Source organism: Cydia strobilella, chromosome 19 (genome assembly GCF_947568885.1).
Source record: "Cydia strobilella chromosome 19, ilCydStro3.1, whole genome shotgun sequence".
Lineage (NCBI taxonomy): Eukaryota > Metazoa > Arthropoda > Insecta > Lepidoptera > Tortricidae > Cydia > Cydia strobilella.
The window spans coordinates 7836986-7981164 of record NC_086059.1 but is presented as its reverse complement, the minus strand read 5'-3'; the positions used below and the strand labels follow the sequence as shown (position 1 = coordinate 7981164).

The 144179-nt window shown below is 35.8% G+C and overlaps 4 protein-coding genes across 5 annotated transcripts in view; 2 read left to right on the top strand and 2 right to left on the bottom strand.

Annotated features, from left to right (window-relative positions):
- The window catches only part of LOC134750139 (alpha-tocopherol transfer protein-like), a 9027-nt gene extending 6736 nt beyond the window's left edge, over window positions 1-2291 (top strand). The window contains exons 5-6 of the mRNA XM_063685256.1: window positions 785-998; window positions 1906-2291. Of these exons, the coding sequence (XP_063541326.1) occupies window positions 785-998; window positions 1906-2057 (366 nt within the window). The 3' untranslated portion in view covers window positions 2058-2291. The remainder of the gene's footprint in view (window positions 1-784; window positions 999-1905) is intronic.
- Window positions 2292-29283: 26992 nt separating this feature from the next.
- LOC134750125 (TWiK family of potassium channels protein 9-like) lies at window positions 29284-87365 on the bottom strand. Its single transcript, XM_063685235.1, has 3 exons — window positions 87310-87365; window positions 31361-32144; window positions 29284-30450 (listed from the first exon to the last, which is right to left on the bottom strand). Exons 2-3 carry the CDS (start codon window positions 32088-32090, stop codon window positions 29645-29647), a joined length of 1536 nt encoding a protein of 511 aa, XP_063541305.1. The 5' UTR covers window positions 32091-32144; window positions 87310-87365; the 3' UTR covers window positions 29284-29644.
- Window positions 60866-69985, top strand: LOC134750142 (uncharacterized). Of its 2 annotated transcripts, XM_063685259.1 has the most exons (7): window positions 60868-61079; window positions 64558-64729; window positions 65882-66038; window positions 66748-66868; window positions 68442-68576; window positions 68766-68979; window positions 69788-69985. In XM_063685259.1, exons 2-7 carry the CDS (start codon window positions 64567-64569, stop codon window positions 69937-69939), a joined length of 942 nt encoding a protein of 313 aa, XP_063541329.1. In that variant the 5' UTR covers window positions 60868-61079; window positions 64558-64566; the 3' UTR covers window positions 69940-69985. The 2 variants fall into 2 exon arrangements, with proteins under 2 accessions (XP_063541330.1, XP_063541329.1); XM_063685260.1 differs by lacking the exon at window positions 65882-66038 and having other exon boundaries at window positions 60866-61079.
- A 24969-nt stretch (window positions 87366-112334) lies between the features above and the next one.
- Window positions 112335-119600, bottom strand: LOC134750308 (uncharacterized). The gene is made up of 3 exons (XM_063685472.1): window positions 116237-119600; window positions 112835-113121; window positions 112335-112382 (listed from the first exon to the last, which is right to left on the bottom strand). The coding sequence occupies exons 1-3, from the start codon at window positions 119598-119600 to the stop codon at window positions 112335-112337; spliced, it is 3699 nt and encodes a 1232-aa protein (XP_063541542.1).
- Between the last annotated feature and the right edge of the window lie 24579 nt (window positions 119601-144179).

Here is a 144179-nt window from a genome sequence, read left to right as displayed (position 1 = left end):
GTGGCAGGAAATCCATGCCTGCTTTTTACTCCTACTTGCTTTTGTTTTTCACAAGTAGTCTCGAATGACATACATACATACATATAATCACACCTATTTCCCGGAGGGGTAGGCTGAGATCACAGATTTACAATTGCTACGATCCTGACATACCTCTTTCGCTTTCTTCACTTTCATAACATTCCTCATACACGCTCGCCGGTTTAGGGTGCTCTTGACATGGTGTTTCTTTAGGATTTCTCCGATCTGATCAGAAAAAATCCGCCGAGGTCTACCCCTTCTCACTCCCGCTTCTACTTCTCCCTTATACACCTCCTTTGTTAGCCTTCATTCACTCATTCTTTCCACGTGTCCAAACCATCAACATACCTTTCTCAATTTTCTTCACTACATCTTCGTTCACACTTTTCCCTTATCACACTGTTCCTAATTCTATCTTGTAATCTCACACCACACACACTTCTCAACGCTCTCATTTCCACTGCATTCACTTGGCTCTGGTGCCTCTTCTGCCATACCCAACTTTCGCTAGCTTACATAAGTGTAGGCACCAACACCCCTCTATGCACAGCCAACCGTGCTTTCTGCGACACCTTCTGGCTGCTCATAAAGGCTTTAAGTGCCCTATTCACGCGAGTCTCGAATGATAATTAAAAAAATACCTAGTACAAAAATGTTGGCTATTACATTACCCATTGCTTAGTTTGGGGCTCTCTGATCTGTGTAAGACTGTTCAATTATATTTATAATTTATCTATTTATTGAAAGCCTTATATTATTACAGGAAGGATTCGGCATGCGTATTAGAGGTATCCACCTGGTGACAACGTCTAAGGTGTCTGATCATCTGATTATGCTTTTGAAACAAGTATTGAGCAAGAAACTCAGTAACCGGATTCATGTACACAGAAACCATGAGAGCCTTTATGACTTCATTCCTAAGAAGATTTTGCCGGCTGACTATGGTGGTGATGCTGTGCATATGAGTGAAATGAGGGGTAGGTATTTTGAGACGTTTGACTCTTGTTTACATTTATGTACGTACAGTCTTGCAACATTTTTTTACACAACAAAGGCTGCAGAAATATGTGACGCTCTTACTCATATTGCGTTATATTTTAATACAGATAAATTATATCGTCTCAATGAGTAGTAAATGACCCTTGAAAATAAGTACGTCAGTCAGTGATAATGATAAAAGACAGCAGCAACAAGCAACGACCAGCAAAATGTTGTCTACTGTACATACTTTTAAACATCATACTATGAAAAGTAGTTTTTGTACTTAGTGAAAACGCTTGTCACTCGTAACTTTTTTCTGCAAAAATATGAATAAATAGTCTTAAGGACAAACAAAGACTTCTTTTACACGATGTTTTTGCAATAAGTACTTAATATTTTTTCTATGACGTGTCATACTAATGAACTTTGAAACCATTCGTAAGTCATAATATAAGATTTAAAAAACCATGTCATGTTTTTAATCACAGTAGTAATGACATATACTAAAAGTTAACCCTTCTTTGCATATTTTTTTCCTTTTGCCCGAAATGAATATTTATGTAATTGTTTGCTGACTCTGAGAAAAATAGTAAAAAAAATATAACCTCGATTTTTACTGCGAAATCAGTGTTAAAAGTTGCATAGGCTAAATCATATTTATGTAAATATCATTACAATTTTCAGTAAGAGATATATGAAAAATCTTACTACCGTTCAGAAAGGTACAGTATAATATTTGTGATACGTACCTATGACAAAGTTTTTAAAAATGAAACAATTACAAACCCCGAAAAAACAATGTTATGATGGAAATTTCCACCACCGTGCAAAGAAGGGTCAAGTTCTAATATATTAAAGTTAACTTTATAAGTAATTTAACCTAATCATACATTTATTTTGCAGATGACTTTTTTAAAGAACTTAGTACAAAGGAGCATATGGAATACATGAAGGAAATCCAGAGCGCAACTGTTGACCTGAAGAAGAAGCCAAAAGATAGCTCCATTGATGAAATGGTAATGACTGGGTCTTTTAGAAGTTTGAGCGTTGATTGAATCAAAATTCCGTCGGTGCTACACGACAAAAGTAGTGAATGAAAATACTATCGTCGCTCATACTACTCGTACCAACAAACAGTTCTACAAGTTTTGTAAATAAGGCAAAGATACGTGAAATATTGTTACTTTATACACGATTTCTATTTTATTATTTGCTGATTATATTATATGAAAATATTAAGTCCCCGGTAAGCTCGACCGAATTTCACCTTCCCATAAAAAATCAGTTTCGTTTTTATTTTAAAACTACTTGTTGTATTGTAATGAAACTTTGCACATACAATGACATGAGTTATATCTAGGTCTGTAATTAGTTTATATAGGTCTAGTATATAAAACAAACGAAACAGAGCAAAAACTAGTATTGTATGAAAAACTTTAGTTCGCTGTATTTTTCTAACCTACATAAACTAATTACAGACTTAGATACTTATACCTTATCCTATTGTAAGTACAAAGTTTCATAGCAATTTAGCTAATCGTTTTAAAATGAGAGCGTAACTACGTTTGTATGGAGAGCCGAGCTTCCTGGGGACTTTTAACTGTCGAAAACCTGTTATTATACGTTACAAGATACCTCAAACATACGTAGACAATTTTTTATTACGGCATATTATTGTTAATTTTCGTTTGTCTATCAAAGTGAAGATAGTTGTGAGAGATAGTGAAATGATTGTAGTTTTAATGTTTATAGATATTTTGTAAAAGATGAAAGTACGAAACAATTCTCAAAAATTCTTTATCAAGGTTTTTCGTCACATCCTGTTTTTAATAAAAATTTGTCAATGACTGTTAAAACAACAGCTATGTTCTCCTCTCAACATGTACATATTCATTTTTGTAAAATTTGCAAAATTTGCATAGTTCTTGTAAAATTTGCATACTTATACTTATTGTTTATGCAAATGTATTTCGATGGTTTCTTATTTTACGATGATGATAAGAGCAATAATTGTGCTTGTTTGTGATACACAACTTTTTGACTTGATATTGTATAACTTGAACTATGTTGTCAGATAGGTATAATAATTAAGTAGTATTATTAATTTTCTGTAATGTGGCGAAACTACTACTGTTAGTAGCAAATCAAGCCAATATACTTATAGTGCAATGTACACCTGTATAGGTAGAATCTTGGTGAAATAAATTCAAAATATTGTACCCAACACCTACTTATGTAACCCAATATTCATTTGCAAATAAAATATTAACTCATTCATGGAGTTGGCTGCCATTAAATAGTTGTTCCTTCGAATTAGCGAACGCATCAGTACACATAAACGGAGTGTATACAATATACAAAATATGTATGTACTTCACGTACATTTTGCCATGCATTATGCTCGTAAGACCCAATGTGAATTAAAACGCACAACCCGTTTCAATCTAATGAAACCTTTTATCAACCAAATAAATTTCATTGCTTTCTCAAACTAACGAAATGCATCCCATTTACTATTAAGGTTCAAATTAAAAATAGGGAAATGTTGTTTGGGCCTTTCGGAGTTATGATACAATTTTTGGCAGTTTAACCCTTTTCAGACGTTAAAATCGAGGACAAGACAAGAAAAACCAAGTTCTTTAGAATTAGAGTTATGTCTCGTAACATGTGTAAATTTGACAGGTACCTAAATATAATTGAACCCATAATTGTACTTGGATGGGTCTGATAGGGATAATGATTAAATGTGGTTGGATGTTGACTTTGGTTAAATACAATTTAAAAGTAAATATATTGACAGTTTTATTTTTGTAGTACGCTAAAATTCGGTCATGATCCTTATCATACACAGTGAAGAGGGTAATATGCAGCTTTACTTAGGATTTAATAATAGTTATTTACGATACAAGTGCGAATTACCTATTCGCACGTGTATATTACAACGTTTTACAGTACATAATTATGATGTGTAATAAATAGCACATGATGTTGTAATGTTATTAATTCATTTATTGCATTTTTATGATGGAATCGGCGAGAAAACCCATTTAAAATGACGTCTATGACCCGCATAGGTAGTTAAACGTGAAACTTGTAACGTCAGCAAACCATTTTATATTTTTGCAACTAAAGATGTTATTTAGTAGTGCCTACTACCTACATATATTTAATCTAATTGATCTTTCATGTAAAATATTAACGTTAAAATGGGGTTTTAAGTAATATCCATCCGCAAATGTTTCTTTATTCATTTTTACTATTATAACAATAATTTATTATTAATTTATTTATTATACAAAAATGTTAAATTTAATATAAGTATCAAAGTTCAGCTTCCTGTAATATGTAATAGTTGAGTAAAAACACAAAGAACATTAAAAACAGACATATTACATATTATTACACGTATATTGTAATGTGATGTGATGTGATGTGATCCCTTCCGGCCGATTTCGACCATGGCGACCACTTCGACTCCTAGTAACTAAGCTAACTGTTACAGTAAGCACGGCGCTCGTGCGCCCGAATATGGCTGACGTAGCCGATCTTCGAGGCGAACCCTCGCGCACATTGAGAGCACGTGAGGACACCAGCCACATAGTGGTAATGAATGGAAGCAGGCTGGCATATTGTAATAATATGTATGTAAGTAGTATGTGTAAATAGGTATACTACAAAGTATTATGTTTATTATTTTTAAACCGATAACAATACCTATAATGCAATGCAACTAACTTCTTATATGTTTTTGTCTACATTAGCCAAGACTGTCATCAAGGTTCAAAATACATCAAAAAAGTATCACGCATTTGTAGTTTGAGGTATTGTGTTTTGTTTTATTACACTCACACCAAACTTCGTCAGAATATTAGTTTATATAACGGCCACTTTAGTCGGTATCTTTCCAATCAATTACATGCAATCATTTTCATTTCCAGAAAATTTCTTCAAGGAGCTCGGTTCGGTCCGGTGTATTCGGATAGAATACATGAAGGAGACTCAAAAAGCGACTGTTGACCTGTCCAAAAAGCCAAAAGATGGCTCCATTAATGACTACATGCGCATGTCAGCCGGCCTAGCCAAGGTTACAATCGCTATCGCTTCGCCATCGAATCGCTTTGTGTTTCTCTATCACTCTTCCATATTAGTGTGACAGTGACAGGTTGCGTTTTGTTCGCTACGTAGCGTTAGCGATAGGCATGTTGTCTACGGGGCCAGGTGCCTTTAGGACCTTGTCGTTGACTAAGTGTTGAAACTAAGTGGACGCTCGATTGGCGGTGACAAGCGGGGCGTTTGAAACATGCACACATGCGAGTTGCCTCATATTATTACACGCTGCTCAAATACTTTGAACGCTCGACACAACGCTGCTCATCCGCCCTAAAAAAACCCTTTTTATTTCACCGCCATGCACGATATATGTATCTATGCCAAATTGCAGTTTTCTAGCACTAACAATCACGGAACAAAGCCGCGGACGGACGGACAGACGGACATGGCGAAATTATAAAGGTTTCTAGACTTCCTAGTTGACTACGGAACCCTAAAACGACAAGCAATCAAATAATGACCAACAAACTAAACAACTATATGGCAGTTAAACTCGCATGTGATTGTGAATTACAAACAAGTCGTATTGTAAGAAATAATAATCAATTCCTGTACTTTTGATTTTATTACGTATTGCATTTGCAAACATTATTTTACTTTGTGTGGTTGAACTATGAAAATAATACTTATAAAATGGAGTCTGTCGAAATACCAAAGAGCTATTGTTGGTAGAACAGAAGATGTTAAATAAATTTAAGAAAAATCGTTCTTGCGAGTTTAAACTTCGTGTATTTTTGTATTGTTTTCTTTATTACCGCTAAAATCTAAACATTAAAAAATGTTCTTCACTAGTTTACATCCTTACAAGCCAAAGTTCCAAAGATATAGACGACCTTATTGTCTTCGATATTATGCCGCAGGGGCCTTTTTTAGATTTATTATAGTTTTTATTTTAGATTTATTTAGTCTTATTTTATTCACAAAGACGGGACTTAATCGCGTAAACTACTCAACTCAACTTTAGCCAGTCTTCTCCGAGACCACGGGCACAACGCCGTCCTCGAAACGTCGGAGGTAAATTTAAAACTTAGTTTACGCGATTAAGTTCCGTCGTTGTGAACAATAATGAGTAAAAATCGTGAAAGTTTAAATCAGTGTTTATTTTAGTTTAGTTTTTAATTATATTTTTATTATTTTTGGAACGTTAGCTTGCAAAGATGTAAGTGAAGTCGACTGTACAGGGTGGTCTACATCAGCTGTCAAATTCGAAGCCCGTTTTATTCTTAGACATTGCGTCTCTTCAACATTGAATAGCTTGTATTTATATGTAGGGGTTATAATCATATAAATCTACATAAGATAGGTAACGTTAGAATAGAATATACAATTATATTTTTTGTGCGTTCGATATTTTTGATAAAATTCCGCATCCGCAGCTATAATACTGAAAATACATTAATACATATAAAATCCCTAAAGGTACTAAGATTTCTATACCATCATGAATGCGTAATGTTAATGACCCAACTAAGAAAAAAAGAGATATAATAAGCAAAGGTACTTTCTGCCTCCGCTTTAACACCCGGCCCGAACAATAAATTCCCTTTTTATTCCTTCATAACGTCCAAAACAGCAATTAGCACAGAAACCGTTTATTCTTTATTATGCAAACGGCCTTAAAAACACCTGACTTCTTTGTATTGGCGGGCTAATTTTCTGCTTAAAATTGTAAAAAGTTTCATTTGGCAAATAAAAACAAGGGCTGCCTTTATTATTTAAAGTTACAGCTTGATTCGTAAATTTAAACGACGAACATTTTCGTTAATTTTCTTGTAAGAAAGAGTGTAAAGGGTAGATAATAACAGTTATAACGAGGATAAACACGGTATTTTTCATTTTGTACTACGTTGACATTGGCCTTCCCGTCGCCCGTGTAATGGTAAGCAGTTAACACAGCCTATGGATGCATGCAACTTCTAGGATATCGCAGGCGCGTTACTGACCATTTACGAACCTGTAAATGCACTTCTTTTTTGTAATACCTTGTACCATAATGTAGTCTCTTAAGAAAACCTTCAGGGAGCTCATTTCATAGCCAGAGCGTTGGAGAAATGAAATTCCTCTGAAACCACGCAGTAAGTTTACGCGATGCTATAGATACGCTACCAAAGTCACGTTTATTAAACTACCTAACCTAGGACTGTTATAAACTGAAATATTGATACTTATATTGATACATATACTTAAGAAAAAGTGGCCAACCCCTCCAGTGGCCGAGGCCGGAAACGAACCGGCGTCTTCAGCGGCTAACGCCTTGGACCACTAGGACACCCGGCCTCGGCCAACGGACGGTGTGGTCACTTTTTAGGGTTCCGTACCCAAAAGGTAAAAACGGGACCCTATTACTAAGACTCCGCTGTCCGTCTGTCTATCTCCAGGCTGTATCTCATGAACCGTGATAGCTAGACAGTTGAAATTTTCACAGATGATGTATTTCTGTTGCCGCTATAACAAATACTAGAAAGTACGGAACCCGGAGTCCGACTCGTACTTGGCCGGTTTTTCTTTAGTATAGGTATATGACATCTATTTCAGTTTATAATTTATACAGAGTAGTACCACTACTTAAAACCACAAATCAAAATATTTAATAAAAAATATTTTATTTGTTCCTAAGTTGTACTAATGACTGATTATTTCTTTAAATAGCAGAAGAAACTAACATGCTTTTCGTCGTTGTCACTTGCGGACAAAGATCACATCAAACCCATCAACAACCACCTTTTTGCATGTTTGTAGGTAGGTAAGTGACGATATCAGCTGTTATGTAGCTATATGAGATAGAACACAGAGTACCGAGGGGGGCTAGATTATCCATTTGTCGTTAAATGGAAACGTTGGGCCTGTGGTCGTCTGACACCAAGGACTTTGTCAAAGAAGTGTCAGTTAGGTTGATAAGCATCTCAGGCGATCATAGAGCTGGCGCTTTCTTTGCCCAGAGACTGAGCCTGGCGGTGCAGAGGGGCAACGCCGCTAACGTTCTTGCAACCATGCCGGAAGGGGGTGATTCCATATTATTACATCCCCCAGCTAAGGTAACAATAACGCCTACAAACATTTGCTTAGCACCTCACACAAGTAACAAATCTTGTTCGCATGGAAGACACCTGCAACAATAAATTCAACTCTATTAAAGACCCATAAAGATCATATTCATTTGATACTGTAAAATTTTTAATATTCATACAGCGAGACACATCTTGCGTCGTGAAGCTCAAAGTAATTTCAAGTCTATTGTAGTATAATTGTATTACGTGAATGGAATGTAACAAGAGGGTGGAAGGTATTATATTTCCTAATAAACATTGGCATTAATTACTCGCTGACGAGCGAGGCGTGACGTTCTCGTAACGATACCGTGACGGGAATTAGTTTGTCAGACTTAATGACCAAAACCAAATATTACCACGCTACACTGAACAATCATAATTAAAGCCTGACAAGATTATATTAGGTCTTCGCCATGGTGCGGATTTTCAGTGGTAAGATCAATGTGGCCAGATGGCCACATAGCCTTATAGACATAAGGGCCGATACAGACTGACTGCAACCGGACTACAATTTGTATGGGAACTGCAAGTTGGCGAGCAGTTTCCATACAAATTGCAGTCGGCTCCTGCATGCAGTCCTGCATGGCAACTGCAGCTGCAGTAGTCATTCGCGTAACATCTGGATAAAATTATGTCATTGATAAAAACAAGAAGACTGACAACTTACTGCTGTGACACAACGACCCGAAGACCGCCATGCTACTCCGTCCAAAGCCGTTTCTGTCCAGTCGACGGCGCCGAGTTCGCTGAGGTCTTTCTGCGGGCGCAGCGCGGGCGCAGCACGGTCGCATTTTTATCGCTTGTCACCATGCCTGTCACGTTCTAACAAGTATGTAAGTGCGAAAGTGACAGCATAGTGACGGGCGATAAAAATGGAACCATGCTGCGCCCGCTGCACTTCGCCTCTCCAGCGGTACCTAGGGTGTCCAGACAGACAACAACAACTACTTTACAAAACAACGCCTGCCAACGTCTTTACAAAATCGCATTTTTTACAATATTCAGGTTATTTCCAGTTACTAACACAGCAGGTCTAAGTTTCATCCATTTTATTCGGCGCTTAGACTGGATTTGGGTTTGGGATCTCAAACGCCATCTATTAAACGGAAGTCGGTAGTTGTTATTTTAAATCTGGTCTCAATTTCATATTAACTCTACTTTCGATCAATAGATGACGCTGAATATTAGAGGAACGCGATTTTTTAAACAATGTCAGTCTACATGTTTTATTCCTCCATATGTCTCGCCATAGATATGACGATGAATAAATTACACGATATATGTAGCAAAGTTCTAACTTAATCTGACCCCTGCCTGTAACTTGCAATCTAACTTCGCCAGATAGAGACAGGGTATTGCCACAGATCTATGTCAAAGTAGATCACGAAAATGGACCTGTTTAGAAGGGATGTAGCTACTTAATAGGAATCTACCGCAAATGCCTGGAATGACCTAGTAGTAGTAATTAATTTATTATACAGAACACGTTAAACCCATAATGTTACAGAAATAAAGGTACAAAGGTAAATTTATCTATATGAGAGAACTGATCAGTTAATTTTAGAAAAAAATACAGTGTAAAACAATGTTCTTTGTAGGGCTCGAACAATATTTTTGATGGTTATAGGTAGGTACACTGTATGAGATGTGTAATAAAGAGTATTGTATTGTATTGTATTGTACACTGTTTTGGAAATTATTTCAAATTTGGGTTGTTTATCGTTGTATTTTTCAGTTTAAAATTTTGCACGTTATTGTACATTTAAAGGTGTAAATTCTAAACAAGGAAAAAATATATGAAAAAGCTATTAAAAAAAAAGATGTTCAAGTCTTCTGGGGCCCTATTCGAGATGCACAACTGTCAGTTTCGGCTTCAACATCAGTTCAACAGTGGAATGAATCATTTGTTCATCAACTGTGGAAAGTATCATTTGGTTGTACACCAAAACTCATTCATTGAAAAAATTATGCAACAAAAATCAACTTTGTTTTCTTACTACTATACGGTTTAAAATGGCTCTGAACTCTGCGTGGTTCGGTTTGGTTTCGTTGTCACCTAACTGTGGATTGCTAATGTCAAATTTACCTATTTGACAACACACGATTTCTTCCATTCAACTGAAGTTCAACACGAAACGTCACTTAACGCATGTCGAATACCGCTCCAGGTCACCGTGGTAACTATTTATTTAATTGTCTTAAGTGGTATAAAATGTGACACATCATTTAGTTGTTGTTTAAACATTATTAGATCCATGTGTGTTACTATTGTTACTAATACCAAAAAATTGGTTTCGTCCGTTCTTAGGTTTTTACATAATAGTTCAGCTAGAAAATTTAATCACACTTTGAAGCAAATCACTGTACATAATGTGACGTCTGTAGATGTCTGCGCTAGCAGAGCACGGGGTGTGAAATTAATAAGACTGCCTGGAACTTGCAACTATGTCAGCATATTGTGCCGGCCGCGGCTAGGATTACTGCAGTCTGGTCTCGTGGCTTTATTACAGTCAATTTCGGCTGTCTTGTTGGAAAACGTGTTATACCTAACGCTAAAGAGCTTTTATTGATAAAACTTACCAAACCTTTGTTTTTTTTTCTACTTAACACTAATGTTAAAATAATGATTATCGAAGGCTTGTTATATTTGACAGATGTTTATGAAAACCTGACTCTCGGAAGGAAAGAGACTTATGAAAAATAATCTGTCCAATGGGGCAATAGAAATGGAATGGACAGCGTGACACGGGCGGCACGAGTGCTAACGACAAAACTGGATGAAAATACTATGTTTCTAATGACGACGGTTTTATTTAGGGGATCAAACACGGGAAATAAATGCATTCTAAGCCGGTGAAGACACGGGCATTCAGTTCTACTTATGGCTTTGGAAGGTATTCGTATTTTTACACACTTTTATTTAACTGCAGCAGCTTCAATGCGTATATACCTTTGTACGAGTATATGTATATAGTGCTTTAAATCTTGTAACTAAAATTTGAACCACTTCTCGGTATCGGATTCAGTTGAAATTTGGAGTACTGTCGTAATTCCGGTGACAATGTAATAATATATGGAGGTATTCTGATGATGCAGCCGGTAGGAACTCCTTAATGGAAAAACACAAACACATCAAGTTTAGGCTCATTAGAAAGGTCTCAAGAAGTACTCGATAGACATGCAAATGACAAGAAGTACAGTCAGCAATAAAAGTGTGTCACAAAAAATTTTTTTCACAGTTGTTAATAGGCACATTAACCTGATTCGATTATTAAACCCTACTAAAATACTCTACTGAATAATAACGTAAGCGACTCTAATGCCATACACAAATAAATAAAAAATACCTATTTACTCCAGAATACTCCAAAACTCAGCCCAGAACATACTACCTAAATACCTACGTTATTAATTAATTATTAATTTAGGATATTGTACCTATGCCTTGTATTGTTTCCACCGTATTATTTTGCCGCTGAAACGTGCGTCATCATATTATTTTTCCATTTTGATAAGATATTATTTTTCCATTTTGTCTAGTCTTTCCTGTCCTATAATGTATTATATTACTACTCCATTTTGTTCCATATTTTAGCTTATTTTATATTCTTAAGCCTCCGTACTATTGAAGCACTGTAAACAATATCTTCCTATAACATATTTTGAAGGCGCACACCGTATTGTGTTCGCGCTACTTTACTTTTACAAAATGACGTACTTAATTAATTTGCTTTTCCTATAAACTTAAGGTCCTTTGGTCAAACATAAATAAATTGCTGTCAACAAAATAGGATTCGAACAAACTTTGATTGCTGTCTGTTCTTGTCTCAAAGCTAAATATATTATAAATGTTTCTCAATTTATTTTTTGAACGTACATGTACCGCAAGTCAATAAACGGTTTTAATTATAACTTTATTTATTTATCAAAAATGTAAAATTATAAAAAAAACAGAAATGAGCAACAATAAGAATACGATGCTTGTTACAGGTTAGAGGTAGACGGATTGGGTAATAATATTGGTTGGTTTAATTGTATTTTCTAAAGTACAAAAACGTTTTGAAATATCTAACATACATTAACCTTTGCGGTATCTGATTCTCCCTTGAAAATATTGTTCCTTTTCCTTACCGTGAGCTTAACCCTTCAAAATATGCGGAAAAACCCATTTCGGTCAGAAGCGGATCGGCAGTTTTAGGTATGATGCGCATATGAGTACTGGAAGGGTAATTGACACAAAAGTCTGATGGAGTGAACTGTCCTTTCCTTGAAATACTTGTGAAGGGGTATTACTGGTAATTATTCAACTCGTATATTATATTGAAACGCAAAGTACAGAATGTTAACTCTCCACACCAACATTCACGCTATTTGAGCAAAGTTTGCTAAGTACAACACCGAACGTTGACTTTTTGCGCCATCCTTGCCATCAGCAGCCAAGATTCTGGGGCCGAATAGGCATAAATACCATTTATGCATAATCCCACTTTAAGACGAATATCAAGCTCTATAAAGCTGTTTTTGCCTTGAAACACTGCTGTAGAAGAATCATTCATATTCCCAGTTTACAAACTGAGGAAGTTATCTCGTTAAATGCACCGAGAGTTTGCGAGAAACCGGCCTAACTTTGTGACCGACAACCAATTAAAGTAGATCTTCTAGACAAAACAATAATGCATCATAAGCCTTAACTAGCAAGGCGCTATTAAACCTACCAGAGCTCTTTCTGAGCTGGGTGGAGAGCTAGATATCGCTGAATTTAAGGTGCTTCGTCATCTTGGTCTTAGTTTAAATTGAGATCAAAAGAGACGTCACTGGTATAGCTAACTTTACCTTTATAATGCTAAGCAAAGGAAGCAAGTGAATTTCAGTCTAACTTTTCGGTAATTTATCTCGGTACCAAATGGGATTTTGGATTTATGCCAGCAAAAACATTCGTGTTTTGGACGCGTAACTAACTTGTGCTTGTGACCCAAAAATCTGTCGATGATTTTTTTTGCAACAATTTTCTTAATAAAACATTTTTTACAAAATTTAATTAAAATTATAACTACAATAATTTCAATCAATCACTGAAACAAAACGTATAAAACGTATCTTTAAAAATAAGTCATGTGATAATTTCTATACGTAATTTAATTACATGCCGGCTTTTCACAAGCCAGCCTTGTTTACAATGCAAACTATAAATCTACTTACACAAGTAAATGTCTAAGTAAGAAAAAATAACGAAATAAAACTATGAAAACGGATTATATCGCGTATATTGAATTTATAATACATCCCGACGTTTCGAACGCTGTAAAGAGTTCGAAACGTCGGGATGTATTATAAATTCAATATACGCGATATAATCCGTTTTCATAGTTTTATTTCATGAGTAACTATCGCGGTAACCGAAGACAATATTAAGAGAAAATAACGTTTTGACAAAATGCCGTGGTTATAACGGAGAGAAACTTGGATTATACTAGTTCATGTGTGATGTATTCCCGCGACACCTCGAATCAATTTAAGTACCTTGTTTCGACTTATTTTTCCTTAAGGAAATGTGGTTTTTTATTTGTTTGCTACGCGATATATATAGGTATTATTTTCTTCATTGAATTTTGGTTTACCATGAAACTTTCACTGCTCTCATTTCCTTATCAAATTGTAGTATCGAAGTATCGAGAGTCAATTAAAAACGTAGTTACCACTTATTTTATCAAAATGGAATCAGGGTATAGTGGTGTTACAGCTATGTTATATACATGTTACGAACAACATGACAAGTCCGGTCACTATGAATAATGACCAGTCTGTATGCATAATGCCCGCATCAAGTGGATTGCCCACTTAATTAAAACTGCACGATTAATCACCTACCGGTCAGTATGAATAATGACCACCCTACCTTGGGCAATCTAATAAAACAGATGAGCTGTAGTGGAGGTTTAGTTTAAGTAAGAACTGAAAGGTAAGAAAGGAACTACCTACTTACAGAAAAGTAGGTTTATGTTAGGTTGGAACTGCAAGCCCCCACAGAAATAAATTGTTTATAGCATAGAAGGTTAGAGCTGCAACCCTCCACAGAAAAGAACTGTTTTTAGAAAAATTGGTTTAGGCTAGGTTAGAACTGCAATCCCACATCAGATCCCACACAGAAAGGAACTGCTTACAGAAAAGTAGGTTTAGGTTAGGTTGGAACTGCAACCCCCCACAGAAAATAACTGTTTTTAGAAAAGTAGGTTTAGGTTAGGTTAGAACCCCCCCCCCCCCCCCAGAAATAAACTGCTTCCACCACGGCGCGACCGAATTTATCACATTGCCCGGCTAGAAGTAGGGAAGTATCATACTCCAAGTGATAAATTAAAGCTATTTCAAACCTTGATTTATTAAGTGGACTACGGGCCGTCGGGCACTATTAATATAGACCGGCCAAGGAATCAATTTATCACTTTGCCCGACGCTCTTGGGCATTATTCATAATGACCGGTCATTATTTATACTGCCCGGTTAATCAAGTTGCTCGTAACATACATATATTATGTTTATTTATGCTAGCATTGCATAGTTATTGTTTATACGGTAGTCCATCTTTAAACTAAGTTATTTAAGTGGCCCACGCGGAAGCAACAAGGGGACAGTAATCGATACGTCCGAGATTTGAATATCGAAAGTGAATTCATATTTTTTTTTTGAAATAGGTTGTTTTACTTGTTGTAATATCCTTATACTGTGGAATTGCCACCTGCGACTAAATATCCGATAAGAACCTCGCGTGGCAAGGTTTCGTTGCTTTTTAAATCGGTAGATAAGATAACCATTGTTTTAGCTTTTAATCTATAAAAAATATTTTGCGGCGATAACGACAACATAGAGCAAACATTCAAAGTCCTCGAAGCTCGTATATACAAATCCACGATAAAAGAATTTAAATATTCAACATGTCTTCAATAACTTACTTAAGCATCAACCGTTCCTTTTATTACCTCACAATAGTTTGTATTCTTCCAAATGAAAAAATCCAAGCTCGTTTTTCCAGCGCGTGTGATCGAAATTCTAGTATTGTCACTGAGCTCAATAAGCTTGCTTCGCCCCATCTTCTACTTTACGTATATTCGACTTTAGATCTTATGAGTTCTGTTCCAAAATAGAGTTTCCTTTGCACAGCTTACTGTTATCTAAGGGTTATGCTGACACATTCCGTTGTGTATTATTAGGGTCTGTTTCAGTATTGCATGTGTTATCAACAATTTTACGCGGCTACGAGCATTGGAGGGTTTTATAGGCCAAGTTTTCGTTCTTTATTGGACGTTCTTAATAAGTATTATGGTAATATTTAGTGGGGGATAAAAAAATGATGTATACTTACAGAAAAGCTTTAACTGGTGCCGAATATTCGTGGCATCTCTAATGGTAACCAGGGTCATAAGTCATAACGGCGTCATACAAGACAAGTGTTTCATTACTTACGCCGTATAAAACGCGTTAAAACATATAAGTAGTTGTAAAAAATAACGTTATACTTAACTTAAGGAATCCAATAAAAGTGTTTAATATAGGTAAGTTAGGAAAAAAAAGTATGTAAACGTATATTTAGAAGCAGTATCTCTTGTTTTCACCATTTTGAACATGTCGACAAGACTAACGCTGAAATAACATATTAAGTAGATCTTAGGTTATATTGGTTATAATGATCCTCATAACGATTAGGTACTTCTTTAAAAGGAATAAATTACTATGGTCAGTTAGTTTGTATGACTTAACACCGAGTTTATGAAACGATCAGTCGAAAAAGGGTCGATAATAAATAAATTAAAAGGCTTGCGGCAAAAACAAATTTTATTTCGATATTTTATTTATATTTTATTTTTCGACGACCGGTCTGGCCTAGTGGGTAGTTACCCTGCCTGTGAAGCCGATGGTCCTGGGTTCGAATCCCGGTAAGGGCATTTATTTGTGTGATGAGCACAGATATTTGTTCCCGAGTCATGGGTGTTTTCTATGTATTTAAGTATTTATATATTATATATATCGTTGTCTGAGTACCCATAACACAAGCCTCCTTGGGCTTACCGTGGGACTTGGTCAATCTGTGTAAGAATGTCCTATAATATTTATTTATTTATTTATTTATTTATTTTATTATTATTTATTATTTAGCATTTTCTAAAAAGTGTTAACATTTTTCCCTCCTTTGCGTTTTTTATTCGTGATAGAAATAAGACAATCCATAATAGTAATACCTAATCTAAGACATACGTTATAGAACCTACGCCACATAAATATCAAAACAATTATATTGTAAACATTTATGATAGTTAAAAAAATATATATGATAGTTATATCACTTAACTATATCAGGTAAGCAAACTAATTAAGGTGATATGATTACTGTGATTAATCCAGCTCCACTTCACTGAGTATTGTAATCTATACGGAAAGTGCGCAATTATGGGCTACGCGCATGGAAAATATTTTATATAATTAGATTCCGCATACTTTTACTAGATTCCTTATATTATAATTATACTCATGTATGATTATTACCATATTTTTGGTCTGTGATGTCATAGGTCGCGCGCTTTTACCGGGCGTTTTTAACCGCAGTGCACGGACCACATTTGTTTTCGCAATTTGGAAGTTTCTGGGGCACAACAGATGCGCAATAGGGAAGTAAAATCGATGACAGAAAAAAAACATGCATGTAGGTAACTGTTTAGTGCAGTTACAGATACAAACGTGCCGATTCACTGCGTGAAATTTAAAAGAAGCTTATTATTTCGTACATGTAGCCGACAAGTAGGTATTACAATTAGGTACAGTGCCAGGTGAGAATGTACTTACTTTGGTGCATAACTGGGCATGCTGTACAGTCATGACTTTCAATAGGTGGTTCGCTTTAACAGCATTTCAACGTGTGTTGCCTACATCTACAACAGTAAAAGCTAGGAAAAAATCCGAGTGCATTAAATCCGAGTGATACAGAGAGCTATGGAGCGCGCCATGCTCGGCATCAAACTTCAAGACCGAGGGAGGAATGTGCAAGACGTCGGATACGTCATTACCAAATTTAACTGAAGCTGGACAGGACATGTTGCTAGACAGAGTGATGGCAGGTGGGCCAAAATGTTAACGGAATGGTGGCCGCTTTTAGACGAAAGGAGAGCATGGCGTCCGTTGGCTCGTTGGGTGGACGACATTCGGAAGACTGCGGGTCACTTCTGGATGAGATTGTCTCAGGACCGGGATAAGTGGCGTACTCGAAGAGAGGCAGCAGCAGCTCATATGCTCAGCAGTGGGTGATAAAGGGCTGATAGGATGATGAAAAGCTAGGAATACAGAGCTTCGGACGAAATGAAAGCAAAAACGATTTGCTGCTGTTTGCTTTGCAGTCAAATAAAATCGTTCTGTCTGTGCACTATTATGCTTCACTCTTTTGGACAGGTAGCACTGATATTTCTGCTAGGCGTTTAGTATCAACACAACAATTATCAACAAAAAATTTTTTCATCGGATAAATTAAGGAATATTGTCAGTCATCACAAAAGTCACGTGACTATTGCCATACGTAATGTAAGTTTCAATTGGCGTTTTCTATCAACGATTGTCATCTTGGCTAAGCCCCCAGATCCTTTTCTCCAAAAAAAGTTGTGTAACGAGCATTTAGACCTCTCCCACTTAGCGATTTTTGCTGTTGGCTTTAGAACGATGTTAGACGACACCATGGCGATGGCGCACCATTGCTCATAATGCAAAGTCTATACCTACTATGTATAGCCCGCTCCAGACTACGCGGCGTGAAGCCGCGAACGTGAGTGTGGAGTCGATTTGGCTGATTAGCGAACTAGACTCGCGTTCGCGGTTTGGAATGAAAGGAATAAAAACACCTACTTCTAAATATAACTTCACCTTCCCCGAAAATAGCCCATGGACTGTTCAAAGACCAATGAGTTGCATGAAAGGAGAATCGTGCGTTTCCAAAGATCAAAGAGCTCAAGCCCGACCGCTGGACGGACCGACACTTGCTAATAGGGTTTTCCGTTTCAAACTTTCAGAGGGCTTATTGACTTCTTTATTCTTTTTAATGCCACCTCGATACCTTTCCGGTGGACGTTTTAGCTGTGATTGGGTTACATTAAATTGAAATGGGGGTTATATAATACAGCGTGGAGCCAGTAAAAGGGCAAACGATTCTAAATTTTATGTTACAAATATGTTTATATATATATATATAAGAAGGTTAAATTAAATAATTGTATAAAGTATAAAGAGAATCTCAACCCTAAGCTAAGCTTTCCCAATATAAGAATCATCATATCAAGCAACCAATAAATAAAGTATCAGTCAATTTGGCGCTCAGAAGTAATATCATGAACCTACCTATAGTTTATTTCAAGTTCACACGTTGGTTCTTATTATTATGTCCTTAAAGTCTATTTTCGGGTAATGAAGTCGAGTTGTGAGATAAAATATCTACACCACAATCAATTCTACAATAAAAACACCGATGCAAAATGAATTGGCACAGGATAAAGTGCGTAACGGAGCGGCGAAGCCTTCTCGTAATTTCCCTGGGGATAACTCGTTAAGGCTCGTACACAAGAGTGGAGGGGAAATGGCAATTGACTAGTGTATTAAGATAGTGAACATACATGTCTAACAAAATGGTGTTAGCAGCTGTATTAGCATGTAAATGAATTACACGTTTCAACGCGTTTGAGATGTGGTGTTGGCGCCGGCTTTTACGGATACCTTGGACAGCCATGCGTACTAATCAGTCCATATTGGAAGAGCTTCGAATAAAACGCCGATTGTCAACGATATGGCAGGACCTATTTGGACACCTCTCACGTCGCTCCTCGGATAGCCCGGAGAGTGTTATTATAACGGGTAAAGTTGAAGGCACCAGACCTCATAGCTAGCGATCACATGGCGCCTCCTGTCAACGGCAGGTGACGGAAACGCCGCAGGGGATGTTAGTGGGTATTCTCCTCCTCTCCCTCTGTCTAGCAGAGGGAGCCTTGGGAGGAGCGAGTCCCACATAATAATAATAAGCCCGCAGGGCAGCTTGTGGCGAGCTGTTGGGGAGTGACGACCCCACGGACCCGAGTGCTCCAGAGAGTCGGTCAGGGTCTCCGTCTCCGGCGTGTCTTCGTCGGTCGGAGTGGACCCCAAGGGGACCCGCAGGACTCTCAGCTCTGGCTTGCCTTCATTGGCCGTCCAGAGGGGAGTCGTAAGAGCTATATGCTCCAGGGGTTGAAGTGTTAAAGGGCATAACGCCGCGAGTAATTTCGGAGAAAGCGCAGCACATCTCTCGACACCCCTGAGCCGCTCACGCCGGTGTTGCGCCTGGCCGTCTTTACGATGGCGCATCAGGTGCCCATCTAACGAGTGGCGAGTCACCACCTGCCTCGATAACTTGTGCAAGCAATTTTATGGCAGGTGTCCGGACTTCTTTACAATAGCCCAGTCTTTTTTCCACCCAAACTTAAACCATAGACCAGTACTCTGTCCATATTCTCTACAATAGCTTCCAATGCCTGCTGAAACCGGTTCACGAGTATCTATTGATGTACCCGAGAACGGGTTCCAGCAGGCGTTCTACATTACATCAAATCTCTCCAAACGGCCTCTACGTGTTGGATCTATATCCCCACGCACGCCTTATAAATGACCGGGCTCGAAAGACCCGAGTTTTAAAACGGAGATACACATAATAATAATAATAAAGCTTTATTTGTCCATGTAAAAAAAGTAATATTTTTTTTTCTACTAGCCTATTATGGTGTCCCTCTGCTGGGCAAAGGCCTCTCCCCTTGTCTTCCACGACTCCCGATATAGTGCCTCCTCCGGCCAGTTGTTGAGAAAGGTATCTAGGTCGTCCCGCCATCTCCGTCTGGGCCTGCCGGGTCCGCGCCCCTCTTCTGGCATCCATTTGGTAGCTATGCTAGCCCATCTGTCTGGATGCATGCGGCAGACGTGACCGGCCCAGTCCCATTTGAGCCTAGCAGTCTTCTCACCGACGTCAGCAATGCGGGTTTTTGCGCGCAGCGTGGTGTTCCGGATACGATCGGTCCTCTTCACACCTAAAATGCTGCGCTCAATAGCCCGTTGGCAAACCTTCAACTTGGACTTCTGGCTCTCTGTGAGTGACCATGTTTGAGCACCGTAGGTTAGGACGGGCAGGATACACATGTCGACGAGTTTTCGCTTCAGTGACAGTGGAAGGCTACCCTTCATCAGCTCTTTCATGGACCAGTAGCTCTTCCAGGCGTTCCACGGCGCTCGATTTCTTTGTCTTGCCTGTTGCTGAAAGAGACTAACTGGCCCAAGTAAATATACTCGTCAACATAGTGTATAGTCCATAGTACATAGTGTATAGTACAATAATTAATAACAATATGAAGAAGATAATTTTATGTAACATTCAATGTAACTAATTTATATTATTTTTTTAACATTTATAATTATTGATTGTATACACTTAAATAGTTAATTTACCATTAATTAAATGAATTTCACAGAATAATTAGTTATAATTAGAATTAAAAAATGTATTTTATTTAATTGTTCTTAAATGGACCCCCTTCGGGTAAAAGCCTCCTCCAAGGTATACCACTTTTTCCTGTCTTTGGCTGTGTTTAGCCAACCTCGGCCTGCTGTTACCGCTATTTCATCTGCCCATCTTGCGTACGGGTGGCCTCTTGATCTTTTTCCTGGCGGCCCGGACCAGTCTACCGCTCTCCGAGTCCATCGGTTATCCTCGTACCTAGCGACGTAGCCTGCCCACTTCCATTTGTTTTTTAGCGCGAAAGTTAGGGCGTCGGTAACTTTGATTTTCTTGCGGATGTCAGCATTTCGCACCTTATCTTTGAGCCTAAGTTCCATACTACTTCTTTCCATTCGTCTCTGAGTGGTTTGAATTTTGTTTCTGGTTTTGGTGTCAAACGTCCTAGTTTGACATCCATAAGTAAGACATAGAAGTATAGCCGTGTCTATGGCTATTTTCTTAGCTGATAGCGGCATTTGTGACTTGAAAATTTCTTTATGGGCCCAATATTTCTTCCACGTGAATGCAACTCTCCGCTCTACCTCTTCTAAGTTTCTATTTGTGTTGAATGACATCTGTTTGCCCATATATATATTTTTTTCTACGTATTCGAGAGGTATGTTGTTGATTAAAATTGGTGATGTATGGTGGTTGGTCATCACTTTCGTTTTTTGGAGGTTCATTTCTAAGCCGACTTTTGAGCTTGCGTGGTCTAACTCATTTATCATTTTGTTTAGTTGTCGTGGGCACTCTGAGAACAGGATGATGTCGTCAGCAAATCTAAGATGACTCAAAAAGCTTCCATTTATTCTTATGCCCCTTCTAGACCATGGCAGGTTACCCATTACTTGTTGTAAGACGGCTGTAAACAATTTTGGAGAAACTGGGTCGCCCTGTCTAACTCCTCTCATAATATCTAGTTTGATTCTACTTGTACTGTTGGAATCCCTAAACATAAGAAGAAAAGTATATTAATATTGGAGTCCCACATACCGCCCCCCTAATAGGCTTCCCCATTGCCCGGGGGGCGAGATGCTTAAATGCATTTACCCCTGTGTAAAAAAAAAGCCCCTCCTCCTACTAGATGGTGTGCTCAAATCACTGCACCTATGCAACAAAACTGCACGAGGCCACGCGCTTGGCGAAGAATATGCCCTATATTGGCCTATGGAGGAACCTGGTCTTCAACAGAAGACATGATGTCACGATCCTCAGCATTGAGGGACCGACTGAAGAAGAAGAAATATCACGGCTTTATGAACAACTCTTCTGTTGTATACCTATATGAAAGGGCTGGATGCATTTCTTGATCAGATACAGAGCCCGATTACGATTGAACAACTTGTTACGCTTTTGATCTCATTTTCATACGACCATGAAAATAATACCAAGGTCGTATCAAAACCATATCAAATCATTAACTTAGAATCGACCTCCTAAATTAAAATCCTCTCCTCCTCCTCATCCTCCTCCTCTTAGATTATAATTTAATGATATAAGTATGATTTGAACCTTTTTTTTTTCCCAAAATATTCACTTTATTGAAAATGGAAGAACCCTATTAATTTCAAAAGACCTACCAATGACACCCCACACCATAGTGTTGAAGCGAAATAAAAAATTCATCCCCACATTACGTGAGGTCCGTAACCAAATTTTTTTTCTAGCTTTTATTTTACCACTTTGTTGGCATGATTGATGTATATTAACCATCCAAATTGCAGCTTACTAGCACTAACTATCACGGAGAAAAGCCTAGGACGGACAGACAGACAGACAAACGGGCGGACACTATAAGGGTTCCTAGTTGACTACGGAACCCTAAAAACGATGCATATACGATACTTACGTGAGTTAGTTTAGGTACCAATTACCTACGAGTAGGTAATCGAGTGGCTCTCAAACCGGGAATCATACATTCGATGCTCGTACTTTATGTCTGTCGATATTTGTGTACAAAATATCATTTGATTTATTGGCTTTTGCTTTAGCTATTTATTGGAAACACCGCGAGTGTTAAGTCCATATTATAAATAAAAAATGCTCGTTAAATTGAATGAATGCACTATTTCCTTAACAATACTTTTTCTACAATAGTCCCAATGGTTGCTGCGATCGTTTCATGAGTGTCTATTGTTGCGCCTGTGAACGGGTTTCAGCAGGCGTTCTACATGACATTAAAGCTCTCCAAGGAGCATCTACGTGTTGGATCTATATCCCCACGCAAGCCTATCAAAAGACCGGGATTTATAAGCCCGTGAAATCCAAGGATAATTCATTAAAACAATATTTGTGTGAAGTGGGCCTCAGTTACTTAAGATTACCGTATTCATGAATTGAGTTTACATACATTTATTTTATCAATACCAATTCAAAATGACTAAATTTAGATCAAAGCGTCTGACCGTGGGTTTTCGTGATCATTGATACGCTGAATAGACAAAATAGGATAAGGGGTCGATCGCTAATAGGATGACCAACCGTGCTCAGGAATTCTTGAATCGGGAATCCTCCTCGATACGACCTTCAAGAAATGAGCGTATTTAAACGGCGGCAACGCACTTCCTACCCTTTTGATGTTGCAGGTGTCCATGGGCGACGTAAAATGAAATGTTTACCATCGGGCGATACGTCTACTCGTTTGCCTCCTATACCTATCTTTAAAAAAACAGAGCTCAAATTAGCTGGCAAAAAAAGTAATTTTACCCGTCAACCTATGACTATTCATTTCTTTATACAAATATCGATAAAATTAGTATAAAAAAAAGTTTTTTTAAACCCGAAATAGCTCAATATTTTTTATAATTTTATGCTCTTTACGTAGTACTGAAACATTTTAGGTAACAACTTCGTTTTATTATATTGTCCTATTAAAAATGAAATAATAAACCAAATAACAGAAAAGAACGTAATAATACCGGTATTTTTGTGTGAAGGAAAAACCCGGTTTCGAGCCTTGGTAAAATCTTTACAAGATCTCATAATTGACAACATTCCACCTGGCTTATTTTGCACTAAATTTAGAAAATCGTCGTGACACAAAAGTTCCTGACTTCTACACAAGGATCGCGGTGAGTTTAATCAAGCGTGCTTATGTGTTTCATTAGGGATTATAGCCCGCACGGAGCTTTGAGAGCAAAAACTAATTTACGCCCCATGATATATTATAGGTAAACTCGTCGCGTGCTAACTATGTGTATGGTACAGTTCATGATAAGCTTTAGATTAGGTATTTTTGGTAACAAATGATCAGTTGAGAATAGTTACAATTATACGAATCTATAAAATAAGCAAATCGTCTAAAACAGGCAGTCTTTTATTAGGTAACAAAAAAAAATATAAATGTGTCAAGTTGGGTTCTTATACTCAATTTTACTGGCTATGTGATTTTAAATAAATAAATAAAATAAAATAAAATAAATAATATAAAATAAACCTTTTAACCGCTTAGGTTTTTTTCATCGAGCGTGCTCGTGAGTTACGAAGTTATAGGAAGTTTATCTTATTTATCAGACTGCGGCGAAATGAGCTGGATATTGTATGTTTTATATATTATATCAGACTACGGTGGTTGAAAGGTTAAACATATTTAATTTAGGTTCAATCTTACTAGAAAACCTACACGATAGCCATAATCTTCTTTATCGACACCAACTTTAACGAAAATTATCACCGCAGGTAATTCAGCAAACTAAATTACGCATTTATGAAAATCCATCTGCCTTTATTGAGTTTACTTACCGCCTCCCATAAAGTGTTGTACCTAATACTAAAATATAACTTTCCCACTTACTTCATTAAGCTATTAATGATATAAACACTATCTTCAGCCGCTAAAGCTCAATTTCAAATTGACCATTAAATAGGATCCAATCCGACCTTTCCAAAATTAAGTACCTATCCTTCAATAAGCAGTTACGAAATAATAACTTTAGATATATGTAGGAATATCTTAGAGCAATAACTTCTTTACTTTAATAGTAACCCTCATTCCTTTCAAATAAGATTCCAATTCTAAGGTGAAATATGAATTCCACCAAAAACATTTTTATGTAAAATGTTGCCAAGACGAAACCATAAGGCTCGCACTGTCAAAAAGTTATCAGATCTCTTGTACAGCCAAGCTTCTTACTCTACAAGCCCTAACTTCACAGACAAACTCTACACCTTAGTCAAATTATGTGGCTTGGCCGATTCGCTACCGTCACATGGACGATTCTACATAATAAATTTCAACTAAATCGGTTCAGCGGTAATTAAGTCCCCATACAAAATTTCACCACCCTCTTCATCCCCCTGGGGGGCAAAAATTTCAAGTTTTTGAAATTTTCTGTTGTTTGTGTAGGTACTAAGACTATCTTACATACCAAATTTCAGCTGCCTAGGATTTCAGGAAGTACTTTAGGGTACTGGTTTTGATGGTTATCAGTGAGTGAGTGAGCCACGAAATCGTCTTTTTTTGACATGAATAAATTCTAAAGTATAAGAGCTATGTAATTGATTTTTTTATGCATAATAAGTCCACTAATGACATCGTATCCCGAGAATTTTGCTTATCTGATGGTATATATCCAAACCTAAGTTATGAGGATTCAAAAAAAAGACGAAGCGCTTCGAGATAAGGTGGGTAGTGCCCTTGAGCTTCGCTTTGCTCGTCTTGGCGGGGGCACTGCCGTACCCCCAGATATAGCAGCGGTTTATCAAGGTTAACAGCTTACAGGCAGTTGTGTTACATAGCCGAGGATTTATGAATGTACTTGTACTTTAAACAAAGGTCGTTCGGTTTTCATTATTCACCAGGTTTGTGTTCGGTTTAATAAACATTCCCACAGTTGTAATAATAGATATCTTCCGTGATAAACGACTGTTTGAATCAGAAGTTATTCGTTTATAAAGTTGTATTAAACAATGTAATCGTAGTCAGATGAATGCCAGTATGGCTGCTCAGATCAATAATTCAGGTGTTGTCAAGGGTGGATGTCAAGGCCTTTTTCTACAAATGTTACTACATTTGTAGAAAAAGGCCTTGACAACTTTATGCAACTTTAGTAGCATAATAAAATTGCCTTTATGCAAATAAATTATGAATTTACCAGACATTTTAAGTCTATGTAAGGCCATGCAATTCCTACTTCTCTACTAATATTACAAATGTGAAAGTAGCATTCGGATCACGATTGCAGCAGCGTTGCGGGTGTAGCGTTGTAGTCAATTTCATTGGGACGCAAATGGTGTGCTGATCAAAAAAGTCGTGTTAGATCTGATGGAATTTTAAAGAAGTGTAGAGGTTCTTGCCTGTAATAAAATTAATTTAGAAGGTAGAAGTAAAATCATCTTAAGGAAATGAACAGCTATAGCTAAAAAAAGAAAATAAAGCCTGACCAGGAATATATGATCACGCACCATGTTGCGGAGTTTCACTGGAACTAATTTTTACATACTATATGAACTGTCACCCTATACATGAGAATGAACAGCGCCCCCTTGACAATGATCATATATTATGGTCAGGCTTTATCATCCGCTTACCGTTTTTTGTAATTCCACGCCTTAGTTTGCCTTTTTATGAACTTAACTGCAACTTGATAAGTTATTACGTCACGATTATAAATTGTTACTGATATTTCCGTTTCTCTTTTGTCATTGATATTGAAATTGGAAACTGAATACTGATTGAAAACGAATTTCAAAAGCTATATTTTGAGCTCAGAAATATTTATTGTTTCAATTTTCCTGTTTGGGGGCGTGCGTCAAATATTTATAGTATATTTATACCCTTTAGGGCCACTTGCACCATTCTCTAACCAGGGGTTAACCGGTTAAACCTAAAGTTACCATGGTTACCAGTACAATTTGATACTGGGTTAACGGTTTAACCGATTAACCCCAGGTTAGTGAGATGGTGCAAGTGGCGCTTATTAGAGGTAAAATATTTTTAACAAGCTTTACACATATTTTGGGATGACTAAAGGTACCTAATTAATACGAAAGTTTCTGAGTCTCAATGGCAGGTAGGGGTGGTACCAATAGGGGCCGAGACTTAGAAAATTTTCGATAGATGTTGTGTCAATTACACCTATTTTTTATTGTGTTATCGTAGAGATGTGGCATTCAATTTGGCAAGCATATTTTATCGGCAAAAATTAACTAGACTAATGGTTTTTTCGTGAAGAATCATTTCCGTTTTGATAGCTTGTTAGGAATTAGCAATTAAAAAATGTATTAAATTTCATTTTATTAATCTTACGTTTTTAAACCAATTTAATATGAATGAGCAGATCACGGGCTCTTGATGTTGCTGCCGAATCTACAGACGGAAAAGGGTATAAAGTGGCCCACTGACTATCAGTCCGCCGGCCGATATCGGCCTGTCAGTTAGAACAAAAGTTTGACAGTTCCGAACAACTGACAGGCCGATATCGTCCGGCGAACTGATAGTCAGTGGGCCTCTTAAGCGGTTAGTAGTACTTACGGTGGTCCAAAAACGTGGCCCAAAAACATATAATTTTTTTAATTTTTTTATTTATTTCAAAACTTATGGGTACTAGGTATACAAAAGTTTCGCCAAACTGTAGACAGTTTGTTGGCGAATAGTGCGCTCTCAGTTACCTATGCTTATTATTATGATGACTCCTGGATCTTCTTGCCCTTGAGAAGGATCGACGCTTTACAGTTCTCTCAGCATCAAAACATCGGGTTTTATCACGGTATTGACGGTGTTCATAATTACACACGACTTAAGGACGACTCACGTTAGATCGGGCCGCGTCCGGGCCGGAGCTTCCGGCACTTACTTTTCTATGACAGATGACCGGTGATCACGTGATGCTTTGGATAGAAAACGAAGGGCCGGAAGCTCCGGCACGAACTCGGCCCGATCTAACGTGAGTTATCCTTTATACACTACGTCGGAGCGAAAGTATAGCAAAAATAATGCAGAACAGCTAAAACTAGCGGGTCTACGGCGCCGATATCATATTTTCGCCATAAGAATTTTCAAAGAAATCTGTCATTCACTTTCAGATCAGTAGACAAACAGATGACAGATGACTCCATACATAATTTTTTTTTCCTCTAAGCAAAGGTTTAGTGATTGCACAGAGCGTCAAACTCTTTAGCGCCACTTGAACCATCTTACTAACCCGAGATTAACCGGTGTCAAATTGTACTGGTAACCATGGTAACACCGGTCTGATTACTGTTATTAGTCATCACATAAAAATAATGACTAAATTATTTACTGTCTATCTTTACCATGGTCTGTTAACCACATCACTGGCTTTTTGATTAATACTATTTAAAAATGTGCACTCGAAATTTTAATGTGGTATTATGTCGAAGCCCTCGAAGCCGTCACACAAAGGCTGTGTTGGGGAGATGCGTCTGAATAACGTTGGTTTGACGTCAGACAAATGGAAATGCCATTCATCAACTTTCTTTGCATAGAAAGAAGCCTCGTCAGTCATTTCCGTTAACTTTTTGGAACAGTATACGTTTTTCGTTGAATAAAAAAGCAGGAAATTCAACAAAATTGAATGGAGGAAATTGAAATAATTATTGAGACTAAAATATTAAATTCATAATCATCATTTAATCGTAGGTTAGGTGTCAAGTTTTACTCATGACCTTAGTCCGTACTATTTTTCTAGAGGATTACCTTAGTATTAGGTCAAAGTAGGGCATTTGTATTGAGCACTGTAAACGTCTTCCGGTATTAATTCTTAGTCACCTTTTATTTGATATTTATTTATTTTATTTATTTATTTATTTATTATTAACAATATATTTACCCGGCATTACAGACAAGCCAATACACCGAGAAATTAAACATTGCAGATTACACAGTATGCAAACACATGAACTATATATAAGAGACAATGTAAGTGACATTAAACATAAGTGCTGGACAGCCTGTCATCCATCAACTCGCAGAACTTTAAACATTCACGGCACACAGTCGCCCATCTCCAAGCAAACAAGTCACATTCAGGTGCCGATGTCAGGAGCGCATTGAGCAGCGTCAGCGCACGATAGAGCGGCGAATTCCTATGATATGTAAAACCTTTTTTTATTTGTCTCGATGTTCTATTTATGACACATCTTTAATGTCTATTTCTAGTCTGTTGTAAATAATTGAAGGATTTAAATACACTTTGCAATGAATATGACACGTGTGTTTATATATTTTTTATTAAATCATTGTTTTTACAAAGAATTATTCACATGAAAATTGATACAGATATAGTTTGATATTATAATGTTTGACAAGGGTTTAGAGATAAAAGATGATGTTACACATCGTTTAACTACAATCATTAATTACAATATGTACACCATTTACATATTATACACAACTTTTGCCCAATAAATTAAAACTTGACATTGACAATTTCATATTCTTACACTTTATTTTTAACAACGATATAATTGATAAAAACGTAATCTACAGTCACGCTCCGTGATTGTTGAGCAAATTAGGGTCCTAGCTAAATTGATTGTACAATACTTCCGCTATAGCGTGTCCAATTTAGCTAGAACCCTAAATGGCTCAACAATCACGGAGCATGACTGTACAACCAAAGTGTCCATCTATGAAAAGTATTAAATCAATAATTATTATAATATCAATATTAATTAGGCGATAATACTAATTTTTTCACGATTATGTATCATTCACATGATCCAGCATTTCTGGTAGTACATTGTAAGCTACCATATTGCCAAAACCACCTTTAGGTTCTTTTTTAGTGACAATAGCTATGATTTCCTCTTCAGGAGGTGGTGGCGGTAAATCAACATCATTATCCATAGCCGCAGCCGCTGGTATATCATCTACACTAAGAACTACTTCCCTATTGTCGATTTCAATTCTGTTACGTTCTACTACAGAATTATCTTCCATTATACTATACAAATTCTCCGACTTCCCCTTACTATACATATGTCAGGAGCTCATGTAAAACGGATCATTTATATTAACTTCATCATTAACTGTGTTACTTTTCTGAGACCACTGTTTTTGCTGATGCTTTATCCTGTATATAATTTCATCATGTATAACACCGAAACACATGGCAGTCAAAGCAAGACCGGTTAATGTATAAGCCGAGCAGAACCACAATGTAGTAGTGTTTATTGTATAGTATCTAACACCATGGATTGTGGTATAGTTCATACCAGGAAAAATATTTCCAAAACCAATTGTACTCAAAGCCATAAAACAGAAATAAAATCCGTCAACGATCCCCATATGGTCTAACTTGAAAAGAACTATAGCTCCGATAGAGATATAAATGAAAATCGCTGTTAGACATAATAATACTGGTGCTAGAATACTTAAACCATGCATGGACAGTTTAGAATCAGTGTCAGGCCAACTGATGACATCATCTTTGGCTGTACTAGTGGTAGGTCTTTCTGACACGGATGAGTCCTTTTGACTATCAGCCTTCAGGACGTAGCATTCCTCTGTAGGAGTTTTGCTTGTATTTTGACTGTTGAGTTCCTCTTGCTGTCTTTTCAGTTTCATTCTTCTTTCCTTCTCGGCCATTCTTCTTTCGTCGTAACAGCAGTAACCGCAGTTAGAGCAGAGGCAGCAGCAAAGTGCTCTACTGAAGACGCTTCGGGCCATTTTTGACAGCAATGAGCCCACATTGGACAGGTAAACGAGTGTGAGGGGTATGCCGATTAAAGCATATATTACGGTGACGCCTTTGCCCAGTATGGTTCTTGGAGCGATGTTGCCGTATCCTGTAATGAAAGAAAAAAATAATCTTAATTTTGTTTTTATTATTAGTTGGTAAATTCTTAATTTAACCTGAGACTCCGGTGCCTGTTAAGATAAAACATCCTTACGGGTAGACGTTGCTATATGGGGGACATATAAGGCGTGTTTTAGCATTAAGGGAAGGAATGGAAAAATTAGCACGCTTCTGGTAAGCCTGCGTGGCTCAGTTGGTAGCAGCGATTAGACCGGTGGTCCAAGAGGTCGCAAGTTGGAGTCTTGCCGCAGCTGGTTAATTTATCCATTATTCCTTAAATATTAAAATTTGTAAATATAATTTTGTCACAGGCTTTAGACATGTATTTTCACAAAACAATACGATTCTTTGACCCGATCAAATGCAAAAGAAGACAAGTGGACAAACATACATAGCTTAAATGCCCCTCTGTCTTTATTAGTCGGATTACTGTGAATCTTGAAAATTACATTGCCAGTTTGAATACATTATTATAAAGTTCGTTTATTTAGCATAAGGAAAATCTCCGCAGTAAGAACGACGATATTTTATGTAGTAAAGATAATAATAAAAACAATCTGAAGTTGTTTATTATTACCTACCTATTTACATTAACTTAAAAATATTAAGACATATTTATGGTGGCTGCTTTAGATTATCAAGTAAGTATTTTGCCCAAGTAAATTGAGTTCCAATTATATGCGAATTAGAAAAAGACAAAAATTTGGACGAACTTTAGAAATTGCGTTGCTGTTTGATGTACGTTTCCCTAATTTTATATTATTTGTTTTGAATCATCTTGTAATTTACGTGGAATATTATAGGATACTATTTGCTATAAATCACCTCCAGTTTTACTACGCAACAAAATCGGACGAATCACAAATGGTAAAAATAAATTGAGTAGTCTGAGTACTTACCAATGGTAGTTATTACAGTGAGAGAGTAGAAAAACGCCAATGCCAGATTCCATTCGTGTTCTTCATAATGGTTAGCAAGGTCGCTACCACCAAACTCCCCCAACGCCATCTCTCTGTAACTGACGCCATATTGAGATGCCATTTCTGTTGTCACCCGCTGCACCAATTCGTTTTGAAACTTCAAAATCTCCTGTGCTGCTAATCGTGTCCAATTCTCTCTATACAAAATATTTAGAGACACAGTTATTTCCCAAATATTTTCAACCGCTCTGCTTCTTGCTTCCCAAAAATAATTAGCAGAAACCGTCAAATTACTAACATTATTTTCCTCGTCAGAATCCTTCTTTTCCGTGTTATTATTCTCTTTATGACTTAGTTTTTGTCTATCCGGTAATATTCGAGGTCTGGCCGGCATTTCTGCGCCACCCTCAATAGCTAAGAATATGAATGAACCCAAAAATATGTATGCTAATAGTACTGCAAATATCACAAAATTTGTAAGTGATCCTATTAAGAATTGTTTTCTTCTGTACTTAGTGGTTTTAAAACAAAAACAGCAAACAACTTTTTGGCGGGAACTTTGCGCTCTCTTCTTGCTATTAGATACCATCGAGTCGGCATCTTGGCATCTGTCCAAAGGGATACCTCCATTTAGCGAAGGCTTGGCTAAAGTATATTGTTCAAACCGGTTGATTGCTTCTTTATCCAATACTATATGATCTATATCCATGTTGGCATTATCTTTTACCTTCGCTTAGTGACGTCATTATTCAGCCCGTTATATCTGAAACAATGAAAAATCGTTTGTTAGTTTCATGACAACGTTTTTTCCCTCGCACCATGTGCTATGTAAGTGGAGAGCCATTTTTCAAAGTGCTTTTAGGTGTAGGTAACTGAATTAGATGACGAATGACTGCCTTTACCTAGTATGATTAATGATAGGAAATGTCTTGCATGGAATGCATTATTCAATTCCGTTCCAGTAAATATTTTTATTGTTTTTCTATAGACCTGGTTTAAGCAGTTTCCATTAAATATAATTCAATAGTTACGGAATGTATCCTTCAAAACCAAAGAAAATCATTTTCTCGTGCTTATCCTCAAACGTTTTATTCCAATAAGATGTTTGTATCACACTTCAATAGAAAATATTTACATATTATTTTTCGTAATACCTACTTATCTGCTTCTGTGAAATACGTTTTGAATATTTTCTATTTCCACGATTATATTTAACGGTTTTTATAGATCAGGAATGATCGCAGAAGGCTTAGTAGCCTGAAATAGCTCCATAACAAAGAACGGCTTTCTTTATATTGCGTAGTTTACTGAGTGGACATTCAATATTCATTCAACACAAGCATTTTTTTTAGGTAGGAAGAGAAGATAGCAAAAAAATTTTTTCCAAAGTTTTACATTTAAGGAATGTTGAACTTATGTATCATTTAGGCACATAATATGTTTACTATTTATAGTACCATACAAATATTGTGAATAATTAAATTAAAGTATTTTTTATTATTGCCATACCTATCCGTTTTTGATGAATAAATGTTAAACGTACAATCAAATGAATGAATGACATGACACAAAAGTATTGGATATGTCACAGTTTGTGATAATTTTCTGTTAACAGTGTCCTATAGTAAAATGCGGATATGGCACATTTTTGAAAAAAAATTTTTTTTTTTTAAATCGATTAGTGTTGCTTAAAGTATATCTTTTGTTATTTTAGGAATCGTTAAAAAACGATTTTGCTCAAAAATGGATATGGCACAAGCGTATTCTCAGCCGACGTTATGTAAGTAGTTGCACAAAATCAACAAGAACAACACATCATTCGTTTTATTTTGATTTATTGGTATTTTTCCATATCACGACTTTTAATAGGACATAAAACGTAATTAAGTATAATGATGGCAAAATGTTTAACATTGTAGTACTATAATTGCCGCGGGCTTCAAAAATAATACATCGGTTTAAATCCTCTCAATTGTAAGGTTGAGTCCGTATATAGTTATGTATTAGACAAAAAAATTATAGTTATTGTTAATAGGTTGGTCCAATTAATTTATAGATAAAAGTTATTCGGAATTAAAGGCATTTAATTACATTAGGTTCCTACTCGTCCTAAATAGTTCGAAATTAACCCAAAATATTTGCCATTGTTTTTAAAAGTAATAACATGGCAAGGAATTTCATCACCCAAAATTCAAATATTATAACCAAATCACGCATGTTATAATGGCTTTTTTTCCCGTTCATACTCATGCTTGACTCATATCAATATTTGAGGTTATGAATAAATACATTTGAATGCAATTGGAAATTTATTTATCAAATGTATTGGTATTCGGCTTATGTTTCGTAACTTGGAAATATTCCGTTAGCTTTATAGAAGTTAAAGCTGAAAGTAAGTCCTTTTGTGGATAATAATTTAACACGAGATTTTAAAATCATTCCAAAATATTATTCGAAATTCCTTTAATATTCGCATTATTAAATTAAAAGTAGTTTACGTAGTGGTATACGTAGTAACAAAAATGCGCTTAATGCACAAAACTGACAACATAACAATAATTAACCGGCATTGTGTATATACGAAATGGTTTTTTTTATTAATTTTTAATATAAAATCCACTTTAATTAGTTTAGTGTTTAAATTTCGCGCAAAAACTCTCCAAGCTGTCACGTGATCTTGATAACGTAACGATGTGATAAACAAACTGATGTCAGTGCCAGAGGACCACCAGGTTTGACAACTTGTGCGTGTCTGTGCGTGTTGCTCACAACGTGACGTCACGCGCTCCGCTTTGCGTTTGCAGTCAGGTGATGCGGGGCATTATTTTATACTTTAAAAAAAAAATTATTAATTTATTACGCATGTATTATTTACACATACTTAATATGATTTTCAGCATTCTAATATTCCCTGCAAAAACATAACATTTTATATATTCGCGATTCATGTCAACATCCCTATTAGATTTGTACTTAACGTCTATCTTTTTAGTCCCACCTTAGACCCGCTTAGATGTAATATAGTTGATATTGCAGGCATCTCTCTCTATAACATTCAATTATGCGGAAACGGGAGCTATAACTTCAGCAATTTCGCCGCTATTAAGGCTTTGCCCGTGTTACCTGTCTATATAGCTACCCAAAGGCTCTCAAAATTACATAGTTACTTGACTTTGAGTAAATGATGACTTGGGCCATTCGCCGGACTAGCTTTAAACCCTCATCTGGCTTTGGAATTCCTAACAATACTTAGGCTACATAAAATAACTAACAGGCCAATTCGAATGTACACTGACATCAGAATGATATTTGAATCATGTTATTTAGGGGTCTCTATTGTTTCCCATATAGTTTTAAGTCATAATGTATTGTTTGTCCACATTTTCGTTAGTCATAATTTGGTTTTTCTCAGAAACGCGTAACTTTTCAGGATTGCCATAAAACAAACCTAACCTAACCTATCTATAGGATAACCTGAAGAAAATCCTGAAAAGTTAACGGTTTCAGAATTATGACTAATGATAATAATTATGACAATCATTACATTATGACTTTCAATAATTATGTCAAACAAAGGGACCCCGTTATTTATTTATCGTGCATTTCGCTCGTAATTGGCCTGTATGTGTTTTTTTTTCAAGCTAATGTTTTTTTTTAATTAAATACATGTCTAATTTAATTTTAAACCGACAATCGACAATACACTAATAGCAAATGTTATATTGACTTTATCAGTAATAAAAATAAACAAACTGTCAGGCGTCATAAAGTGTAGGTAGATCAAATTGTTTTGTTAAACATCAAATATATTATACAATATTTATATCCTTAAAACTAATTATCATTTAATCGACACAACAATTTTCTGTTATGTACCCTTACCATGAGTTTTACGCGGCCTGAAACGCTAGCGAGTGCTGCGCAAACGCAATGCATCTCGCTTGCACCAACGTCAGTATGAGGGAGATGCACTGTGATTTAGCTTACGCAGTCGCTAGCGAATATGTCAGTGTCAAACTCGTGGTAAGAATACTGTTGCGTCATCTATTCCGTAATTCATGTAGGTAATAGGTATGTCTTTAGATTCCACAAATAACGTATTGTTTAAATACAGGGTGCCCCAGAACAACCACGTCACAGTGACACCGGAGAACAGGTAGGTCAACTGATGAGGAACCTAACCAGCGTTATTTTGTTTTACGTGGAGTATTGTAGGAAATAATAGGCAAGATACTAAATTACAGTTTATAGTACACAATTGTATTTCCGCTTAGTAGTAAACAAGCCGATTTTCATGATATTTTTTTTATACTTCCAATATTATTTAAGTAAAGGTTACAGTTAATTTTGAAACAATGTTAAGTAATGCAGAAGAATTATAAAAAAAGATCCAATATAATTGATCTAAAGTTATTGTTTTCCCCTAATTTTCATTTTTCTATTGACTGATATTTTATTGCACTCAACTGTGTATATATATATATATACCACAATATTAAGATGCACCAATATTACATTTCATACTATTTAATATTGTCTTCGGTTACCGCGATAGTTACTCATGAAATAAAACTATAGTTTTATCCCTGAGATTTCTCTAAAGGAAGCATTATTTATCATCGGTATTGAGCTGTAGTCGATCAGTTTGAATTATTCATTTTATCTCACGGTGTGTTTATATATGGATCCCTTCACTGGTACGAATAAGTCAAGTTGATGCTATTTAAGTCTTTGAGATGAGAAAGTTCTGAACTTGAATAAAATTGATATACGGAATTATATACGGGCTGGATTCGACATCGATAAATATATATAACGTATGACTTATATTCTATTTTTTTATTCCTTAGACTAAAATGACATTTCATGTGGTACAAAAAATTGTCATGTCTTACACATGAAACGTCATTTTAGTCTACGGAATAAAAAAAACAGACCTTAGGCTTTATGAACGAATGAACGTAGGTTCGCACTTAAAATGTTTTCGATCTTATTTCAAACTAACTTGTTCCCGTGACTTTTTCCGCAATATTAAACTACATTTTGTGAAGGGGTTAACTGACCCCCACTCCTCTTAATAGGTACAGTTACGTAAAATATATGTTTACATTTTTCGCCTTACAAAGGAACAAGGTGCAAGTGTATACATATCTTTGACGTCTACTGTATTCTCGTACGTCCATTGTTAAAATTTGAAAATAATGCCGTTTTACCAATATATACTGTCTTAGCGGTTTGGCGGGTTAAAATATTATTAAATATTAAAATTATATTGATTTTTCCATTATACCATTGGCTCTCTGCCTAAGTCTCAGGTGACGAGATGCGGACCGTTGTTTCATCGTTTATTAAGGACGGCCCGTCCGGCCTTTGAAGAGGGTCCGATGTTGCGCATTGACATGAGACGCTTAAACATTTGAACGATTCCTCCGCAAAGCGAAAAGGTCGAGTTTCGTACTAAATAAAGAATTTTAAATAGTCATGAGTCATGAGTGAACATCTTTTGGAAGCTTATTTATCGTACGTAATAAATTTCGTTTTTATTGTAATAATAGGTAAATAACACGAATATTTAATTTTAACACTCACTGCCAGCGACCTGCTAGACTGGTTTGCTGTTCGTAGCCGCTTTTCGCTACATTTGGTTTTTTCCGGGCTATCAGCAACGTTCGTAGCGCGTAGCTCGGAGGTCAGAACCCCTAATGCTAATTTCATTCGATAGCGTGACGAGCGTCTGTCCGTATGGGATGTTGAACAGCCCGCAAAGCGGGGCGTTTTGGAAACTCAAAATCCCATACAAAATGACACTTAACGCAAACGCTACTTAACGATAAACACTAGGGGTCCTGAAACACATTGTATAAAACGCCTAGTTCAAAGCTTCCAACGGTTTACCCAATGTCCCGGTAGATGGCGCTATTACCTCCATCAAACTAGCGAACGTTAGTTCAACCAAAGATAGATATAACTCCGTAATAGATGGATACAGTCTAAGGAAAAAACGTGCCTCGAAAATCACGAAAATTTGATTCTCGATCAGATGGCGCCACTAGTTTTGGCCTACACTCGTATAGAGGGCGTTGACTGTTTCGTTTGTTATTTATAATTTTAACGCATACCAGTGAAAGAACATGGGTCAAAATCATATAAAAATAATTAATGCAAATAAAAAAATCATTTATCCATATTTAAATACATTTTATCGTATTTTTATAAATATTTATTTTTAGTTTTAAAGTGTGTCGACAGATGGCAGTGAATTTACTGGGGTTACAAAATTTACTATGACAGTAACGCTCTAGTATAAGTTACTCTATGGTTCAACATAGTTGAATAAACTGTTTTTGTATTATTTTGAGGATGTGTGTAGAGATTTAGTAGTAGAATAAAATATATACGTCTGTTTATCATTAAACACGGTATTTGTTCTTGCTTCCCCTTTGAGACCCTGGTGCAAAAATGTACACACATACTTATGTTATGTACTTTATATCAAAAAGGAGTTATGTGTTTAAACTTAACCCTTAACCACCTACGCAGGCTATTTGAATAGCTTGCAATTTTATAATAATAATACGTTTTTATATAAAAATTATAGCTGATTAGCTAGACTGATTATTGTTCTTTAAGATTTATTAATTAAAAAATATATAATGAAATACTATTTTGTGATCCCTTGTCCCAAAGAATTTTAAATTTTTTTTTTGTTAAAAGTAAAAACAAATGTTATAGGTTAAGTGCAAGCTATATGTTAATATGTTATTGATTAATGTTCTATCGATAATTGTTAATAAATGCCTTAAACCATTAGATAGGTAAATATTATTTAATTGTCCCTCTAACATAATTCTTATAATTTTTTAGACCCATTTCAAATAGTGGTCTACAGGACCTCTCCTAGGTGGTTATGCTATATAAATCGGACGTAGGTAGTTAAGGGTTAAGAATCTTTTTATCTATTTGTATATTTTGTTTGTTTGTCTGTGGTGTCGAAACTGTCAAACGGAACCGATTAGAATGCGTTTTTTTAAATCGAATAACTTGTCTCTCTATGCTTGTTGTTTGATATTTGTGTCGGTTTTCTCTTAAATTTGATTTTGCGTTATCTTTATGTTAAAGTAAGGTAAGGTTAAACTTACCTTAAGTTTAAATTGAGCGTCAAACCATAATTATTAAGATCTACGGTGATTAGGTATCTACAAGCCATAACTATCTTCATATCTCGTGAAGATAGTTACTAAATGTCAATACATCACTTTAATTCATACTAATTTAGTTAATAGTGAATAAATTATGGCCTAAATATGACACAACATAATTAGAAATTTGGAAATTCTCTAAAAAATATCACAGTAAAAATTAATATTATGTAATAGTAATATTTACTTCCAAGGATTCAGTAACCTAGTAACGATTTCACAAACTTTATGCAACTTGTTCTAATAGATTTTATTTGATTTATTTTTCATCTCCCGCCGACCCGCGTCCATAGCTCATAAATCCCGTATATCAACTCGAACGTATCAATTTACCCACCGACCGCTTATAAGGCATGAAAGCGAGGTAGCAAATGAATTTTTTTTTATTCATAGCGCGTTACGTATTTTTGCCTCGTGCAAAAAATCGAACTTGGCGTACGTGTGCAGAAAGTGAATAAACAACAGAATTCCAACTTACAAAGATTCTCGTTGAAAGTTTTGATTGCGGTGTTGGGGATATTCGATTGCAATATTTTATGTTGAGTTTGTTTTGCTTATTGCACTCTGAGTTTTACAAACTCGTATGTTGTTTTGAGTAAAATAGTTAACAAATAACGAACACGACGTATGTGCATGAAAAATGTAGCATGTCGATGACACTTTGTAGAAATCGTACGTACATGTAATGTAAGTACCGGTTGAGCCAGTTACCCCCTAACACTTGCTTGATGTAGTTAAGTGCGTTAGTAGAAAACTTTGACTTCGGTTACCGCAATAATTACTCATGAAATAAATCTATGAAAACGGATTACATCGCGTATATTAAATTTATAATAGTTAGTTATAGAATTTATTATAGTTCGTGGTCAACTGTCACCCGTTGACCACAATTAGAAACAATGAGAAATATTTTTAGAGTAGGTACATCAAAAAAACATTTTTTATGTAAGTAACAAGCCACATTTTAAAGCTTTTGGAACATCATTATCATCGTGGCAGTAAATTGTCCACTGCTGGACATTGGTTCAAGGATGTCCACAGCCACAGATTATCAGCTAGCATCATCCAACAGTTCCAAACAATCTTGACCAGATCCTCAGTCTACCTAATAGCTTGTTTTTTTTTTTCCAGTAGGTACATCATTGCTATTCAAGGTACCATAACTAAGCAACATGTGCATATAATTGTATACTTTTAATGATAGCGGGGGTATTCATGTGGTCACTTCCTGAAGCACAGATTACATCTCGTATATTTTATGCAGTAGGTACAATTAAACTCACGCTCACAACACATGATTAGGCACTCTTATTACTTAATGTAGGTACTATGTTGCGAGTATCATTCAGTTGCATAGGTTTCGGTTGACGTCTTTGGCGGTCAATGGGTCTAATGTGTCAAATTTAATCTACCTAAGTCTGTTTGTTTTCGCGTATTTGCGTGATACTATAACTAACATTGATTCAGACTGCCAATTTTTCTTGTGTGATGGTGGGGTGGGCCGTTAGGGGATAATATAGAAAGCAACTGAACTGAGCAGTTTTGCTTACTCTCAAAATTGGTGAATGGCGTGGTGGTGGTTAGGCAAGTCGCCTTTTATGTACATGCTAGATCTAGGGGATTTATCTGTAAGACACAGTGACACATTTAACACTTAGAGTCTGCAACGAATGACAGACTTGCGATAATTATACTACATGACATACAATTGGAATTAAGTACGAGTAGAATCAGTTTATCGCGATAATATCGTTAGACTGAATATATATTTATAATATCTACACATTTTTTTTGAAACAATCACTCCGTTCTATAAAAAGGAGTTTGTTGTACTAAACGATATGCCAAAATTATCAAAAATAGGTCATTAATTAGGAACCTACTATTACAAGCACCTGCCTATGCCTATACTATAAAATAATAGCAATCACGTTTTTGAAAACTTACTTTAGGTATTTTCAATTTAAATAAGTACTTCTACATAATTTTGAAGGATATAAATGTTGTATCAAGCTAGGTTATAATTTTGGAAAAAATAAATTGACATGACTCGACGTAGATTTTCCGATAGATTTTTGTATTAGCGCTTTAACTGTGACATACTACTTTGTATGAACAGGACAGGTAGACTTATATATGTACATACTGCACTGCTCCGGTTTTGCTAGTAAATTGAACTTGTCTAAATTAATAATATCAGCCTATATAAATGCCAAATTTAATGCTTACGAGTATATTATGCGAGCTTACTATGCTTATTACGCTTATTATGCTTATTACGAGCTTATTATGCGTCTTAGAGGGGTGCCTTTGAAGGACATGGTGGAAATATTTTCTGTCAACGGGTAAGTCTTGGTAGCTCAGTTGGTAAAGCGACGGGCTGGCTAGTCGTAAGTTCGAGTCTCGGCCAAGACCATGAGTTTTTCCACTTTTCCTTTATTTCTAAGTATTGTGGTATCGTTAGGAACCGCTGGTTGCCTAGCGGTAAGAGCGAGCGACGTTCAATCCAGAGGTCGCGGTTTCAAACCCCGGCTCGTACCAAAACTACATGAGTTTTTCGGAACTTATGTACGAAAAATTATTTGATATTTACCAGTTGCTTTTCGGTGAAGGAAAACATGGTGAGGAAACCGGACTAATCCCAATAAGGCCTAGTTTCCCCTCAGGGAAGGTCAGATGGCAGGCGCTTTCGTAAAAACTAGTGCTTACGTCAAATCTTGGGATTAGTTTGAGATTTGGCTAAGTGAGAATTGTATTTGTGTTGTGTAGTTAAATACGGAGCTAATTTAATTTATTTTAATTGGTATCTTGGTCTGGGCTGAAAAACAGCGCTGCAGTGTCACTAACGCTGAGTTGATGCTGGCAGCATTATGCTGACGCCCAAAGCATTTGTCACAGCAAATGTTTAGTTATTAAGTTACAGATATTAGGTTGAGATTATAGATTATAGATATAATGTTTATAGGTTAAGTAACTTTTTGATATTGTGTTTTCTGTATTCGCTGTTGTGGCAATAAATACATATTCATTCATTCATTCATTCATAGTTATCAAGCGGACTCCAGGCTCCAATGAGCCGTGGTAAAATGCCGGGATAACGCGAGGAAGAAGAAGAAGAGTGGTATCGTTAGCAGACATTTCTGATTAACGCTTAATTTAAGTCAATCAATCTGAGCAGATAAAGAAATTAATTAAGTAAATGTAATCTAGGTACAGGATTTGTAGGAGGGACAAATGCTCCACGTTTATCAAAAGCGCGCAGCGCCCTCATATTCTCCCTAATTAGGTAAATTATTCGGATCATTTCATCTACCGGAGTGCTCACGGTGCTAGTTGGCTCATTCATTTTTCATAGCTGCCTGAATACGTTGAATAACTTCAAGTGGACAATTATGTTAGGGAAAACTTTTTAAAATCACGAGGTATAAATGTAAAATATTACTTAATTGGCATGCATTTAGGATTTTACATTTGCTTGAGATAGATAGAAAAAATAGAATGTACTAAGTGATTGGAGATATCGACTGTAGACGTAATAAAAAGATATCACATTTGCACCTCGTGAATATTTTCAATAACAATATTTTTATTGTTCAAAATATTCCCGATAAGCAAATATAATATCTTTATCTTTCATATTCAATACCTATCCTATGTTATACGCTTCCACACCAGGCATAAATATAAGCCATATACAAGTTTCTTTGATATTTCCATAACGCGTCGTGAATCATTGCAGTGTTTAAGACCAGAAGTGGCATTTAGATTTTAAATACATACCTACCTATCTAAATATCATCGATATCATAATCCAAGCGCATCTTTCTCAAACTTGTAAATGGTACACACAGGCACATAATTATCAATATCAAATATATTTTTTATATCAAATCATCACAGATTTTGACAATATTATCCTCGGTTGTGCTGGGTACCTATTAGTTAAAAATCGCTCAAAAAATGCAAACTGAGGACTAAAAATTCGTTCAGATATAAAGGGGCCCACTGACTATCAGTCCGCCGGGCGATATCGGCCTGTCAGTTAGAACAACAGTTTGACAGTTCCGAACAACTGACAGGCCGATATCGTCCGGCCGACTGATAGTCAGTGGGCCCCTTAATATTTATACAGACAAGAGGTTAATGCCGCTTCAATTCAAGTAAAACTTTCTATTCTCAGAAGTGCGAGACAAACTGTCCTCGCTATGCGTCACGGCATTATACCGATTATATGTCATAATATAATAGATATTACGTATACAGAAACGTATATGTATGATTAGCACTGTCCAAATTTGCTATCGGTAGCAATAATTCTTTCTGCCAAAACGTGTTCCAAACTATATATAATGGCATCAATCAAAAATAATAATGGCCGACGCAAATGGTTGAAACCGTCACTCGTGGTTATCCACAAGCAATAAAGAGTAATGCATAACGATGGAATAAAATTGATGTTGATGATTGCAGGGATATTGAAAAAATATTTGACGCACTTTTCGGCTCATGGTGTATATTACCTTAACGAGGAATATTTTGCCCTCCTCCACATCTTAGCATTCTCCCAGTTATATTCTAAAATAGCCCGAGATCCGAGTTCTAAGAATTGAAAACTAGGCCTTATTATGAGTCTGGTTTTCTCACGATATTCCAAGAAAGTCAACAGTAGGAGCCGGGGTTAGAACTCGAAACCTTCAGTTAAAAAGTCGCACGCCTTACCGCTGGCCACCAACGGTACAAACGAAGAATATTTGTATTCCTATAAAATGAAGTCTTTGGTGATATCGGTATTACCGGTGCGGTACTAATAACACCTACTCAATGAAAATCTAGCTATATTACTATAGGTACAGCTATAGCTAACAAGAACAAGTCAAAATAGCGTCTAGCTAAATCATTAAAAAATAAGGCTATAATACGTTGGCCAGAGCCCAACCTAACTGAGGCACTGTGAGCGTAGCGTACTCGCTCCGAATTTCATTACGGCGTCAGCAATTTTTCAAGACGATAACGTCCGGGCGACATTAATAATGGTTTTTGTGTGTATTTAACAATGAGCGATTTAATTGTTTAAAGCTGGGATGAAGTTTCCTAACATTACTAACAAATTAGATATTTTTATAGTATTTTGTAACTTATCGAAAATCAAAACTAAAAGTACCTAACAGTAATCTACAACTGTGCGTAAATTAAATATTGTGCCGGTTCGCAATCGCATTCATAACAGGACATAACAATATGTAGTTGAGTAAGATGGAAAAGTTTCATAAATCACAATCACTTGCAACAACATTGATTTGATTTTGCATGTTTTTGCTATATTGTGTCCTTCCTTGCAGACTAAACTTAGTTGTTTTAGTAATTATAGCAAACTATTTGAACCCTTAATTGTACATTTACATGTACATTTCCCATCCTCATTTCACGTTGCTCTTAACGCTCTGAAGATGGCTAAATCCTACATTACGAAAAATTTAGGTCCTGGTAAATTATACATCTGCGGGCTTAGCTCGGTAGCATTTTTATCACCTGTCACCATGCCTATCACGTTCTAACAAGTATCTAAGTGCGAAAGTGACCGGTATAGTGACAGGTGATAAAAATGCAACCATGCTGACACCGCTGGAATAATATTGTCTTCGGTTACCGCGATATTTACTCAATATATCTCTCTCTCTTTCCTTAGCATTATTATTCCCATCTGATTGTGGGGTCTGCTTTTCTTGTCTTTTCTCTCCACTTCGCACGATCGGACGTGTCGCGATAGTTACTCAATATATGCGATATAATCCGTTTTCATAGTTTTATTTCATATACATCTGAATTGTTTATTAAGGCCCAGTATCGATGTATATAGGCGTATATAGGCGAGATCGAAGTGCGTGCCCGGAAGCGCGGACATCGTTTTTAAATTTTAAAAACTTTGTACATTTAAATAAAAAAATATATACGTTTCCTCAAACATGATATTGCCGATTTTTAGAAGAAATTTTCATATTTTTAGCTTTTGTGCATAATTTGTTACAAATTTTTACAGTGCATTTTAAACCTATGTTCGTGATTTTTTTCTATCGATAGAAAGTTAAAAACTCAGGATTCGAATCGATGAGGTCCCCGAGATAGGCTTCAAGATTGCTAATAAAATTTATGGCAGCCGTATTTAAATAATTGTGATACGAAAATGCGCTACGACTTTTTAAAAACTCCATTTTCTGTACCTACAGCACGTAAAATGTCTTGATGGACCGTTCCAAATACCCGATATTTTATAGTTTAAGAGGTAAAACCTTAGTTTTTAACGCTATATTCGGTTCTTTCGCTAATGGTTATATACATTGTCCGTTCACTTTTGCGAGTATAGCGGAAATACAAAATAGTGTGTCGACTTAATCATGATTTGCTTACAAGCAATATAGAGTATGTTTACGACCAGTGGAACTTTACGAGCTTGTTTTTATTCCTGTCATATATCGTACACTGCAGGTTGGTATTTGTCTCATTGAAACCAGTACAAGAAGCTTTTAATTGCCTATGTTCTCAAACGTAGCATGGTTATAATATGTAGTAATTAATGGTTTACTGAGTGAAGCACTTGCCTTGACGGTGAGCGGCCGTAATATTATAGAGCTTTAACTCATTAGAATTATTCTAGACTAGAACTCCCGCAGTTACATGCAAATTGTTCACAGGTAAACGGGGTTATTTACCCGTGAACAATATGTAACTGCGTCGAAATATCGGGAGCTCAAAAACAATACAAAAGGTAATCACGGTCTATATCCCGGTCAATATAAGTCTAGTGAAACTAACCTTTAATCAATCAAAACTGTTATTAGAACTTCATGACTGTACTTTATTTGACAGTCATCATTTGACAATATTTTTAAACCATGCAAAATAAGAAAAAAATTGGTTTAAGTTTGAATGTGACTTATATAACTTATATTATATACTACCCTAACGATTAATATGAATGTTTGATAGGTAATAAAAAAAGAAGCCGGTTAGTGTCAGAGATACAAACGTATCTTCTGAAATACTTACATATCAGACGTTGTCTCTGTATATAGAATTTGAGGTGTGAACTTTTGTTTAATTGAAATCAATGGCGTTCGGTTAAAGATACATGGTTAAAACAAAAATATTTTACATCACTTTTTTTTTATGTAATAGGAAGCAAACGAGCAGACGAGCCGCCTGATGGGAAGCAGTCATCGCCGCCCATGGACATAAGCAACACCAGACGAGCCACATGTGCGTTGCCCACTTTTGAGAACCCTAAATACCTGCTTCTTGAAGAACTCCATGTCATAGCGCAATCACATGCTATTCCGGAGACCTCTGACGTTATAAATTGAGAACCCAATACACGTTTGCTAAATCCATTTTGAAAGGGCGGTTATGTACTGTGGCGAGGCGAGACAACGGTTATTACTTTTCCGTTATTTGGCAACGTGCGGGATGTACATAGATTTTCTGAAAAACCAATAATGATAGATTTATTTTTAATTTCTCTGTAGACTCAGACAGTATTAAACAAAGGTATGATACTGTATTACTTTTATAATTTTTTACTTTTGCCAATTTAAGGGTTAAGGTTTCTGTTTGATCTAACCAATACAAAACACTAACTACTAAAAGCAACAAAACATCACAGAAAATTCAAAGGTGTCCGCAACAATATCCAGCAGCACAAACGGTCTAAAGTGATATAATAACACCATAATACAGCACAATGTTGCCAACATTGTAAAGCAGGTAAATTCATTTTTCACAATCGCAGGTTATCGCAGCAAGTTTAGTAGTAATAAAAGCAGCATGCAGCCTGGATGCGATTTATGAGCCCTCGCCTGTATTGCACCTTTGTAAATTTGACGGAAGATGTACTGAGTGCTGAGCGGTGAACTATGAAGTTGTTTAAGAAATGGGGTCGCTGAGTTGAAGTGTCTAGCTGGTTCTGGATTTCATATCGCAGTATAATATTATATCTAAAAAATATACATACAAGTGGGTAAAGAAATATTAATAAAACAACGATACCTATTTTAGAAGGGTATTTTTTTTATACCACGTCGGTGGCAAACAAGCATATGGCCCGCCTGATGGTAAGCAGTCACTGTAGCCTATTGACGCCTGCAGCACCAGAGATATTACATGCGCGCACTTTCGCCTGTCTTCTGTTTCTTGTTTTATAAATTATGTTTACTGATTATTATTATTTTTAAATTCATATACTCTTTTTTCCCTCGTTTTAGGTATAATTTCAGAAACGAAACCTGTTTGTCGTTAACTGGTTAAAATTACCATTATACGACTACATTAAAAATGTTATACCTGCTCTACAATTATTGAACATCAACTTATTTTTTTTTCTTTTTATATCCTCGTGAGTCTTAATGTACATTAAAATGTACATATTCATTGCAATCTAATTGAACCTTTTGTTGAAACAAATAGAGTAGCACTTCTTTTGTTTCACTGCGTTGTAAAACAAACGAAATTCTTTACAATTTACTTATAGAACAAGGTTCAAATTAAAAATTGAAAAACTTTATATGGTGGGTCTTACGAGGATATAATATTTTATAAACATGTTTACAACTTGCATGTGACTTAAAATATAGGATGTAAACATAATAACAGCATTTGTGCAATTTTACAATTTCTAACTCACTTTCCTAGCTCACAGAAAGTTAAAGTAGGCAAATAAACGTTTGCCTTTTATGGTTCCCGACTATGCACTCAGCGTTCTTCATTTATTTAGCTAACAACATGATTTTGTTAATACCAAGCGCAGTGCCGGTTTTGAATGTATTCAAACGTCTCATGCCAGGAGCCGATTCTGTTCATAATTTGATATACATATAATTTTCATATTATTTTGATACGACCATGAGCCGCCCGGGCGCCGCTGCACCAGTCAGTGGACCTCTATAGTATTTTACACATCGCTAGGGTACGATAACAGCTGTCATCTCCCTACAACTTATATCGAAAATATGTATTTAAATGACAGCTGTCACCGTACCCAAGCTAAAAATATGATTTTATTTCAGGCAAGCTTTCAAATAAAACAAAGTGATACACAAAGAATTACCTATAAAGTATAAAATGAGACAAAAGTGTAAAAAGTAAAATAACTGTTAAAACAATTATTAAATTTAAATTTTTTAAATTACAATTTAAAATAAAATAAAATGTAACTACTTCCGGTGCGCATCTTGATGCAGAAACAGCCAAGACTACTAATTCATTTCATTCAGGCATTTCGTTAGCACTTATTGGTGCGTATGAGGTGCCTGATGACACGACTCTAGATCGTCCCAAAGCGAGATCAAACCTTATCAAAATTGACCGCTGAACGCGGCTTCTTGCAATGTTTTTACAATCAGAATCTAACCTTTACGATGAGTTCAAAAGTAAATGAATGGCTCCGCCATCAAAGCTAAACTAACCCAGTCTAAAAAATATTCTATTCAAAATGTACGCAGTACAAGCCTAACTTCAAAATAGCATAACAAGCGCCTGCAGATAGAACCTACCCTCACATGATTTTATTACTCACACTATTTCCGTACTGTGTCATAATCTAGTATATTTTACTACTCGTAAACTTACTTCTCCACTTTAAATAGGTCTTATGTAAGCACCAATATAAAAGCTTTTATAACATTTTGCCCTGGGCATACTGATCTAGGGATGCAAGCGGGAGGATTTACGAGTAAGTCGTAGAATGGAAGTGTAATGTTGTTGTAGCACTTGAGATGCAACCCTAGTTGGTGTCGCTTTATTAGGGCGCATGTTGAAACGTAATTAAAATGTTTACGGAGACTGCAAAAGAGGGCATAAAATACTCTAGTATTTTTCTTAAATTTTATTAATTATAATAGTAAAATATGACAAATAAAACATAACATTTTTAAACCCGACTCATTTTGTTTGTACAATTTGTTTCAGTATTTGTTTTCAGTACTCGTAGATGCATATTTCTATAATTAAACTATACATATCTTAACTAGCGCTGCGCTTTTATGCCTTTGGGGTGGTTTTAATAACAGTTTCTATACTTACAGTCTCTAAAATTGGAAATCATTTAAAATACCTTCAGGATAATTTTATTAAACCTCTACGCCTCTTTGTCAAAATACATCCAATTTTTTAAACATAATTAGTAGGTATAACGTACATGCAACGTACGACGACGGATCTTTTGGAAAATGACGAGAGTTTTATAAGCGTATAAAGTTCGTGCATTTATTTTACGCTACAATTACTCTAACGCCAAACCTTGGGAAAGATAAAAAAAATATTATAATAAAAAGTTAGCCATTGTTATTTAACACACAGCCATATAAATATAGGTAGTACTTGGTTGCTGATTTTTCTCATTATATAATGTGCTAAGTTAAAATGTTTTTTTTTTGCTTATGTAAATACTTTTAGCTTTGAAACAATCTTAATGCATCTAGGTTATATAGTCGTGACGTTTTTGAACTAAAGCTTGAATAAAACTGAAACACTTCAACTATATACTTACGAATGTCAAGTATTCACTTAAAAGAAAAAGAAAAACAGAAAAAGATGAAGTCTAAACTAAAACGACCACTATAAGACGACCATCATATAAAAATTTATTTTCATGTTACTGAGAGCATACGAATATGTTAAATTTATACGTTTTATTTTCACTACCTCTTGAGAGCTGCTGCATATTCTAATAAAAATAAAACCGAATACCAGCACTTATGCAAGATGCCGCCGTTATGGAGATTATTGAGACTGCGGCGGGAGATACGAAGTAATCCGGTGGCATGTGGGTACTTGGGTAGCATGTGCCTAGGAGAACAGGCTAAGACATCAGAGAGCAGTAAGACTGGAGAATGTAAAGGGTAAGCATTTAGAAAAAAAAAACTATCGTGATACTTCTTGCCCGGAGCCCGATTCAGATTAAACAACTTGCTAAGGTTTTGATCTTATTTTGACACGATCTTGAAGATCGCTCACGTTCGACGATCGATTGGTGCATGTGATATGAAGTAAAAACCACGAGTGAGTTGCACACCAATCACCAAGTCAGAGGATCGTTCAGACCAGTTCAAAAACATAACACACAACAACTATTTTTCGTTACTTATAACCAAGCCTAAGAGAATTGATAAAGTACCTAAAGTAAGGATATTTATGTTTCTGTTAGATAATTATACTTTTAAAGTTTTTATTTTTTAAATATTTATGATTAGATAGCACAATCGACTCAAAAAATTTTACTCCTTAAAAGTCACTTAAATATTTACTTCATATTATAAACGAACCTTTGGCTAGAAACTACAACTAGCAAAATGAAGTGTGATATATACCTACTTAAGTTATAATAAGTTCGGTGTAAGAGAACGAAATAGTAGCGGGACATATGAATCAAGTTATTTTCTGAACAGATCCAGACCTCTCTTCTCAAACTTTATCGACAAAATATGACGAAACTTGAACTGTCTAAACCAAACACTAAACGAAATAGTAACTCATATCTACCTATTTACAAAAACAACCGCAAAAAAATGCAGGGACACGTATTCGATGTTGACACCTAAAAACCATCGCATACAATTTAAATTGATCCCGAAAAATCCTCCCTAATATCAACCGAAGTTTAAGTATGTTCTGTTGAATTTCGTTTTATCTGAATGGCTTTGCGGTTGTAGTCTAGAAAATAATATAATGCAGTGTAGAATATCAAGCTTTTACCGACTAGCTAGACGAAAATATCAGTTTCAGTTATCGCCGTATGTTGACGCTTATCGTAGCGTAGAAGTAGAAAATGTTTGTGGAATAACTAGTTTTCCTAATACACTTCAGTTTTTATATGTTCGCTTTTCACTTACTCGTTTTAAAATATATTTTTCGAGTCCCTATATGTATACCTACGTAACGTGATTTGAGTTTTCCATTCCTTCTGAAGACCGCTCTCCTTATACAAAATTGACTTCTAAACAGTAGGGTCAGCGCATTTAATCACATATAAGTTTAATTAAAATCCATGTTATTGAGGAAAAAGAGCGTTTTTATATGTTTAACAATTTGCGTTAATCATATATTATCTAATTTTAATTTCAAGTGTAATAAAGTATATTGAAAACTTACGGTAAATATTTACACGCTTACCTACACAAAGACCTACAAGTGGCAATTCCGGCTAGCTTCTAGCTTATTGTGGGCAAGTTCAGTATTCTCCATAAAGCAATAAGCAAATAGCTATAATAACATTAAGTAGCGTAGGGTAATCCCTTGTGAAAAATATTTTATTTTTCTTACCCTCCCTCCGACTCGACCAGTCGTGACCATTAAATTACATATAAGCAAGAAACCTAGAGCGAAATTCAGACTTTAAATATCTGCTTTTGATTTGATAAAATATTGTTATGATGATAGTCTAAGTGGATCTCGTTTGCTCTTACTTTATTAGAGCCAGAGCATGGAGAGATCATATCAAATATGTTTAAAATGCCGACCGTGTTATAAAAACAAACTAATTGACACTTTCATTCACTAAAATCAGCTCAGTAAATTTTGAAGCTAAGGTAGAACTTACGACATATACATAATTATACACCTGTTCTTACATACTAACATACATACACTGCTAAAAACCCATCTCATAATGAGACAATATCAGTAAAGCTTTGTAGTAAATTATCCCCAAATGCGCTGTCTGTCTTGGACGAAAACGTGACGCCCATTAATAATTCTTACCAACAACAATATACAGGGACGTTGATAAAAACATAGCGGTTATTAAGCGTAGTGCATGGCGAATTAATAGTGTATGTGGTTATAATAATAATATTCATTCATTTTAGGCATCAAGGGTCCATATTATAAATGTCTTACAAAGTAATGTTACGCGACATGGCAGTCATCATCTTCTCGCGTTATCCCGGCATTTTGACACGGCTTATGGGAGCCTGGGGTCCGCTTGGCAACTAATCCCAAGAATTGGCGTAGGCACTAGATTCAGTTTTACGCGACAAGGCAGTGTAAATAAATAGTTATTTGACAGTTGAGAGTTATCAACTATATGACTCACAAATATTTTCATTTTTGCCATTCCGAGCGAAATCATTGCTTCTAGGTCCTTGCTATGCCTCCCGTATGTGCCCTGCACACATAGTAAATGCAATGGGGTTATAAAAATTCTCATACGATTAGAACATTAATTTACCTAATATTTTACCTGGGGAACTAAAAGTCACAAAAACTGTAGCCATCAGGGTCGCGCAACAGCATTAATTATCTGCTACCATCGTAATATTGGGACACATTGGAATATTTGGAATTTTGCATCGTAATATTAGAAAACATCATTTACGCAAATATACCAGGAACCAATTAGTTATTCAAACTTAAATTTTATTTTAATTTCAGTATAAATACTGAATCTGATTCCGGATACCTCTTTTAGGGCAGATTTTTATCATAAGAAAATAGTATGTTCACGGCAATGAACTACACTTCAAATCACAAACTTACCTAACCATGAAATGTATTTTTGTTGAAAAGTCACCTTTCCAAACAAATGTAACAGATGATTTGATTGGCTGACGTGTCAAAAATAAGGCATTTGTCGCCGTTTCCCTTACATTTAACGTGAAAGGATAGCATGCCTAAACGCAACTTTCAGTCACAGAGCGTCAAGTCATTTGTAAGGCGAGCCCCACAATAGTTCTCTTCTGTATGACTGACTGCCTCGTCGCGAAAATGGTAGAAATTGTGTTATAGTTGGGTTGTATCCTTTGTGCTCACAATGAGGCCATTGTACTGCGGACAGATACTAATTTCAAATGTTTCTTTGTATATTCAACGCCTGAGGAAACAAAACTTATGAGGGGGCGAAATAAATATTCATTTTTTCGGTCGAATTTCCAACGCGCGTTTCGGCGAGATATATTGCCTTGTTCAATGTGTTTTATTTTTCTGGAAACTGTATTAAGGCGGTTGTTTTTTATTGCAATCTTAACACATTTTTTGTTGAATGGAAATTAGAATTGATATATGGGGCATCTGCTTTTTGTTTGGCGAAGTTTGAAAATAAGTTAGCTAAGATGAGAAAAAACAGACTTCGTAATAAGTTGGAATAGTCAATTATGTTTAGGCAATAGACAAGAGTTTCTGATAAATCTCTTAGACCTGTTTTTAAGATTTGTTTATGTTGATCGCAAGCAACTGAGACTGTCCTTAATAAAAACATTACTTAATCGTGGATGCGTGTTAAATAAACGATAATATAGCTTCCTTTCAATTATCTTTTAAAAAAGCTTACTATAGTATAATTTACATTTCAACATTCAGTAAGTTAATGTTGTAAGTGGGTACCTGCAGTCAGCACAAGTTTCAAGAAATTCTAGGGGTGTCCCGGCTTGCCACCTCATAGCACCGTGGTTACTGCACGGAACGGCGCACACGCAGTATATTTTTTGTATTGATCCCTTATAAATGCGATGGGTTACAGGTTCGTTATTTTATTGTTATTCGTCATAAAATGTTGCGTTTATCTTTTTATGTATTAATAACAGTCTATGCAGGCACATTTTAAGTGCCTTTAAATTTTTTACCTTTGGTTTAGCATACGTATCACCATCATTAGGCCTTGTCCATCTTTACAGATAATTTAAGCAGCATCCATGAGTTGTGTTATCTAGCGACAGCGTCGCTCGTGGCTAAATAACCCGATCCTTGAACGGCACAATCGTATACGCCATCTTCATTTAACAGTATTGTTAACGACTTCCAAACGTACGTTATCCGACAACGAAATAGCTTAAGCCTCCGAAAAAATATACATATATTATGTATATTTTATATAAACGTCGTCAACCAAATGTAATTATAAGAGGGTTGTTTAAAATAAATTAAATTAAATGTTCATAAAAACAGGGCACGCGTAAAGAATGTGTGATTTTCGCAATTACGAAACAAAGAATGAATGAAAACAATAATAAATTGCTTCGTAAATCATGCACGGGACTGTGTGCGGGTAAAATGTTTGTCTTGTTGTCGAGTGAATAGCAGACACAATAATTCAACATGTACTGATAATTGATTACAAATTCTGTACATTTGTTGAAATATGTTTAGATTAGTATTATGAAGGAAGGTCGAATGAGTAATTTATTGTTTATGTTTGACCTTGCATTTCAAAATGTTGAGCAAATAAGTACCTACTTATATCTATACTTAATTTTACTACGTATTTATTTTCTTATACACTATAGCATTACTCTTAATGAATTTATTTCATACTCAATAATTAATATGGCAAGTTGATCGTGGTTAATCAATGTCCTACTATGGTCTTTTTAAACGAATCAATTAACTTAAGTATATTTTTATTGTTCTTCCGGAAAATAACTTACAGACAACAAGGATCAACTAAAAGAGGAGGGGGAGGGGGATAACGGAGATGGCGGGATGACATTCCTTAGCAACTAGCCGGAAAAAGCACATCAACCGGAGTGGTGAAGATCAAGGGGAGAGGCCTTTGCCCAGCAGTGGGACTCTGTGGGACATTTAAGCAAATAAAACTAAAAGATAACGAGAAATAAGAAATAACATTAAAATTGTCAATAAAAAATCGCTTCCACCTTTCCTGTTGACACGTAAAGAAATAATGGACCGAAACGTAACAATTCCATTTCACTGCCAAATACTTAAGAGGAAAGGGGACGGCCGCTTCTCTAGACAAACGTGGACTCTGGATATTGGCATTATGGAAAACATTTTTACATAATTTGATGTAGGTATATTAGCCATAGGCACGCCCCTAACGTTTGACTTTTTTAGATTTTTTTGATTATTATAAAAATTAGGTGCGAAAAACAGATTTCATAACATTTAAATGCTCCTATAATAATCAAAAATTCGAATCAAACGTAGGGGCATAGCTGTGGTTGATATACAACAAATTGTGTCAATATATTTTTAATAATTCTACAATACAGGGAGGAAAATGAGGACTACGTTTGTATGAAAAGGGGTAGCGGGTCCTCCACTTTAAAGGCCTATAATAAATTTTAGCACAAGTTACGCAATGTGGGTCACTTCTTTATAAGGGTCGAGTGTTCGGTATCCATAACTTTTAGATGTTTGTTTTCCAATAGACGAAGTTCATAATGAATCCCTATAAATTGAAAAAATATTCTAAAACTAAAATGCTTAGTATATACTTCGAGATTGGCGATATTTGGTACCGTGGCATTCTCTTCTACACATTGCACCGTTAACATTATACAAATAATATGAATAATTTGTTTAAATATACGTTTAAAATATATATTTAAAAATGTATTCTAAAAGTAATTAAGGTCCGAGTGATTATAACACGATTACTGAAACCAACGGTTGAATGTTTAATCAACTTACAGGCCAATTGGAACGCACACTGATATCAGAATGACATCTAACTGATGTCATTCAAATATCGTGCATTTCACTCGTACTTGTCCGTACATGTATTGGTGCGGGCGAGACGCACGCTGGCTATACAGGGTGTCCCAAGCCATGGACACAGCCGAAATGTACATATGCATTAGGGTATTTAGAACCAGTGTACAAAGTATCATAACAACCGGTGTAGCGGTTACGAAGAAATTAACAAATTACGATTTTTTACTTTGGAGCAGCCTGTTAATAGCTCCTGAGGTAATAAATAGTATGAAACGTTCTTCGACCTTTTTGATTATATTTTTTATTTATGACACTAATACGATTCTGACTTTTGACAAATGTCATCATTGCCGCACATTTTCGAACAAATTGTCAAAAGCACTGCCAATGATTAATACAGTATCTTTCTTTTTGTTGTCGATTATTGGAAATAAATTTTGTTTGAATTTTTTTTTGTTCTAATTAAAAAAATATTAACGTTAGAGCATTCCTGAGAAGTAACCATACGTGGGATTTCAGGGTTTGTCCAATGGCTAAGGTCTGTGTACTTTGTGTACTTTGTATACTGGTTCTAAATACCCTAATGCATAATTATGTACATTTCGGCTTTGTCCAATGGCTAGGGACATCCTGTATATCTATTTTTTTATTACAGACACCAGGAACAAGTTTTCATTCAATTTAAAAAAAAGATATTACCTATACACACAATAAGTAATTAAAACTTAAAAATCAACTGAGAATATAGATAACATAATTTATTGTGTGTGTCTATACAACTTAAAAATCAACTGAGAATATAGATACTTATTGTTTTAATTACTTATTGTGTGTATAGGTAATATCTTTTTTTTAAATTGAATGAAAACGTGTTCCTGGTGGTGGTCAACAATAATGTTCCGGGCATTTTGTGAGGCATGTGCGGAGCCGAAGCCAATATGTAGAGGAGTAATTTTCATTTTTTTTACTCATACAAAATTGGTTTCAATTTGTCTGATCTATATTTTAAAAATATTCTTATTTATATTACAAGTCTCAAAAATTGTCAGAAATTACCCAAAGCGTAAATAAATATTCCCACACAATCAGATTAGATAATGGCATAACAATGAGTGAATGAGTGACTGTTGAAGCTTTTCTATACATTTTAGTCTTAATCTTTTGTTTATAATATTTTAAATATTACACGTTACATAGGTATTATTAAATTGGGTTACATTAATTTTAATATATACAAGCCTTTGATTAAACCTTTTGATTAAAAAGTCACATTTATTGCCGTAAAAGTGGTGACTGAAAGTCACAAGAACCCGCTGCCAAAAGCCTCTGCCATACAATCAAAGTTACGTACCTACTCGTAACTTTGATAATATATATACTCTGTATTGCCAGACATAGATATTTGTTACTTGAATGTTCATAACTTATTTCATATCATTTCAGAATGTCGTTTTAATATGTTTTTTTATTTATACTACGTCGGTGGCAAACAAGCATACGGCCCGCCTGATGTCAATCACCTCTGTAGCCTATGTACGCCTGCAACTCCAGAGGAGTTACATGCGCGTTGCCGACCCTAATACTCCGCACCCTCGTTGAGCTCTGGCAACCTTACTCACCGGCAGGAACACAACACTATGAGTAGGGTCTAGTGTTAGTTGGCTGCGGTTTCCTGTAAGGTGGAGGTACTTCCCCAGTTGGGCTCTGCTCTAGATCTGGAATGACATCCGCTGTCCTGTGCCCTACCACACAAAGCGAAAGTTTAACTTCGATTGTACGGTACGAGTATCGAGTACAGCGCCGGCTAGTTCGTGTGTCCTTACTTAAAAATTAGTATTATTATTTACTAGCTTTTTCCCGCGACTTCGTCTGCGTGGAGTTAGTAATTTGGGTAGATAATTTATTATCTGCTTTTTATCGATACCCCATACAAAATTCCACCCTATATAAAACCCTGGATAAAAACTGCCCTTTGTCCTTCCCCGGGACTCAAACTATCTCTATACCTCAACTAAATCGGATCAGCTGTTTAAGTGTGAAGAGGTAACAGACAGACAGACATACTTTCGCATTTATAATATTAGTATGGATTTTATCCGAGCGAACAGGGTTCTAATCTAGTATTTTGCAAAATCTCATACTTCTCTTTAAATTCGATATAGATATCTTCAAGAAGAGAGAGAAAAGGTTTTCACGTTACCCGATAGTTTCTTCGTTGGCCTTAAACGAAATAATCATAATAAATAAACATTAACAATTTAATAAATGTTAAGTCTATATAGTATTAATTTCTAAACAAATTAAATAATAAAATTGTACCTGACCATGATTCTCGCTAATAAATACTTTAAACTTTGAAGTGTATCATTATTTTTATCACACCAAATTACTGATTTGGTTAAAATCCAGCCTTACAGCATGAAGACTCCACTTTGTACCAACCAACCACAAACTTAATTTTGCTTCTTGTCTACATTTCTCTTCACAGACATCCTTTTCTGATATTTCTGTCTCTTATTAAAACCAGTATCGAGTTACAAAGAAAAAAACTTCAGCATTCTGACCATGTGTCACAAAGAGACGCAAGTTTTCTTCGGCAAAGTTGTGTCTTCGCGTTCAAAAACTTCTTTCCCTTTGTTATAGTTTAGTTTCTTACATTTTTTGCGGCCACGATACTCGGGGCGAAAGTTGGCAGAAACCAGTTTCAAGGCTCGCCGTTAACTAAATAAGATACGATATTGAGATTATAATATTAAACTTGCTCTATTTTTGAAGTTTTATTAAGGCGGATTAAGTATTCAATATTACAAGAAACTTCTAGACTGAAAATGTGTTTTTAGTATTATCAAACACACAGATCACCAACAAATTAGATGGACCATTAAAGAAGACTTGTCAATATACTGGCTCTCCTATACGAATATTTATGTGACGGCCGCTCACTACAGTAACATCCTTATTCATAAACGTCTAAGTACTAAAGTTGACAAGCCGCTAATAATCGTTTCTCCCTTTCCGACGTATTGGTATGATGGAAAGGGACAAACGATTATTAACGGCTTGTCAACTTTAGTAGACGTTTATGAATTAGGGGGTAAGGTTGCATCTATGTTCGTTAGCCTGTATTCATGTAAATTATTTTTTAGCTAATAAAATAAACTGGATGCTATTCAGCTCCCGGTTTACAAGTAAAAAACAAGTAATGCAGTTTGTGAAAGGCAGATGAACTTGGGCTTAAATGAAACTAATAACCTACTATAAAGCCAAACTTTGTGTTACTTAGTGCCAGTTGCACCATCCGCACTTGACAGACTGATCAACGTCACCCGGCGCGCCGCGGCGGTTTACTATGAAACTTTACAATAAAATCTAGCCAACTCTTTTACGATGACAAACAGTTTGGTACAACCGACCCTAATGATTATCTACATAATAACTTAAACTTGAATTTATATTACGAGAAACAAATAGATAAGTAGCCAAGGATGATACTTTTTTTTAACTTAATTCGTATTTTGAGTCACCACGTGCGAGATAATCTTAAACTGAAAGCTTTAAATAACCGGTCCCTCAGAATTATTACCAAAAACATTATTCTGTAAATATACCTGCGGATTAACTTTATTTTTTTGTAACTTTTTATCATTGTGCATTATTTACAAATAGGTTTAGATACGTATTCTTACTAGTCTGCTGTTTACAGAATATAGTGAAAATATTTACCTATTTTAAATAAATAAACTCTAGCTTAATTACTTCAAATTAAAACTTAATACGTAAGACGCAGAGAAAAGCTGGATACACTGCATGCAGAACTATGCACGTTTTTACACCTTATCTTTAGAACAAACTTAACTTTTCACCCAACCAAATCTAAAACTCTTAATAAATTTCCGGCTTTTGTATGTGAGTAAATCCTAAGTCAAACGCAAAGTTACATTTGTAGAACTACGCAGTTCGTATTAAAAGAATTTTCTCGGGGCTAAGTCTATTCCTCTGGTCATTACTCTTTGTAACTGTTACATAAAGGATGTTAGGTCTCAGGGTAACATTGTTTTAAAACGAGGCTAATCCTTGGGACTAGGTTTAGTGTGTATAACGTCGGTTTAATTATCTTGGGTAGCTAAATCGAGACTTATGTTTACAGGGACTTAAGTTTGTACTGTAACAAAGCCAGTTATGGGATAGGATTTTATACTTTGCACTCTATACAAATATTGACTTATACACGAGTCATATAAATTTAATTATTTTTAAAGTACATTTACTAATTATGCATAATTTGTAAACCCAATAGGTTACAAACGAAAAAAACATACCTAATCTTCAGCTGTAACATTTTATATACTCGTAAAAACTACATTGAATTTTTAAGCTATAGGTAATTAGGTACCTATCTACATCCGACCTATCGAAACTTATCATCAAGTACTTCGTTGGTCGGTATTCATAAAGAAAATATTGGTAGGTATAAGTATCTACGCAATTGAAAGTTTGAAATTATTTTCGTCTGGCCCCAATTATACTCATGTTGCTCTTAAAAAACCTGTGAAACCAAATAAGACAAGGTTTTTTTCAGTTCATTTATTCTGTACCTAACTTATATTACCTACACCAAAGATATATAACTCCGTATAAAATAAATAAAATCTAAGGAAAAAACGTGCCTCAGATATCAAGAAAGTCATTCTCGAATAGATGGCGCCACACCTTTGGCCTATACTCGGCTAGATGGCGTTGACGACACCGTTTTATTTTAACAATTTTAACACATATCAGTGAAAGAACGTGGGTCAAAGTCATATGGCGTTCTAAAAAAATTCAGATCCATACATACATATATATATATATACATTTTTTGTTATTTTTATACATTTAAATTTTTAGTTTTAATCGTGTGTCGATAGATGGTGGTAAATTTACAGTGACTACAAAATGTGCTATAATATTGACCCTCTATACTAGGTATCTATTCTCTTTGCCTACACGAAAGCCAGAAACATACTGATTACTGAGCATAGTATTATCTAATATTACATTACAGAGTTTATACAAACTGAGTACAATCCACATTTACATACAATACAACTAAGATACAAATTTTGTTCAAAACCCATAACTTTTTGAAATGAAATGAAATGAAAAATGAAGTACAAAATATAAACTAACCTAATTTAAAATAACTATTCTAATAATATTAAATATAAGCAAATTTATATATATATTTCTAAATCATGTGGCAAACGGTTTTGGCGTCAGCATGATTGTGAAAATGCCCACCCACATGGGTGACACTTCAGCGCTGTTTTTCAGCCAGAACCAGACTCCCTACGCACCTTCACAATTAATTAAATATGTTAAAGCTATTTGTTAAATAATAATATTTTGCAATGTTTTTTTAAAGGTGAGCAAGCAACTTTTTAGCCTAATTGGAGGTGGTAAATTATTCCATATTTTGAAGCGGCGTATCTGAAACTTTCTTTGACTCCTGGCCTGCAGATTTATATTTTAAAACTTTGTAGTGGAAACTTCAAAACACTTAGGATGATATAAAAAACAACAAATAATCGTACTTTTCTCATGACTATTTTAATAAACTCGAAAATGTTGATCATTTACTGTACTGGCAACAAAATCCAATAGTTGAAAAGTTAGTATGTAACAACACGAATGCAGTGACGCCGAATGTGCAATATAAACTGTTTAAAAACTAAGCGACGTAACAACCTTGTTTGTCGCATTTAATATTTAGTCCTATTTCAAAACCATAAGGTCGTTTATTCAACAACGCTACACAAGATAAGAGATTGCGTGAACTACAATCGGCAACCATAAAGCGAGCTGTGCCGTGGAAAAATCGCTCATATTTTCTTCAATGACAAACACGTTGTGTTGCTCAGATAACATTTTAAAATATTCGTTATAGCTTTTATCAACATGTTTTGGCACACGCAAGTTTGTTTTGTTGTTGTTTTCATTGTTAACGCTTGTTTTTGAGTGCTTCAATGTCCAAGGAAAATTGTTCAGAATATTTGGTAATATTTTCTGATTCACCCTAAACGGTAAGTATTAGTTTTATTTAATACGAATATCAGCGAGCAGATCTATTTTTATTGCATTACTAGCTTTTGCCCGCGACTTCGTCTGCGTGGACTTAGTAACAGCAGCTAAAGTAAGTATAGCGCCTGGAAAAAGTCTCATAGCCATCATTCAATTTGAGCATATTATGCACACAAATTAGCAGGCACGTCATTAATTATCTCAATTCCACCCCGTTTTTTACTTTCTTAAGGGATGATTTTCTGGATAAAAAGTATCATATGTCATTCTCAGGGATTCAACCTATCTCTATGCCAAATTTCATTTCGATCGATTCAGCGGTTTAAGCGTGAAGAGGGAACACACAGACAGAAAGACAGACAGACAGACTTTCGCATTTATAATATTATTAGTATGGATTATAAATACACGTATTTTTCGTTGTAAATAAGTATAAACGAAAAACCTTAAATTATCTAGAAACAATGTTTGATATTCAGATTTTTTCGTAAAATATTCAAAAACCATAGAAACCGTGAAAATAAAATAAAATTATATAACCAAATATAATACGTACTGACCATTTTACTATAAACACTAGCTGTTATCTTATCAAATATACTATATATAATAGTGTACTTTCCACAATCAGAAATATCTTTAACAAATATTAAAATATCAGTAAAAAAAAATATTGCACATACAATCATTTTAAACACTCTTACATAATAGTGTAACTCAAATGCAAACAGGAATTTAACACTTTTACAGTAAAACATTGCTTTAAGTATTTAAAAAAACATTTACGAAAATGTATTTTTCTCCCATACAAAATGCATACATACATAATATATGTCCTCGCAACACCATTGGTGTAAATTGGCTCTGCGTGTTTTTTTAAATGACGTTTTTTATACAAACAAAAACTTATTATCAAAAAAAAATTGTATAGCAGTTAACCGTTAAGTTTTTCTACTAATTTCTACTAATGTTTTCACATTATTCTATAGGATTCCTGAATTCTTCGCCGCTTATTCTACACGCGGTAAAACATTTTGCGGCGTCGATTTTGGCTTCCTTTGTGTGTCGCACGTGTGACGTCCGTTGGCTTGTTGGGTGGATGACGTTCGAAAAATTGCAGGGCACTTTTGGATGAGACCAGCCCAGGACCGGGATAAGTGGCGTACACGAAGAGAGGCCTATGCTCAGTAGTGGGCCACTGAAGGCTAAAATGATTATGATGATAACGACGACAGTCGTGTGACATAACACATACATTTTCTTCAGTTTTGTGTCATATTTTCGTGAATATTCCATTTGGTTGCGTACACTTTTTATGCACTGTTAATAATATAAAGAGAACCAAACATACCACTGCATCTGCTACTCACTGAGGTCTTGTCACAAAATCACAGGTTTTGTGACAAATGTATATATACTTATATGGTATATATTACTTGAGGGTTCTGTTAGTTTATTTATAAGTTACATAGTATATCATTTATATTGCAAACTTCATTCCACTAACCCATGCTTACAGTGTTCTCGACACGCGACAGTCACATAGTGCCGAGCCGTCAGTGATGCACGGCGACAGGGGAGACAAGTGTCGCGTCGCTCGCCTGCATAATCTTTGCGAAGAATAGTCAAATAACTGTGTAGCACCTACACACTTCATAGTATTTGAGGAACTATATCTGAGAGGTTATGAATCTTTCCCGTATTATGAAAAACGAGTATATGAAACACGAATATCTACATAAAAGCTAGAGTATAGGTATCGAATTGATATACATAAGAACATTCATACAAAATAATGTGTAATTTTCGGTAACGGTAGTATGTCAAGAACCGAAACAAAGTGTACATGACAAAAGTCGTAATAGAAAAGGGTCAGGCTACTGACCAATTACCTGGATTTCCAAAGATATCGGCACTGTCTACTTAGCAAATACAACAGACACCCTACATACTTGTTTAACCTCGATAGTGTTAGTGACGTAATATAATCGATACAGAACATTAAAATAACTTTATGAACGAAGATTTGACGGATTAGATACCTAAAAGGACAAAAAATGCCCAGAAACGCGTAAAAGGAACATAAATCTAACAATGGTTGCCAATTTTATTAAACTGAAAAATAGCAACAGTAGGAAAAACGGTTCTCGGGTTTCCGAGAGTAAGCGTAGCAAAAGTAAAGTGCTCATTTTTACCGCTTTGTTATTTTCTTATACTTTGTCTTTAAAAGACAGTTTTTAGAAGTCTCTGGATAATTGTCACAGTTTATTTATCTGTGGATTTAATATTTATTTTATAATTGTAGATATAAATTATAAACCTAGGTAAATGTTTGAGTTCATTAAATTTCAAGCATCTCGAAACTTCCTGCCTCGCACAGCTAAACTGTGGAATGAACTGTCGCCTGCGGTATTTCCGGACCGATATGACCTTCAAACCTTCAAGAAAAGAGCGTACTCCCATCTTAAAGGCCGGCAACGCACTTACAACCCCTCTGGTGTTGCGGGTGTCCATGGGCGGCGGTAATCGCTTACCATCAGGTGATCCGTCTGCTCGTTTGCCTCCTATTTCATAAAAAAAAAAAAAAAACTTATCGAGCCACTAAAGCACAAGTATAATCTGCCCGAATATGGGTTTCCATTTTACCTGCGCAATATTGAATACCTGCCTAATGTAACCTCAGTTCAATCTATCACGATTTGTTGTCCGAGGGGGGCGTTTTGCATATCTTTCTTATAGCAGAAAAAACAAAAGGACAAACGACTGGCAATGTTTTTCATGTCAGTAAAAATAAAAGAGAAGAAATTTGCATAGGTAGGTAGTACGTCTGGTCAGTAGTCGAATATATAGTTTGTCAAAGGACTGTCTCATTTCAAACATAGACAGAGAGAATCATATCTTTGTACACTAGTACTATCACCCAAAAGAAAAGGATGAGTATAGTTTTTTTGTTCTTATTTACTGACAATTTGGTTTGACCAACTATATATTAAGTATCACATATTAATGTACGACCACATGAGTTTAAATAAAAACCGGCCAAGTGCGAGTCGGACTCGCGCACTAAGGGTTCCGTACCATTACGCAAAAAACGGCAAAAAATCACGTTTGTTGTATGGGAGCCCCACTTAAATTAATATTTATTTTATTCTGTTTTTAGTATGTATCGGCAACAGAAAGACATCATCTGAGAACATTTCAAGATACAGCTTAATGACAGACGGACAGACAGACAGACAGACAGAAAGACAGCGAAGTCTTAAGTCTTAGTAATAGGGTCCCGTTTTTACCCTTTGGGTACGGAACCCTAAAAACCAGAGCTAAAAGTACAAATCGGATCTAAAAATGGTATAGTTTTCCCAAAAAAGTACATTTTCATTTTTATTCCAAAAAAGTGAAAGCAAAAATCTATTAGAAACTGCTGATTTTAAGTTAAAATCAGTTTTTAACTGACTAAAAACGCTTATCATTTAATTGCAGATTTCGAAAATGGAACCAACGATAAGGAATCAATTAATAAAATTCCACCCGGACACCCTACATGCTGTTAAAACAGCTTGTAAATTGGAAAGCTCGGGAAGGATGGATGAAGCAGTCGATTTACTCCAAGAATGGATATTGAAACAAACACATTTTGCCAAGAAAATATACCGTGAGTTTTTTTCACCAAATATTACGATTAAATTATAAAATAAACAACTGACATTCTTGATGTGGGTCGAGGTGTATAAGTCAATTAATTTATTCGATAGCTGTTAGATGATCTTAGTTTTTCTGATTATTTAAATAAATTATGGAACATACATACCATAATTTCTATTGTTTGTAATTGTGAAGTACTATTTTTTCCCTTGACTTACTTTTTCTGACCTAAACAAAAAGGATGTTTAAAAAAATTATCGACTTTCATCGAAGAACAGTGATTTTGATATTATGTATTTTGAGAGCGCGGTGACTCCGTAGCACAGGGCGGACACGCTATACATCAAAAATTACTTGCGTTTCTATGTGTGAACGGCACGTCTGTACACGCGTCATGCGTCATAGTGTGAGTAAGTTGCTTATAAAAATAGTACTGAGCGGCCGGCAAACGGCCGTCAATCTGCCGTCGCGGGGCGAGGTAATTCGAGTCGGGGCGGAGCGGTGCGTGGCCGTTCTGTATGATAATACTATTACTTAATCTGTGCCCGTAGTTCGGGGGTCCAAGTTAGTAACTCCTAGGATTTAATAGTCAGGGAGGCAATACGTTTAACTAAGAGCACTAGTCAACACCGAACTTAACTAGGCAAACTTTATACATCTGCGTTTGCATCAAATCCGGTAGTTCTGATTTTTTACAAATTTGTTGATGATGTTGGACCATTTAATAATCCAAGTTTGGGACCTCGAGCGCCGAACACAACTTTTTCAAAAATCGAAAAAACCTCGATTTTTTTTTATATTTGGGCGATTATAACCATAAAGGACTGATTATTGATAGTACCTTCTCAAGATGTTTTTAAAGTAGACTATAATACGAGACTAGAATTGTCTCTGTAGATTTAATAGTTTCTGAGATAAAGCCTCAAAATTTATAATTTTTCGAACGAATTCGTAGGCTGTGAGTGCAGTGAGTATGCACTTTTACCCCAGGCGATGCCGCTTGGCACAATAGTCCAAAGGTCAAGCTGATTTGGCCCGGTAGCCACGAGATCGTACCGTGCCTACCCCCCAAAAGGGGGGGGGGGTCTTCCTACACTTAGCAACTAAGGGCAAGTTATATAATATCATTTTCATTAAAGCATGAATCAACTTTTTGTTGCAGCTCCAAGTTATTTAGAAGCGATATTAATTTCAACTAAAGGTTCAGTAGAAATAGCTAAGAGACGAATTGACAAAATGTGTACTATGAGGACGTTTTCACCACAATTATTTGACAAGACCGACGCAAAAAACGACTTAATGGAACTGCATGACATCATGTTAGTATCTTTAAAGACATCTAGCCGCATTTATCTACCTAACGTAAGAATAAGTACATTATTTACTAACATATTCTAGAAACTAAACGATGCTTAAGCTGAGTACTTGAATTATTTTATTTTGTGGTTGTAGTTTACATACATTTTATTATTACTTATTTACTTTTTATTGTAACAAAGTTATAATTATTTAGGAAAAAATTAATATTAAATAAACTAAACTAAACTAAACTTATAAAACTTAAAATAAACTTATAAATAAAAAATGCTCCCCAGGTCGCTATCATGTGTTATGGTGCCCAGAAGACTGGCAGCGTTACCTCTTTGGATGGCCAGACTTAGTCTCTGGCCGAAGTAGCTGCCAACCCTCCGGTCACCAGAGATTTTATTATTTAGATTGTTTTGAAGTCTTTTAGAAAACTTCAAGATTTAATTGGGGAAAATGTATTATATCGTCACGTTTTTTGGTATTGACCCTATAATTAATAACACATTCAGTATTTATGATGATAGACAGGTAAAAGTTTACCATGGCTTGGGAATCAGAGGGGCTACCGCGAAAACCGAAATTCGCAAATTGCGGGGATCTTTCTCTTTTACTCCAATGAAGGCGTAATTAGAGTAACAGAGAAAAATTCCCGCAATTTGCGAACTTCGATTTTCGCGGTTATAGCCCAGGTGTATATGTAATTAATCCTTTTTTTTACAGAAAGACGATAAATTTACCAACACTAACGGAGGATCACTATAGAATTTCTTTGATTAAGCCAACGGGCAAATCATTACCGCTACAATATAGTCATTTGGATTTCTTTAAGTTCACTATAATTGTACGTATTAAGAATACTTTCTTCATCTCATTAACTCGTAAATACCTGATTTTTAGCTTCTGACGCGTCTAAAGAATTTACTTACATGAATACACATATTGATTAGCTCATTTCATTGACAGGATACCTCGATATCGAGTGTTTTGACACTGATTTTTTTGAAAGTCTGTTCATTAGTTTACTATTATCAGCGTCTTTGACGAAGAATCTGAGGAACTAAAATAAGTCTGATCTAACAGAAAATCTCTTTTAACAGTACATGTAGCAAAGATCGTTGTTTCTTAAATAAGTGCCAAGGTTACATTCAGATTGTGGATCAAGGATATAAAGTAATTATAAACAGTGATAAGTATTGTTCGTTTGCTGCTGTTAAGTTGCATCTGTACTACTATTACTACTATTACTAGTATCAGTATATAATACTCTTTATTGACACCTCACACAGTTTACAATACATGTACAGGAACATAAACAAAGATCGTTGTTTCTTAAATAAGTGCCAAGGTTACATTCAGATTGTGGATCAAGGATATAAAGTAATTATAAACAGTGATAAGTATTGTTCGTTTGCTGCTGTTAAGTTGCATCTGTACTACTATTACTACTATTACTAGTATCAGTATATAATACTCTTTATTGACACCTCACACAGTTTACAATACATGTACAGGAACATAAACAAAGATCGTTGTTTCTTAAATAAGTGCCAAGGTTACATTCAGATTGTGGATCAAGGATATAAAGTAATTATAAACAGTGATAAGTATTGTTCGTTTGCTGCTGTTAAGTTGCATCTGTACTACTATTACTACTATTACTAGTATCAGTATATAATACTCTTTATTGACACCTCACACAGTTTACAATACATGTACAGGAACATAAACAAAGATCGTTGTTTCTTAAATAAGTGCCAAGGTTACATTCAGATTGTGGATCAAGGATATAAAGTAATTATAAACAGTGATAAGTATTGTTGATCTGCTGCTGTTAAGTTGCATCAGTACTACTATTACTACTATTACTAGTATCAGTATATAATACTCTTTATTGACACCTCACACAGTTTACAATACATGTACAGGAACATAAACAAAGACAATTAGATATAGGTAACAACAGGCGGTCTCATCGCTTAAGAGCAATTTTTGCAGACAGCCTTTGGGTAGCGGAGATAAGAAAATGAATAATTAAATAATGGAGGTAGTTAGTGCAAAGAAAAAAATATAAAATATGTCCAACTGAATATTACCAAACAATACAAAATTTATATGAATACATACACATACATAAATAAGCATAAACATAAACGTACAGTCAGCAAAACTGCGCGTTGCGACATTGCTGCAATCTATTACCTCCTCCAAATCAAACCTTAAAAAAATATTTTAGCCTCTTCCTTAGTTTTGATTATTGACACTGTTTGTATATATATTATGTTGATGTACAATCAGCAAAACTATCAATTTAGCATAATAAAAGCCCTAAGCTGTTTATCTTTTAGAAACCTAATTATATATTTTATACCAACCAGTTTATGGCCAGAAATAAATATTTTTCATTTTTTTTTCAGTTAGCTGAATATATAAAACTGCACGACTATTGCCAAGGATTCATAATCATTATGGACCATAGAGATGCAAATATCATGGATTTTGTGACAAGAACAAATCTTTATGAGTTACAAAACGTTATATCACTTTTAACGGTACGTAAAAATTATAATTCAATGCCTTATGTTGTGCAAAAATAAGAGATGTCTTTGTTACATGTTAATAAAGATCATAAATTGCGCCTCTTTATATTCGGGTAACAAAAAGGGTACTTATGTAGGTAATTTTCTAAAGAAAGCTAATACTCTTATGAAGAAACCACTATACGTTTATTTATTTTCCAGGAAGGCTACGGAATCCGAATGAAAGGCCTCCACATCCTCTCTTGTTCTAAGGTTGTCGATACACTACTAGCCATCTTTAAACAGGTGTTTAGCGCGAAATTGGCAGCGCGCATTCATGTTCATAAAACAATTGAAACTATGTACGAATTTGTGCCAAAATCATTGTTGCCTGAGGATTTAGGAGGAGATGAAAGGTCAATCTCGACATTACATGGTAAGATAGACATGAATTTAAATGTTGCAATAACTTTACTCTGACTGTTCGACCAAATTCATACCTATAAATAATCAAAATGAAATGCAGTGGATAAAATTAAAAAGACGTAAGTTGAATATATGACTCCAATGAAAGTGCTTTGGGATGACGTATAGGTAAATGTAACGTGTCCATTTTGTGCGCGTGTGTAGTTCCATACCTATTTGATGTAAATTCCGTGTTAGTTTTTTTGTGTTAAATACTTATCTGACTGAAATTTAATAATATGCAACATCTCAAAAACAAACGCTGTCCCAAGAGCCTTTATATTATATAAAGAATCCTTCGTATATTATGTAATTAATTGTATTAAACCTTACCTGATATTATTACCTACGAGTAGGTATTTATGGATGTATGTATGTATACATGCTTTATTGTACATAGAAAAAGAAACACGAGAAACACAGTTACAGAGTAAATTAAATACAACAAAGGTGGAACTTAACCCTGTATGGGATGTCTTCCAGTTAACATTTGAGGAAATGAGTAGGAACGAAATAACGATGAATACAAACAAAAACAAAAATGTACAACCGCTAAAAGTAATGAAATGTTTTGAATACACATTATTACAAATATACATAAATACAAATATAACAATTAAATAATGCATACTTACATATATAAATATAACAGACAAAAATCATTATTCATGTATATATACATAGCTCGTGATCAGCAACGCAGGCTTTGTCAAATGTTGAAAAAATAAAGAAATACTTAATAAATAATATAAATAAATAAACTATTCGTTTAATTTCAGGCGAATGGCTGCAAGAGCTGTCAACCGAAGACCATATCAATTACATGAAAATGATGCGAGAAGCATGCACCGACGAGAAACTCAGGCTCACAGATCAGTTTGACGAGAACATGGGTCTCTCTGGAACGTTTAGGTCACTAGCTTTTGATTAACACTGGTTTGATTTAAAAACACATTGCTTAAAGTCTACAACGGAACAAGATTTCATGAGTAACTCACAAGCGGTATTGAGCCTTAAAGTCTAAGGAGAGACTTTGACTCATGTGTGTTCTACCGCTTGTACAATGGGTTGTGCTCTAAAGGGGCCCACTGACTATCAGTCCGCCGGACGATATCGGCCTGTCAGTTGTTCGGAACTGTCAAATTTTTGTTCTAACTGACAGGCCGATATCGTCCGGCGGACTGATAGTCAGTGGGCCCCTTAAAGAATTATTTGACACGCCCACTTTCTAACACCGCACCGCTTGCCATCGACAGGGTGTTCATCCTCACACCCTAGAACCTAAATGGTCGCGTACTGTGCGGTTTCAGAGGAATTTCCTCCCGCGCACGTGTCGGCTACGCTTTGAGGGTCTACCTCGGGAAAACCTCGGAAGGGAGCTCATTCCACTCAATATGGGGACCTTCAAAAAAGGAGTTTTTAAAAGGTCGGCAACGCGCACGTAACCTCTGGTGTTGCAGGCGTCCATAGGCTACGGTGATTGCTTACCATCAGGCAAGCCATATGCTTGTTTGCCACCGATGTGGTATAAAAAAGGAGTTGAGAGAATATTTCATAATTCATAATTCTTTATTGCAACCATGGTACAGTATAGATGTTAATTATAATATACAATGTCTCACATGGACCCTGTAAGGGCACAGCATATCAATAGCTTACTCATAACATATTATTATTATATTTTTTATTGTATTGTATGTAGCAAATTATTAATTTATCTAAAATTTCCCATTCATAAGCATTAAGGTGAAGTTCAGATGGCAATTGCAGGTGTATTATTATTGTTGTGACCTACTGCGGCCTTGAAGCGGGCGCTGTATCTGTCAATTTCCTTGATAAAATAAGTGACGTATTGAACGTCATAATCGCGGCAGTAACGCGGCAAAGAATGCAAGTGACTCAGCTACTAATAAATATTAATACAAAATTTAACACGATTAGGGTTTTATTATTTGTGTCATTTGTATTACCAAATACCTAATCGTTGCCAGTCAACTGAAAAAATGAGCTCAGCCAAATGTCACTCAGGGGAATAATCTGTTCTCCCGTACAGGCTCCCCTTAAGCCTTGAAATTACAGATAACGTATTACTTAGTAATATACAATACAATAAAAATACTCTTTATTGTACGCTAAGGTACGATAAAAAAAAAACATTTTAAAGAATTATATCTATCGCAGGTTTGACAACTTTTCCACCGCCATTATGCTAACATGTACTGTCCGCGCGCTAATTCCGTGCACGGCTGATGAATGTTAGGAATGTTGGGCGTCATGACAGAGTAGTGTCATTTTGTACGTACGGGCGCGGCGCCCACTTTCTCGACCTTCGAATGCACGGAATTGGCGCGCGGACAGTATATTGTATAATACCCAACGAGTCTTTTCGAGTTCAAGGTAAAACAATGGAGTAAGAATGATAACTTACTTTCACATTATTAAGCAATAAAAAGTATAACAAGTACTTAAACGAAAACAGATGAATATGTTGACAAGTATATCATCATTTATTGCAAGCCAGCTTTACCTTAATTTCATTGGTATATTAATTAATTATCACAGAAGTACTTGAAGCATCCATAAATTAACAATCTGGACAATATTAGACCAATTAGTGAGTAATACAGCACTATTTCAACTTCAAAAATTACAGTCATAAAATTTTCTTCAACTTTGTCTCCACCTACATCTTCACCTTTGTAATAGTAATTGATGATACTGAGGAAAGTATTCGTTTTAGTTTAAAAGTAATATATCTGTTAGAAGCTATCTATTATTTAATATAATACGTCAGAACAGTAGGACCCCTTTTCCATCCGCGTTTGTCGCATAATTGATTTCGAAAATTCCCGGAATTTCCGGCGAAAATTGATGGATTGTTTTCTGCAAGTTTGTCTTTGGCAAATTGTTAATTATGGTAATGCCGGGCAGACATTAAATTCATTTATAAAGGGATAAAATCGTAGGTAGGTAGATAAGTACCTGATTAATATACAAATTGTATTGTGGTGACGTCTTAATGGACCCGGAGGGCAATTTTCAAGCGAGATCTTAATTTTAATTCGATAACTTATTCACGCGTTCTTAAAAAAAGAGTCTTAGTAGACGAACAAAAAAGTGATCTCCATAGTTCCGTTTTTCAAGGCACGTGACTAGTAAAATGTTACATTAATATTATTCTAACTTACATTCTTTTACTCGTTCCTTCATATTAAATGATATCCTTCAATGAAATGATTGACGGCGCGTTTGTTTTTTTGTGCATAAACCAATTTTCCAATTCAACTCCAAAACTGAACTACTGAACGACACTAACTTTAGTAATAAGTTTTACTTTACTAAAGGTTGCTACTAGTTTTTGTCATGCATTACTTATATTATTATCTGTAACTCTAATAAAAAAGGTATTCGTAAGTTTCATACATGTTGTGTAAAACTTTTGCCATTTTCACTAGAGTAACAGACATAATTTTTTCATTTATTTCTATGCATCTACCATCCCGTTGAATATTGGCCAGCGGCTGTTAACGTAACGATTTTGTGATACAAAAACGTCGATTAACATTTTTTACATGCTCGAATATTTCATAATAAATCATGACATGACACTTTTATTTATTGCAAAGTTTAAAATTACTCGATTTGCATTTGTCGATATCGACACTACAAAAATTTTAAAAAATACTAAAACTATTTTTTCACTGTTAACGCGCCAATGAAATAAAATCTAAATCTGCGTAGGCAGATGAAGCAATTATTTTGTTCAGACAGGCAACAAATTTGAGCTAAGTACGCTCAAGGCTTATCGAGGCTTGTTTTAATGCTTGGCCAAATACTTGGTACCAGTACTTGTCTGGTAAATAAATACTACAATTGTGTAAAATTAAGAGTCTCATAGAGTCATTAACGCAAGTCACAACCGCTGAACTCGCCTTGAGTAGGTGTGTTGCACTTAGTCACTTCCACTTTTAACACATTGACCGCTACCACGAGAAAACCAGGTTGCTGGCATTGACTGTTAATAGGTAAGTATCATACAGATCGTCAGTGTTTTTTTAAATGACACATTTGTCATTTGCAATGCACGAAATCTCAATGTCGCTGAAATGTTTAAATCTATTGGGAATGTGGTAAGATAAATATAATATTATGAAACATACAAAAAACAGTAAAGAACACTGCATGATTGATCCTGGTTTGGAACTGATTTTGTGTACACAAATAAAATTAACTGCATTAATATTTATTCTAAAGTAAATACCCTGCTTAAGCTAAAATATTATATAACTTAAAATCAAATCATCCCAAAGTAAAGACAATGATGTGTAAGTAGTTAGTAGTAGTAGAGTTAAGAAATTGATTATGCAAACCTTATCGTAAAAAATTGTCCAATAAACATCGACCATCATCAAGTGCCAATTCAATGAAATAATATTATTTCAAGAAAGACCTTTTTTAGGGTTCCGCACCCAAAGGGTAAAAACGGGAACCTATTACTAAGACTCCGCTACTGTCTGTCTGTTTGTCTGTCCGTCTGTCACCAGGCTGTATCTCATGAACCGTGATAGCTAGACAGTTGAAATTTTCACAGATGATGTATTTCTGTTGTCTCTATAACAACAAATACTAAAAACAGAATAAAATAAATATTTAAGTAGGGCTCCCATACAACAAACGTGATTTTTTTGCAGTTTTATTGCGTAATGGTACGGAACCCTCCGTACGCGAGTCCACCTCGCATTTGGCCAGTTTTAAACGTTTGCTTTTCTATTTTAGATTATAGTTATCTTCTGGTACAGGAAAAATGCTACAAACGTCTCAGTGTAAAGTGGAGCGAACTCTGTTTTCCCCAGTCTCCCCTCAAAACGATGGCGCTCATTAAAGTGTGATTTCCAGAAATACAATGCTTTTCGTTTGACCTTTGCTCAAAGGTCAGGTAGCCCGGCAAGCTGAAGTTGTTTGTATGATGGATTATATTTAAGATGTCTGGAAAAGTGAAAAGGACTAGTTTAAAAGGAACGGTCGTAGAAGAAATGGTCTCATTTAATATTAAAGTAGCTCAATCAGACTTATTAATAATATCTCTGCTCGTGACATAGCGTTCACTTGAAGACTTGAAGAAAATGGCAAAGTTAATATTATAAACAAACATAAAGTACAAACGAAAATAGACATAAGCCACGTGAAAAGGGCAAGGTTTTAAAAGTCAACCACGGTAACAATTATAACTACTTAACCTCCTGGAGCAATATTCGAACATTACTCACTAATCGCTCGCAGCGCATCTTGCTCGTACCATTACAGAAATACACTCCAGGGCAAAAGTATGGAAACAAGCTTATATGACATTTGATTTTCATGAGATGGATTTTTATACTAAGTACTCATTAACAATTAGAAAATAAAATTGTAAAAATAATAATAGAACAGTTGAAAGTAAATAGCTAAAATTTTGGTTACTGCGATAATTTCCAGTTCAACACTTTGTATGGCAATTAAAAAACGACATCAAAATTTCTATTTTTTATCTTTTTAGGGTTCCGTACCCAAAGGGTAAAAACGGGACCCTATTACTAAGACTCCGCTGTCCGTCTGTCCGTCTGTCTGTCTGTCACCAGGCTGTATCTCATGAACCGTGATAGCTAGACAGTTGAAATTTTCACAGATAATTTATTTCTGTTGCCGTTATAACAACAAATACTAAAAAGTACGGAACCCTCGGCGCGCGAGTCCGTCTCGCACTAGGCCGGTTTTTTTACAATATATATTATATCAGATTTTTTTTTTTTTTAATATTTATGTAAGGTGTATTTTTATTCGTTTGGGGTTGCCTTATGTAAGTTTTTGGTTATCAATATACAATAATAATAATAAAAACCTGAGGTATGAGGAAAACAATGTTTTTTCCGTAATTTTGGCTTTGAGTGTAAGAGCTGGATACACTGCGCGTCTAAATCAACCAAATTGAAATCAATTTCAACAGCTTGCCTCTCTTGGTCTACTTACCGTTTTCGGAACGAAGGTTTCTACAGTAGTTACATAATGGTGTATTTACATCTTTCTTTAGTACCGTAAAATACCCAACTAATATACAAAAGCTCTTAACTAATGGTCCAAAAATTAACTCGTGACTCGAATATCTTCGTTCAGACGTGACTGTTATTGGAATGTCGCAGTTTTAAGACAAAATGTTTTCATAAATGTTAGGAAAACCTCGGACAACACCCAAGAAGAAGATTAGTATTGATACTTTATTACATATTGTACAGTCGCCATCAGATATATCGGAGCGGCTTAGGTGCTCACAACTCTGAACACGCCTTTATTCTCAGGGTGTTAGTGCGTGTTCAGATATTGTGAACACTTTGGCCGCTCCGATATAGCTGATGGCGACTGTACACGTGGACTAAGTTGTAGTACTTGATTATACATAGTTGGTTGGTTTTACGATAATATAACTACACCAAAACGCACTCAACCACTCAATGCAACAAGCGCCAGGCACCAAGTGTAATTAAATCATTTGCAATAGGAAATGATACTGAATAATAATTCAAATACAAACCACAATTAGAAGCTTAAGGTAGAACGTGTTGTTACGAATTTCATAAAAAGTTTATTGTAAAACGAAATCACGAAACAATATATTTTATTCTAACCAAGGCATTGCTCGGCACGCTCTCATATTAAAACGAGTAGCTAGTTTGCTCTGAAACTTTGTACTTACAATAAGATAAGGTATATCTAGGTCTGTAATTATGTAACTTCAGATACCGTAGTAAAAAACTACAGCGAATTTAAGTTTTTAATACAAAACTTGTTTTTGCTCTATTTCGTTAGTTTTATAAACTGGAGCTATATATAGGTAAACTAATTACATACCTAATTATACCTCATGTCATTGTATAAAATGCAAAGTTTCGTTACAATCAAACATGTAGTTTTAAAATGAGAACGAAATTCCGTTTGTACCTATGGGAACGTGAAATTCGGCCGAGCCTGAGGGCCTACCGCGAACCACGTTCGACGTGTTGCCTCTCTGTTGCACTTGTAAATTCGTCCGTAAGTGTGACAGGGAGGCAACACGTCGAACGTGGTTCGCGGTAGGCCCTCTGTCGTTTTAAAATGAGAGCGTAACTGATTGTATGGCTGCGGCTAGGTTCGTGTGAGTCCTAATTTGCGAATTAAATGGTAAATATTTTAATATTTGAAACGGGTCCCTCATGAACTTTTGTTTGATATTTTAACGTTTTGATCAAATACGATGATCTTAATCTAATATTTCCATTTGTGACCTTCGTGCAGCGAACGCTAACAGCAACAGTGAGTAGTCAGTTTTTTAATTTTAATATTATGGAGCCTCATGGGAGTGAAATTAAATTGGGTATTTAAGCTAGAATTAAACATCTTATTATTGTTTTTTCGCAACTGATAATCACTAGATTTATATGTCAATCCCACGTGGAATGGCGTTCCGGTGCGGGCGGTGCGCCTTCTGGAAATTATGCAAGGTAATCGGTACAATATTAGTCCAATGCAGATTGGGGAATACTAAATACAATTTTACCGTTAATCCCAAATTCAGGCTTATACGAATGTTAAGCGGGTTACAATTGATTTCGGGAAAAATCCCATTTTAATGGCCCCATTTGTAAAGCCCGGTATCGATAGGAAGCGTTGTTTGTTGTTTAAGGCCTTTTTCAAAAATTATATCAATCTATTAAAATTTTCGCATTATTGAGTTGAAATTAAATAGAACATTGTAGGAGAGGCCAGAAAACCGCTCAAAGATGGCCGAGTGAGTTTGAGGGCCGAGGCCGACACGTTAGTGGAAGCCCTCAAATAATACGACATGATTCCATCTTTAGTGTTTCCGGCCGAGTGCGTTTCACGAATACTGCGAGGAAATAAGAAAACATTTGCATAGCTATAAGTACTTTAAAAAAATAGAAATTAATATTTATAATGGCGTGAGGACAATTGTTAAAAGAAAGTGATGTATTTTTGCTAGGAACATTTATATTATTATTTTGTGCTACTTCATTGAAGTAGGCGAGCATGACGCTTTCTGAAAATGAATGCGCCTTTTTGATACTCTTCCATAGTATGAACTGTTCCTAAGCCTTCTTATATTTAGCCCGCGATTTCTCTGGTAGCGAATTACTGCCTGGGCTGTCTTTTGAATTTCGGTAGGCGACAGCGTAAGAATATCATTTTCTTCACTAGAAGAACTCATTTATAGCGTAGATATGTGTTTCTTGTATTTTTTAGTCAAACACAATTTACACTATTCAATTCAGTACTTTTACTTTTTTTATCACTTTCTGTTGTTTGCTTCAAACCAACTCTAAACTTTAGTTTTTTCTAAATAACCACAAACAGCTACAAAAGTAAAAACGCCATAAGCCTGAACTAAATGGTTTTGACGTTTCTTTATTTTTAAACAAGTAATTGGTTCTATAAATAATCTAATTTTATTTTTGAAAGAAAAAGTTGCGCAAAAAAAGACCGTTTATTGATTTTTTATGTTTTATGATACTCATTGCTGTAGCACCTGAACCATCACCAATGGCAGATGATGATAACAATGAAACATTGTAGTAGTGGTGGTTCAGGTGCTACAGCTATTGCCTACTTTCCAACTTGGTTTTAGACCATATATTGCCACATTTCAGAACAGTGGCGTAAAAAAAAAATAACTGGTCTGTTGTCCAGTCCAAACATACTATCTTCTCTCTCATGTAACGTAAAGTGATTCACCGTCAATGCTTGTCAACTTATAGATAAATTGAATTGCTGCTTAAAGAGCCTGACGTCAAAAATACATACCTAATCAAAAATTTACAAAAGCAAATGCTTTGAACATTTAAAACCGTAAACAATTGTTATCGAAGCAAACGTTCCATGAATGTGATTCCGGCTCCACTTCCTCCATTTTCCGTAATCAAAAAATTCGCCGATTCTTTTTCATATGACCCGTTTATTCTAACAAAAAAATGAATTTGCTCGATTTTACCAGCCTGATTTCTCATTCGTAGGGGAGACCGAGGTAGGTTAACACAAAGATAAGTTGACACAGCGTCCATATCTCGCAAACTATAGACGCTAGAAATATGACTCCCAAGAAAGAAATGCTTAATTTTTCTTTCTAACCAACTTCATCATACACGGTTTAGGCCTCAGATGAGCAGTTGAGGTATTACAGCGGTAAGAGCTAAAATATTCCTAAAAGTAAGTTTCTCGATATTTTTTCAAGGTCTTTATCAGTTTTGGCATTTTTCTGATATATGTTTGAAGAATTCTGGCAGTGCTTCTGCAAGTAAAGAAGTGTAAGTATCTAAAAAATACAAAGGTGAGGTACTTATGTTAAAATACCTTGTTGCAACTTACCTCGTCAGTTTTTTGAGTTTGGCAAAGGCGGTTCATACCACTGTTAAAATAATATTTTTTTAATTTTATTTTAATATTTTGGTTACCGATTGAAAGCTTTGATAAATACGTATATTTCATAAGGCTTCAGTCACTAACAACTAGTTTATTGAACAAAAATATTGATTAATGTAGCAAATTTTTCATTTTAAAATTATAACTAAAATTTTGAGTTTGTTATTTATTTTATAAATTAATAAATTATAGATGTGTGTCAACTTACCTCAGCACCTATTACACGTTACCTCGATATTAGGAGAGTTGAAACAGATCGGATTGATGCAGAAAACAAATGTTTTTAAATAGTTTCAAGTATATTATGGTGTTTCTGTTTTTGGGCGGTTATGAAATTTTATATCAGACGATACAGACTTTGTAAATCTAGCTTCTAATACAACATAGTTAAGACCGAAAAAGTTAAATTTGTCTCAACTCTCCTTGGTCTCCCCTATTTGTTCCCTACATGTTACATAGTAATGAATGCGCAAAGGCTTTGATTTGTACGCGGGCACTTTTCGAAGCGAAAAGTTGATTTCTATTTACGACCTACGTATTTCATGTTTAACGAAATTATTCTGTGTGAAACAGTAATTCGGTTTTGGTTTATTTAAATGCTATATTTATGTAGACCAAAAAATATCAATAATAATGACATTACCATTAAGTAATTACATTAGGTACTATTGACACTCATTCGTCATTATCATCATCATCATCATCTTCCTCGCGTAGTCCCGGCTGTTGCCACGGCTCATGGGAGCCTGGGGTCCGCTTGGCAACTAATGCCAAGAATTGGCGTAGGCACTAGTTTTTACCACGTCATTATCATGAATCAAATGAATACAGAAACTAAAATAAAAAATACACGTTATTCCTTGTGGCAATCAATATGGAAGCCACTAGGGATTTTAATTGCAGGGGAGCAATTTCGACTGCGAGTAATTTCTACTAATTGAAATATCTTCCATGTTTTACATTATTAACTAGAGTTACACACAACACATCTTTTTCGCTATCTGGACATATATGGCACTCTAATTAATAATGTAAAGCATGGAAGATATTTATATTAGTTGAAATTACCTTGCAGTCGAAATGGTCCCCCTGCACCTTATATTATTGTCGCTATGACAAGGTACTAAGTGACACAGAAATGTTATGATGTAGTTGGATAACTTTTATGTTATGACTGGGAGATCAATTCTAATTGAACAATTTGCTATGATTTTGATACGACCTTGACGATCGTCTTGAGTGGTGATTGGCGCGCATCTCACGCACGACTATCACTTCCTTTAGGACGCACCAATCAGCGCGAGCGATTTTCAAGGACGTATCAAAATAAGATAGAAACCGTAACAAATTGTTAAATCAAATCGGGCTTTTGGTAATTTTCTCAAAAATATACACGCAAGTAGACATATGGTTACATCACGCCATGTTATTCTGACGAGTTAAATCTTCCGAATCTTAATTTACCGGTGACAATGCAAATACACATAAAAGTAGCAAAATTGTCGCTTTGTCACGGTCTGTCATTACATAAATTCAGTTTGTAGAAACAAATCTTAATTTCTTGGCTCGGAGCTCTGAATAAATGTGGATTTATAGTTTAAATGTTTATGTACCTACATTGTACGACATCCGCCATCACACAATTTAAACTATCTATAGTCATATTCACAAACACTAACAGGTAAGTGTAGAAAAAATCGGTACATTCGGTACTTGTTGTGCGAATTCTTTCTTGCACCAATGCGTGAGTTAACCGTGAACTATGTGATATTTTTGGGGTTCCGTACCTCAAAAAGAAAAAACGGAACCCATATAGGATCACTGTTGTCCGCCCGTCCGTCTGTCTGTCTGTTAAGAAGAAAAAACGGAACCCATATAGGATCACTGTTGTCCGCCCGTCCGTCTGTCTGTCTGTTAAGACCCTTAATCTCGGAAACGCGTGGAGGTATCTAGTTGAAATTAAAACCATATATACTCAGGTTTATAGTCCCTTGAAGCTGTGAAAAACTCAAACTTCCAAGTTAACGTAAAAAAAGATACGATCGTTTATGTCGCAAAAAACGTATATTTCGACAATTATTCCTGTTAAATTTAACCTAATCTTCGTACAAACTAAAAAAGCCTGCAGCTTTGTAACAATCCCCATACTCGTATAAAACAGATAACGATATTCATCTTGTCTGATTCCATTAAATTCAATATTCTTCCAGAAGCCCTAGATATAAACCCATTGTGAGCGGCTTGATTAATATCAGTAGAACTCTCGGGCGTAGGTACTTATCAGAACACTCGTGGATAAGGCATTACATTATACTTTTGTAATTTACTACGGACTTGGCTATACAGTTGCTGGAATAGACGGGATAACAATTATTTGAATTGGAGCCCTTGCAATCTCCTACTTTTACGAGCAAGATGCAACAACATAATTATTTCCAAATTAGACTTAGTTCTGCAAATATAAACCAACCCACACTACATCTCCATTGAAATGTTTCGGTTTTCAAGTGTTTTATAGTTTCCGTTTGCAAAATTACGTCCAAGTTAGAATGAGGCTAAAGTTAAACTTTTGTTCTACTCTGTTGTGTTTGCACTCATTCTACGTATTGCTGGTAGCTATTTGGAGAACGAAAGCATTGGAAATTAAAACATACCTATATAACAAGTAAGCGAAGGCTCTTTCAGAAATCAATATTTCGCATGTCTGACATAGACTTTATCATGTTCATCACATCAGCCAAAAGGCTTCCACTGATAGACACGGATTTCTTAAATCTGTTCACAAGAATGATTACATCCAACGGTTTTCTGCTATGTTGAGAAAATATGCATTTATTTTTACGAAATCAAAGCGTGCCATATGTTGCCGAGATCCGTATTTGTAAGTAGTATGACGTGACTTGTAGGTGTGTAATAACAAATAGTTTTGTGCAATATTAGATATAAATGTTTTATAAAAATTAGTTAGACCCACTAAATTCAATGTCAATGTCACATCCAGCAAAACTGTCCATTGGCTAAATCTTTCGCAAAACTCTTTTATTCCGATTTTATTTATAATGTAAACGGGCCGGGCCGCACACGATTTATCCAAGTAGCGAGGGAAATAAAGAAGCATTTTTCGTGTGAAACAACCAACTCGGCCCGTTTTTTATCGGCTTATTTGTATTAAAAGCGCTGTTGCGTGCAAAAAATGTTACTCCTTTTACTTCGTTCTGTGTTGTAAAAACATTAAGTACATGACAGATGTCATTACATAAATTACTTTAAGGCAGGTTTTATGCTACAATAGGTAGGTATAATTTTTATGATCTTCTTCTTCAATTTAAGAGGTATCCTCTTGTCAGTGGAGTATCAATTTTCCATTTCTCCCTCTCATATGCCATATCCTTGACCTCTTGATTCGTATCACCATCTTTTACTTTTATTTGGCCTATCCTCAAGCAGCTTTTGCTCGGTCGTCAGAGACGCGATGGACAGGCACCGATGGAGGTAGATCACAAGAACCAGGTGTGGAGCATCCACATCCACTGATGACCACGATCCTCAGTCATGAGAGAGCGACCACAGAGAGAGAGTTGTTGATCAGATGGTGGTCAGTATCATCCTCTTCTCTTTTACTCTACGTAATACCTCTTCATTCGTTATCTTCTCCGTCCATTTTATACTTTCCATACGCCTCCAATACCACATTCGAAAGCTTCCAGTCTTTTTCGGTCCCTCTGGGTCATAGTCCACGTTTCACTACCATAAAGTGTGATACTACAAATATACTTACATCTTAATCATCAACTAGTATAGTAAAAATATATACTAAAAACTATTGTTCTTATATTTTCCTTCATTTTTATTAACTGCAAGTAATAATTGTTATCCATTGAGGTGACCTATAACCTCGACATAAAAAAATAATAAAAACAACGTTTATTCAAAAATCTTACTGACAACTAAATACATATTTTCTTCTGCCAAACCACGCAGTGGTTTGTTGGCAGACGAGGCTCCTTTAAGCGATTGATATGTAACTTAACTTTATCTTAAACCTAAACTTACCTACTTAACTTTACTGCATGCGCAAAAAAAAAAGATTTTCTTGATCTTTTTACATTCTATGAATTTGTGGTTATTATTAGCTGGTCTTGTTTACCCTTGGCTTGGTAAAGTATATATACTTCTTTCATTTTCTGGTTTGAACGGATCAAGTGCCTACTTTTTTTAGTATGAAACACATACTCATATTTACATATTATCAATAAATAAATAAATATGAGTATTATTGATTTAATAAAATACACGGCAAATCGTATAACGTACGCATGGGCTATAAAACAAAATATTTTATAGTAGTACTTAATCAGCTTTACTTTACGACATTAAGTACATTTAAATTACATTACATTGTACAATTTAGTACATTAAGCACAACGACGACATTAAGTACAAACATTATATAAGTAGCTTTATTTGACATTCATAAGCGCATTGTAATATGCCTACTTGAAGAATAAACTATCTATGGAACAATGTATGGTAATGTTTTTAACAGTAATGTCTTAAGTATGGACTTTTTATGAAAATAAATGTGATATTATTTTAGGCAAACTTTTAAGTAGGCGTAGAATACCTTTCCTTGGGTTTCTATGCGCGTAGTAGGTAGTTATTTATTCTAATAACGAATATTTTGCCTGAAGCCATAACCTTTTGTGGTATAAATATTCAAATTGTCGAACAGACTTTCCTACGAACAAGATGTAATTTATTTTATGTATAAATTCAAATAATAAGTGTCTATTTTAGTACAAAATACATATTATTAACGTAAATAAAAGCATTTTTAGATGCACACTTGATAAATATTATGTAAGAAGACGTTTATTTATCACTAAAAGCTTTAAAGTGCTCAGCTAGAACAATCCATCAGTTCGTTATCTTATCAATACTGCTGCAATAGACTGGACTAGGTGTCGAGATGAAGCGACTACGGACGATCAAACTGAATAATGTACAACTAAGATAAACAGCGAAGTCACTTAATTTTTTTACGAGTGTAAGAATTATAAACAGTTTCAGCTGTTTGGGACTCGATTATCCATCGGTACATAGGGAAAAAAACAAGTCATAACAAGACTTGCCATCATATATGTAGTATATTATACATTATTTTTGGCTTTGCCTGTGATCGGTAACAGGATTTAGATTTAACAACTTATTATGGTTTTGATCGTATTTTGATACGATCGATCGAATTGATCGAATCGATTGTAGGGCGATTGGTGTATAGGAAATAAAGTGAAAGTCATGTGAGAGATGCGCGCCAAACACCAATACGATCGTTAAGGCCGTATAAAAATCAAGCCAAAACCGTAACAATAAGTTGTTAAATCTGGATCGGGCTCCGGAAAAAAAGTGTGTGCGTGTAATCTTTACGCTCGATTGAAGTAAAACTTCTTTGACGTTTATCGCTATGTTGGCACTTTAACGTGTGTCCTATTGTGCGTGTGTCACTACTTAACTGAGCGTTACTTCCGTCAGAAAAATAATCTAAGTTACCCTCTAGTTGCGCCTAAATAAGTTACTTCAAAAATAGTAATTTTTCAATTTCCTTGCCATAATATGTTTACTTAATAAATGTCTTACTTTAATTTCTTATAGGTACCTATTTATTTAATAAACTATTTAATTAAAATAAGTCCTTGACTTTTTTTTTAGTTATGTCCTCAAATAAAATCGAATCGGCCTGTAAGATGAATTCACGCGCTACAATGCCACGAGTTTTTCCTCGACCCTTAAGAAGTCGTCAATAATATTTATTGAAGCGTCTACTTAAGCTTACATTTTCGGCGGAATGGCTCTCGTGTTTGTTTGTAGGTACTTTCGTAACTAAAAAATAGGTATAGGTCAAAAATATATTGCGAAATAAGGAGGCTGGTTGTTTTATAACAATATGATCTTGACCGTGGTGAGCACCAATCAGCGTCAGTGGCTCCCACAGATTGGTGTTGATGTAATTCAAGGAGTCGTTTCATAAGATAGTTAGCTTGCACTTATTTGTGGCCGTGTGATAAGTATTTATAGTGAAAACAATATCATCATTATCAGAAATAGTCTCAATATTATGCTATATTTTACCGGAAATAGACTCGCGGAAATAAAAATGTATCAATCATATCGTCCCACGTCCCACATTCAGCAGTGCCGTATTCACCTTTTCAATTTTACTGATATCGAGACCCAGCGGTTTATGTCATTCGTGATTCCGTGATGAATTACAAATACGAAAAACTACTAGATTAAAACTTGATTACCAAAAACAAATTGTTGGAAATGGATTTATTTTAAGGTGAAAATATGTATTGTTTTTTACCTTAAAATAAATCCTTGTGCTATTGTGATTAAACACAAAATATGTTTTAAATTAATTTTAGGACCGTAGACTTGCTCGACACGTCATTCCTTCGTCTGCGAGTCTATCTGTACCATTTTGCAGCTTTTAAACGGATGAAGCGATTTAAGTGTGATTATCGTTTTTTTTTTTCTTTTTATTTCTTAACGGGAATTACATGATATTTAACAATGTCACAATGTATCTAAATAACATGAACTCACAAAAAGATCGTCAAATTGTAAAAAATAATAATTCAGTAAAATAATTAAAAAATAAATAAAAACAAACAAATCATAACAAAATAAAAAAATTAAAAGTCAAATACAGTGAGATAAAATGTCAGAAAGTAATGATAGTTACACCTGAGCGTGTGACAAATTTAAAAGCAAACAAGAATTCAACCAAATCGAACCGTATTCAACAGTTTTTTTTTACAATGATTAAGCTGTTCAAAGCTTCAATAAACTTAAAGACGATTAGGTCACAGGACCCATCCACTATCTATAATGATCCTTTTAGACAGGGACATCAATCTTTCTCTCGGTTTTATTTTTGCTGCTCTTTTACTGAACTATCTATAATATTTACAATAAATAATGCCAGAGTGAAGAAGCGATCGATGGTGGCCGAGTGGACCAGATGCCTTTCAATCCGGAGGTCGTGGGTTCAAATCCTGGCTTGTATCAATGATTTTTTCTGAACTTATGTACGGAATATTGATATTTACCGCTAGCTTTTTGGTGAAGAAAAACATCCCGACCCGTATCAGGCCAGTGTAGGGACTTATAGCCCAAGCCCTCTCGCGCATGATACTCGTAGGAGGCCTGTACCTAGCAAGTAGGCTGAATTATTATTATTATTAATGCTATGTTAATGCTAGAATTATATTAGTCAAGGACTAACTGATTATGTATTTGAAAGCGTATTATTATGTTTATTGTTATTAGCTATTTGTTGAAGCTTTTGATGTTGTTTTTTTTTTTCTGATTTTAATTAAGGTTTACCAACAATTATTTACACCAATGCTTAACATAAAATTACATGCATATATCCTTATTGACTAGTGTAATAATAGACTTAAAGGTAAACTCCACATGCGACAAAGTTGTGATTGATGCTTAAAACTAACAACAGTGGATAAGTATCATAAATTACACTATTTTAGTGTTTGATTGGCTTATTATAGGTTGTATGATTGTTTTTATTTGAATCGGCGTGAATCTCTTAGCTTTCTTCGAGTAGATAGGTAGTGATCATAAGTTTTAACAACGCTAGTAGCAAACAACCATAGTGTTCCCCTAATTGTAAGCGGTTACCATAGTCTATTGATAGTGATAGTATTTTACAGAAAACGTCAACCATTACTTATGCTCAGTTCGTGGTAAATTGTGGTAGCAAAGTACTTTAATACAATTTTCATAAATTAAATATTAGGATACAAAATTAACAGTAAACAAGTACAAAACTTCCATCTGATCCGAGCTAACAACTCAATCCTAAGTTAATATTACCTACCGCTCCTCCATCCATCTTTCACCGCACATTCAAAACAACCTCTTATTTATCGCGTCCGACGAGGAAAGTGGGAAATAACTTGCGGAAAAAATAGTAAATGCGAGGAAGAAATCAAAAAGTTCAGACCGCGGTCCCGGCGTGACGAGTTGAAAAATAAAATTATGCGAGAAGTTCCGTGTAACCCGAGTGTTCCCCGTTTCTGTATTCGTACCGCCGACCAAGTGAAAGTGAATACTTGCTGTAGGGAAACCAGTATGTCACTTTTCCTAAAGAAGTTACCTAGTTAATCTCCTATAAACCGTTATGACAGTTCTTTGATTCCGAAAAAAAGTAAATTGTCATATTTGAGTGAGATGTTACAAAAGTAACCAGACTCAGGTGACGTTCAAGTTGACACTAATTGTCGCGTATAAAGCAAAGAGTACCTATCGGTATTTGACGGAAGTGTTCTATTTGTTGAGTGACCAACTTACCATGCATGTCGTAAATAATTTAAAACATTTTGTTTTCAGCACTAAAAAAAATAACGTTAATCTCACTAAAACTACGATACGGTAGCTTATAGTGTACCTACTGAATGCATCGGTTTGACTTGATCATGCCCACATCTCCTGAATCATCCTGTATACTGGTTAGCAGATAAAAGCTCCCAAGCTTGGTTAGCAATTCGAATAACAGCCCTAAAAAGGGATGCCTCAGCCGTGGAATGACGTAAATGTATTTTGAATTTACAAAAACGTCTGTCGTTTAACGTTGAACTGCAGGCTGATGGAGATCTCAGGTTATTTAACTTAAAGTTTATTTTCACAGGCTTTGCGGTGAAACTGGTTTAAACTTGTTTTTGCTGAAAGGATTGTTTTTTTTTATATGTAGATTATATTAAATAAGTTTGAATGAAGGACCATTTGGAGTTTCATTTTACCCTTTATTCTTATTATTTATATTATTGTGGCTTACCTTTAAATACGAATTCCTTGTTGAATTTACTCTTCGCCTCGTTTTAGTTAATATCTGTAACAATTTACAAAATCGTGAAAATATTATATTCATGATACTAAATTTACATAGATTACAAATTTACATATATTATAAATTTCTACAGATTCTGTCGTAGACATAATTTTTATGTTTTGCTACCTATACAATACACATAGTTCCTTTAAAATTACATAATTAAATACAAAGTTTAAAAATCAACATAGTGGATCCCCGATTTCTGACCGATCTGCTCTGACGGACAGACGAACAGACAGAAGGACATGGCGAAACTATAAGGGTTCCTAGTTGACTACGGAACCCTAAAAAAACAGTTACGGCAGCCAGATATTGCAGACATTTGATCGACCGTCAGTTTTTTTCCTATTTGAAACAAAATACATATAAGAGCCTCGGTAGAGAGTATCATTTCGTTCCATTTGGAGTTGAAACTCTAGGTCCATGGGGTCCCAGCGCGCACAAGTTGTTTGCAGAAATCGCGAAGCGTCTGGTTGAAGTAACTGGTGACCGAAGAGCTGGCGGCTTTCTCGCACAACGTATCAGCATTGCGATACAGCGGGGAAATGCCGCCAGCATCCTTGGTACAATGCCTCAAGGGCCTATTTTAGATTTAAGCTAGTTATTGATTTCGTTTACGTAGTACCACTGTATATCTGCCAGTACAGCTACAGTATATAAGTGACAATTTTTGCGAAATTGAGTTATTGACACCCTCGAAATCAGGAAGAAAAATGTGATTTTTCTATCTAGCAGTTATTTCTTTATCTCTAACAGGTCAAGATTTAGACAAGCATAACTACACGCCATTTTGGTAAAGTTAGTTCCTTTTTGAGAAAGAAAAAGCATAAGTTTATATTCATAGACAGAAAAGTACTAAAGTGACGACTTGTGTTTTTTTTTCCCTTTTGTGTTGAATTTAAGCCCAACATCTATTTCATAAGAAGAAAAACCATAGTTTAGTATTACATAAAATTTCTATGTAAAAAACCCTTAAGTTGACAAAAATGTTCATTTTTGTTAGTAAAAAAATATTATTAGTCATAACTCTTGGAACCTAAAAAAACATAAGTTGCACATTATGTTTTTTATGTCTCGTATGACTCTTCCTTATGCTTTTTCTGCTTAGTGTCGGTTTCAAAAACAGTGAACTTGTGGTTTATTTCTTAAACATTGTTGTCAGTTATGCTCTATCATGCTAGTAGGTAGACCCCCTCCGGTCTCCTCAAAGACAGATTTCGGGCGGTTCACTTGGCGCGCGCGGCTTGATCGGTTTTTTTCCTTTGGAAGAGGTTGCGAGTACGACGCAGTACGCACGTATTAATACTCCTGCCTATTTTGAAAAACATGAGAAGTGTTAACGTGTATTGGTGTACCGCATTCTGTTTCAACCTTAGATTTTAATACAAAAGGACATTTTTGCAGGTAAAAATTTTGGCTTGGCATTTGGTTTCAGTTTCAGGGTTATATTTGCCTTTTTAAAACTACCCCAGCTTGGTTCAAATACAAAAGAGCTCTTTTTTTTATTTTCTCTAGATACGCCTAGCTGTTTAGTTGGAACATCTAGACATGCGGCAGCGTGTCCAGCCAAGTTAAAAGAAAAAGTAGCAACCGTGTGTAATATTACACAAACCATTTCGAGCTACTTTTGACCCCTTCATAACTTGAAACCTTTATATAACCTGCACATATGAAAATTGGCACATTTGTTCAAGCCTATTATATTTAGCTTGTCTCTAAATACGAAATTTGGGTTGGGTATATTTGTAGCACCTAATGGCAATGTGTCATAAATGTTACTATTTAATTTTGTTATCAAGAGAGAGACCTTTTTTTCTTCCGAAATGTCATGTAATAACTTGTAATTATAACAATGCAGTTGTTCATCGTAACTCCTCCAATTTCCACCACAATTTTTTTCTAAACTCGTAATACGGAGCATGACTGGTGAGACATCTTAATGTTTTTGGTTTTTTTCTTATTCTGGAAGCAATTTTCGTAAGTCGACGATACTCTGATTTGAGCCTGGCGATGATCGTAATTGTTTTATGAGTTGCGATAATGTATCCTTTTTTAATTCTTGTATTACCACTTGCAATTTTTATTTTAAATTCCTCTAGTAGTGACATTATCGATCTTTAGATTGTACCTCATTTTCATTACATTATTACCTAAAGATCTCTAAAAGCATATGTACTTAGTGGAATCTAATTGTAATAAATTTGAGTTTTGTATTACATTATTGCTATTATTAAGGGTATCTCAAAGAATTAGTAATTACTTAGTGCAATCAAATTGTGGTTAATTTTAGTTTTGTGTTACATTATTACTCAAAGATTTCTAAAAGTATCTTATTTGTTTTCTTTTAATAAATAATTTCGTCATCATCGTATTTTTATGAATTCCTTTAACGAGATAAATCATAATTTGATTACTTTAACTTAGCAAAAAAACCACAAAGTACCCAATTGTGCTTTTTCAGCTTCTAGATCGATTAGTAACATAAGCACAACTGTGTACTTGTGCTTTTATTTCTTAGACATCATAGTGCAAAACTAACACAAAAAACATAAGTACGCACTTATGTCATTTAATCTTAGTAAAGATATTTTTATTCTATTTGTTTTACGAGGTAGTAACTATTTTTTCTAAATAACTTATTTAAATAAATAGATAATCGAATAATTTATAATGCATAAAAATTCTACACTATTTCTTTGTTCATTAACAAAAGTTTCAACTTTGTACTTAGAATTTAACCTATTTGAACAGGAGCGCAAAGTTTTTTGGCTTTTTCTCGAAACTTACTTTTTGTCAGTTATGGTTTTTTTCCTTGAGACGGCAGATATATCGTGTATGTAAATAAATGCTTTACCCATTTGAAACTACCATTTTGATCCCAAACTGTCAATGTGAGGAAAACTCTAACAAACAAAAACTCAGTAACGGGAAAGGGCAAATTCAATTAATTGTTCCACATCGCACACCTTTTGAAGTTTTCCAATTAGGAGAACTCGTGTAAGACATTTGGAAGATTTAACTAGAGGCCTGAAGTAAAAATACTTGGTAATTTCGTGTGAAATACTTGTAAACTTAAATTTCTGACTTACCTATCCAATAGGGTATTCCACAAATTTGTATTAATGGTATCAGTCGATCAGGTTTGTTTTGAGGATCAAGTCTGTATAGAACCCATTGTCTTAAAGCAATACAAAAGTCACAAATGATGGTCAAAGTCTGGCAAACGAAACGCTTCTAACAAATTGGCATTACATCGTGACGTCAGCATGTAACGTCGCTATTGCTTAGAAGCCGTGGAAAACAAGGAAATTGCGATTTTGTCGGTGAAATATTGCATTTATGTGTATTATTGCCGTACAATATATTGCTACCTATATTATATTGCCTTATATTCTTAATAAAATGTAGGGAATCGAATGGTACCATTTTTTTTTCCTATTTGGAAGTAATTTTTTTTTAAACTGAAGCCTTGTATTTATTTATTATTCATATATATTTTTTAAGTTTCCAATTTATTGTGATAAATTGCCCATTATTTGTCAGTTTGCGCTGCCATTAACCCTGTCGCCGCCAAAAGCTTGAACTCAAGTTTATAGATGTTGCCACCCACCTGCCAGCAACTGCATACGAAGTTGAAAGAGTACGACATAAAACTTGCGTGGCGTGGGGGTGCCACATCGCTTTTATTTCCTTGGCGGCTAAAAAGTTAAAAGTACCAGGTAAAACCTTTTTTCCCGATCCCATATTTGCTATTTTAAGTAACTACGGGTTTTAATAAGGTCATTATAGACCGGCATATAAAATTTGTGGTTAGGAAGACCGTCATAGGTCATAGGGCAAGAATTCTCGCATTTGTATACGTACTTGGTTCAGACACAGATAAAAGAATGAGCTTCAGTAATCATTAATCATTTAGTGTCAGATTGTGCATGTTACAATAGTATGTTCGAATAGTGTATTCGAATTTTAAATAGTCTGAAAATGTTAAGAAAATCAAATCATATTGAAAAGTAGGCTTCAATATTTGCAAGTTTACTAATAGATATACAGTAATTTTTAGGGTTCCGTACCGAAAGGGTAAAAACGGGACCCTATTACTAAGACTCCGCTGTCCGTCCGTCCGTCACCAGGCTGTATCTCGTGAGCCGTGATAGCTAGACAGTTGAAATTTTTAAAGTTTATGTATTTCTGTTGCCGCTATAACAACAAATACTAAAAACAGAATAAAATAAATATTTAAGTGGGGCTTCCATACAAAAAACGTGATGTTTTTGCCCTTTTTTGCCTAATGGTACGGAACCCGTCGTGCCCGAGTCCGACTCGCACTTGGCCGGTTTTTTATTCTACTTAATTACACAAACCTGTAAAAAACGAGTAAGTAATAAATAATTCCCGCAACTGCATCCCTCTCGATTTCACCATACTTACTCTTTAAGACTATAAGTACATCCCTCTTCGAACCACACTCGTGTAAATGCCTTTACATTTAACTTGTAACATGTAGAGATAATGCGCACATCTGTGACCCCTACAAAAGACAACTTTGCTACAACATTATACGCAGAGTTTCGGGTGGAATTAGCCGGGATATAATTGAATGGCAGAGTTTGTTCTGATTGTGGTATTATTTTGATACGTGTACGAGTATAATGCGTCTTGGGGGGAATTTGAGCGTGCAGCACAAACATGATTAAAAATTTGTTGACAGAGCCTTTGTTTAAGAAATGAAGGCTTTCGCTTCTACACATTGATTTCATGTTACTCATCTCATTAGGCGAAATGTTTTGTTTGAATTTGTACTAATAAAAGTTAATGATAACGCAATTTTAATCAACAAATTATTATTTTTATGATTATTTTGGACACATTTTGGATATGGGTGGGATTATAACGGGGGTGAATATATTTTTCCTCAGTCTTCTGTTGACCACGAGCGCTGTAAGACGACTAAATGTATTTTAAAAAAGCCTGGCCGACGGTTATTGTGGCACATTGATTGTCCCGACACACTGTCGTTCGTCAAGCAAGAGTAATCCCGCTTTAATCCCAAGTCCGTCCGCAATTTACTCGCCAAAAGGCGCGGTCCGGCAGCAAATTATGCCACTGATCGATGTAGACGTACGAACATAAAGAACTTTTTCACATGTCATTCTTCTAAGTTTTGTTTTTCAACCGTAAGCTGAATAAAAGTTTTTTAAGGAATATAATATACGTAGAATGTTTTAATTTTCATGCTTGTAAAATTCCTTCTGATGATGGTGGTGGCGTAAGCTGTAAACCAATTTTACTAATTAACATTTCTAAAAGGTTTTCCTGTGATCTATAGGTAAAGATCTATTTTGTGTATTTTTTTTTAATTTGACCCAGTAGTTTCGGAGATAAAAGGGGAGAATGGCCATTTTTTGCCTATTTTCTTGAATAACTTCTAAACTGTTTATCTTAAAATTATAAAAAAATACAGTTGAGATTCTCACAATGAGCTCTTTCATTTAGTAGACTAAATAGTAGGTACCAGATTTAACAAAATAAAGACAAAAAAATTATGATAAACTGCTATCCAAAAGAATGGAACCAGTAATCACGCAGAAAAAAACTCCTTCCGTGAACGATCCGGTTGTGGAAATGAACTCCAAGCTGCCAAGGTTTGAGTTTGACAGTAATGGGTTCTTCAAAAGAGGAGTGTAAATAAGTTTCTAAAGAATGGGCAACTTGCATGTGACATCCTCGGGTTGCAGGAGGCGTCCATAATTATCAGACGGGCCGGGACGGGTATGCAAAAAAGTCAGATCAAACCAAATTGGCAGTAAATAAGTTAAATCACATTTACAAACGGGTCTATCGCGAATTTATTTTGTTACCTTTATTTACCGACGTTTCGACACAGACGTTTCGTTTCGATTCGTTTCTTTGGATGTGTGCGCGGATGTTGTGAGTGTTGCGTGTCGGACTATTGACAATAATTAACATTCATGTGTAGTGGGTGGTTTGAAAATGTGATGTCTACCTCAAACTTTAAATGCACTTTTCGTGGGGTAGTCACACCAATCTCTGTTTTGACATTTTGCTGGGACGTCAGCTAGCAGCGACCACGACCAGTGAAACCTGTGTCGAAACGTCGGTAAATAAAGGTAACAAAATAAACTCGCGATATACCCGTGTGTAAATGTGAGTAAATAAGTTACTAGTTATCTGAATATTTATACTGTTTTTCTACCTTTCAATAAATACTTAAATTGGGATTTTTACAACATGATTATTTATGCCTAATCTCCAGTAACAACGCCCCCTGTCTAAACTGTCACAATCAATTCTATCAGGCCTAATATTGTATAGTCTATGTGCCGCCGGAAACCTAGTTATGACAAGTTATTCAAGTTACCGGAATATAGTCATTTGGTTGCCAAGTGCGGTCAGAAGCTATTGCGAGCTTGACTTTGAATAATAATAACGATACCTCCTAAGTATTAAGGTCAAGGGTGTGTTTTTGATGAGTGATTTCGGAAAATTACTTTACAAAGGTTTAATTGTATTGTACCTATCAACTACATTGGCAGAATACCAGCGATGTGGCTTGCCGCATCACAATGCTGAGCCAGCGCCTTTTCTGTGCCACGACACATGGCTTCATAAAGTAACAGTTTTTAGTAATTAAGTTGTTTTGCATGTTCTTTTGTTGTACTTTTCAATGCCATGTATGTTGTGGGCATGAATAAATAAATTATCTATCTATCTATTTTAACGTGAAACTTAAGGCTTTCCTGTTCTCGAGAACTAACCTATTTTGAGCACCTTGTGGTTTGAGCATTGAACAACATATTGCCTAAATCGGTAGGACTTGAAAATATTAGATAAACATATTATTTAATTGTTGTAAAGTTCAAATAAGAAAGGGTTTTGAAATTCGGGTTAAATTTAAGGAACTGTAAGGGACTTACGGGAGTGAAAATGAGTTGAAGCTTTTTAACTGAATTACTACCTACTAATTGTACTTGGGTTGGCATGGTGGATGGAGGACGGGGTAGTGGACATCCACCGACCCGCTGGGTAGACATAAATAATTAGGCGCCTATCATTAGGACGGCGGAAAATCGTGCAGAATGGAGAGCTTTGGTGCACAAAACAAATGACTTCATGTGGTCGCGACCCTGAGTCACGAGGAAACAATTAAAATGAAGAACAACCCAAAAGTCTAGTTTTTGTAAATATTTGAGTGAATAAAGATTAGCTCATATAAACGCGTGACTACATAACCTAAGTTTCTGCGCACGCCGGGTAAAATTCAATAAGATGCCCCCGGAACTGTTTTAAATCCACAAGGTGTTCAGCAAACTCTGTAAAAAAACAAAGAAAAAGCAGTGTTTTAACGAGACTTTAATGAAACAACGAGGACCCGGATACCCGCGGAACTTTCCCGATATTTGAGTAACTAGGGAAACCTTTTTCTTTGTCATCCCATTTTCAACTACTGTTTAGTCGCGTTTGAGAGCTACGAGTACGTAGCACCTTGAAACTCTAAGGGCCACTTGCACCAATCACTAACCCGGGGTTAACCGGTTAAACCTGGAGTTACCATGGTTACCAGTACAATTCGACACTGGGTTAACGGTTTAACCGCTTAACCCCGGGCTAGTGGGATGGTGCAAGTGGGCCTTAACTATACCCGACGGAAAAAAATGCGTGTGTAGGTATTGTATAAAAATATAAAAGTTTGACCGCAGAATGTATAGAGCGCCCCAGTTAGTGCAAGCAAGACTCGCAGTGCACTTGAGGTGCAACAATAAGCCAGGGATCTTATACCGGTATAGTTTTCTTACAAATTAACCGTAGTTTAATTTAGGTATCTCGGCTGTGAATGTTTTTTTTTTTTTCATTACATCAGCTTATCTGATAATTATTTATTAATAACAGTTGATAATAACAAAAAAATATTGCGTATGCAATGCAATATTTTGATTTTAAATAATGCTAGCAACTATCCCTGCAATAAGTTCAAGCGATCGTATCATACCCGTACCTACCTATGAATATCAAAAACGTAACAAATTTTAAAATCAAATCATCGCTGAAGGTCAAGTATAAGGAAGCATAATAAAAACTTTTAAAAAGCAATATGAATCAAGGGGAACCCTTGTGTGCGAGTTTGACTCATACTTGGCTGAATAAGTGGTTCAAATTGCTGCAAAGTCCCATTTATAACTTTCTTTGATCCTCAAAATACCAAGAGATTAGATTTCTTTCGAAACACCAATTTTCAAATCGACATGCAAAAGAGCCCAGGCCGTCTCGCTAAATAAATAATCCGAATCAGAATTTGTAAAATCCCTATGTGAATCCGTGGTGTGTGACGTGACGTGACTTCGTATGCTGGCAACAATCGTATGTCAACACAGACATATACATCTATGTAGACCACGCAAACCAACGTGCGAACTCTCTTGCCTTATTGCTGAACACATTTCATACATGTTTAGTCATAACCAAACTACTTTTGTAATATTTAAATCTCTGTTTCTGGCGTGACACCTTAAACATTTTCCATTAATTATTTACTGAAACCCAAAACTAGCTATGTAGCGTTTAAGAAAATACACATATATTTAAATATTAATTGATTACACCTTGTAGGTTATTTTCTAAGTAAAATTCCAGATCTAGAGCAGAGCCCAACTGGGGAGGTACCTCCATCTTACAGAAAACCGCAGCCAAATAACACTAGACCCTACTAATAGTGTTGTGTTCCTGCCGGTGAGTAAGGTTGCCAGAGCTCGAGGGAGAGGAGTGTTAGGGTCGGCAACGCGCAATTAACTCCTCTGGAGTTGCAGGCGTACATAGGCTACGGAGACTGCTTAACATCAGGCGGGCCGTATGCTTGTTTGCCACCGACGTAGTATAAAAAAAATAGTAGACCAGGTGTAACATGTCGACGGAAAAAAGACAACATGAAACCACAAGGGTCAAATTCTGGCAATATTCAACGGAAGCTTAAAACAAACAAAGGCATGTATACATAATAGGTCGGTACTGCATATGTCTGTGCATGCATCTCTCATGTCTGTGCATGCATCTCTCATCTCAGAGCACGTCGCCATGTTTCATGTTGGACCTCAAAGCCATCGTCAGGCCGTGTCTTTGATTTAGCCTCCGTCATGGCATGAATAAATGGGCTCGGACGTAATATGGTTTGTCACGGGCGCGGTAGCGTAGGCTAGATGTAATAACGTGCACGTCGATTGGCAAAGCAAGCGGGAGGTTTGAACTGAGCTGTCAATATTCGTCATGTACAGAAAATGTGCATACAAGTTGAACGCACAATGCGGTATTTGACTACTACTATTCAAATCAGTTTCTTTTTTCGAACTGTCAAAACAATTTTCTACTATGGGATTTATATAAACACTAGCATGTGACGTCGTGATTAAGGTACCTACTCTTTATAGTTTTATACGGGTTTTAAAATATAAATTGTGTCTAAAAATAACTGCTGTCTACGTTTCTCTATTCTTATATCTTCTGGTACTTTCTTTCTTGCATGGTGTAAAATAATTTATTTTTCAACACACTTGCTTAAAAACGACGATTTTATTCCACCGATTTTTGGCTTATAATCCTAGATATTAAACACGCGTGCTCTTTCAATGTATTATTCCACTTGTGCTTTTTCATTATATTATCCGACTGAGTTAAGAAGGTAACTGATTGCTAATAATATGCATGGAAAGGGAGCCTTCTTTAATTGGTTGGACTGGCGGGCACCGGCGCGCCCAATCGCCTGCGCGGTGCGCGGCCCGGCCGGCCCACCCGCCGCGCCGCCCGCGGCCGGGGCGAGGGGCGGCCGGCAGTATGACAGATGATGCAACACACAATACTAACTGTTTTAACTATTAAAATTTGATTAATATGAGTTTCTTTTTTTTCTCGCAAGTGTGTTGAAAAACGTCGTATGAAACGCGTGTGCATTGGTCATTACACACATCGGCTTTCTTATTGCGCGCTCGCTTACAGCTCGCGCGCACAATATCGCCTCCTGTGTAATGACCAACTTAGCACACTTGTATCATAATGTACTATTAAATACAGTCCAATTCCCTTTTGTGGGGGTTTTCTACTAAAAGAAGGCCTATAAAATATTTTCTTACTTTCGTTATTTTAATACGGCATTTGTTACGGCAAAGGGAGGTCGCTTACCACGTGGTGGGCAACCGTTACCAAAGACATGGAGCGAGCGCAGACTAACATATCGACAACCCAGGACAGAAAAACCTGCCGCCTTCGAACGAGGAGGGCCGACCCCAAATAACGGGGCATGGCAAAGAAGAAGAAGACTTGTTATTTTAATATAATTAATCATAGCAGTTGGATTTGAACGAAAGAAAATAGAACAATTTTGCAAAATGTAAGATCTTTCATTAATAGGGCCCGTTTTAGAGTCTATACCCAAATGACAACTTTTAGGTATGGACCATAAAACCCGAAAGTTGTTTGCTAAAGGCACAGGGCGGACACGCTATACATCAAAAATCACTTGCGTTTCTATGTGTGAACGGCACGTCTATACACGCGTCATACGGCATTGTGTGAGTAAGTTGCTTAAAAATAGTACTGAGCGGCCGGCAAACGGCCGTCAATCTGCTGTCGCGGGGCGAGGTAATTCGAGACGGGGCGGGGCGGTGCGTGGCCGTTCTGTATGATAATACTATTATTTATTCTGTGCTAAAGGTATCATGCCGTTAAGTTTTACGTTGTCTTTAAGATAATTTTTTTTTAATGTTTGCAGGTCATTAAAAGCTGTACGTATAATAAAGCATCATTACCATGATAATTATTTAAGACCTTGTTAATGCAATTACCCGCCAATCATCCCCTTCTCTGCTTCTGTGTTAAGATATTACATTAACTATAATTATTTTGTGTCAGATCCATAAACACACGTCCCGACCGTCGCTTATCCTTCCACTTATCTGTCTATAGATGTACATACTATCACTTATCGTGTTGTCTGTCTTATAACTATAATTTCGATTTCGAGGTTGGTCCCATAGTAAAAGTTGCTTAGTATGATCCCAAAACCTCCCTGGCAACGGAAATGCACTTATTTTTTAGCCACTGTGTAGACAGTCATTAGAGTAGATCATTACAGCTGGTCTTTCAACGACTTAAATAGGGCCCTTAGATCCAAGCATAGGTCTACACATTCCATATTAAAGAATAAACATTTGGAATTCCGACACGTAGTGAGAGCCAGTTAGCATACATACCAAGCAAACCTGTTTTTAAGCGTCTATTCCGCAAGCATCTTCTGTCAGAAGAATTTAAATAATGTTCTCCATCTTGTATGTACTAATATGTATTAGTTTATTTTTTGTATATCATATAAGTATTAGTATTTAATCATAATTTTGTTAGTTTACTTTATTATGTTTATACATATATATACATAATATTTGACTTTTTTTGGTTCTATTTCTCGTCATAATTCATGAATCTATCCTGCACCAACATTTATGTCTCTGTTTGACCTAATGGTTGACTGGTAGAGAATGCCTTTTGGCATTAAGTCCGCCATTTGTACATTTTTCTTTGCTTGTGCAATAAAGTTTTGAAAAAAAAAAATACGCGTACACTTCGTGCAGTCAGTCAATGTCAATTCAAATATATATTTCAGACAGTAACAACCTGCATAGTAACTAAAACTTCCTTTGACTGGCAACATTACTTAACTCTGACTAGTTTCAGCATTATCTAGCTAAATTCTAACACAGAGACAGAAATTGTAATAGAAAGTGCTCAATATGGGGTTCTTCAAAAAAATGGTGTACAGGTTTTTAAAAGGTCGGCAACGCGCATGTAACACCTCTGGAGTTGCATGCGTCCATAGGCTACTGTGCCTGCTTACCATCAGGCGGGCCGTATGCTTGTTTGCCACCGTTGTGGTATGAAATAAAATAACCCCACTAGACATCAAATTGAGGGTTTTTTTTAGGCATGAGAAAAGTTGTACCTATATTTGTTGTACCATCACGCAATAAACAGACTGAACGGATTATCACTCTCTACTTCAGGCTCCAGCAATGTTTTTCAATTCATGTTTGTGAAAAGACTGGACACCATTTAATTATTGTGCCGTAAGCTCGATCAGTATGCTATAAAAAAGTTTGTTGTCTTTTTTTTTTCTTGCAAAATGACCATATTTTGTGAATTAACAGCCAAATGAATTATCAATTATTTGCATATTAGTGTTATTTTAACCACAACATGATATTCCTTAAAATGAGAAAATTAATATAATGAACCTTAACGAATATCATCATCCTAGTTTAAGAGCATGGCTCTTGTCGGTGGAGTATGCGCCAGTTTTCTCGGTCCTCGGCCAGGTTCTTTAGGTTCCTGGTCCGGGTCCTGTAAGACACGACATTTGCTTTCGCTTTCAGTTGTTGTGTGTAGCTTGCTCGTGGTTTTCCGCGGCCTCTTCTCGCTTCTATCTTGCCTTCTAATATAGTGTTAAAGAAAGTGTCGTGTCTTATCAAGTGACCAATATGTGTAAAGTGACGAATATGTTTACCCGTTATAATATTATTATAAACTTCATAATGCATTGCCGGGCCAGAAACTCGTCGTACCTGGGTTAAATTTAATTTGCGAATGTGGGCTGACACTTGATAACGTTAGTCAAGCCACGGGACTAACATATTTAAACAAATATTGTGGAAATATTTCATAACATTGAGGGGTTTTGTACAGGCTTTCGTTCACAGCATTCCTGGAAAATTACGTATAAATATAAATACAATAAATAAACTGGTTTTTACACTTTTCACAGTGGTGTTTCGTTACGTAAATTGTTGTAAAGTAATATTGGTCTAGGGTAAAAATAATGAAAAAATACTATTAATTTCACAATGTTAATATGCAGAGAAGAAAACAAGGATTACGTGTGTGTGAAGCGGTCATCCCCTTTCCACAGTGTACCATACGAGTACTACCGTACTATCAATTTGCGTAGTAGTAACAAAGTGACACTACGAAGAGTACGAAGCACTATTAAGTGCTCTTAAATTTTGTTAACGAAACAAACCTTTCCTTCCAAACACCGATTAGTTCCCATTACATCTGACTCACATAACAATGTCCTGTTAAAAGCATCGAACCTACTGGAGGCCTATTCTGACTAAACAATTGGTTAAAGGTTTTGTTATAATTTAAATCATGTAACCTTGACGGTCACTTACCTACTATAATTGGTGCACGCGAAATATGCACTGAAAGTCGTCTATTTTAGGCATCTCGCTTCTATAGGTGTGTTAGTGGAATGTGTACGCAAAAAAAAAACACAAATCAATGTACAGTTTAGGAGTTTGGCACACGCATACTAGAGGTCAACACAATTTTTTTGACCCGCAGTTCTTAAAAAAAATCCCTTAGGAGGGGTGCTAGTAAAACAAAGAAGCACGGCCGTGCCATCCTTTTATCGAAGCCATTCAGGCCATTTTCGACGTCCTGTAATTTTGTGCTGTATTTTTTTTCAGAAACCTATCCCGTGTGGTATCATATGAAAAAGCTTTTTGAGGCGATTCTAAAAATATACCACCTCTATACCACATCATTACAAAAAAAATATGACAGCACACCCCCTCTTAAGGGATTTTTTTTAAGAACTGCGGGTCAAAAAATTTGTTTTGACCTAGAGTATGCGTCTGCCAAATGGCTAAGCTGAACATCGATTTGCGGTTTTCTTTGGGATTGGGCTCGTACGCCGTCCACTATGTGATATATAGTAAAAAATATATATATGCACTCTGAATTGTTTTGACGTCATATATCATAACAAGATCAAAACCTTAACAAATTGTTGAATCACGATCAGCATGTTGCACTTAGACGCCGAGACCGTTTCCCCTTGAAAACTTGATCACGTTAATTGTACGCCTCTAGGGGACGCTTATGAATTAAATATAAGGCTTGGAGTGCAATTTGATGGTTGCAAACCTGCGAGATTTGGTCTTGTAGGGCACTGATTCAGTTTCGAGAGAGGAGAGGTATTTAAGAAAGACGAAATTTACTACAGTATTTATACGGATTTAGTCTCCAAACTGACTTACTTTGGTGGGGACATTGGTCGCTGGACTTTGGTCACATAAATATATATAGGTACACTAGTTTTTTTTTTCGAAGTAACGTACCTAACTTACCGCATATTTTGAACAAAACCCCTAATTTAAATAAACACTTGGTCTGTAGTGAAATATAGCATCAAATAAACATGCTATAACTATTTAATCCGGAGGTCGCGGGTTCAATCCTGGCTCGTACCAATGAGTTTTTCGGAACTAACGTACGAAATATCATTTGATATTTACCACTAGCTTTTCGGTGAAGGGAAACATCGTGTGGAAACCTGTATACATCCGCGAAGAAATTCAAAGGTGTATGTGAAGTCTCAAACCCGCATTGGGCTAGCGTGGGGACTATAGCCCAATCCCTCTCGTAGTCGTGAATGAGAAGAGGCCTGCGCCCAGCAGTGGGACGTGTGTAGGCTGTAATATTATTATTATTATGAATTACTATACAACCATATCTAAGCATAGCATCTTAAAAGAGGTATCGGTAGGTATCCCCAATTTCATTCAGTTTGAGAGACAGTTCAGTTTTTGCCATTTTGGCAATGTATTCTTAAAACAAACAATTTAAGAACCTCTTCCAAACAATAAGCTGTTAAAAAAAATTAATTACATAAAGTATCTACAAATGCATTTTGATCTAAGCTTTTAAGCTAAGCTTACGAAGCTTTTCTGGGAACTTTCTCACAGTCCAACTTTTAATGCTGTGGATTTTTCCTTAGTTTCAAATGGTATCGTTCCGCAATCATCGCAAACGTATTGATATTCTAGCGAAGTGTAAAAGACTAAAAAATACCAGGTCTTTTGAATTTGATTTGAATGAATGAATAAATTATATGGTTTTTGCTATTATTCACTAAAACGGGACTTAATAATTACCACCGACGATTGGAAGACGGGCATTGCCTTCGTGGTATCGGTTTAGTGAATAATATTAGCGAAGATGTGTTAAAACTGAAAGTTTAAATCAACGGTATTTGTTTACCGATTTAGCGATAATCACGAAAAATTGTGGTTAAGCTTCTACACAGCATATTTTGCTACATAGCGGGAAAACCATGTAATAGGTACGCTAAAACATCGATAATTATTATATTTATGAGCACAGCATAACAATGAGGCCAATTCGAGACGACTTTCGTACAAAAGTACGAGACATAATAATTGTACATTTTGATATCTAAATGATGTCATTTAGTTATTATTGGCGCGTGCATGTCGCTCGTACTTGTTCGCACAGATATTGGCGCGAGCGCGACGCACGTACTACTAGGTAGTAATATTTATTAGTAGATGTCATTCCCATCACGGAATAATGGTTTTCCGGACCGGAACCCCGGGTTAGAGGGATGATGCAAGTGGCGCTAAGTAACTTACTACCTTCTTACTTACTTAGTTACTTATTTTTCTATGCTGAAACATACTAATAAAATTAAATTTATGCTCCCTGTATCAGTTAACTCAGTTTAAATTCAATTAACGTCAACGAGTTATGTCCCAAAGATGCAGAACTTTGTGGAATGGAGCACGTTGATTACGGTAACCTCACCCGAGCACAAGGTCCCTAGAGGGTACTAAGAGACCGTACGATAGCTGCTACAGATAACCTCACATATATTCAAGATGTACCATTTAAGATTAGTGGCTCTCTGACCTGTAGACCTCGCGAGCAACGCTTAAAACTGAATAAATGTATGGCATTTTGTAAAAAAATCTATTTAATTATCGAATCTGAACTCATAAAACACAAGAATCGGTTGAGAATTGAGACCTGTAGAGGAGAACACCTGGACATGCGAAAGCATTTTCGGTCATGACCTCTTGACACAATATGGTACCAATTTTCATATGAAAACGCAACCAACTCATTTCACTTAAAGACCTGTTTACGACGTCCGTTTCTTCGGGCCGAAGCCGAAGTACAGATGCAAGCCGGAAACATTGATGTGATTGGCACTTATTTGACCAATGACAAACAGCCTTTTGACTGATGTTGAAGGTATATTATTGCAGCTTTACAAAATACTAGCTTTTGCCCGCGACTTCGTCTGCGTGGAATTAGTTACAGCAGTTAGAGTAAGTATAGCGCCTGGATAAAATCGAATGGCAATAATTTTGAGCATTACGCAATTCATAAATTTTATCATTTCCACCCCCTTTTCATCCTCTTTAGGGACGACTTCCGACATAAAAACTATCCTATGTCCTTTCCCGGGACTTAAACCATCTCTATGACAAATTTAAACTAAATCCGTTCAGCGGTTTAGGCGTGAAGAGGTAACAGACAGACAGACACACTTTCACATTTATAATATTAAGTATGGATTAGCGGTAAACATGGGATGTATTACTATAGTTACAACTATTGCAGCCGGTGTCTTCTATATTGAAAGTAAAGTTAGGACTCGACAGTGCACAGTTTAAATCGTAAACGCTTCGTAATACGGAGTCTGTTTAAGGTATGCGACGGCAGACTATGCATTAGAGATATGTCAGTTAAGATATCAGCAATTCACATAGTAACATTCGACAGCCAACTGCGCTTTGAGATAACCAAGTCTTGTGCCATTTACACACATTTGCACGTGCACACAAACATCTGCACAGCTGCATTGAAATACGGGACACAACACAAGGTAGAAAAAAATATTGCACCAAACTCATTTTGACAAGCATGCAAGTTTTGCATAATACAGGTTGGCCCAAAATTACTTTGACAATTTTTTTTTTATTTTTCTCACTTACACATCTTTTACAAAATGTCAATAAAAATTAAAACTACAATGATTCAACTGTAACAAAATATTATCCTTTGGCTTTGATACACAAACGCAAATGTTTGTTAAAATTGCAATAATATGCAAAGTTAAAAAACCGGCCCAGTGCGAGTCGGACTCGCATTGCAAGGGTTCCGTACATTACACAATTTAAACAATGTATTTTTTATGTGAAATGTCTTTAAAAAACCCGTAGGGGTCGGATCAAAAACTAAGTAATTAAGCCCGACTCACGCTTGACTGCACATTTTTAATAGGTTTTCCTGTCATCTATAGGTAAAGATCTATTTTGTGTATTTTTTCAGTTTTGGCCGAAACTACTGTTCGGAGATAAAGGGGGGAATGGTCATTTTCTGCCTATTTCCTTGAATAACTTCTAAACTGTTTATCATAAAATTATAAAAATAATATATTTGAGATTCCCACAATGAGCTCTTTTATTTGGTATGTAACACCATATAGTTTGAAAAACTTTATTATTTAATTTTCTCATTTACCCTAAAAGTGGCCCCCGTGCTTAAAATTCATTTGTTTACGTTATATGTCCGTCTTTGGGTCACAAACTTACATACGATTACCAAATTTCAACTTAATTGGTCCAATAGTTTCGGAGAAAATAGGCTGTGACCGACGGACAGACAGACAGACGCACGAATGATCCTATAAGGGTTCCGTTTTTTCCTTTTAAGGTACGGAACCCTAAAAAACATTGTCAACTTATTTTGGGCTACCCTGAAATGGGTTCGGCTTTTGTGATTGTTAAATTTACTCATTTAAATGAAACAAAGCTTGAGTTTTAATTCCGTATGCCATCCATTAAAGGGACTGACTATCAGTCCGCCGGACAATATCGGCCTGTCAGAATATAATAGAATAAGAACAAAACCTATTACAACAAAAATTAGAACAAACAAAACAAAAACAATACAAACAAAAACAACAAAACAAATTTAGAACAAAAATTTGACAGTTCCGAACAACTGACAGGCCGATATCGTCCGGCGGACTGATAATCAGTGGGCCCCTTTAGCAACCAGTGTACATTGGGCTGCGAAATTGCATTGAGAAAATTATGAATGAATCCATTGATAAAGTCGCCATGCACTTTTACGGCTGATGGTACTTCACAGATGCTTTAAGCTATCATAGCCTCATCAATCAATCAATCAAACATGATAATACAATTAATCAGACTGTCGTCAGATGTCACATAATAGCACTAGCGCTTCACAGGACACTGTAAAATACAATAAAGCAGAAAAACAAAGGAGGTATAATATTAAATCAACTTCTAAATAGCGTTCTAAAACTAGGTATATTATTAGAGTTTTGAATGATTCACGGTTAGTTTCACTAGACTTATATTGACCGGGATATAGACCGTGATTACCTTTTGTATTATTTGTGAGCTCCCGATATTTCGACGCAGTCTACACAACTTTGACACCCACCCGCTATCGTCAGTCACCCGTGAACATGATGCATGTAACTGCGTCGAAATATCGGGAGCTCACAAATAATACAAAAGGTAATCACGGTCTATATCCCGGTCAATATAAGTCTAGGTATATTATCTTTCCAAACCATAACCCCTGACCTCCGTCACATATTTGGTCACCTATCACTTTTCAGGTAAAGTAATACGTAAATTTACCTGGCTCCTTTTGGTTGGTTGCAAAAATCTTCCAGGAAATAAAACTGGAGACCAGACGCGGGTATATTTATTAAATAATTTTCGTATTAGGACGACATAAAGAGTCGTGACAACGCCGAACCAGTATTGCCGCAACAGTAATGCAGCTGCAGTTGTCATTCGTGTGTCACCTTTAGCTTGGTCTGCTACACTACAGTCGAACAATATAAGCAAGACAAACAAATTAATACAGTCGAAGAAAAAAACAAAGCATGAAAGCGGTGAAGATATGAAAGGTAACTGCAGGTATTAACGACCCCCTTAAGGCAATTTTAGAATCGACCATAGTTTTTAAGTATGCAGGATGCCCTCACATATACTTTTTCATTTTTATATGCTAATATTATGTTTATAAAAGGTAATTACTAAGTTACCTGTACCTAAATAAAGTATTATGATGAAAAAATATTTTTTAAAGTTACTGAGTCGATTGTTGCTATTTCCGACCCATAATAATGGCTGTGAAGTTATTAACGATTTTTAAGCAGCTATTACCGATCGTGATTAGAGAAGGTATGTGCCCAGCAGTGAGACGTTTATACCTAAGCTGGTGTGGTGACAGTTTCCATAGTGGATTAATTTGAAAATTTAGTACATTTTTATAGGTAGATTGAAATTTTCTATTTCCAATATGAATGAAAATTTTCCAGAATTTTCTAGGAACTTTCACGCTTTGCTTAGTTTGGAGAGATTGATCTGGGTCAGTTTGAGTGTGTGTATTTATAATAATAGGTACCTGTCATGTCACAAAAGTAAGTATGAAATGAAATGACCTATATATCTACGATCGGTAATAGCTTCCTATGGTTGCTATTACCGATTTCTATGAGTCGGTGATAAAATATGTAAGTACGAACATAAAATGCATTATTATTTTTATTACTTATATTATTTTAATTATTATCTTTATTTAATTGACCTTGTAACTACAAATCAGTTTGTAATTATGTAACATAAAAAAATATAAGCATATGTACGCAGTTTCAAGTAATAAAAAGTTTCACATGAATGTTGTACTACACAACATCGGAGCTCCAAAATATTATATTCATGGGTAATTTTACAACGCTAAAATTAGGAATCTAGATAATAATATGTATATCGGTAATAGATTTTTAAAAAGGCTTAATGTTTTGAGTTTTAACGGGTCCATAAAAATATGTGTTGGTATGTTATAATAATATAAAAGAATGAAAATCTAAACATTACGTTGTGGTCGTTACCAACTTACGGATCGTTGATAGCTGCTGCAACAAAAAGTGGTGAAGCTATCACCGTCCTATTTTAATTTAGTTTTATGGTTTAAAAAGTATTTTTTTAGATAAATTGTGATGTAAAAACAAGAATTTACAATTGAATGAATACATTTAGCAATAAAAAGTAAAGTACAGTAGTCAATTATTTTAATAAATGTCTTAAACAGAAAAGTCACGTTCTTACTTGAAAGTACAAGCGCCAGTATGACAAACCCTGCGTCCACGCCACTGCGTGTTTTGCATATTTTATCTTTTTTTCGAAGTACCACTCAAAATAAAGTTAAACTACCCGATACCCAAGGAACAAACGCTTGCGAAAGTTTATCTACCTACCGCTGAAATGGTTCTGGCAACGAAAACATATCTAATTACTTAAATAGATCGGTAATACCTGCAGATTTTCGATGGGTCGTTGATAGCTGCGTTTACCTTATATTTTTTGAGGTTTTTTAGGCGACAGTCTCTACCTACTACGATATCATATTTATTCCCGTATCACATAATAAAGAAGCCGCTGAAAAACAATCTCGAAGAAAACTATTTTGATGTGTCTTGAAGTCTCTTCGATGTTGAATTTAGATTAAATATTCAGAGGCGCATGTCATATTTATTTTATCAATCTAGGGATTGCACGTGTTCTTTAAACGCACGCTGGTTGCCGCCAGCGTCAAGTGTATACGCTCGGGGCGTGCCTTCCATGACGCGCGCGTAACTTTAACGACCTACGTGGGGCCACTAGGATCTTTGTAAAATACGTAAAAACTCTCGATCGAATCGTACAATTGTCTGTGAACTTGTTTCATTCCCCGGGGTCCCTTCAGTGCCCCACGTTGCCGTGACCCGAGTGGCCGAGCAGTTTTAGGCATGTGCCGCGAATACTGAGGACGCTGGTTTGATTCCAGACCTGCGCACTGAAGGCCTTGGCCAATTTTATTTTTCGTATATGACATCATCTATTTCAGGGCGCGTAGCCAACGTGCAATCGTTAACGTTTCGTAGCGTATCGTAGTCATCTCTCTCTATCACTCTTTCCAACTACGCAGCGTTAACGATTGCACGTTGGCTACGCACCCAGTTCAGATGAGACCAGATGTGTAGTTATTATTTTGGATTTGGAAGGCATAAAACTCCCATCTGTGATACCCTATTTATGTAACTTATTTGTACGTACATATTTAACGTTACAGTATTTTATTTCATGCTATAAAACATAGCATTTACTTCAATATAATAAATGTTTAAGATAAAGACATAGGTAATATAAATTTTATATTAAAGGAAAAAGGAAAAATAGATAAATTTACGCTTTCGGCAGGACTTGAACGACGTTGAGAGCAACAACGGAATTTAATAAATGTATAAAGACTTGGTGAAATGTTTAGTTCTTGTTTTTTTTATAGGCACAACGTCGGCGATAAACAACCATTGTCTGATAGTAAATAAGCGGTTACCATACCCTTTGGAAGCATGTAACTCAAGTTGTCACAAAGTTGCCAAAACACTGTACTCTTTCAAAGAGGATATAATAAGATAGAGTGGTACTGTCATAGCAAATTCTGTAACCGCTGTAAATTCACTGCCATCTATCGACATACTTTAAAACTAAAAATGAAGATTTATAAAAATACGTTAAAAGGTATTTAAATATGGATAAATGATTTTTTTATTTACATTAATTCTTTTTATATGATTTTGACCCATGTTCTTTCAATGATATGCGTTAAAATTATAAATAACAAACGAAACCGTCAACGCCCTCTATACGAGAGTAGGCCAAAACTAGTGGCGCCCTCTGATCGAGAATCAAATTTTCGTGATTTTCGAGTCACGTTTTTTCCTTAGACTGTATCCATCTATTACGGAGTTATATCTATCTTTGACTCTTTTGAGAAAACCTCGGTAGACTATACTTTATGTCTACCTTGTTTTATATGACAGAACGAGCGCGTAGCGTCTCTGTTTCAAAAAATCAGGCCAAAAATGCTTTCGTATTTCCGGCTGTAGGGCTGATCGCGTAACATGATGCATTTCTCAACCGATTTTCGTCAAATTTTGTGGGCAGGTTCGATATTTTTTTTCTGATGATTCAGTTTTTGGAAAATTGACAAAATGTGGGGGTTCGCTAGGTCTACAATTCACAGAGCTATTAGTTACTTATTTGACTACTACTATAGATACAGAGGACAAAATTTAACAAGCATGTAATAGTTTGCGAATCTCCATATCAAGTATAATAATCGGATTACGGTGAAAAGTTATATATTATAATAATGGCTTAGAGAACACTAGAACCCGCATAATGTTAATGATTAGCCACTGGCCTAGATTTTCTTAGATATATTAGCCTAATATTTGAGTACATAATATTGAAATTACAGAGCTGGGGACTTTTACTTTGCCTTTGGAGTACACTCACAATACATATTTCTTAGGCTATGAAATTGACAGTCAACTAATACATAGCACGCATATTGATAAAGTTCGTAATAGATTAGCATCGGCCAATGAAACTAAAGCCTCTAGTTACCCTAAAAACTCTATAAAACTGTATAATATGCCTATGTTCATAGTGTACTAAGGGTAAAAACGGGACCCTATTACTAAGACTTCGCTGTCCGTCTGTCCGTCACCAGGCTGTATCTCATGATCCGTGATAGCTAGACAGTTGAAATTTTTACAGATGATGTATTTCTGTTGTCGCTATAACAACAGATACTAAAAAGTACGGAACCCTCGGTGCGCTACTCGCACTTGACCGGTTTTGTTTTTCTACTGTTGCTGACAAAACTGGTTTGCCAAATTATATTTTGGACTAGCTTCTGCCCGCCACTTCGTCTGCGAGGGATGATGATTATTAGTATTCTGTGTCCTTTCTCAAATTATCTCTATACCAAATTTCATTCAAATTAGTTCAGCGCTTTAAGACAGACCGATTTAATTTCACATTTATAATATTAGTAGGGATAGTCTAGGGATTATCATTATATACCTACCAAGGTGCATACATCAACTTGTAAAATCAAAAGCCGAAATTCCTCCCGCCAACCCTAAGGGACACACGGGTTCGTAAGGTGTTTATTCGTACGTAAAATTCGATGCCCACGGGCGACCATAAATCATTCAGATAAGTTATTGAGGCCGCTGCCTTGTGTCTATTAACTATACCTATCGTAGAATCCGTATAAGTGTAAGGCCTGAGTGGACGCTCGAAGCGGAGCGTTCGGCGGGGCGTGCAGCGTGGCGTCGGGCTCACAAGTGATGTGAGCAGCGTGCACTAAGGCCGCTAATGTACGTTTGCATTTGTTTAAAATGCACGCCGCACGCCCCGCCCCGCTGCACGCCCAACTCGAGCGTCCACTCAGGCCTTACACTTAGGCTGCCATACAATCGATGATACGATCTCATTTTAAAACGACATTTCTGAAATACACCATAAATCTATTTCTGGTACTAGTTTTTGTTCAGCGGTGAGGTGGAATGGCTGGTTCAGTAAGACGAGGAAAGAAAGCCCGTCTTGATGGTCACAATTTATTATATTTTAAGCACACACAATGTAAGCACCTGTAAGGTGAATGTGAAGGATAGATTCTAATTGTTATCCGTTTACATGGAAACAGAAAAAGTAAAATAACAGAGTGTAAAAAGGAGTTAATACATTATATAACAAGTATGTTCTGTTGGACTTGCCAACATGCTGGGGCGGGCGGAAACCTTCGCCTTAAATAATTATAAGTTCATAATATGTTACTAAAATGGGTATAGCCTCATTACACAGCATCGTGGAGTAATCCAACTAAAGAAACTTACTTACTCGTATGTTTAAATAAAGCCAAACAATAAAGCATTACATATTATAAAACGTTTTTGTTATTCGAACCCTACAGAAAAACAAATGAAGATCAATATTATTGAGAATATCTTAAGGAGTATTAGCAAAATAACAACAAAATACAGCGCATATGTTGATAAACGCAAAAAAGAAAACTAAATTAACACTTTAAATTCTGAGTGGTATTAACAATACAATTGGTTACCTACTAAACTTACAGTTAGTACTAGGAGAAATAATAGCCTTTTTTTAAACTATAAACTTAGCTTACACATATTTTTTAGACAAACTTAGTGTCCAAACATACATAGTTGTATTAAAACACAATGCATAGTGGGTTGATATACATAAGAAAATGATTCAATAGGTAACACAGCGAAACCGCTTAATGATCGCTTGTACACCTTTTTATTAGGTGCCAAGAGGTCTACAACGCGCACCTTATCATCATCACCAGGATATACTTTAACAATTCTGGCCATAGGCCATGACATAGGGGGAGAGTTAGGCTCTCTCATGATTACTAAAGCACCAACTTTAACATTTGGTTGGCTATCCCGCCACTTGGGACGACATTGTAATACGTTTAAATAATATTTATGCCATACCTTCCAAAAGTGACCTTTAACCTTGTTACAGATTTCCCAGAACTTTAATCTATTATTAGGTAACTCGGCCAAGTCCGCTTCCGGGAGGGATGTCATAGAAGTGCCAATCAAAAAGTGGCCAGGCGAAAGATAGCTGTAATCATTAATATCATCAGTAGTTACAGGCAAAAGTGGCCTAGAATTCAGCGTCGATTCAATCTGACATAAAATAGAATTAAGTTGTTCATATGTCAGCACATAAGCTTGCAATATGCGCTTTAAGTGGTACTTAGTGCTTTTAACAGCAGCTTCGGCAAGACCAGCAAACACTGGTGAATAGCTTGGCACAAAGTGAAAGGTAATGCGTTGTTGTGCCGCATAGGATTGCACCAGGGTCTGATGATCCTGTGATGCATTTAAATTGTACAGCTCAGCTAATTGGTTCTTTGCCCCCTTAAAGCATCCACCATTGTCACAAAATACGTCGGTAGGAAGGCCTCTCCGCGCTATGAATCGCTTGAAACAAGCAAGGAAAGCATCAGTGGTTAAGTCTGAAGAGAGCTCCAGATGTATAGCTTTTGTCACAAAACAAACAAATACGCATATGTAGCCTTTTGTCTGTAGAGCTCTTCTTACACGAGAATTCTTTACTGCTATCGGACCTGCGAAGTCGATGCCGACTTTTTGGAATGCTCGGCAGGCCGTGACCCTTTCAGGTGGCAAAGAACCCATTAGCTGTTTTGCACACTGAGCTTTCATTCTGAAACAAGGTAAGCATTTGTTAACTATACTCTTTACATAGCTAAGACCATTTACAATCCAGTATTTATCATTTAAGCTCGACAATAATAATTTGGGCGGAGAATGTAGCAGCCTAAGGTGTTCGTTCCCTACAATAAGTTTTGTTATGCGAGATTCCCTCGGTAGTATCATAGGATGTTTTTGTGAGTATGACACATTTGCGTTTTTTATTCTGCCACCAACTCTCAGCAAACCTTGATTGTCAAGAAAGGGATGTAAGGAGTTTAGCGAACCCTTAACATTATCTAAGTTAGCATTGAGACTGTCAATTTCATGTTTGAAGTAAATGCCTTGTTCACGTTTTATAATCTCAAGTAAAGCTATTTGAAGCTCCTTAGCGGAGAGATGCTCAAGATTATTCGTGTTTTTAGTTTTTAAATTAGAGCAAAACCTCATTACATAGGCCATTACCCTAACCATTTTGTTGAGGTCAGAAAACCTTTCTAAGAAATCGTAAGGATCTGATCCTTTTTGAGTAATTAACGTCACCTTGGCACTAGAGGGCGCTTTTTTCAATTCAGGTAGGTCATCGATTGCAGGAGGGTTATTCTTATTATTAAAGTTGTAGTTACCTTCCTGTAGAAAGCTTGGGCCGTGCAGCCACATTGGTATGTGACGCAGCTCATCTGGATCTGTACCTCTGCTCAGGCAGTCGCTTGGATTTTCTCCACTGGGTACATACAGCCAGCGCCATCTATCTGTAAGATCTCGAATCTACCTGACCCGATTGGCAACAAAAGCTTGGAGCCTTAAGAGCCCTTATTCCCTGGAGCGTTCATCGATTTCACGAAATAACACTCAATAGATGGCGTTGACGCGCGGTACGCGAGCGCCGGCAACTATAACGCGTTTTGAAGCAGAGAAGACTAATCTTGATCTTTGTCGATTTCAACAGCAAGTAACATTATTTTTATTGTTATAGCCACTCTTTTATTTTATTTTATATGCATGGTAGTAGTAATTTCAGTTTATTATGTTAAGAACATATACATACTTGTACCCAGAGATGACCAGGGTGCCTAGCCAAGATGCCAACCGTTTAGTTAATTATAGTTTACATTAAAACCAAATCTGCAGCTGGCCTCTGAAATGGGTAATAGAAACGCGATCCGTATGTCTTTCATTTTCCAAATGACCAGGGTGCCTAGCCAAGATGACAACCGTTTATGCTCCGTAGCAAATGAAACGTAACTGTCTCTGCCGCACTAATATTGAAGAGTGATAGAGAGAGATTACGCTATTGTTCGCTTCGGAACGAACGACTGGAATCTTGGCTAGGCACTCGGGTTTAGTACCTACAGTTTACGTTAAAACCACTTAAAACCAAATCTGTAGCTGGCCACTGAAATGGGTAATAGAAACGCGTTCCGCATGTGTTTTGCTTTCCAGATAATCAGAGTACTTAGCCAAGATGCCAGTCGTTCGTTCCGTAGCGAACGATAGGGTAATTTCTCTCTATCCCTCTTCCATATTAGTGCGACAGAGACGGTTGCGATTCGTTCGCTACGGAGCGTAAACGGTTGGCATCTTGGCTAGGCACCCTGGTCATCTGCAAAACGAAACACATACGGAACGCGTTTCTATTACCCATTACAGTGGCCAGCTATAGATTTGGTTTTAACGTAAACTATAATAGGTACCTAAACCTGGGTGCCTAGCCAAGATGCCAGTCGTTCGTTCCGCAGCGAACGATAGGGTAATCTCTCTCTATCACTCTTCCATATTAGTGCGACAGAGACGGTTGCGTTTCGTTCGCTATGGAGCGTAAACAGTTGGCATCTTGGCTAGGCACCCTGGTCATCTGCAAAGCGAAACACATACAGAACGCGTTTCTATTACCCATTACAGTGGCCAGCTATAGATTTGGTTTTAATGTAAACTATAGGTACCTTAACCTGGGTGCCTAGCCAAGATGCCAGTCGTTCGTTCCGCAGCGAACGATAGGGTAATCGCTCTCTATCACTCTTGCATATTAGAGCGACAGAGACGGTTGCGTTTCGTTCGCTACGGAGCATAAACAGTTGGCATCTTGGCTAGGCACCCTGGTCATCTGCAAAGCGAAACACATACGGAACGCGTTTCTACTACCCATTCAGAGGCCAGCTACAGATTTGGTTTTAATGTAGACTATAGGTACCTAAACGGTTGGCATTTTGGCTAGGCACCCTGGTCATCTGGAAAGCGAAAGACATAAGGAACGCGTTTCTACTACCCATTTTAGAGGCCAGCTACAGATTTGGTTTTAATGTAAATTATATTATAGATACCTACACGGTTGGCATCTTGGCTAGGCACCTTGGTCATCTGGAAAGGGAAAGACATACGGAACCCGTTTCTACTACCCATCCAGAGGCCAGCTACAGATTAGGTTTTAATGTAAACTATAGGTACCTAAACGGTTGGCATCTTGGCTAGGCACCTTGGTCATCTGGAAAGGGAAAGACATACGGTACCCGTTTCTACTACCCATCCAGAGGCCAGCTACAGATTTGGTTTTAATGTAAACTATAGGTACCTAAACGGTTGGCATCTTGGCTAGGCACCCTGGTCATCTAGAAAGCGAAAGATACAAGGAACGCGTTTCTACGACCCATTTTAGAGGCCAGCTACAGATTTGGTTTTAATGTAAATTATATTCTAGGTACCTAAACGGTTGGCATCTTGGCTAGGCACCTTGGTCATCTGGAAAGGGAAAGATATACGGAACCCGTTTCTACTACCCATTCAGAGGCCAGCTACAGATTTGGTTTTAATGTAAACTATAGGTACCTAAACGGTTGGCATCTTGGCTAGGCACCCTGGTCATCTAGAAAGAGAAAGATACAAGGAACGCGTTTCTACGACCCATTTTAGAGGCCAGCTACAGATTTGGTTTTAATGTAAACTATATTCTAGGTACCTAAACGGATGGCATCTTGGCTAGGCACCTTGGTCATCTGGAAACACATACGGAACCCGTTTCTACTATTCAGAGGCCAGCTACAGATTTGGTTTTAATGTAAACTATAGGTACCTAAACGGTTGGCATCTTGGCTAGGCACCTTAAACAGACCCGATCACCTAGGCGAAAAAATTTAATATTTGTGCTATAAAATGTACCTATGATTACATTGATCACCTAAGGATCAAGATTTTCTAATCGCAGTATACACCACTTCTCGGAACTAGCTCGTTGATTACGAACGAAACAAACGCCTGACGATCGAGCACAGGTCCGTCCCCTAAGCGCGCCCGGCGGAGACTGAGCGCGCAGTGTCGGTGCAGCGTGATTTATACGTCTTTTAAAAATATTTAAATTTACGGTAAAATAGGTCCTATAGTTATGATTATTTTTTTATGGGTTCACATAAAGTTAGAGTTTGCTATAATATTATTTTGAGGGCAAAATATAAGTACAATTTGCGATAAAAAAATATAATGTGACCCTGTTTTCACCGAAAAAATGAAGAAAACTCGGAAGGTATTTTATCAATTTTTTTAAATGAATCTTTGATTTTCAATTATTTTAGCCCCTCGTCCAAGATATGGTGAATTGAATTGTAATCATTCATGTACCAAATGATTCTTGTTTACTGCAAAATTGGCAACCGAAACGACACCTTTCACTGCAAATTTTGAAAAATATTCCCAGGAAAACTCATTTATTTTAGGTTTAAAAAGAAAAAATGCAAACTTTAATTATTTCAGCCGCTAGTTTAGGAAATGATTATTTAAGAACGTTAACAGTTTTTGAATAAATACTAATAGTTACGTCGTAATGTTGAATGAAAAAGGAAGCATTTTGCAAAATACGCTCGTTTGTAGGAATAAGGCCTCTTAAAGGCTCTGTTTTCACCCATGCTAATGCAATTTGCGAGTCAGAAAACAGATATACGTCTTGTATATTTAATTGCGATTTTAGCGTTTCATAAACTCGAGCGACTAGTTTAGATAATAGTAGCATAGCACACAGCTCTAAGCGAGCTATGGTGAGTGTATCCTTATTGCGGGGATTGATTCGAGATTTTGCACTAAGTAATGAAAGTGAAGCATTACCGTGTTCGTCGACCACTCGAAGATACACACAGCAGCCGTAACCTGTCGTGCTACATGCATCAGCAAAACCTATCAATTGCAATGCAGAAACATTGGAGGGTATATGCAGGTTCCTATTAATGGTGAAGGGTTCCATTTGAGATAATTTAAAAGCAAATGAAGACCATTCTTGTAGCAGCATAGCTGAAGGAACCTCATTCCAACCTATCTTCTCAGCATATATTTTTTGCATGAAAGCCTTTGCCTTCATGATAATTGGCGCTATAAAACCTAGCGGATCATAAAATTTCGAAATATAGCTTAATATTTCTTTCTTGGTAGGTTTTTCCTTTTTAAAGGCCTCGGGGCAAGAAAAAACAAAGAAATCGTCTCGCATATTAAGTTTTAAACCTAAAGTCTTTAAATATAAATTATCCTTTTGGAAGTCTAAGTCATCAAACTGCCGTTTATCGTTGGGAATGCCCTCTAAGACTCGCTGATCATTAGATGCCCACTTGTGAGTATTGAAACTGCCCTTACTTAACAACTCCCTTAATTGCGATTTAGCTTCCATCATAATCTTTAAATCGGAGTTTGAAAAACACATATCATCTACATAAGTGCAATTTCTTAATATATAAGCTGCAAGTGGGAAATCACTTCCATACCTATCTGCGAGCTCTAGTAAGCATCGAGTGCTTAAATATGTACTACTTTTTTGCCCGTAGGTAACAGTATCTAATTGTATGCATTTCAGAGGCTCATTAGGATTGCTTCTCCACAAAATATTTTGTAATGTGGCATGCATCGGATTAATGTCAACACACCGAAACATGCGTCGTATGTCTGTGGAGAAGGTATAGTTGCCTAATCGGAACAAAAGCATTATGTCAAACAACTCTTTTTGTACCGGAGGCCCGTTAAGCAAAATGTCATTGAGCGATACCTTTTTGTTAGATTGCAAAGAACAGTCGAAGACTACCCGGGTACGTGTAGTTTTGCTAGAGTCATTAATAACAGCATGGTGGGATGCAAAGTATAGAGGATCATTCTCAAAATCCAATTGATTGAAGTCAATATAGTGCCCATGCTTCAAGTCAACATATTCATCGATGAACTTTTCATAATCTGATAGCAAATTTATATTTTTGTGCAATCTCTTTTCGAGGTTAAGGAACCTATAATAAGCCATATCAAAAGAGCTACCGAGCACATCATTGACCTCATTCAAAGGGACTTTTAAAGGCAAGTCAACCTGAAACTTGTTATTTTTCAAAACAGTGGTGTTCTGAAATGTGGTTTCACATTGTTGATGCTCAGACAAGCGTTCGCAAAAGGTTTGAGGGATGCATTCTGCATTCCAAAATTGTTGCAGACTCTCATTAAGACTGGAGTCGCATTGTGTACAGAAAAGCGTTACCTTACTTTTGTCACTGGATTGTTGTCGCGGTAAACCCCCACCTATGATGTAGCCAAGCTTTGTATTTACAACCGTAGGGTGTAGACTTGCTGGGTCTTCAGCAGGCTGCGCTGACAGCTTCTGCTGACCGGGAACTGGCTCCAGCAGGAGGACCTGGAAAAATATGTCCGCACCTAGAAGTAAATTGATCTCAGACGGCTGATGGAAATCAATATCAGACAGAGTGATCCCATCAGGTATATTAATTGCGTCCAAACTGATTTCATTTTGTGGAAGCTTGCAGGTAATTTTGTCCATTACATTGCAGTTCGCAGTGACTCGGTAAGGCATGGTTAAAGAATACACATCTAAAGGTATAGAATACTGTGTATCAGTACCTTTTCCTCCAGCACCAATTATATTGCTGTTGTCCTTGCTTGGGGTCAGTCCTAAAATATTTATTAATTTAGTGGTGGCTAGAGAGCTTTGAGAACAACAATCTAAAAGAGCCTTTACATGAACTACACTACCTGTCCGTGAATAAAGCTTTACTTTAACCGTGGGTAATAGAACTCCGTTGTGCCCCAAATTTGATATTAAAGAAACTTGGGGTTGGTTAGCCGAGTCCGGATGCAGTAAAGTATTATGAGCTTGTTTGCATGTGCTGCACCGGAAATGAAAGCGGCATTTTCCATAGTGCTTGTTCAGACAGACAGAGCACAGGCTACTATTTTTGCTGAAAGCTATCCTTTCACTACTAGTAAGCATTTTGAATTTGCTACAGTCAAATAGTCGGTGATTAGACTTACAATAACTGCAGGCAGGAGAGGCGGTCGCTGTCACATTTACCACTGCTTTGTGGTGAGACTTCCCGGGTGTGGGCGGCGGCTCAGCATTCTCCAGTGCCAAGGCGCGTTTCTCCAAATACAGCAGGAACTCGTGGACAGTGGGCTCCTCAGTGTCGTCTCGGTCTAATTGGTATGCCCGTGACGTGTAGGTGTCTAATTTACGGTACAAAATAGCCAATATAATAGGATCCCAGTTATCAGTACTTACATTTAAATTCTTTAATGCTGATAAAGATTGTTTGACACATGACACAAACTGTCTTAAATTTATAGGATTAGATTTGACCAAGGCATTTATGTCAAGCAAGGAATTGAGATGCTCATTTACTATTTTAAACTTGTGGTTATACCTTTCGTCTAAAAGCTTAAGAGCTTCCTCGTAGCTGCCTTCAGCCAGAGGAAGGTTCTTAATCAAGTCAAAGGGTTCATTTGCTAGAAATGAGCGCAAATAATATAATTTTTGAACATTATCAATTGATCTATCGTTATGTATTATTGCCTTAAACAAGTTAATAAAGCCTGTATATTCACTATACTTACCAGTGTAAGTTTCTATTTTGATAGTAGGCAGTTTGGCCTTATAGTTATTTTGACAGGACGATACAGGTGTCTCAGACGAGGGCGAGGATTTTATTTTAATCGCCTCATTGAGGGTTGTGAGGATGTGAAAATAGTTTTCCTCATAGCTCGCAACATCCTCGGCGTCTGCGTCATCTATAGCTAGAATTTGCTTATTGCAATGTTCGTATTCGCTGAACAATTCAACGATTCTTGTTCGCTTTGCCTCTAAGGCAATAATTGTACTAAGGTCGACATCATCCTGGTTACTGATAAAATTGAACAGTCGAGTAATCGAAGCTTTAGTGTAACCCCGTGACGCTCGCAACTGTTTCAAATCTTCCGATGTCGGAGCCATTGTTAAATTTGTTAATGGTTGTAGCTTATTAAAGAACCACATATAACTAAAAACACAACTAGTAACTTAAAAGCACAACTTTCACTTCCCGCAATAACCATCAAATATTTATATTTTAAAAGCGTTCACTAAAAGAAAACGAAATATTTTTATCAAAAATGGCGATAAAGCGTCTTGTAAAATAACGAAATGCCAAGGAGAATGAAGTTATTGTTATTGCAAGGAATGAAAGTGAGGAATGGAAAGAACGAACGATATTTTGCCGTCCTCCAATCGCGTTGAAGTTTTCAACGATGGCCGGTCCTCTGATTGGGCGATGTCCTGTGCTGCGTCGTGGTTGCGCCACTTGCGTCAGCGCGAAAGCATGGCGATGATGTCAGCATTGGCAGCCCAATGGCGGCGAATATAAAAAATACAAATTATCGCGACGAATGACTTGTCGATGAAAGTAGGTATATCACATATTAAAATTATAAATTTTTCACAAAAAATTGCACGGTGCGACGAATGCGTTGGTTTTACCACAGTTCGCGCCGCCCGCGAAGTATCTAACTTGGTTGAAATAATTTCTTGAAATGTAGGCCCACGATGAATATTTGAAGCGTAGGACCGACGATATAGCGCAGTACGACGAATAGGTTTCGCGTCGCACGCGATTTAATGAATCTGCGACGAATAGGTATATCGTTATCCTATTGTTTCGCGCCGCTTGCGTACTTCTTTAAAAGCGTGAATATTTTTGCACGAAGAAGACGATAGATCGGCGACCATTTGTAGCAAGCCGGAATTTTCAATCTTCGTCCTTTTTTTCTCTCTCGAAGGACCAATGTTCAGCGGTGAGGTGGAATGGCTGGTTCAGTAAGACGAGGAAGGAAAGCCCGTCTTGATGGTCACAATTTATTATATTTTAAGCACACACAATGTAAGCACCTGTAAGGTGAATGTGAAGGATAGATTCTAATTGTTATCCGTTTACATGGAAACAGAAAAAGTAAAATAACAGAGTGTAAAAAGGAGTTAATACATTATATAACAAGTATGTTCTGTTGGACTTGCCAACAGTTTTCGTTGCTAATACTTCTTATACAAAGAAAAGCGACTGAATGTAAATATTGGAAATGTCATTTGCTAGTTGCTTTTCGGAGAAGGAAAGACATCGTAAGGTAATCTGAGTACATCAGCAAATCAAAGTTGTGTGTGAACTCCTCAAACCTAAAACCAAAAAACTATCTAGCCAAATTAATAGAACGCTGCCAAGGCAATCTAAGACATGCTCCATCCAGTTGGTAATGATCTGTGTCTATGTCAGTTACCCCAACAATCCTCATTGGGGGCTGTCAGTCTTTGTTGTGATACCTACTTCTATGTAAATTTGTTGACATAAACAAGTGCTCGTAAAATATCAAACGTATTGTGAGGGTTGGTGAAGTGAGCAGTGAGATGAATTGCCGGTTTTGTGATGTTTACCCAGTATTTAATTTGTTTGGTATGTACCCGAAATAATATGTTACACAACGAAGGCCGCAAAAATATCTGACACGATCTTATTTGTAGAGCCATAACAGCGAGTAACATATTTTTTGCCGTTTCTAAAGAGTAACATATCATTTCAGGTGACTTTATGTCACTGAAAACAGGAACTTCTTCTGAAGCACTGTAGCAGATAATTACCGATTCTTAAATATCTTACTAAATATTATAAACTGAAATAGATAACAAACACTAAAGAAAAAGTGACCAAGTCCAATGGTGGCCGAGGCGGGAATCGAATCCGCGTCTTCAGCTTACGCGGCTAACGTCCTGACCACTAGACCACCCGGCCAGGGCGGTACCCGTCCCAAATTCTCTGGTGTATGCTATCTTTGAAAGGCTAGGCGCCTTCCAACTCTAAGGGCGAGCAATGAGTGCTTGCACCTCCTATACGAATCCTTTACTGGTTACTAAATATTAATTAATTAATACCTATACAAACAAAATTACACACCTATTATTTCATACTATTATTGTGGTATCGTCATTTTTAGGGTTCCGTACCCAAAGGGTAAAAACGGGACCCTATTACTAAGACTCCGCTGTCCGTCTGTCCGTCCGTCTGTCAGTCTGTCACCAGGCTGTATCTCATGAACCGTGATAGCCAGACAGTTAAAATTTTCACATATGATGTATTTCTGTTGCCGCTATAACAACAAATACTAAAAACAGTATAATATAAATATTTAAATGGGGCTCCCTTACAACAAACGTGATTTTATTGCTGTTTTTTTTCTGTAATGGTACGAAACCCTTCGTGCGCGAGTCCGACTCGCACTTGGTCAGTTTTTCTTAAATGTTGTAATATGTTGTTACTACAACAAAAAGTCAGTACACAAGGGGTACCTTGTTTAAGGGGTTTAGGGGGGGGGGGGGGGTAAGGGGTCTTGACTCGAACTCGTTTTGAACCAAAGTTTATTAAAAAAACAAAAACAAAATTTTACATTTGTCTTTCCAATTTTTTTTCAAACATTTTTTTTTCCAATAGCAATAATTTCTTAAAATCATTTCATTGGTTTAATGTAATTTATTTTATTTATTTAGTCAACACACATTAATAAAGTACAATACATAAAAAAAATCAAAACTTAAAACTAATTATTACTAATTAAACCTAGACAAGCTAAAACTAAAACAATACAAATTAAAAACTAAATATAGAAAATCTCCCTTAAGTCCCCCGCTTCCGGGAAACTCCCCAAAATGCTGGCGGCATTTCTCCACTGAATCGCCAGGCCCAGCCTCTGCGCAAAGAAGGAGCCCGCACTATAGTATGGTCGCCCGAGACGCCTACTAGTCGAACCGACACCTCTTTAACAAACATTGGTTTAATTAAACATGTCGCATGCTAAATTCCGAAGTAATTAAAACATCACAAGCGAAAACAATCTCAAAACTACGACACGAATAAATCTCAATGCCTATTTAGCCTTCGCTAGGCGTATCAAAGAGAAGAGAGGGACACAAATATTTACCGCCGCCCGGGCCGGACCTGTATTCCCTAGCTTACCGAGCATTTGTCTCATACTCATGCGTACCAAGAATAATAATGATTTCAGCGGTATATTCTATACACTCTTAGGAAAATGCCCAGGAATTACCAATGCCAGGAATGCCAATTATTATGTAACACCTGTGGTACCTACCATGGATGCAATAAATATATGAGTATGAGTATGAATATGAGAATGTTGTTAAACCAAACACACTTAATGCACACAAAATGACCAATTATTCAGATAGGTACCATTTTCTCATGAAACACAAATAACAATAAGCTTAACTTGCATACAGAAAAATTGTTAAACTTATTAATAAAATTTATCCGAGGTACTGGCAAGCGTCGCCGCGTCGAATTTATTTAATTTTTTTACGTTAATTTTAAAATTTTATTATGTCACATATTTTTCATACCATTCACAGCAAAAAAAAGTTTAAGAAAAGAGATAGAGATTGATGACAGGATTTCTTACTAATGTACAGGGTGATGCACAGTGCCAATTTAAGGGCAGTAAAGGGTAAATTTACTGCCATCTATCGACATACTTTAAAACTAAAAATGAAGATTTATAAAAACACGTTAAAATGTATTTAAATATGGATAAATGTTTTTTTTTTATTTGCATTAATTATTTTTATATGATTTTGACCCATGTTCTTTCACTGGTATGCGTTAAAATTATAAATAACAAACGAAACCGTCAACGTCCTCTATACGAGAGTAGGCTAAAGCTAGTGGCCATCTGATCGAGAATCAAATTTTCCTGATTTTCGAGGCACGGTTTTTCCTTAGACTGTATCCATCTATTACGGAATTATATCTATCTTTGGTATCGTGCACGCAGCGCGCGACGCGGCGCGCGGCAGTACGTGACGCCCGCCCGTTCTGACTGCTACTCACTCCTGCACTGTTAGTGCTTGAAAATGGAGACCTAGGCTCTCCGAAAACACGTGTGTGAAACCGTAAAATTAGCTTAATTTTATCATTATACTAGCAGAAAGACGTCCAAATATTTCTCAACGACCGATTCTTTTGTATTTTATTGATCGACATTTCTGTTTTATGTGATAAAAATTGCGGCCATGATACCTCTGCTGGCGAGCAAAATTTTAAACTGTCAGAGTACCTAATTAAGAAATAAAGTAAAATAAAAACCCACACTATGGCCATTTCGTCCGTTACAAGTTTCACATGGCGCACCATAAATTATGGTAAAGATAATTATTATCTTTTGTTTCCTTAAGGCCAAACCAAAGATAGATATAACTCCGTAATAGATGGATACAGTCTAAGGAAAAAACGTGCCTCGAAAATCACGAAAATTTGATTTTCGATCAGATGGCGCCACTAGTTTTGGCCTACACTCGTATAGAGGGCGTTGACTATTTCGTTTGTTATTTATAATTTTAACGCATACCAGTGAAAGAACATGGGTCAAAATCATATAAAAATAATTAATGCAAATAAAAAAATAATTTATCCATATTTAAATACATTTTATCGTATTTTTATAAATATTAATTTTTAGTTTTAAAGTGTGTCGACAGATGGCAGTGAATTTACTGGGGTTACAAAATTTACTATGACAGTACCGCTCTAGTATAAGTTACTCTATGGCCAAACTTTAACTGGTTGGTCTAAATTGGACGCCCATACTGCGTTGAGAACTAAAGTGCTGTTGACTGTGCTGGATTACCCAGTATTACTGGGTATTTGCTCGTCTTGGACCCATCACAGTATGGTTAGGCTGTGTGCCCAAATTAATATGACTCGGTAAATGAGGATTTTGATATTTAAATGAGAGGAAAATGGAAATATGAGGTACTGTGCAGTGTGTTACTTCCTTGAACACTTAAATTACTATTTCTGCCGCTACGAAAAAAATAGTCTTGTAATTTTAATCCATATGAAAGTGACGTTCGCAGGGATGGTTAAAAAAAGTCGTGTCGTATATTACGATATCAGAATAACAAAGGTATGTAAAATATGTCGGTACATTTTTTTTTTGTTTTTTGTAACATACAGCACATAAAAGAGGTAAATTTGATTTGCTTTCTCCCAGAATCGTATTTCCTCGCAAAAGGTAACTGAAAGTACGAGAGAAATTTTAATTTACTGTCGAACAGAGACTAGAACATAATAAGGACTGTAAGTATCCCAAAGGCTGTGCTCAAGTTACGGCGTAATTTGAACCCATTCTTTATATTGTAAATAGCGCCGTTTAGGGGCAACATATTTATTATCAAAATATTTAGATCAGTACGGTTTTTACTCACTATTATTTTTAGTCGCTTTTGGCGACATGTTTCGGATTCTTTGGGAATCCTTCCTCAGGCACGAGTGTAGGCAGGGCCAAAAGCGACTAAAAATAATAGTGAGTAAAAACCGTACTGATCTAAATATTTTGAAATATGTCTCACGATAGTTTAAGTTCGAATATTTATTATCATATAAATAAAAACACAACGCCATTTAGTGATATTTTTAGATGCACGAAAAAACGTATCAATGTGGTGCCATACAACAAGCGACGCCAGCGGTGACAGTCGTCGTCGTCATTTGGGCCAATAAGCTAAGTGGCAAAACATACTGACCACGACAATAGTTTGGTACCTAAAATCTAAAATTACTTATAGTCAGGTAAAGTCACCATCAGATATTATATGGGAGCGGCCAAAGTTTGTTCAGATATTTGAGAACACCTTGGCCGCTCCGATATGTCTGATGGCGACTGTACCCACTATAACCGATCATAGTCCATCCATTATTCAGCGAGATTATTTGCGCTCTAGGACTCAATTTGTGGAAATATCTCAAATTGACTCTGTCAACACCATTGAGGCTTTCAGGTCTTCCACGAGAGTAAACAAGGTCGGCGTACCCGCAAGGGAGTATCCTGGGTCCTCTCCTTTTCTTACTGTACATAAACGACCTACCGAATGCGATAAATTTTGAGTGTATACTCTTTGCGGATGACCTATCAGTCGTTATACCATGTAGTGATGACAAAACGTATAATAGTGACATAAATAAAACAATCGCTGATGTAATAAACTGGTTGCATAGGAATAATCTTAAAGTAAATATATCAAAAACCACGTTTGTCCAGTTTATAAATAGAAATGGCAAAAAACAACAACTGACTGTAACATTCGCAGATCAGGTGATAACGGAATCAAGTCAGACAATTTTTTTAGGCATCTGCTTAGATGACAAATGTTCTTGGGGCGAGCATATTAATAAATTATGTAATAAAATTAACACGTTTGCTTATGCTCTTTGGAAATTGGCTAAGATTAGCACCAAACAGTCCGCTATACAGGCTTATCATGGTTATATTTGCTCACTGCTCAGATACGGCGTTCTCCTCTGGGGAAATTCAAGCCATGCAAGACGCGCACTTTTAGCACAAAAACAGTGCATCAGGGCGATTTGCAACGTAGATGTCTTAACATCTTGTAGGCCGCTATTCATAAACCTGAATTTATTAACTGTGCCAGGTATCTATATATATGAAGTTTGTTTATTCGTTAAGGCCCACCCAGAACTCTTCAAAACATTTAAAGATATATGCAACTTTCCTACAAGGTACCCAGATCGTCTCGCTGGCCCTGGCCGTAAGACACAATTGTATAGCAATAACGCATACTGTAAGTCCATTGACATTTTTAATCGCCTGCATGATGATATTAAAGATCTGCCTATTAGTTTATTGAAGCGTAAACTTAAGAACTGGCTCATTCAAGAATGTTTTTACTCTGTTGAAGAATATTTCGTTTACTTTAGACATCAAACTTGAGATTTTATGATATAATTAGTTATTGAATCTGTATTGTAGTTATGACATATTGGTAATATAATTGTAATTTTGACATTTTAGAAATACGCTAGATTTAAGAGCACTAGAATATTAGTTGTAAGTACTCTAAATGCGTACCGTTGCATGCTTTCTTTTAATATTTAGGTACTTTAAATTTTGCATGCCTGTTTCTGGTGGAATGTGTGTGACCACGATATATTTTTTATAACATCTCGTACCACATTTTTAAGCAAAATAAAAAATATTCTATTCTATTCTATTCTATAACGCATCACTCTCATCTGACTACACCATTTCCAAAATTATAATGGCAAACGGTTCGTATATTGATTTGTATGTTGTCTAGTTTACATAATGACATTGAGGATGTTAACAGTCCTTATTTACTAACCTTTCTTTACTGGCGAACAGTAGCTCTTTTACATCGATATAAGAAGGCCTGGGCGGATATTGCCTGCTTATTAATTTCCGGCTTAATGAGAAACCATTCATTCCTTTCGTTTCTTTCAAGTTTCAAGTATTTATCTCAAGTTAAACTTGAAAAGCACGTTATTGAATGGAAATGAAAAGACGAATTGTTTTATAGCATTTCCTCGATTTGGGGCCGTTGATGGAGTCTTGTTTTAGACTGTAACAAACAATATATTCAATTCTAGCGATTACCTAGTTGTATCAGCACGGCCAAGAACTCGTATCGGAGTCTAATGAAAGTACTATTCATTATTTTATGTATTAAAGTTTAATTAAACACGTTCATTCGTTTTTTTGCGAAAGAATAATAAACATCTACCTGTACAAGCATCGCAAAACTTTTTGTAGCGTTAGTAACGCAGTTGTTTGTAAAGGAATAAAGAAATAAAAAAAAAAATTTATCCTACAAAATCTTAAAAAACAAACCAATAAGGTAAAGCTAAGCAAAATGGTTTACAAACACTTACTCAAAATTATCGTGCGATCTTGTCCCCTCATCCAATTACAGCCGAACAAAACCTAAGTAGGAAATATATAACGATTATAAACAAATTAAAAACTCGAGACATTATAATTTATTCTGCGCTTCATCGACAAAACAATTGCTTTCGCCAAATGTTAAAGACGGGAGTTTCGAGATATTTATAGCATTTACATCAAATCCCATAGGCCGATTTTGTTTTCACAATTTAATTTGGTTTCATTTCATTTTGATGGTATGTATCTTGAGTCGTCTTATCTGGCATCTCAAGCGCTCCAATAAGTGCGAGCGGAATGCCCTATGAGCTATGAGACTTCTGATTGCATTTAGTTAGGCCAGGATTACACTTGTAAGTTTTACTTGCGTAGGTAGGGACACAGCTATACTACAGAATGAGATATGAATATCGTTATCTCATTCTAGCAAATAGCTTTGTCCCTAATTACGTAAGTAAAACTTACAAGTGTAATCCTGGCCTTAGGACCAATTAACGTTACCGGCTCACGCTTAGGGTCGTTTGCACCAAACCGTCCGTCACCGTTAAAGCGTTCGCTAAATTTTATTGTATGGGAAGTTTCATAGATCTGCTGCGTCACATTGATCAGTCTGTTAAGTATGTTTGGTGCTACTGGCCCTTACTGGTGCAGCGTCGCACGCTGATTCAAGGTCGTATCGAAAAGATGAAAACCGTATATAATTGTTAAAATAGAATCAGCCTCTCAGACCGAAATACGCCAGAAACAAGAGCTTTTGTGTTTCAACAGTTCATAAATGATAATAGCTGAATTATAACAGGTCTTGACTTCGTCTTGTAAATAATTGAAGATTTAACGTCGGAGCTTGTATTAATAAATAATTTGGTGGCGTTTTGATTTATGATAAAAATAGACAGATAGAGGGTGAGTCAACTTTTTTCTTGTCAGTCCTTACCATGGTACATGGTTACGTTCTATTGGGTAAGTCTTTAAAACCTGACTTTTAAATTTCTCTAATTAAGGTTGCAACATATTCAAAGTTATGGTTTTATCTGTATGTATCTAGCAAACTGTACCTACATATAAGTGAAGTGTAATTATATTTAAAAAACAATCGGCATCATTCAAGCTACTGACAATAAATATCTATCATCATCTTTCCACGTAAAAAAACATATCAGAAATATATATTTTTACCTACAATATTCTTTTTTTAATATATATATTTTTATATTTTAATTCACAAAACACCCTTTTCATGGTACTTAGTTATAAGACATTATTAATTTATAGTTATGTGCATTTTAAAAATATTGACATGTGAATCTAAATTTATTATCATTTTGTAAGTAATTATTGTTATGTAACTGACAGTGTATGATTAATACCAATAAAATTATATTCTATTCTGTTCTATTCTAAGCCCTTTCCACAAAAGGCCATCTTCTGCCAAGCTTGTTAGTAGAACGTATTTCACATTTTCTACTAACAAACTATGCATATATTTTATAGGTAAGTATTCCCTCAAAAAATGCACATCAACGTCGGTGATATAATCCACAGTTATAATCAAGATTCAGGAACAATTATGAGACAGATGTGGTTATACATGTACGTACGACCTAGCAAAGTAAACATAAGTAAAATTAAATTCATAATACAAAAATAATCGGCATCATTACAGCTACAAACAATGAAAATCCATCGTCAGCTTTCCACGTAAAATATCAAAAATCTATAGCTTACAATATTCATATATCAATATTCGTTTTAAGTTATTAGTAACACGATACTTAAAAAAACACGGTCTAATATCGTATTCAGACTAGCCGTATGAATTCGAATGTTCTATCAAATATTGGTTGTTGGAAATCCAACTTCAGCTACCCGCGGGACACAAGTGCTTGCAAAATGTTCGAAAAGTCGAGAAAATTCTGTGGTCTAGTAAAGCGTTGCTTGCTCGTGTTCACTTGTTTTAGGATTGTACTTGGATTGTATCAAAGATAGATACCTATATAACTCCGTAATAGATGGATACAGTCTAAGGAAAAAACGTGCCTCGAAAATCACGAAAATTTGATTCTCGATCAGAGGGCGCCACTAGTTTAGGCCTACACTCGTATAGAGGGCGTTGACGGTTTCGTTTGTTATTTATAATTTTAACGCATATCAGTGAAAGAACATGGGTCAAAATCATAAAAATAATTAATGCAAATAAAAAAAAAACATTTATCCATATTTAAATACATTTTATCGTATTTTTATAAATATTTATTTTTATTGTCTTCGGTTACCGCGATAGTTACTCATGAAATAAAACTATGAAAACGGATTATATCGCGTATATTTATTTTTAGTTTTAAAGTGTATCGACAGATGGCAGTGAATTTACTGGGGTTACAAAATTTACTATGACAGTACCGCTCTAGTATAAGTTACTCTATGATTGTATTGATGGACGGTGTGGGATAAAATTATATTAGGGCATTATAATACTTAACATACTAGCGATGCAAAAATTTAAATATGATTGTGACTTTGATATTCCAGTCTTGATTATCCGACAGAAGAGATGTGTCGAAAACCAGAGAGAAACCAAAAGAGGGTACTTTTTAGGTTTCAGTACCGAAAGGGTAAAAACGGGACCCTATTACTAAGACTTCGCTGTCCGTCTGTCCGTCCGTCCGTCCGTCTGTCCGTCTGTCCGTCTGTCCGTCTGTCCGTCTGTCTGTCTGTCACCAGGCTGTATCTCATGGATCATGATAGCTAGACAGTTGAAATTTTCACAGATGATGTATTTCTGTTGCCGCTATAACAACAAATACTAAAAACAGAATAATATAAATATTTAAATGGGGCTCCCATACAACAAACGTGATTTTTATGCTGTTTTTTTTTTCGTAATGGTACGGAACCCTTCGTGACTCGCACTTGGCCGGTTTTTTATGTCTGTAGAAGGATAATTAGAAGTAAGTTAAGTCCTATGATCTATCTGTTTATCAACATTACAATTTAAGAAGATGACTGTCAGTTGTGTACACGTTGGTTTCCGCGATCCTTAGAAAAGTTTAGATTATGCTGTTACTACATTATTTATTTTTTCAGATGTTGTATGTAGCCTTAATCTTGGTTTTTCTCTTGCTCCACGATCATGTCTGAAACCGCTTAAAAATGTCCTGTCGCATCAAATGATCCGTAATTTTTCTTCGTCTTTTTCTAAATTGTTAGTATGGTACCCAAGGGCCGACCACTTTTTGATAGATCTTATTGCAATTCCTATAAGAGGAAAGAGAAAATAGTGTTATGCTTTGTCTTTATCACCGACCGGGCATTTTTTCATGGTCGGGTTATGGCATCATGTGGGCATCATAGCAAGGGGGCTGTGGCGAAATACCGAAATTTATAAGAGTGAAAAAGAAAACACATTGGACATGCAAACCGGATAAATTGCGTAAACTGGGGCGCTCCAGGGGTTAACTTCAAACTCGGGTAAATCCATTAAACCCTCTCAAATATCTACCCTATTAACTTTTCTTAATACCAAAATCGCATATCTGACAGATGGATTTACCAGTTTGAAGTTAAGCGACTCCATTGTTTGTATAAAAAAATGGGCGTGGCACGCGCTCAGACACAATGGCCACGCGCTCAGTCACAATAGCCTCGCGCTCGCATAAAAGAAACAATGGCTTTTGTTTAACAGATTAGGGTCTTTGCCGTAAAAATCATTTGAGAAGATTCAAACTATATGCATGTTTGTTCTGTAGCCATGTGTGCTTTTGACGTTCAAGGTGTCGTATAAATAACTTTATCTTAAGTAGTTGTGAAATGGTTAAATATATATATATTAAAATATTAGTAGGTATCATATATTAGCACGTGTTTTTAATTTGCGCTTGGAAGATAAATTAAACCTTCTCGAATTTAATCGAATTTAAACTGTTGTGAGACATATTAACATTCGACAGCGAGCGACGCGGCGCGCGGTAGCGGCAGTACGCAATGCACGGTCGTCGTGAACGCTGCTCGCACTATTAGTGCTTGAGAAAGGAGACCTAGGCTCTCCGAAACATGTTGCGCGAGTGACTAAAACAAGTGAGTCTAAACCGTAAAATGATTTAAACCTTCTCGTTACTTGTAACGCACTTTTTCCGCCATTAGTATTGCAACGTGAATAACGTGATTGATGATTATATTTATAATAGGTAAACATAAATTTGTTGGTCTTAAAATATTGATCAAATACTTACAGCATCATAAACATCTACAACTGACATTTATGACAATGACAGTTATTCTCAGTATTGAAAACATAAAGAATGGCGCCTTAATTTTATTTTGGACACAATATTCGTTGCCTTGGGCCTTGTAACCACAAAAATGATTACCTACCTACCTACTCATTTTAAATTCACAAGCAAACGCCAAATCACATTCACTTGAACAATATTAAACGTTTCATATTTTACGAAAACGTTCAGATTACACAGCTTTAATAATCAAAATCAAGGATAAAATGGGAGCGACCGAAACGGGCGACCCAAATTCCTGAACCGTGGGCTTTCTTTAATACAGCACAAACATTGTTTCTTATCACGGTCTTACAAAAGGCCTGACTGTGCCGCGGCTCGTAAACTACACGCCACTTAAATGTATACACACATGTAAATAAGTAAGTTAAGTAGTCTTTATTACTCCAATAACAATACATTTCACATTTATATTGACAAAGAAATTAAGAAGAAAATTATAACTAAGTTACAACGGGGGGTTTTATCGCTAAAAAGCGATCTCTTCCAGACAACCTACTTTATTTTTTAGTAACAAAAATTGAACTGAATAGTTGGTGTGATTATATGAGTTTGTGTTATTATTATTTATATATTAGGCGTATCATTTTACTTATTTATTTGACACTAACTAAATTAGAGATATTTAATAAAAAGAAATTGCTTTACAAATAATCAATACACATTTGTAAAAAAAAACTGATAGACATATAGGGTGAGATACACTATATATATACTTATGGCCCTCTCCTCCTGTCCCAATAATTATTGGTACAATCCAGCCTTATTTTAAGGCAGCAACAACGACTTTCATTTTAAAATAGGCGCCAATGACTGTACTTTACTGTTATTTCATAATAAGATAGCGAGCGATACGAAGCTGCATCCGAAGTTCATCAGAATTCGCAACATACAGTGAAAACTAGATAATGAAATCTCAAGGGACCGTTAATTCTGTGTGAATTCACCAGATTTTCCATTTAAAAAGCAGGTCGTAGGCTACAAATATCTAGATTCAAAAAAATGTTGTCTCAATTATACTTTAACAGAGGTTACGTTCTAACAATATTATTTTATATTATAGAGGTGCAAATAACCATTGAAAGTAGTTTCACAAGCTTGTTATCTGGTTATATGGTCGCAACCATTGAGGTTTCCTATTAATTCCAGTCCAAATTAACTAGGTTTTACTGTATATTTACACAACTTGTCCTCCACATGTTAACCCCTAAGCCATTCCAAGATTTACTTCCAGCTCAAGCCACTTGGCCCGATTTCACACATTCCTTCTAATTCCACTGAAATATTTTCCTACATTTTGCTCCCAGCTAGAGTACACTTTATCATTCCCGGACGTGTAACAACAGAGCCTTTATTACAAGGCCTACTTCCGAGATATCCAATTTGAACCGTATTACATTGGATTAAGACTCATCATTCGGAACAGTAGTTCAGTGCAGTATAAATCTACATGTTTAATCTAAGTAGGTATTAGGGATGGACGGTCACTGGTTTCTAGTGTCGCAGAAAGTAAACCGCAAAAAGTAATATATTGGAGACCACATGCGAAGCGAAATACACTTAATTTAATAACTAATAGAGATGAAACGAAAATAAAAAAGTCAGCCTTTGACATTTAATTTTGTATCTCATAATATTAAACAACCGTTGTTTAATGTTATGTAGTAGTTACTACAAAAATGAAAATACTGCATTAATAAAAAACACCGTTAACTTTAGATATTTTATTTTAACATATCATTGCATAATTGTCGTTAGTTTACGTAAAACATAAAACTATATCTCCTGAGTGACCTTGAAATACGATGTAATTATAAACGTAGGGTCTTGTTTAGCATTCTAAATAGTTGTTAGAATAATTTTACGCTACGCGTAACGGATTAAGAGGAATACCACGGTTCGTCTGAACCTCAAAATTATCACAGTAACGGTTTGTACGCAGTAAATTTAAGAATAAAGGATAGGGAAAAAAACTAAAAGATCAATAAATCTAACAAAGAACGCCCTAGCTTCAAACTTAACAGCTCTTGTAGTTATTTGGGTACTAAACAATAGAATAGAATAGAATAGAATAGAACATTTTTATTCAACATCACATGAAATGGCAGAGTTAACAGATAGCGTAGTACATTTTTTACAGATAAACCTTAAATTTAGACTTACAAAACTAAGAAATTGAGTTGCACATCAGAGAGAAATATTCATGCGTGTTAAATAGGAGCTTGCCTCAGCATAATGTTGCAGTGTATTTACTACAACGCTGGTTTTCAGGCAGACCCTTGATACATTATCCCTTACTCGCTGTTAGTCGAAAACTAAATGGCTTAGAATTATGTTAACATGTATGTATGAGTGTAAACTATGTTTTAGAAATTGGACAGAACAATTGCTGGTATAGTGTGTAAGCAGAATTTAATAGTTACATATGTATTAAAGGAAGTATATAAGCTTATGATAGATAGATATGAGTGCAAAAATACTTAATATAGATAAGAATAAATAAAGTACATACTAGTACATTGTACCTATCTGATTCCTTCCTTTCGTCCTTTGCAGGTAGGGTCACTGCTGATAAGTCTAAAGCGTCTGTAAATATAAGAAATAAATGTCAGCCATGTTGGTATGTTCATAAGAACAATATGTTTAATAACATAAAAAACTTACTTTACATTTAGATATTTTATATCATATTTTATCATAATTTTTTTTAATAATATTTTACTTTATATTTAGATATTTAACATAAATAACATAATTATATTTAATTACTTTATATAAGAACATCAATCATTATTAAATTCTAGTAGCAATTCAAAGAGTATATTTAATCGTTTCGACATAAGTTACACCAAAGAGGATATAATACGATAGAGCGGTACTGGCATAGTAAAATTTGTAACCACAGTAAATTCACTGCCATCTATCGACACACTTTAGAACTAAAAATGAAGATTTATAAAAATACGATAAAATGTATTTAAATATGGATAAATGTTTTTTTTTATTTGCAATAATTATTTTTATGATTTTGACCCATGTTCTTTCACTGATATGCGTTAAAATTGTTAAATAACAAACGAAACCGTCAACGCCCTCTATACGAGAGTAGGCTAAAGGTAGTGGCGCCATCTGATCGTAAATCAAATTTTCGTGATTTTCGAGGCACGTTTTTTCCTTAGACTGTATCCATCTATTACGGAGTTATATCTATCTTTGGTTACACTATAGATCAAGTGTATAAATTATCGCGAAAACAACAAAGTTTGAATCACATATTCCAGAACTTTCTGTGGTTTTAATCATGACATCAAAATCACCTTGTCAACAATGTTATAGTGTTCTAAATAAATTGTCTCGCTGTTCGTATGTCGCACACTGTACACGGCATTTGCATAAATTATCGTGGAACCGTTGCACATCGGTATTAAGGTATTAGAGAACCGCTATCAAATTTTGATTACAGGGACACGAAGTAATTACCTTCGAAATTAAGCAATGATAGTTTAAATATAGTTTAAATTTATAATTCCTGCCTTTTTTATAAAAGGAAATAACAAATTTAAGAACATTATACTATTATAAAATATGAACAGTTCTTGTGCAGAAATTTAACAAATACAGACAAATTAATTTATTTCATTACTTTTTACAGCTGTTTTATTATAAGGGTTATATTACCTGATACAGCGAATACATATTAAATAAAACAGAGTTATTTAAAAGGTCGGCAACGCGCATGTAATACCTCTGGAGTTGCAGGCGTCCATAGGCTAAGGTAACTGCTTACCATCCGGCGAGCCGTATGCTTGTTTGACACCGATGTGGTATATAAAAAAAAATGCATTAAGGCGGGTAAGTAGGTACAATTTGACTTGTAGTACTTAGGACATTATAGGACATTACATTAGGACATTACATTATTCTTACACAGATTGACTAAGTCCCACGGTAAGCCCAAGGAGGCTTGTGTTATGGGTACTCAGACAACGATATACATAATATATAAATACTTAAATACATAGAAAACACCCATGACTCAGGAACAAATATCTGTGCTCATCACACAAATAAATGCTCTTACCGGGATTCGAACCCAGGACCATCGGCTTCACAGGCAGGGTCACTACCCACTAGGCCAGACCGGTCGTCTAAAGTTAGTTCCATTTACTTTTGACTATTTATAATATGAATTGTTATATACTTACTTACTTTGTCAATCTCCGTGTACTAGTGTGACCCGTTTGACACAATTTACGAGGGCTTTGTATTTGATTTAGGCTGTTTTCATTGGGGTGTATATTTAATTGAAAATGTATCCTTTCAAGTGGCATTCGTAATTTTTGAGTTGTCAGAATTTCGATTTACTCTTATTTCTCTTTAGCAACGGAGTTTAGCTAAATTGCTCCACAGGGAAACATCGGCGACATGAATTCCCTTAAAATTCGAGGCTCGTTAATTTTTCAAACTAGTCTTAGCCTTCGACGAAATGATCTCCTTTTGGGCCTAATTCCATTCCATCAAGTTTAATGAACGAAATTAGTATTAGAGTCCATTTTCATTAAGCGTGTTTCAGATTTCGGAGAATTCATTTCGGAATTCTGCAGATTTCGAGGTTTATTTTATTTTATTTTATTCGGGATGTTTACTGCCTAATATACATATGTTAGCAGACTTACCTACTAAATGCAAAGTACAAGCTTTATTTATGCTTGTTTACACAACTTACATACCATTTGAAATAGAACAGAAATTGTATCGTCATTATGAATTAATAAATAATTAATCCTGCCATATATATATATATATATATTTACTGGCTTTCACAAACATGTAATTAAAAGAATTTAACAAGTTTTTCATCAACATAAAAATATTATAGTAAGTAGGTAAGTTACCTAAATTAAAATAGCATACCATATTTAAACTAGTTTCTTCTATCAAATTGAGCAAACATATCACATAAATAAATAAATACATATTCATTAGTTCATTCTTTATAAATAATAAGTTTGGGCTGATTTGATGGAATATTAGCGGCCACGAAATATCATTGAATTTTTTTCTACAATTCAACCTCGCTGAGCTTGGGCTAACTGAAATCGTCTGGGTAAAAAGTGTACACAACCGCATGTGTATTATTTCCCAAAGAACCTTTTTAGGGTTCCGTACCCAAGGGGTAAAAACGGGACCCTATTACTAAGAATCCACTGTCCACCTGTCTATCTGTCACCAGGCTGTATCTCATGAACCGTAATAGTCTAACCGTAATAGTCTAGTAACTGTCTAGCAGTTAAAATGTTCACAGATGATGTATTTCTGTTGCCGTTATAACAAAAAATACTAAAAATAGAATAAAATACATATTTAAGTGGAGCGTGGGAGTGGAGAGGTTGCGTAATGGTACGGAACCCTTCGTGCGCGAGTCCGACTCGCACTTGGTCGGTTTTTTTTCACGACGTTAGACTGTTACGTGTTTAGATTTATTGAAATACGAGTAAAATGTTACGATACAGCATTCCTAATTATTAACGACACTTAATTTGTAGTTAATCATTAGATAAATACTAAACTAATATCTCGAAGGACAACGACAACGTAAACATAATAATCTTGAGCTCTTCTACAGATAAAAAATAAGGGATAAATACGAGCTAAAACATAAAAAGCAACAGTAAAAATTAGTTTAATGGAATAAACAAGTACACTTTATTACGTGGAGAAAAACTATCAATTTACAAAAACAAACGTGTAAAATAAAATTGCAGAAGATAACGTACAAGGAAAAGTTAATCTAAAAAGCAGGTATTTCAGCGCAACTTAAAAGTAACTGCAAACCAATCTAGACTGACTAGCAAAAAATAGATCAAAGGCAAAACCGGCGAAAACAGCGAAATGAACCCAATCTCGATAACGATCGAAAGGTAAGCGCAAAATCGGCGCAAACTAGAATGTCGCCATTTCAAAACTAGAATGTCGCCATTTCGAAACCAAATCGGCCCTTTCAATCAGATCGTTACAAAACTAGAGGCTATCCGGATCACATTCGGTTTGCGGTGTTCACTGTCCTTTTTGTTCGAATCGAGTGTGAGCTAGACGGAAAGTGATTGGTCGCCTCGTGTAATCGGTTTCAATCGGTATTAGGTTAGGTTGAGTCCTATGGCTGGGTGAATTTAATTGCTAATCATCCGAGAACGATGGCACAGTACACGGTGTACAAAAACCGTATTCTTACTCTGATATATTTCAAGAATACTGTTACAATACAACCGAACCAAATAGTAAGTATACCTTAACGCACAGTAGAAAAGAGTAAAGTTTTGGTTTTTGTATAATCCTTAGATACCCATAAAACCCTTTTGTTGAGCATTATTTATGCATTCTAATGGCTTTTAGGTATATTAATCTAAATCTACATAGCTACCTATATACTTCTTATTATTCACAACGACGGGACTTAATCGCGTAAAATAAGTTTTAAATTTACCTACGAAGACTGGCTAAAGTTGGCATCAAACGAGGAGGTAAATTTAAAACTTATTTTACGCGATTAAGTCCCTTCGTTGTGAATAATAATGAGTAAAAACCGGCCAAGTTCGAGTCGGACTCGCGCACGAAGGGTTCCGTACCATTACGCAAAAAACGGCAAACAAAATCACGTTTGTTGTATGGGAGCCCCACTCAAATATTCATCTTATTCTGTTTTTAGTATTTATTGTTATAGCGGCAACAGAAATACATCATCTGTGAAAATTTCAGCTGTCTAGCTATCACGGTTCATGAAATACAGCCTGGTGACAAGCGGACAGACGGACAGACAGACAGACAGACAGACAGACGGACGGACGGACAGCGGAGTTTTAGTAATAGGGTCCCGTTTTTACCCTTTGGGTACGGAACCCTAAAAATCGTTAATTTAAATCAGTGTTTTACCTATATACTTGCCTAATATAGCTCATAAACATGGACTATTAATATTATTATTAATTATATTCTACTTCACTGTTCAGTTTTATTTACTGTTTCAGTAGATAGGAAGGTAAAGTACGCCCCTATTGCTTGTCTACTTTCGACGGAGCTCTGAATAGGTGATTTATGACATTGTACTTCGAAGCGTAATTTGGATTTAACACTGATCTCCCAAAAGGGGACTTATATTAAAGATTATATTATAATACAATTATGTATGTATGTATACATTTTTATCACATACTAACATCTGCCCGCGACTTCGTCTGTGTGGAATCATGATGATGATTGATAAAAGTATCACAATACATATCCTTTTCCGGGTCTCACACTATATTACTTCTTCATTTAAAACTTTTCTGGCGTCGGTGTTGCGTGCAAATCGTTGCAATTTATATTTATACACAAATTCTCGAGTTTTCGGTGTGAATATGAGTGACTCAAGTGACGTAGAGGAATTACAATTGACGCCAGCAGAATTGCGGCAAGCCGTACAAACTGCAGAATTACAATTGTTACCCAAAAAATCGCGAGTAAAATACGTCAAAGCATTCGATTTATTCAATGAATGGAGGCATAAAAAAGGGGCTAAAATTTTCTCCGAAACGGTGTTATTGTCATATTTCCTCGAACTAGCCAATTCTAAAAAGCCAAGTACTCTTTGGACTACATTTTCAATCAACTGTTAAAGAAAAATGTTCATATTGAAAAGTATCCAAAGCTAATGGCATTCCTGAAAAAACCATCAGCCGGTTACAAACCAAAGAAATCGAAGATTATCACGGCTTCAGATGTTGAAAGTTTTTAAAATGAAACGCCTGGCTCTACCTAAATAAGATTTCCTGCCAATTTGTGTACTAGTTAAAATAAAGGCTCATTTTACATATTTTAGTTGTTTTTCTTGTACCTGTGTAGTATAATTTTCCTTGCTTTAGTGAGGTAAAACGATTTGTGTTACACACGACTGCAAAGTTATTTTATGTCTCGTCTGTTGCAACACTCGCTACGCTCAGAATTCTATTTTTGAACCACTCGCTTCGCTCAGGATTCTTTTTTCGAACCACTCGTTTCGCTCGTTGTTCAACCATAGAATCCATTCGCTAGCTCGTAGTTCAACCCTAGAATCCAATTCGCTACCTCTTGCTATTCCACACACGGGTAAAATACAACTTTGCACCCTTGTATAACAAATATCTAATTTAATGAAAAGGACCAATATTTAATAAAATATTTATATCACATTGTTACAAAAAATCTAGTTCCAGATTCTGTCATTCTGACTCGGTTGGAGCATACCTTTGAAGTTATTTATAAGAAAATAAGGCCTTACCTAAAAAAGTTTAACAAAAAAAGACTGACAAGAAAAATCGGACTATTTTCTTGCGCTGTTTTGGCTTGCCAAGTTGAAGATATCAAATTTCAGTGTTTTGATCACCCATTTGGTATAGTGCCAAAACTTTTGCAGGATATTAAAATTATTAATTTCGAATTAAAGCGTCTGTGCGAGAGTTTCTGGTGCAAATGAGTCAAAGGAAAGATGGAGAAGATAATTAACAATTTGTAAGAGCTAGCGCACAGAGAACTTTTAGGAAAAGTTGGTGTTTCAACGGCAGAGTCTAGATTTTTGATCAGTTTAAATCATTAAAATTTATATTTATAATTAGAAGAACCATAATATTATGGTTCAGGTATAATGATCATCTAAACAAAGTAAAATGATGTAGACAGATCATAGTTATGATATTGGGTATGGTCGTAATGGTCCGTTACATTTTAATCTTTAACTAAATACTACTTTCCTGCATGAAATGTATTATTTGTTGACCGAGCTAATAGTCTTAGATACGTTATAAGAAATATATACCCTTATCTGTTATTTATTTGATATAAGAAATAAATGAAAGATAATATTCACATTGACACATTGCAATTTTTTTCTCTTTTTTTTGTTATTTAATCTTATATTATATAAAATGAAAGCTTATTTTATATATAATCCAATTATAAATTTAGTCCAGTCCATGGTTGCCTAGATTAACCGATTTTTAAAATTTACACATAAAATCTAGGCAACCATGGACTGGACCAAAATTTGAATAAGGCTACCTATATTAATTAATATATAAAATAAGATTTCTGATGATATAATATACGATTAAATAACAAATAAAAAATATTTCGTGAAATATTCGATAAAATTTTTAAACTTTGTCACGAAACTTCACAACGTGAAGCGGAAATGTTCTACTCGTACAAAAAATTTCGATGAAAGCATTTTGGTTTAACTATTTAGTCGTAAAAAGCATATCTCATATACGTATCTCTTTAACTCTGGACTTTATTGTAAATCATACGAGTTGTTAATCAAAAAAACAAACAATTGTTACTTATGGCGTTTTAGTAACAAGTAATGAAAGTTGTCGAACAGTTAACTGTGTAGATCGCTGCTGATAACCGTCGAAAAATACAGTTCATTGAAACAAAATTTTGTTACTGGCATTTCGGGTTGTATTTTTTTTATCGTTGCGTCTAACAACCTCGTAGCGAGCTATTTAAACTAAGTATTACAAGAAAAATCAATCATTGCGAATTTTTATTACTTACTATTGCCACACCTTTGAAAACAAGATCTACTTAATAACAGTGAGCAAAATCGTATTTTGCTGACTGAGTGAGACAAAATGACATTTAATCTTTATATTCAAATGTCATTTTAACATGCGGGGCCTAATACAAGTTCGAAATACTTGGATTCTATTCTCTCTATCCCTTTCACGTCGTTAGCAAAGAGAAAGAGACAAAAAAATTCAAACGACATTCAACGGTATATTGACGGTTTATAATAGACCCTAGAAAAACGTCAGAACGCATCGTTCCAAAATACGTATAGGTATAAATTCTGAATAATTAATTAATGAAAATAATGTTTAAAATTTGATAAAAACACTATATTTTACGTATGTTTTTTATTGTACCATTAAAATAATGAACTTAAAAAATTCACTGATTATCACGCAAAATAAAGAATTCTACTTTTAACAACCTAGTATAGTTGACAGACTTGACAAATAATAGTAGTATTCGCAATTCGGACCGTATCTTACTAAGATTTTTCTTATAAAAAAAAGTTGTCGATTGAAGTGTCAGTTGACGTTCGTTACTTCCATAATATTATTTTACTGCAATTTATTTCGTTTTGTTTTTGTGTTTAATTGCGGTAATTAAACTAAAAATAGAATATGTTAAGGAAGCATGAGTGAATAAGTAATGAAGAAGGATTACATTTTTCAGGTTGCCTAATACATCCTCATTCCTGAGGTGAAAAGTTGTGTGTACTACACGAGATCAAAGTTATTTACATTTCGTGTGCTTTTGAGTCCCATGCAAGCGAAAGATTCTATAATCTTGAGCACTCGAAGCACTCGAAGAAATATCAAACTTTGCTCTCTTATTGTACAAATACCCAACTATTAATGTATTTTGTGATAATACTATGTAATTCATACCTGCTTTATCTGCCTATACAGAAAAATAAAACAAAAAATATTTATCGAAATATTTATCATTAAAAAATGCATTGTTTATTTATATATACGGACAAGGCATATAATGTTTTTCGACAGATTTCAAGTATGTTCTGAAAAGCGCATAGTGTAGTTTTATTCATGCTAAAAATCCAAGTCACTATAGTTGGAGTTTTAGTTTTTGTGACTTGAAACATTTCTACCATTTTTAAGTTTTAGTATATTCTCTACTTCAGAAACTACGCTATCATGTCGCATTGAACTCCATTACGCTTTATTCGAAAAATGTTTCATTTTAAGACTAAATTTGGGAATAACTTCACCCAATGAAAACTTACAAATGCGGATTAAAAAACAACGGTCCGGATTCGAGTTGGCACCACCCCAACTCACATTAGTGTCTGTGTAATATTTTGTTAAGTTACTTAAGACTGTTCGCAAGTGCTATCGTGCATTATACCAGGAGCCAGATTCAGATTTAACAACTTTTAACGGGTTTTGTCTTATTTTGATATTATCTTCTAGATCGCTCACGCTTGTTGGTGCATGCGTAATGAAGTGAAAGTCGTGCGTGAGAATAGATGCCCGTCACCAAGATGGTCGTCAAGGTCGTATCAAATCCAGTTCAATACCGCAATGTTAAATCTAAATGGTTCCGGATGGTTCTGAATATTAATATGTGGCTTTAAATTTGATAGGAACTTCTTAAAAGCGAACAAAACACTTTCATGATACAACTTAGTGTAAGGCCTGAGCGGAGCGTTCGGCGCGGCGTGCAGCGTGGCGTCGAGCGTCCAAGAGGTTTTAGCAGCGTGCACGGAGGCCGCTCGCATACGTTTGCATTTATTTAAAATGCACGCCGCACGCTCCGCTCCGCTGCACGCCCAACTCGAGCGTCCACTCAGGCCTTACACTTAGCGTCAAGGCCGGAAGCACTCTGTCAGTGGAATAATACATAGGTACCTACGTACAGCACACTTCTACGTCACAAGATGGCTTATATAAGACTTTTTTGCTGCATTTAGCTCATCAAAATTACATCGATAATGCGTTGTAACGGACATGCCTACTAGGAACGCGCGTTTGTGCTTGCAGGGCACATTGATCTTAATATGATTTTTGGAAATGGGATTACAACAACCTTTAAAGTATAGCCATTTGTATAATTGAACTGCAAAGATTATGAAAATTGACAACGAAAAATAATGTATACTCAATAATCATGGACTAATTTAGAGTAACGCAAAAAAAAGGTTTATAGTCACTGGATTACAGCACCTAAAGTAATTTCAAAATTAGTAACTAAACTTTTTTTTTGCGTTCCTCTAAATTTGTCCATGAGTGTATATAGAAATCGAACACCGCTTTTGTTTCTTCAAAGTTATCGCAACATACTCGTGCCTTCGTTCAAATTTAATCTACCCGTAAACCAAGATCACCGAATCAGTTTCACGCTACGGAAACTCCGATTTCTCCAGCTGTCATCGAACGGCGACAATTACAAATGGCGGCTGTCAAAGTTGCGTAATCGCCAGACGGATTCCTTTGCCGGACGCAATGAAATATTACTGCAAATGACGCAGAAAACTGGATAATGGATCGGTAAGTGTTCATATGGAATTCGAAACTGCGAACTTTTAAAAAGACGGCTCGATTAGCCTTGAAAGGTGGCCATGTTCCGAAAAATGGGGAATCTAATTCGGTATTTTCTACGTACCGAATGATTACTAGGAAATCGCGGAATCCCAAATTTTAGGTAATATCATGGTCTACAAAAATAGAATTTGGGTGTGGTCCATCCCATATATTCGTTTTACGAATTCATCTATGTAGTATGAAAAATTAGCATACCTACAGGCAGGTGATTTTAAATTTGCATTTGCAACCATCACTTTTTACCAAAATGAGAAAAAAAAATCATAAAACGGTTCGTTATCGTACGCGCGTGAAATTTAATTAAACCCATTGAATATAAACCCCGAATAATTATCTAACTAACTA

Excerpts from the sequence above, each read along its gene's own strand:
- LOC134750125 (XM_063685235.1), bottom strand. The coding sequence starts at position 32,090 with ATGGATATAGATCATATAGTATTGGATAAAGAAGCAATCAACCGGTTT. Across the intron at positions 30,451-31,360 it reads CACTGTAATAACTACCATTG|GATACGGCAACATCGCTCCA; the intron begins GTAAGTACTCAG and ends CTTTCATTACAG.
- LOC134750142 (XM_063685259.1), top strand. The coding sequence starts at position 64,567 with ATGGAACCAACGATAAGGAATCAATTAATAAAATTCCACCCGGACACC. Across the intron at positions 66,039-66,747 it reads ATGGAACTGCATGACATCAT|AAAGACGATAAATTTACCAA; the intron begins GTTAGTATCTTT and ends TTTTTTTTACAG. Across the intron at positions 68,980-69,787 it reads GTCAATCTCGACATTACATG|GCGAATGGCTGCAAGAGCTG; the intron begins GTAAGATAGACA and ends GTTTAATTTCAG.
- LOC134750308 (XM_063685472.1), bottom strand. The coding sequence starts at position 119,600 with ATGGCTCCGACATCGGAAGATTTGAAACAGTTGCGAGCGTCACGGGGT. Across the intron at positions 113,122-116,236 it reads GAAAACAGAGCCTTTAAGAG|ATAGATGGCGCTGGCTGTAT; the intron begins GCCTTATTCCTA and ends GAGATCTTACAG. Across the intron at positions 112,383-112,834 it reads ACCTCAACAAAATGGTTAGG|AATGAAAGCTCAGTGTGCAA; the intron begins GTAATGGCCTAT and ends ACCTTGTTTCAG.